The sequence below is a fragment of the Antechinus flavipes genome, chromosome 1 (assembly GCF_016432865.1).
Source record: "Antechinus flavipes isolate AdamAnt ecotype Samford, QLD, Australia chromosome 1, AdamAnt_v2, whole genome shotgun sequence".
NCBI lineage: Eukaryota > Metazoa > Chordata > Mammalia > Dasyuromorphia > Dasyuridae > Antechinus > Antechinus flavipes.
This window is the reverse complement of record NC_067398.1, coordinates 675,536,348-675,658,243: the sequence shown is the minus strand read 5'-3', so window position 1 is coordinate 675,658,243 and position 121,896 is coordinate 675,536,348. Positions and strand designations below refer to the sequence as shown.

Here is a 121,896-nt window from a genome sequence, read left to right as displayed (position 1 = left end):
TACTAGATTTTTGGCCAGTGTTCTAGCCGTTTAATATTTTGGGGGGAATCCCAATTGTCATCTATCACCTTAGCTTCTGCTTTTGTGATATGTGCATATTTGAGAAGCCTGTCATCTCAAAGTCATTTATCAAAATATTAAGCATCTGGAGATAAATAAGATCCCTGGGATATTCCACTGGAGATCATGGCCATTCAATCAGTTGTGAATCTCATTAAACTATTGCTATGTCACATCTTTCCATCTTGTTCACAAGAATACCAAGAGAAAATTTGTGTGTGACTCTGTAGTTTGAGAGCCTGCTCTCTCTTGTGATAAGCTCTTTCTGGATATGCTCTTTCCTCTTGCCCTTTTCTGAAATTTCCATTGACTGGAAGCTTTCATCCTAGAAACTTCTCTGTTTCATGCAATCTCAGTTATCGATGCCTTCCAACTCATGGTTTCAGAGATGGGACATGAAACAATTGTAGTATGGAAAATTTTATGCTTCTCATTAATCCCTCTTGGTCTTATGTATCCTAGAGGTACTCAATGGGTGAGATTGAATTAAATGTTCCTGAACCAAAGTAGTAGGGGAAACAGGAGTCTCTCTTGGAAACAGATGGCACTGCATGCTCAACTCTTGTCCCTGGGGCCATATCCCTTTTTTATGATTTCCTCTGTGGGGTATCAGTGGGATTAAAGGGGGAATTCGATTATTCTAGGGATGCTATACTATGAGTTTGTATCTCTTTGTGTATAAGTGTAGAGAATGATCTTTGTTCTTTTTTTAAATTCATATTTCTTTATGAACCATGTTAGGAGAGAAAAATTAGAACAAAAGGAAAAACCGTGAGAGAAAAAAAAAGCATAAAAAAACGAACAAAGTGAACATAGAATGTGTTAATTTACATTCAGTCTCCAACTTCTTGTTCTTTATGCTGTTTCATGTCTTAATGAAATGCTTTCTTACTATGAGATTTCTATATGCCTCGTAAGGTCTGGTTAATGGAGTGTAATAGATAGATGCTTGAACTGAGAATTGTATAGTTGGTTCTCCAAAAGAGTCACTCTGATCCTAGGAATAAGTAAGAGGTTTCAGAATTACAGAGGATTCCTGGTCCCTAGACAATATTTTTATTGGGTGACTTGTAACATTAAAGCAATCCTGCTGACACATCATCCTATCTTGGAGAACAAGCAGGGGCTTGAATGGTAAACTGGGACTCGCAACTGAGGTTCCATCATTGGACCTGTCTTTCTGGCGAAGAGGGCAGGTAAGAAATAGATGCTATTGTCACAGTCAATTTTCCTGTTTTGTGATGCACCTGTCTTACATGGGCAATGGAGAGGAAAGACTACGGGGTGAGCCTTCCTTACTCATTGCCCAGGTGCCTTCCAAAGAGGCAAAGAATGACTAATTGTAATCTTAGCTTAGATCACCAGGGGGCACTCTGAGCTCAGGCTACCAACACTTTACCTCTCACCCCCTCCGTGTACAAATTTAGGTTTCCAGTTTGCACATATGTGCACATACTGGGAAGCATTTTCTACCTCCTTGGATAACTCGCATGAGTTCTATTCAACTAAGCCTAAAATTTAAAGTGGAAAGCCAGTTGGGGTCCTCTTTAGACTTTCCCACGACCGACTCCCTACTCACATTTGCCTGTTGGGTTCCTTTGGTAAAGACTACCCCAAGTAGAAAGCACTCTGTGACTCTGCACTCTGATGTGTTTACTACCTCCAATGGCCAGAGAATGAACACAATTAGCCCAAAGCAAATCGTTTACTGAAATAGCAAACAGAACAGTCACAACAAATATTGCTTTTTTCTGATAGAGAAGCACAGCCATCGGTAATACATGAGACTAAGGAAATTTCTATCTCTGATCCTACAGGATTCTACAGCACTTTAGCTTGGGCAAAACTCTGCTGTTCTCCGTAGGCTTATTTTCCTTCCATAGCTACTCTCTCTGCAACTGCTCTCTTCTGAGCAAGGTACCTTCTCTGCAAGGGTGTACTAGAAAAAGATTTAACAACCAGTTCTCCAGAGGGGAAATATAAGCACAGCACACTATAAAGCTTAAGTTGTATTAACATTTTCTCTGTCACTTTCTTAAATTGAGAGTAGGAGTCAGCAAACTATAGCCAGGAGGCCAAACCAGCTTAAATAGGAATGGGAAAGGGAAGAACTAAAAAGCACATGAAGCTTCTACCACGTTATTGACTTAGGTTTTGCAGCTGGTCCATTGCCTCTTCATTGTGTGTCTCTCCTGGACTGCCCTTGTGACTTGGTCTCCTATGGATTCTTCAAAGCAGTATGGCGTCTTGTTTTAAAGTGTCCACTCAGTCATGAACTGATCCAGTCATTCTGGAAAACAATGTGGAACTAGGCCCAAAGGGCTATCAAACTGTGCATCCTCTTTGATCCAGCAGTGCTACTACTGGGAAATATTTCAAAGAGATCATAAAAAATGGAAAAGGACTCACGTGTGCCAAAATGTTTGTGGCAGCCCTTTTTGTAATGGCAAGGAACTGGAAACTGAGTGGATGCGCCATCAATTGGAGAATGGCTGGGTAAATTGTGGTATATGAATGTGAGGGAATATTATTGTTCTGTAAGAAATGACCAGCAGGAGGATTTCAGAAAGGCCTGGAGAGACTTACAGGAACTGATGCTGAGTGAAATGAGCAGGACCAGGAAGACATTGTGCACAGCAACAGTCAGTGATGATCAGCTATGATAGACTTAGCTCTTCTCAGCAACTTAGTGCAACTTCGATAAACTTTGCATAGAAAATGCCATCCGCATCCAGAAAGGGAATATGGACACTGAATGCAAATCAAAGCATACAATTTTTTTCCCCTCTTCTCATGGTTTTTTCCTTCTGTTCTGACTTTTCTCTCCCAATATGGCTCATATGGAAAAATGTAGAAAATGACTGTGCATGTATAGCTTAAAAAATCATAAAAGTGCCCACTCGGAGGGATCATTGATGAATGTTTGCTCTATGGCACTTAATGTTTGCAGTTTCTAGCACCCACCCTCCTGTATTTCTAGGAGCCAAATGGCACTGGTTGAGTGGAGTTACAGGAGTTTGCAAAGGTGGCAATGTTGTCTAAGCAGGTGCTATGTGGAGCCCCCATTCCTACCTCGCCCTCAGGTACCCTAAAACCTTTTGGGGACTCTCATTTTCTCCCACTTAGCCCAACCCTAACAGCACAGACAGCTTTAGATCAAGGCACTGGAAGGCTTTATTAGGTCATCCCAAGAAAGACTTGCTTTCCAGAGCCACCTTTCTCCCATCACCCCCAGCCCACGCCCACCCTTCAGAGTGCTGGTGGATTGGCTGTCTAGCCTAGGGCCAAGGTAGGAGCCAGGAGCATGACTTTCTCGGTGAGGTTTTTGCGGGTGATGCGGCCCCTCCAGGAAGCTTGCAGTCTGATGGCCGCTGCCTGCTGCCTACTCAGGGCCTGCCGAGCCTGATAGCCCCTCCAGAGCGCCTGGATCAGCACTGCTGCCTTCAGCTGGCCGTGCAGCTGGCGAGATCTCTGGGTGGGCAATGAGCCCGCCCTCCGCCCGCGCAGGTCCTCAGGGCCCTGGCCCAGGCCATGGAGCATCCTCGTTTGGAATGTGCGCTGGCAGATGTGGCAGGTCCTGGAGTTGGGCTGCGTGAGCAGGGCCAGGCAGGTGGGACCATTATGGACCTTCCTCTGTAGGGCCTGGCAAAGGGCACAGGCCCTTGGCTGGCAGGAGTGGAAGCAGTGGTGGGGCGAGATCTGCTTGTCCAGGCTTTCCCATTCTGCCTCTGGGTGCGCCATGAACCTCTGATTCATCAGCTTCTGGCGGGTCTGGAAGCTTCTCCAGCATGCCTGGATCTTGATGGCTGCTTTTATTTGTCTAGCCAGAGCCTTCCGAACCCGGAAGCCCCTCCACCTGGCCTGGATGAGGGTGGCTGCCCTGTGCCGGCCCTTCAGCTGCCTGCGGGCTTTGTAGCCCCGGAAGGCGCCCTGGATCACCAAGGCCGCCTGCTGCTGAATGGCCTCTACGATTTCTGGTGGCCAGCTGCGGCCTTCCCTCGGAGTAGGGGTTTCTCTCTCTGGACCCGACTTAGACCTCTGCTGCGCAACACAGGGATTTGCCTTTTGGGTCATGAGCCCCCAAAGCCCATTTGGGACGATTCTACTGGTCCCGGGTTCCTGGTTTTCACTGGTCTTATCTTCTTGTTGCGTGCTCGGCATCCCGGGGCTAGCCTGGTATTGTGGAGTCACTTCGCTGATGGATCTCCTGTAGATCAGGGACATCCTACTAGAAGATCCCTGATACAGTGCACTAGCCATGGATCCCGGGGTCCCCCCAGTTTCTGGGAACCTCTGATAGATACTTGGTGTGACCCCACTAGCCACAGATTCTTGGCTTGGGGCTGCTTTTAATCCTTCACTGGCTGCAGAGCCCCAGTTCACGCTCGGGGTCTTGCCACTAACTATGTACCCCTGCTGCGTCCTCGGGCTTCCCCAGACAGCTGCGCGTCCCTTGGTCACCCCTGGGACGACTCTGCCGGCCGTGGCTCTGTGATGTCCGAGAGGGGCTATCTCACTGCCTACAGACCCCTGATGTGTGCTCTGGGCTATGGTCCTGCTCACGGAGATCCAGCCTGCCTCTGGGACCACCGCAGTGCTCAAGGGTCCCTGGAGCGCACTCGGAGACATCTTGCTGTCTTCTGGTCCCCACTTCTCACTCGGGACCCTGGTCCTGGCCGTAATTCCCTGCTCTTCACTCGAGGTGACTTTGCTGGCTACAGATCGTTGACCTTCACTTGGGGTTAAGTTCATAGGTCCCAGACTTAGACCTGGAATTGCCCCATTGTTCCCAGAACCCCAGCTCAGAGTCTGGACTGCTCCCCGTGGCAGGGGTCCCTGCTGCACATTTGAGGCTACCCTGTAGGTCACAGATCTCAAACTTGATTTGGAGGCTACCCTGCCACCTAGGAATCCCTGGTGTGCTCTTGGGGCTACTGCATTGGACATGGAGCCCCACCTTACATTCTGCATTGCAGTGCTGCTTTTGGATTCTTGACCTGAAATCATCCTATTAGTCTCAGATTCTTGGATACTTGGAGCTACTCCACTACCTCTGGAACCGTGAAGTACACTCGGGGCCTTTGGTTCCTTATGTGAACTCGGAGCTGCCCCACTGACCATTGGTCCCTGGTGTACAGAAGGGGGTGCTCCACTGACAACAGATTTCTCGTTCATATTCTGTGCTGCCTCGCTGGATCCAGCTGTCCAGTGTCCACTGGGGACCATGGATGATTGATGTGTATCGGGAGCCCCATCTTGATTTACGTGGGGAGCCATCCCTGCGGCCACTTTGGGGTCCTCTCTACTGGGCATAAATTTGTAGAACAGACTTGGTACCAACTGGTTGGCTGTTAAACTCCATTGTACTTCTGGGGACTCCGGTTTGGAGACAGGTCTCTGATTCACATTTAGAGTCACCTCATCAAACAGAAATCCTTGTTTCATAGCTGGAGTCTCTCCGCTGGCCATAGAACCTTGATTCATTCCCGGGTCCTCCCCACTGGGAAAAAACTTTTGTAATAGACCTGGAACCAGTTGTCTGGCTGCTAATCTCCAAAGCACTTGTGGAGACACTGCTGGGGCCACTCCACCAACTACCAATTCCTGACTCATGTCTGGAATGGCTTCACTGACCACCGGTCTCTGAGGCCCATTTGTGGCCACCCCACTGACCTCAGGTCCCTGAGGCAAACTCGAGGCTACCCCACCGACCCTAGAGATCTGAAGGCCATTTGAGGCCATCCCACCGGCCACAGATTCCCTATGCACAGCTGGGACCACTCCCCTGACCGCAGTTACCTGAGGCACACTTGGGATCCCCTCCCTGACTGTGGACTCTTGTTGCCTACTGGGGGCTACCTTGCTGATCACAGATCCCCAGGGCACATCGAGGGACACCTCATTGAACTTGGGTTCATGATGCATATTCGGAGCCATTTCAATGGCTCTGGCTCCCATATGCCTATCCGGGGCTAGCTCGCTGACCCGGGGTCCCCAGTGCACATTGGACACCTCCTCCTTGACTTCAGATGGCCAGTGCATACTTGAGGTTAATGCACTGATCCCAGATTTCTGATATGCAGCCCCCTCATTAACTCCTGGTTTCCTGTGGGAACTTGGAATTACATCCTGGGACAGATTTGGGCCCACCCTGTAGCTCTTGAACTTCTGGACTTCGTGGGATTCTACCTTTGTGATCATGGAGTTCTGTTGTGCATTTGTGTCTTCCTGAGCAGCTCTAATTTCCTGGATGTCACTTTGCCCCTCTCCAAAGATTGAAGAGCCCAGAGGCAGGCTTAGGGATGCACCTTTCGCCATGGATTTGTGTAGATTGTCTAGAGGGTCCCTGGAATTATTTGAGGTGCTCTTAGTAGGCATGTGTTTCTGATACATATTTGGGGGTACTTTCATGATTGCAGAATCCCAGACTGTGCCTGAATCCACCCTAGGATTAATGGATTCCTGATATAGATTGGGGGATACTCCATTAACCAAAGACTCCTGATGCAGACTGGGGACAACACCTTGTAGACTCAGGGCTATCTCATTCGCCAAAGAAGCTTGATATAGGCTCGGGCCCACGACACCAACCCCCGACTCCTGGTGGAGACTCTGGGTCATTCCTCTAGTAGTGGACACTTGGTGTATGTTAAGTTCTGACTTGTTGTCTCTAAATACCTGCTGTATACTCGAGGTTAATGCACTAACCATGGACCCTTGGCATAAAGTAGGGGACAACTTACTGGTCAGGGATACAGGGTATAGATTTTGCTCCATCCTACTGGCCACAGACATTTGGCGTAGAAGGGGGGTCACCTTACTGGCCTCGGGCGCCTCATACAGATCTGAGGGAGCCCCGCTGGACATGGCTGTCTCAGGTCCACTCTGAACCACTCCACTGGTCTTCGCTACTGGATGTGGACTTGGAACCACGCCCAGATACGGAGACATGGGTCCCTGCTGTAGGCTTTTTGTGTCCATCCTGTTCCCCAGCTGTTCACTTAGGTGCACACTCAGGGCCAGAGCATTGGGTTTCAAAGTGTGTTGCAACATTGAACCAGTGGTTTGGGCCAGCTGGTGGAAGTCTGGAACGGGTAGCCTAGAATTAGCCGCCTGGGAGAGACTTAGCACTGCCCCGCTGGCCAGCTTGGAATGTATCTCATTGGTCATGGAGCTCCAGGACAGATTTCTGGCCAACCTATCTGGAGCCAAGTTTTCTTGTGGACCCAGAATCCCAGTTCCCACGGGGGACCTGCATGCACTCTGCCCTAAAGCACTGGCCACGGATGCCTGATACAGATTTGAAGCCACGTCCCTGATCATGGATGCCTGGTGGAAGCCTGGGAATATGTCACTGATCACTGAAGCTGGATATAGACTGGGAACCAGTCCACCGGCCACGGGCTCTTGCTGTAGGGCTGGGGTCACCCCATGAGCCACAGACGTTTGGGGTAACCTTGGCTCTACGCCACTGACCAAAGGCTCTTGGGATAGATTTGGGGCCATTCTATTGCCCCCAGTCATCTGGGACATATTTGGGGATATAGCAGTGGTCATAGATCTGTGATAGAGACCTGAGGGTACCCCAGTGATTATAGATACTTTGGAGAGAGTTGGGGTAACTCCACTAGCTACCAAGGCCTGGTTTAGACTTGGAATTCCCCTGTTTTCCATAGATCTCTGGGAACCACTGGCCTTAGGCCCTTGATGTAGAGCAGAGACCTCATTGGCCACAGATGGCTGGTATAAACTTGGGGCTGTCTCGCTGTCTCTAGGATCCTGAAACCGACTTGGTACCCCTCCGCTGGCTCCTGAGACTGGACATAAGCTTTGAGCCACTCCTTTGATTACAGATACCTGGTGCAAACCTGGAGTCACCTCACTGACCACAGGTGGCTGCTGCAAGCTTAGAATTACCCCACTGGCCATGGGTCCCTGGGGTAGACCCGGCGCTACCCCACTGGTCCTGGATGATTGCTGTAATCTTGGGGTCACCTCATTGGGTACAGATGGCTGCTGTGGGCCTGGCTTGACCCCACCAGTTCCACTTTCCTGGGACGAGTTTGGTATCTCCCCCCTGGCCTTGTCCAGAGTGGAGACCACTTCATAACTCTGCAATAGACTTTGAACAAGTTCACTGGCCAGCGTTCCCTGAGACAGATTTGGGACCATTCCGCTGGCCATGGACCCCCAGGGCAGGATCGAGCCCAGGCCACCGGGTGGGAATATTTGGTGGATACTCGGCCCAGCTCCTGCGTTGACTTCAGAATCCTGATGAAGGCTGGGGGTCACCCCCCTGAGCAGGTTTCTCCAGGGGAGACCCAAGGTCACCCCACTGGTTCTGTTCCCTGGGGCCAGACTCGGAGCCACTTTATTGGCTATAGGCTCCTCTGGATGATTTAGACTTACACTGACATCGCTGCTGTCCACAGGTAGCAGTGTCTCTTGGGAGATTTTCTGCCAAGTGTTTTCCCTTGAGATGACAACTTTTGATGGGCCGGGGCTTACTGAGAAGACGGTTCGCTTTGTCTCTCCCACATCCACTTGATTTGTGGCTTGCGGGACCCCACCTCCCACTTCCTTTAGGGAGGGGCTTGAAGCAGCTCCTACATCCAAAGGTCTTGCCATGGCTGCCAAAACACCCTGGGATAAAACCTGGCTGAGGACCGTACTCAGCTCCCCCTGGGAGAGGGCTTGGTTGAGAGCAGCCCTCTCATCTTTGGTCAGGGCTTTGTCTAGAGCTTCCCCAAGCTTCCCTTGGGACATGGCTTTGGTCACCTCTGCCCGCAGCTCCCCCCGGGAGAGGACCCTGGAAACGCTTGTTCCCAGAGCCCCCCGAGACAGGGCTTTAATTAACACTGGCCCCAAAATCCCTTGAGGCAAAGTCTTGGCCATGCTAGGGCCCAATACTTCTTGGGACAAGGCATTGGTTAAAGCTGCTCTCACCTCTCCCTGACACAAAGCCTTGGACAGCACAGTGCCCAGTTGCTCCTGAGAGGGCTTAGTCTTGGCCACTTGGGACTCTTCCACCTCATTCTCTTCATTTTCCATCTCTGGAACTGCCATCATTCCTCCCTGCTCTTGGAAAGCCTGAGCTTTGTTCATATCCATGTCTCTCCAGGATAGAAATTTGGATAGGAGTGACCCCATCTGTACCTGCAACGGTGTCTCTGTCCCTGTGGTCCCTAGTTGGAGTTGGGATGGGACCTGGGTCTCCAGATATGGCTGAGGTAGACCATGGGCCATCTTGATCTTCAAATCACTCTGAGATGGGACTTGGATTGCCTTAGCTTCCAAGTATTCATGGGACGGGACCTGGGTCGCCTTGACTTCCAGATGTGCCTGAGATGAGGTCTTGATCACTCCAGCTATAGAATGTGTCTGGGAAGAGGACTTGCTCATCCTAGATGTGGAATAGACCTGAGAAGGAGCCTTGGTCACCTCAGCTGTCAGATGGGAGTGGAATGGGACCTTGCTTGCTCCTGGTGACAGAGGTTCCTTGAACGAGACTTTGGCTACTCCAGTCGTGGAGTGTGCCTGGATTGGGACCTTGGTCCCTCCAGGTGCCAGATGTAACTGGGATAAGGTCTTATTGGCTCTAGCTATGGAGTGTTCTTGGGTTGGGGCCTTGGCCACTCCTCTTGCTGGATGTTCCTTGGATGGAGCCTTGGTTGTTCCAGCTGTGGCTTGTGCCTGTTGTGGAGCCTTAATGGCTATAGCTGCCAGATGTGACAGGGATGGAGCCTTGATTGTTCCAGCTGTGGTTTGTGACTGCTGTGAAGCTTTACTGGCTATAGCTGCCAGATGGGACAGGGGTGGAGCCTTGGTTGTTCCAGCTGTGGCTTGTGCCTGTTGTGGAACCTTAATGGCTCCAGCTGCCAGATGTGACAGGGGTGGAGCCTTGGCTGTTCCAGCTGTGGATTGTGCTTGGTATGGAGCCTTAATGGCTCCAGCTGCCAAATGTGACAGGGGCAGAGTCTTGGCTGTTCCAGCTGTGGGTTGTGCTTGGTATGGAGCCTTAATAGCTCCAGCTGCCAAATGTGACAGGGGTGGAGCCTTGGTTGTTCCAGCTGTGGGCTGGGCTTGGTATGGAGCCTTAATGGCTCCAGCTGCGAGATGTGACAGGGGTGGAGCCTTGGTTGTTCCAGCTGTGGGCTGGGCTTGGTGTGGAGCCTTAATGGCTCTAGCTGCCAGATGTGACAGGGGTGGAGCCTTGGTTGTTCCAGCTGTGGGTTGTGCTTGGTGTGGAGCCTTACTGGTTACAGCTGCCAGATGTGACTGGGGTGGAGTCTTGGCTGTTCCAGCTGTGGGTTGTGCTTGGTGTGGAGCTTTAATGGCTCCAGCTGCCAGATGTGACAGGGGTGGAGCCTTGGTTGTTCCAGATGTGGGTTGTGCTTGGTGTGGAGCCTTACTGGCTACAGCTGCCAGATGTGACTGGGGTGGAGCCTTGGTTGTTCCAGCTGTGGGCTGGGCTTGGTGTGGAGCTTTAATGGCTCCAGCTGCCAGATGTGACAGGAGTGGAGCCTTGGTTGTTCTAGCTGTGGGTTGTACTTGATGTGGAGCTTTAATGGCTCCAGCTGCCAGATGTGACAGGGATGGAGCTTTGGTTGTTCCAGCTGTGGGCTGGGCTTGGTGTGGAGCCTTAATGGCTCCAGCTGCCAGATATGACAAGGGCGGAGCCTTGGTTGTTCCAGCTGTGGCTTGTGCCTGTTGTGGAGCCTTAATGGCTCCAGTTGCCAGATGTGACAGGGGTGGAGCCTTGGTTGTTCCAGCTGTGGGCTGGGTTGGGTGTGGAGCCTTATTGGCTACAGCTGCCAGATGTGACTGGCGTAGAGCCTTGGTTGTTCCAGCTGTGGGCTGGGCTGGGTGTGGAGCCTTATTGGCTTCAGCTGCCAGATGTGGTTGGGATGGAGCCTTGGTTCCAGCTGTGGGCTGGGCTTGGTGTGGAGCCCTAATGGCTCCAGCTGCCAGATGTGACAGGGGTGGAGCTTTTGTTGTCCCAACAGTGGGTTGTGTCTGGTGAAGGATCTTGTTGGCCACAGCTGCCAGATGTTCCTTGGATGAGGTCTTGGTTGCTCCAGCTGTGAGTTGTTCATAGAGTAGAATCTTGTTAGATACGGCTGTCAGATGTGCCGTCTTGGTAATTTCTGATGCTGAATATTCCTTGGATGAAATTTTGGTTAATCCAGCTGCGGGATGTGTCTGGGCTGGAGCCTTGCTTCCTCCAGCTGCCAGGTGTTCTTTAGATGAGACCTTGGTTGTGCCAGCTGTGGTGTGTGTCTGATGTAGGATCCTGTGGACTACAGCAGCCAGATGGGATTGGGATGAGACCTTGCTTGTTTCAGATGCTGGACATTCCTTGGATGAGACTTTGGTCACTCCAGCTGTGGAGTGTGTCTGGTGCAGGATCTTGTGGACTACAGCTGCCAGATGTGACTGGGATGAAGCTTTGGTTGTTCCAGATGCTATGCATTCCTTGCATGAGACTTTGGTCAATCCGGCTGTGGGCTGGGTTTGGAGTGGAGCCTTGGTTCCTCTGGCTGCCAGATTTGTGTGAGATAGGACCTTGGTCAATTTAGTTGAGAATTGGGAATGGGATATGGTCTTGTTTATGCCAGCCACCAGATTTGCCTGAGATGGGTCCTTAGTCGCTCCGTTTATGCGTTCTTGCAAAGGGCTCTTGGGAAATCTAGCTGTGGATTGTTCCTTGGATGGAACCTTGACCTCTTTGGTTGTAGCATATATCGGAGAAGAGGTCTTGGCCACTTTATCTGTAGAATTTATTTGGGATTGGACTTTGGTCTTTCTATTACTGAAATATCTATGAGGTTTGGAGGGCTCAGATTTAGGCCCTTGCAAATCTTGGGACTGTATCCAGGATACTTTGTTCCCTAAATATGACTGGTTAAGTTTCTCAGTAACTGGAATGTCCTCGGAGGAAGAGACTTGTGTCCATCTGTCCACTGTACTCTTTGGGGGATGGAGCCCAGTAGTAGAAATCCCTAATCTCTGCTGATGTAAGCGAACCAGTGGTCTCCAGGGCTGCTTATGGTCCTTATTAGTCTCAGTGACTGGCTCAGAAGTATTCTGTGGACAAGAAGTCCCTCTGAAGACCTGGCCCCGCTCCTGGCTCATGTGTTCCAGGTCCTGAGAAGACTGCAGATGCTGATGGACAGGAAACGGATGCCAGGCATTTGGAATGTGCTCCATTGCTTTGTTTGCCTTTGGCTCTATAGACATCTGCTGTCGAAGATGGTGACCTCGCCAGGCTGACTGGATGACTGTGGCTGCTTTAGTCAGCATCATGTCCATCTCATCTACCAGCACATTACTAAAAGGCTGGGTTTTGGAGTTGAACCTGAGCATATGGGGCTCGAGATAGTAAGCGGGAATCTGATGGTAAATATCATCCGGCAGCTGAACCTGGATGGCTTGAACCTTTTGGTTCGACAGGGGCTTAGGAGGATAAGAGTCTTGGGTGTGCTTTAGCCCTTGACTTTTGGGTTGTCTTGACTCCTTTATATTTTTGGTAAACTGGGAAGTCAGCCTTGCCTAGAAGAATGTGTAATAATAATCATATTAATGTCAGACATTTAGATTTTCGGTTTAAAGAACACTTTATAGGCATCATCTCATTTCATCCTGACAACCTCATGTAGTTTGTTCTATAGAAACTGCATCCATTTTATGGATTTAACAAACTGAACCGGAAAGAAACTAAGTGAAATATTCTCACACAGATATTAAATGCACAACTCCACCAACAATGCATTAGTGTAGTTTTCCCACATCCCCTCCAACATTTATCATTATTTTTTCTTGTCATTTTAGTCAATCTGAAAAGTGTGAGGTGGTACTCTAGAGCATATAGTGGATCATTGCACAATGTTATTCTTACCATGTACAATGTTCTTCTGGTTTTATTTCACTTTATTTAACTTCATGTAAGTGTTTCCAGATTTTTTTCTGAAATCAACCAGCTCATCATTTCTTATATCACAATAGTATTCTATTACATTTACACACCACAACTTGTTTATCCATAGCCCAGCTGATGGGCATTCCTTCGATTTCCAATTCTTTATCACCACAAAAAGAGTTGCTATAAATATTTTGGTACATATAGATCCTCTTCTCTTGTTTATGATCTCTTTAGGATACAGACATGGTAGTACTATTTCTGAATCAAAGAATATGCACAGTTTGATTACCCTTTGGTATAGTTTCAAATTGTCTCCAGAATTACTGGTTCGGGTGACATCCCAATTTTTCCACATCTTCTACAACATTTATAATTTTCCTTTTCTGGCAAATTAGTCAATCTGACAGGTGTACGCGGGTACCCTCAGAGTTGTTTTAAATTGCATTTTTCTATTTAATAGTGAGTTAAAGCATTTTTATATTAGTATAGATAGCTTTGGTTACTTCATCTGAAAACTGTTCATATCCCTTGATCATTTATCAATTAGGGAATTACTTGTATTTTTATAAATTTGACTCCATTCTCTATGTGTTTGACAAATGAGACCTTTATCAAAGACACTTGCCATGAAATTGTTTCCCGGATTTCTGCTTTCCTTCTGATCTTTGTTGCATTGGTTGTGTTTGTGGAAAACCTTTTCAGTTTAATATATTATATTGTAACATTGTATCAGAGGGATCATTGTATCAGAAATGTTGTTAGAAAAATAACCTTTTTAAATCTGGGTGCTGTTGGATGATGAATTAAACTCTTAAGATATTTGAAAACAAATACTTAACAAGGTATATTTTGTTTTAAAATAGATAATAATGTTGCTATAATAAAGAGTGAATTTTTAACTGAAAACTTTTGACTGTTGCATACAAGAATTATGAAAATGTGTAGAGTGATTTATAGATATAACTTCAATACATTACTATGTCAACTATCAGGAATTTGCCATATGTCTGAAACACCAGAATGTGGTTAGTTTTAATTTAAAGAAAAAAGAACAAATGAAATGTTAGCTATAAGGAAAACATAAGTAAAGCTATTCCAGCTCTAAGCTGTGGCTAGTGAAATTTTGCTATTTGAGGTAAAAACTGTTTTGATTAAAGGAATGTTTGCCTGAATTGTCTTGAAGGCAGTAGTAAAACATGGCATGTACTGCGATCTGAAAACTGCTAAAGGTGGGTATCTGTGCCTAGGAAAAATTTTTGGGATGATTTTGTATGGTATAAGATAAGAGCCTCTTGACTCAAATTTTCTGATGTACTATTATCCTCTCTGAATTTCCTCTTCCCTCATCTGGTTAATCCTGAGCCTTGCTTTTGATACCCTGTGACCACATGATTGGTTGTCAGAAATGACTCATGCCTAGATTCAAACAGAGCTAAGGGAGTTCCCCCCCCCCCCAATAATAGTATACTTCAAATCAATCTGTGCCCTTGAGGGCACAAACCTTGACATTTCACTAACTATGTCTCTCCTTTTTCTTTCATAGCAAATGTCTATAATAAGGGCAGTTAAGTTGTAGAAGTTTTGTTAAGTATATTACTAAATCTATTAATTAATAGATTGATACTGGAACATATCTAAGTTATTATAAGTAAGATGTTAAGTATGAAAAATTTAATAATTTTAATCTGTTTGTCAAGATTAGTAGGGAAGCAACAAACTGGGAAAACATTTTTACAATTAAAGGTTCTGATAAAGGCCTCATTTCCAAAATATATAGAGAACTGACTCAAATTTATAAAAAATCAAGCCATTCTCCAATTGATAAATGGTCAAAGGATATGAACAGACAATTTTCAGTTGATGAAATTGAAACTATTACCACTCATATGAAAGAGTGTTCCAAATCATTATTGATCAGAGAAATGCAAATTAAGACAACTCTGAGATACCACTACACACCTGTCAGATTGGCTAAGATGACAGGAAAAAATAATGATGAATGTTGGAGGGGATGCGGGAAAACGGGGACACTGATGCATTGCTGGTGGAGTTGTGAACGAATCCAACCATTCTGGAGAGCAATCTGGAATTATGCCCAAAAAGTTATCAAACTGTGCATACCCTTTGATCCAGCAGTGTTACTATTGGGCTTATACCCCAAAGAGATACTAAAAAAAGGAAAGGGACCTGTATGTGCCAAAATGTTTGTGGCAGCCCTGTTTGTAGTGGCTAGAAACTGGAAAATGAATGGATGCCCATCAATTGGAGAATGGCTGGGTAAATTGTGGTATATGAATGTTATGGAATATTATTGTTCTGTAAGAAATGACCAACAGGATGAATACAGAGAGGCTTGGAGAGACTTACATGGACTGATGCTAAGTGAGATGAGCAGAACCAGGAGATCATTATACACTTCGACAACGATATTGTATGAGGATGTATTCTGATGGAAGTGGATTTCTATGACAAAGAGACCTAACAGAGTTTCAATGGATAAATGATGGACAGAAACAGCTACACCCAAAGAAGGAAACAAATGCGAACTATTTGCATTTTTGATTTTCTTCCCGAGTTATTTTTACCTTCTGAATCCAATTCTCCCTGTGCAACAGGAGAACTGTTTGGTTCTGCAAATATGTATTATATCTAGGATATACTGCAACATATTTAACATATATAGGACTGCTTGCCATCTTGGGGGGGTGGAGGGAGGGAGGGGAAAAAACAAAACATAAGTGAGTGCAAGGGATAATGTTGTAAAAAATTACCCTGGCATGGATTCTGTCAATACAAAGTTATTATTAAATAAAATAAAATTAAAAAAAAATTTTAATCTGTTTGTGGTCAAATTATAATATAGGAATACCTTCCAAAAGGAGGAATTGGACCAAGTCATAAAACAAAGGTGCAATGTGAAAGTTTTCTAATTAAATGGAATAATTAATTTTGAGAAAACAACAGGATTCAATTTTTTTTTCTCTAAGAACTACATATATATGTATATGCACATATACATATATATATGATTGCCTTCTAAATGTATCTTGTATAGAAATTCAGCCTTTGAATATGTTTTAGATTCTAAAAAATTAAGTAAATTAGTATTATTAAGTAGATTAAGTATTTTACATAGAAAATTGTATTAATAATTAAAGTACAGAAAGTGAAATTGTTTTCCATTTTAAAGTATGTCTGCTAATTTTGAAAGACAAAAGGTTTTGATTTGTAGTTAAATCCTTTTGATTTCTTCTATTGGGTATAGGATTTAGGTAAAGATAGAAACAGCAAATAACATTTAAAAACTCTGACATTCTCAATTGGCTAAAATGACAGGAAAAGATAATGACGAATGTTGGAGGGGATGTGGGAAAACTGGGACACTGATACATTGTTGGTGGAACTGTGAATGGATCCAATCATTCTGGAGAGCAGTTTGGAGCAATGCTCAAAAAGTTATCAAACTGTGCACACCCTTTGACCCAGCAGTGTTACTACTGGGCTTATATCCCAAAGAGATCTTAAAAGAGGGAAAGAGACCCACATGTGCAAAAATGTTTGTAGTGGCAAGGGACTGGAAACTGAATGGATGCCCATCAGTTGGTGAATGGCTGAATAAATTATGGTATAGGAATGTTATGGAATATTATTGTTCTATAAGAAACAACCAGCAAGATGATTTCAGAGAAGCCTGGAGAGACTTACTTGAACTGATGCTAAGTGAAATGAGCAGAACCAAGAGATCATTATACATGGCAACAACAAGACTATACAATGATCAATTCTGACGGACGTGGTCATCTTCAACATTGAGATGATTCAAACTAATTCCACTTGTGCAGTAATGAAGAGAGCCATTCACACCCAGAAAGAGAACCATGGGAACAGAGTGTGGACCACAACATAGCATTCTCACTCTCTTTGTTGTTATTTGCTTGCATTGTGTCTTCAAAAGTTTTTCTTTTTCTTCCTTCTTGATCTGATTTTTTTTTGTGCAACAAGATAACTATAAATATGTATACATATACTGGATCTAACATGTATTTCAATATATTTAATATGCATTAGACTACCTGCCAGCTAGGGGAGGGGAGTGGGAGGAAGGAGGGGAAAATTTGGAACAAAAGGTTATGTAAGAGTCAGTATTGGAAAAAGTACCCATGCATATGCTTTGTAAATAAAAACTTTAATTTAAAAAACCCTGACATTCTCTAAAGTTATAGATTTGAAGAATTAAATTATATAGATTGTACTATATATTAAGTCTTGTTACTGGCAGATTTTTACAGAATTATCTAGGAACCTCTGAAAGTGATTTCTACCAGAGAACAGAGCTCCTTCAAAGCTGTCCTGAGAAGGAAGTCTGTTCTAGAATGTGCAAAAGAAGATTTCCAGGAAAAGACTTATATACACTAATGCTAAGTGAAGTGAACAGAACCAAGAGAACATTGTACACATTAACAAGATTATGTGATTATCAACTGTGATGGATTCAACAATGAGGTGCTTCAAGGCAATTCCAATAGGCTTGTGATAGAAAAGTATCATCCACATGCAGAGAGAGAACAATAGAGATTAAATGTGGATCAAAGCATAGTATTTTCACCTTTTTTTGTTATTTGTTTGTTTGTTTGCTTGCTTGCTTGTTTTTTTAAATTTCTCATTTTTCCCTTTTTGACCTGATTTTTCTCGCTCAGTGTGATGAATACGGAAATATGTTTAGAAGATTTACACATGTTTAACCCATATCAGATTGTTTGCTGTCTTGGGGAGGAGGGAGAAAGAGGGAGAAAAATTTGGAACACAATGTTTTGCAAAGGCAAATGTTGAAAACTACCTTTGCAGATATTTGAAAAAACAATATAATTAAAGAAAGAAAGATTTCCAGGAACCAAATGACATGATGAGATATCTGGGACTCAAAATGTGTTGATTATTGAGTGTGGGTTACTAGGATAAGGTAACTTAATGTTAATATAGTTAACTATATAGTTAGGATACAATTATTATTGTATTTCTTTGTCCTTTTGTTTCACAGTGTTTATATTTAAGTTTTCTTGGTTACCTTGGTGATATATAATTTTCCCTTTTCAAAATTAGCCTGTTGTTAGCTCTCTAAGAAGTTTGATACATAATCTGTAATTCTAATTCTGGATATATGAAAAACCTTATAAATTTGGCTTATAGATAAGTGATCTAATAGGGGGAGTGAATTGCCTATTGCCCCACAAATCAAAAGAGGGAAATTGAGAAAATTGGAAGAAATTAGGGGATTAGGATAGCAATTGTTTAATTGTGGATACTGAGTGAAACACATGTTGTGACTCAATTCTGAAGATAGCACAGTTCCATTTCTAATTCAATTATAGGTCTGGTCCAACTTCTGCCTTGTGAGAAATCTATTCATCTGTGGGAAGAAAACTTTATTGCATTGTTTGAACCACTTGTATGAATGGAAAGCTGAACCACCTGTATCTACCGCTTACACTCTCAACAAAATGTCTTAGTTCCTAATCTTTCCTCCAGTTAGAAATCAGATTACCTGATGTATTGTTTCCCTTTAATTAATTAGTCCTATTTGACTAAGTATTTTTTGGTTATATAAAAGACTGCCTTCCCTTGTATTGGAGGTCTAACCCTAAGCTGAGAAAGGGACCTAGTCCCTATTTGTTTGGCATGCATTGCTTAATAAATTGATATTCTTGGAAAAGTATACTTTTGTTTCCTTAGTCACTTCATATTTCACTCCACATGAGACCAGCTGGAGGCAGGCCCATGGAGAGCAGCACGATGACATCATCAAAGACATCCAGCCCTGTTGAATCAGTTAGGAATTGATACTCTATATATGTCAGTCCTGATCATGTATGTTCTTCAGGTATGCTGACTGCACATTTTCCCTGTATGGGGGCACTTTCATGAATGCTCCTTAGATGTATCCATTCTTGTTATTAATGTCTTTATTTGTAGAACTGCGTGCATCAGGTTTATGAGAGAAATGTTCTATTGCTATTTTATTTCTATACTATTTCATGAAATATCTTTAGTTTAAATTAATTGTGTACCCAGCCAACTCATAAAAGTAAACACATTGCTAGGTGTTCCCAAACTATGGTGTTTTTTTTCCTTTTAAAATTATTTACTTATTTTAAACAAATACAAAATAGAAAAAGAAAAATGTTACCATGTGCACAGGCAGAACATAAGAGAGAATTCAAAACATAAAGCAATAAATTTCCATTTCAAGAAAGCCTGTACATTTTAAATACTACATCTTGTGTTCAGAGCTGTCCATCTTTTCTTTCTTTTCTTGTAGGTTTTCTTTTGTTCTCTGTTGTACATGGTTCACTTTATTATTTTTTCCCCTTCCTCCTCTCCTCCTCCCTTCAAAAAAAAAGCATTAAGTACTTTTATATTTATATGTTTATATATAGGCACACATACAGCTATACAAATGCACAAAACATGTATGCATACATATACACATACATATACATAAATTCTACAATTATACACATACATATGCATACATATCGATATGCATCTATGTGAGACTATTTTATGTTTTTTATTCTCTATATTTCTGAAGGTGGATAACATCTTCCTTTATAAATCCAACTCTTTCCATATTTTTCTCACTCTACCAACTTACCATTTCCTATACCACAGCAATATTCTGATCTTAAACTGTCTAGTTATTTTAAATAGTCTAAAACAATACTGATTACTGTGGCTGACATATACTTTCCCTATCTTTCTCTTTTGAATAAATCTATTTTAATTTTAACTTTGTCTAAGATCATGATTATTACCCCTGCATTTTTTTTGACATAATAAATTCTTCTCCTGATCTTTATGTTTGTGTGTATCCTTTATTTTCCTCTCTCTCCTAACTTCCCTGCTTTACTTCTACCTGCTATCTTTTCCTCCTATTATTTAATATTTCCCAACTAGTATTCCTATTACAAAGATCCTTTTCTATCCTCCCTCCCCCATTCTTTCTCTTCTGATACACCCTTAATCTAATACACCCTTTTATACCTTACTTATCCTATTTCTTCATTCTCTTATTTCTTTACAAATTCAGAAAACTTTTATTCCATTTTAAAAGTAAATATTTTATCTAAAAATCCCTCCCTTACCTTTTATCCCTCTTCATCCCCCTGTCTTCTTATTTCTTTCTGAATTTAGAAGACTTTTATATCTATCTATGTATGTATGTATGTAAGTATATATGTATTAAGATCCCTCTTTAACCCATTCCTGATGAGAGTAGGGTTCTGAATTTGGCTATGATATTCCTGTAGGTTTTTCTCATAAGAGCTCTTTCGATGATAATAGATCATTTTTTTTCTACTTTTATTTCCCTTATTATTCCAAAACTTCAGAACAATTAAATATTTCTTTTATTATTGTATCAAGGTTCTCCATTTTCATCATTGCTTTCAGGTAGTCTGATAATTCTTATGATTTCTCTTCTTGATATAATCTCCAGATCAGTTGTTTTTCTTATGAGATATTCTATTTTAAAATTCTTTATATTCTGTTTTATTATTTCTTGATCTCTTGTAACTTTGCTGACTTCCCCTTACCCAGTTCTAATTCTAGGCTTATGGTAGGTGACCCCACGTGCATGTTGGGGTTGTCCTTGAGGTTCTGCACCTTCATATCATCTGAAAATATCCTTCTGGTTAGTCTTCCTAACTCAAGTTTCTTCCCACTCCAGTCCATTTTCCATTCAATTACCAAAATGACTTTCCTAAAGTGCAGATAGCCGATCATTCCTCTATTCAATAAACTACAATGGATCAAAAATAAAACCTTCTTCTTAGCTTTTAGAACTCTTCACAGCCTGATCCCATCCTACATTTCTAAACTTTTTACATCTAACTCTTCTCCATTTACTCTATGATAGTGACATTGTTCTTACTGTTCTTTCTGTTCTTCAAACAAAATCTACCAATTCTTCTCCTTTGTATCACCTACATCCCATTCATTCGACATCAAAGGATGGAACCAGGAATAATAGGTTAAGTTGAAGCAAGACAGATTTTGGAAAAATGAAAGGAAAAACTATCTTTAAAAAATTTGACTGCAGTTAGGAGGACCTGAATTCAAATATGTCCTCAGACACTTAACACTTCCTAGCTGTGTGACCCTGGGCAAGTCACTTAACCCCAATTGCCTCAGCAAAAAAAAAAAAAAAAAAGTTTCCCTTGTGTCAATTTGTTGAAATAGTTTTTTAAAAAATTTAAAACAAAAGAAGTTCAAAGATTCCATGTTAAAACCTCTAATCAAATGAGTCAACATGTAAAGCATTTTGCAAACCCTAAAATGCTATGCATTGTCATTTTTTATTGTTATTATTAATCTAGAGGTGTAGAAAAGAAAAAAAAAGAATATTCCTTTGAAATAATAAATTTTTCGTTGATGGTCCACTGGTCTATATGAATACCCTAAAAGTCTTAGTCTTGTTTTTGCCATAGGGTCTCAAGTTCACTCGGCACAGCTCTTCAGGAGCTGTCTCACCTTTGATGGCAAAGTACTTTGGTGTTATGGTAAATGGAAGCAGTTGGGGACACATTGCCACTTGGAACCCTGACAGCTCTCAGTTTCCACTTTTCTGCTCCTAGTCACATGGGGGGATAGAATGAACTGGGAATCTTCATCCAGGAGCAAAATCCATGAAAAACAAAAGGTAATAGGTCTGTCTCTGACTTCCTGGTGTTTTTGCCCTATTTCAAGTTCTCAGTTTCCTTAGTAGCAGCCATCAGAGTCCTTCCTGCATCTACAGAGCTGCAGATCCCATTATGCTAGGTGAGAATGATTAGAGGGAATTTTTCAGTTACTTTTTGTGGAGGTAGTACAGCCACAGATGATGAAATCAAGCCATCCCTATCTTTGGCTAAAAGGCTATGAGATGAAGAAATGGCTGATGAACTGGAAGCAAGGGACATCAACACATAGATTGAGTGTCAAATGTAAGAGGAGGTTGTTGTGGGGGAGAGGAATATTTAATTCCTTGAGAAAAGAAGAAGGTTGGCAGATAACTTTTACTGAAATCTGAATACTAACCAAGAAGGGATTTGAATACAGTTATATTTAGGGATGGGGTCAACCTCCTCAGACGAAAAGTTGGTGAGTGGCAATAATAAGGAAGGTTTGGAAATAGCAATGAGGAAAAAAACATTTCTTCTTTCTACTTCTCCTAACCTAATGTGTGACAGACATGAGAAAAGGTACAACCATCACAGAAAAAGATAGCCAGGAATACACTGTCTTTTTTTGGATCCAGGCTTCTGAGATGGCAAAAATATAGAAGGAAATAATCATTTATTAAATCCTTACTATGTTCCAGGCACTATGCTGAGAGCTTTACAAATATTATCTCATTTGATCCTTCAATAACACCACCTGAGAGATAGGTGTTATTTTTTTACAACTGAGGAAACTGAACCTGATTCAAGTGACTTGCTCAAGATCACTGAGTTAGGATCTTGACTGAAGCTATATCTGAAATCAGGTCTTCCTAAATCTGTACCCAGTTAACCACCTAATTACCACCCAGAAGTATAAGAAAAAGAATTCTAATATATAAAAGAACAAAGGCTCCATGGAATGATGGAAGAGGAGGACATAAAAGAATGGAGGAGGGTATAGGGCTGATCTGAATGAATTTAAGAATGTAAGGTGGGGTAAGAGAGCTTCCTTCTCTTTGGCAGCCCAGGTGGACCCTGGATCACTGGGATTCTGAATAGAAGGGAAAACTGGCTTGGGACGACAGGAGATTGTCACATTCTTTCCAATAGCAATGGTATCCACGGCCTAGATCTCAGCTCAGAATTAATTTAATTGTTATTTTCTGAATAAGAGGTAGAAGTGGGAGTAGGGTAGCACTAGGGAAATGGGTTCAGCAAGAACCCTGTATTATCTTGGCCACAGCTCTGGTCTCAGTGTGATAGTAAAAAGTAGGGAATCAGATGCTATGGAAAGAGAAACCCTTGCTGGTTTTCAAGGAATTGTTAAAAAGAGAGAGAGAGAGAGAGAGAGAGAGAGAGAGAGAGAGAGAGAGAGAGAGAGAGAGAGAGTCAAGCGCTTTTATTTTCCAGATGGGAAGTTCTACAAAGAAAATGTGACTTGCCCAGGATCATACAAGTAACAAGCTCAAGGTTAGAACTCATTTCCAATGATTGAAACCCATTACTCTTTCCATTTTTCAGAGCTGAAGGCTGGATGGCTTGCTCATTTTTCTAAACATTAGTCAAGGGCAGATCTGGCTCAGAGCTGCTCTAATTTTTATTTTATCTTTTTCTTATTAGACTTTTCCAGCTCAGTCTAAGATTCTCTGCTATTACTGTTAGGCAGCTAGATAATACCTAGATTCAGAAACACTTGAATTCATATTTAGCTTCTGAAACTATGTGACCTTGGGAAGTCTCTTCACTTCATTTGCTTCAGTTTCCACAACTATAAAATGAGCTAGAGAAAGAAATGGCACACTCCAGTATCTTTGCCAAAAAAACCCCAAATGCTAGAAACTGGAAAATGAATAGATGCCCATCAGATGGAGAATGGTTGAGTAAATTGTGGCATATGAATGTTATAGAATATTATTGTTCTGTAAGGAATGACCAGCAGGATGAATACAGAGAGGACTAGTGAGATTTACATGAACTGATGCTGAGTGAAATGAGCAGAACCAGGAGATCATTACATACCTCAACAACGATACTGTATGAGGGTGTATTCTGATGGAAGTGGATATCTTCAACAAAGAGATCTAACTCAGTTTCAATTGATCAAAGATGGACAGAAGCAGCTATACCCAAAGAAAGAACACTAGGAAATGAATATAAACTGCCTACATTTTTGTTTTTCTTCCTGGGTTATTTATACTTTCTGAATCCAATTCTCCCTATGCAACAAGAGAACTGTTCAGTTCTGCACACATATATTGTGTCTAGGATATACTGTAACCTATTTAACATGTATATGACTACTTGCCATCTGGGGGAGGGGGTGGAAGGAGGGAAGGGAAAAATCAGAACAGAAGAGAGTGCAAGGGATAATGCTGTAAAAAATTACCCTGGCATGGGTTCTGTCAATAAAAAGTTATTAAAAAAAAAAGAAAACCCCAAATGTTGTTGTAAAAAATTGGCAACAACTGAACAACAAATTGCTTTGACTATGTCCCTCGCTTGCATTAGCAAGAAAACATCTTACATTATCTCCTAATTATTTATGGCCATTGTTACCTTCTCCTCTCAATCCCCTTCCTACTCAGGATTGGTCTCATGCATCCTCATCCCAACCTCACTTTCAAAAAACCTAAACCCAACACCCTCCCCCATGTATTTCATGAAGACCTGAATCCCACTATTAAAGAGTTTTGTTTTGAACTAAGCATGATAGTCACTATAAACCCCAGGATGGGCTCACCATACTGGGAGACTCTAAGAATCACTCAAGAAGTTTACATGAAGACCAACAGATAGAACTCAATTTCACTTAGTACCTTGTTTCTTCTGGCCCATAACATCTCCTTGTAATATCAGATCAATCATACTGAACCATGCTAAATTAGATAATTATTGTCTCTATCAACTCTAATGACTTAACACTTTGTAAGGATTCCAACAAGCAACAAGTATATATATTATATAATATCCTATAGAACATATGATGTGATAAAATGTGATATAAAATATATCACATATAAAACACATTAACATGTGAATTACAATTTTGAGAACAAATAATCAAAGAAACAAGTATATATATCACATAATATCATATATAAAATATGATATATGATAAAATATGATGTAAAATATATCATATATAAAACACATTAACATGTGAATAACAATTTTGAGAACAAATAATCGAAGAAAAAACAAGTATACATATCACATAATATCACATAGAAATCATGATTAAAATGTGGAAAAAACATATCTTATATAAAACACATTAACATATATGCTATATAAGATATTGTACATTTGTGTATAGATGACATTCTATATAGGATGCACCTGCATATACCGCACATGCATGCACACACGTATATGCACATGCATATGTATTGCCTCTTTATATCTGGCCTTGTTATAGGTATCTGGAAAACACATCCAAAGAATGAGATAGTCTCTATTCACAATGAACTTACATTCTAACGGAGAAGACAACAAATACATCTTTAACTTCTGCCTCAAAGCCCTTTGGTAATGGAACTCTCCCACCAGTGGGGATGGATGCCCTATCCTGCCCTGCACAAGGCTCAAGTTGATAAGAGAGCTTCAGTTCTCAGCCAGCCATCCTTCAGAAGTCTTCAGGGTCAGTCCCCTTTGGGATTTATCAAGCTTTCTGTCGGGTTAGTTTGAGCCCTTCTCGTTTCCTGCTTTGAGAGAGAACATGGCAGAGACCAGTCCCTCTTAGGTTGCTGAAGCAAAATACACCAGGGATACATGAGAGGAGCTGGCAATCTTCATCATGTTTCTGTCCCCAGCTTACTACAAAGTTTCCCTTTGAGTGACATTCAGGATACTTTCTGTACTAAGTTATCTTAATCCTCATGGGAGATCTCCTTCACTCTGCATTGTTTGTTATATATTCTTCTTCTCTGGCTATATATACATGTGTCTTATAATGTAGCATATAATTATGTCCCATATAATAATATGCTACATCATATAATTTTATAATGTACCATATCATATAATAATGTGCTACATTGCACAATTATATAACTGCAAAACATAGAATACTATATAATATAATTATATATATAAAACACATAGATTTTACAATCCCTTCTCCGATTTCTCTTTTGCTATAATTTGGACTAATGATTTTCTTTGCCATAGGCTATGTGTGTTTATGGTAGAACTGATCTTTTGTGGGGAAGGGTTGTCAAGCATTGTATAGAGTGTTTGGGCTTCCCTTTGTCCATGGAAATGATAAAGTGATAAAAAATTAACTCAGATTTTATCATATCCCCTAGAATGATGAATCATATTTAAGAGAGCTGATTGATATAATTCTAGCTCAGTATCTCCTCTCTCTGAGAAGTGTAAAGTGGCTTTCATCTCCAAATTCCTGCTTTCTTTCCTAGCAAAAATGAAAGTCTCACATGGAGAAGGATAGCGATGGAATAGTTGGGAAGAAGAGGCTAGAGATGTCTATTCTGCTTCCCTTCAAGCCAGGGATAGCATCCTTACCACTCTCTGTTCCATACATAAAAATATATGTAGAATAAATGTAATTAAATATATGTGTATGTGCCATCTAAGATGGGCGGAAGAGGTAAAAATTGGAACACAAGATTTTTCAAAGGCTAATGTTGAAAAATTATCTTTGCATGTGTTTTAAAAATAAAAAAATTCAATAAAATATACATGATACAAAAAATATATGTGTACTCACAAAAAAGGTAGTTAGATACAAGGTAGTTTAAGACAGAGAATATTAGCACTTGTGGGTATGGGTAAAGGCTTTATGTAGAAGATAGAGTAGCAGTATCTTAAAGGAAGATTTCAATGAAATACAAGGTAGGAGGGAATGCACTCCAAGTATGGAGGATGAGGACCAATGCAGAGGCTGAAAGGTAAGATATGTATCACGAGTGAGGAACAGAGAAGTCATTGCAAAATGCGGATGAAGGAATCGTGTTATTCAACAAACATTAAGCAGCTACATGAACTGATGATAAGTGAGATGAGCAGAACCAGAAGATCATTATACATAGCAACAACAAGACTATATGATGATCAATTCTGATAGATGTGGTTCTTTACAACAAATGAGATGATTCGGACCAGTACTTATGGTCTTGTGATGGAGAGAGCCATCTGCACCCAGAGAGAGGACTGTGGGAACTGAGTATGGATCACAACATAACATTTTCACTCCTTTTGTTGTTCTCTTGCATTTTATTTTCTTTCTTATTTTTTTCTTTTTTCATCTGATTTTTGTGCTGCAGCAAGATAATCGTATAAATATGTATACATATATTGGATTTAACATATATCTTAACATGTTTAACATATATTGGATTACTTGCTATCCAGGGGAGGAGGTGGGGGGAAGAAGGGGAAAATTTAGAACACAAGGTTTTGCAAGAGTCAATGTTGAAAAAGTATCCATGTTACATGTTTTGAAAATAAAAAGCTTTAATTTAAAAAAAAGAAAAAAGAAAAACACAATAAATATTAAATACCTAATGTGCTAAGTAAGCACTGTGCTAAATTCTGGGCATACAAGAGACAGTGCTTCCCTCAAGGAATTCCCAATCTGATGAGGAAGACAACATCAAATAAATACGTGCAAACATGCTATAGATAGGAATCATGTCCAAGAAAGGTAGAAAGGTAGGTGTAAGACTTTAAAAGCTTATTGGAAGACTTTACACATTTTATTATCACCAAGTGGCAGTTAATTTGGATCTTGAGTCAGGAAGATGAATTCAAATCCAAACCCTAACTTACTAGTAGTGTGATTTGGAGGCAAATCATTTGACCTGTTTGCCTCAGTTTCCTTTGTCTGTAAGATGGAGATAATATAGCACCTATGTCCAAGGGTTGTGGTGACAATCAAATGGATAATGCTTGTAAAAACACTTGAAAACCCAAATGACATATAAATGCTAGCCATTATCATTGTCATTCAACCAGTCTGGAGGCCATTTCAGCTAGTGAAGTGATTTTGGTGTAGGATGTACTGGGGTGGTGAGAGATCACAAAGTATATGGCTCTTTCCAGAACTTCCATTTAAGGATGGTCTGGGTGCCAGTCTTGTTTAATTCCCCTCCATGCTATACTCCAGACTACTTCTACCATGCCGCAGGAGTGGCTATCTTCCCCCTCTTTCCCATCTTCCTTTTATGTTGTCTTCTTCCATTAGAAAGTAAATGCCTCGAGGAAAAGTCCTGTCTTTCTACATGTATTTGCTTTTTTTTTTTAATTAAAGCTTTTTATTTTCAAAACCTATGCTTGGACAATTCTTCAACATTAGCCCTTGCAAAACCCTGTGTTCCAATTTCCCCCCTTTGCTCCTATGCCCTCTCCCAGATGGCAAGTAGTCCAATATGTGTTAAACAAATCTACGTGTATTTGTATCCCCAGCACTTAGCACAATTCCTGGCACATAGGAAGTGCATAATAAATTCTTATGGACTTCACTCATCCAGAGATTTGGGGTCAGGAAAGCAATTAGGAGGAAATAACATTGATGAGAGGTAATGAGGCTCTGAATTAAGGTGAATGCTGTGGGAGGGACTTGAGAGAAGTTGGCTTTGCTGTGAAGAGAAAAAAAGCAAGAATTGGCAACTGATTGGATTTTAGGGTTGGGAAAAAGAAGAGAGAAGGGAATATAAATATGATCTCACTTGATAATGCCAGGATTATGAATTTGAGATGCCCAAGGATGGTGATGCTGTCAAAAGAACTGTGAAAGTTTGGAAGAGGAGGTCTAGCAGGAAATAAAATGAGCTTAGTTTTAGATAAGTCGAATTTAAGAAAATGTTTTTGGGTTATCCAGTTTGAAATGTCCAATAGGCATTTCATGATATGAAATGAGACTGGAGCTCAGAAGTGAAATAGGGACTGGGTATATAGATCCAGAAGGCATCTGCAGGGAGATAGGACACTATCTTGGTTAGGCTTCCATGGGTTTAACTCCTAGGAACTAAAGAGGTTACAAGAGAAAAAGAGGAAAAAGAAGAAAAGAGAGAGAATAACACCTTAAAGAACATTCACATTCAGATGACGGGATGCAGATGATGAGTCAGCAAAAATGACTGAGAAAGAGCAGTCAAAACATAGGAGGTGCACAAGGAGAGAGTAGTGTTTATGAAGAGACAGAAAGAGACAGAGAGAGACAGAGACAGAGAGATAGATGAAAATACAGACACAGAAAGGAAGACAGAGAGACAGAGACAAGGAGACAGAGATAAGAGAGAGACAGAGAGAAACTGAGACAGAAAGAGACTAAAAAAGAGAGAGAGACAGAGGCAGAGATAAAAATACAGAGATAGAAAGGAAGACAGAGAGACAGAGATAGAGACAAGAAAGACAGAGACAGAGAGAAACAGACAGAAAAAGACAGAAGGAGACACCAAGACAGAGATTGAGAGAAACACATAGAGACATACACATAGAAACTGAGACAGAGACTGAGAGAAAAAGACAGAGAGAAACAGAGATACAGAGAGAAAGAGAGAGACACAGTGAGAGAAAGACAGAGACAGAGAGAGGTAGAAAGAGAGACACACAGAAAGGGACAGAAATTCAGAAGGAGAGATTGGCCAAAAGATCAGCTACAGCAGATAGACTGAGAAGGATGAAGACTAAGAAGAGACTATATGATTTACTGATTAAGAGATCATTGATAATTCATGGGGCAATTTCACTTGAGACAGTTAGGTGGTGCAGTGGATAGAATACTGGACTCAGAGTAAGACCTGAGTTGAAATCCAGTCTCAGATACTTACTAGCTGTGTGATCTTGGGCAAGTCAGTTTCTGTAAAATGAGCATAATAGCTGTACCGCTATCACAGGGTTGTTGTGAAGATCATATGAGATATTTGTAATGAGTTTAGTCAGTGTCTGTATACTGTATAAATGTTTGTTGTTATTTTTATTATTAAGTGATGAGATAGAAAATCAGATTGCAAAGGATTGAGGAGTGGGTGGAGAGGAAATGGAGGCAGCAAGCAAAAATGCCTTTTTCTAGGGGAAGGGAATGGATATGAGATAAGAGTTTGATAGAATAGTGGGATCTAGAAAAAGTTTTTTAAGGAATGAGGGAGACCGGGGCATGTTTAAAGGTGGTTAGGAGATTGAAGATTTCAGAAAGGAGGTGGTGGTGGGGGTGGGGGGGAGGCTGCCATTAGCTGGAGATGGTAGGAGGAGAAGGGATTACATAAAAAATAAGATTGCCCTGACACGCTTTAAGACAAAGCTTAGAAGAAGTTGTCCAGCCCCTTCTGGGTTTTCTCTCCTTTGAGTTTCCTGATCCTGATTTCTCCTGGCTCACCTCCTACCTCTCTGAATATTCCTCAGTTTTCTTTTATTGGTTCATCTTTTCCTTCTCAAACCCTAAATGTGGATATCTTCCAGACCTTTGGACTGATCCTTCTTTCCTCATTCTAATTTCTCTTCCTCAGCAATTTCATCTATTCTCATTTTAATTATAACCTCTATGCAGATAAGAGGCAAATGGCTATTCCAATGATTAGAATTCAAAGCCTGAAATCAGGAAGATTCATCTTCTTGAATTCAAACCTGCCTCAGACTCTTACCAACTGTGTGACCATAGGTCAGTCACTTCTACCTATTTGCCTCAGTTTTCTTATCTGTAAAATGAGCTGAAGAATGAAATGGCAAACTACTTTAGTAGCTCTGCCAAGAAAAACCAAAATGAGGAGACAAAAAATAGACACAACTGGAAACAACTAAAATAATCATCTCACTTCTCTCTTTTCTCTGTATTCTTCATATAATCAAAACCTTCAAGGAATCCAATCTAAGTTCTGTCCTCTAAGCATTTTCTGCCACTGCTTTTTAAGACTTACCTCATAGATGCCCCTTTTCTATTATGTCTCACTCCCAGAACAATGCCAGTTATTACAAAAGTTAGAGAGGCCATGGTGGCGCCTTTTCATACAAACAACTGCTCCCCTCCCCCACCTCATCTACCTCTTGTTGACATTTTTTCTATATTTGTCCAGAAATCTCCTCCCTACATCCATGTTCTCCTGCTTCTCTAGCTGCCAGATGCCCTCAAGGATTCTGATTTCCCCCAGGTCTTATGCAGTGTAAGATCCTCATCTCCCTTCACACATAGGGGTATTCATCAGTGGAACCCCCTCCCATTGCCAAAGTAAGGGTTCCTTCCTTTCCTTACCTTTTCAATCATTCCATTTCTTCTCATCCACTTTCCCCTGTAGGTTTTTTTCTTTCTGAGATTACAGAAGTTACTTTTTCTTCACTAGAAGCCCTCAATTTTGCCCAGGCACATTACATTCCTCTGTATCCCTTTGTTCTCCTCCCCACCTTTCTCATATTGTCCCTTGCCAAAATGCAGTTTAACAAAGGAAGCATTCACATACAGGAAAGATATCAACAGGTTCTGTCCATAATGCTTTCTGTCTGCCTTTTCTCTGTTACCTCCACTATATTTTCACATTCATTCTTGTCTTCTTGGGTAGAAAGAAATCTCTTAGTGATCTTTCTGTTGTCAGTGTATTGCTATTATTATCAGCTCTTAACCCCTCCTGCATTTCTGTTGTTGGAGAGTTTGAGAAGCTAATGATCTCTTTAGTTTCAGTTTTCTTTCTAAAAAATAGTTCAAGCTCTTCTACATTATGAAACATCCATATTTTGTCTGTATGGTTAAATTCAAATTTTCAAAAAAGATCACCCTGAACTACATCCTGAGCTTTACTGCTGTTCTAGTCTCTCCTTATTCCATTCTCTCTCCCTTTTTCTAGTGAGTATTGAATAATCTTGTGTTATTCAAATGTCCTTTCTCTTGTATTGAAAGGTATTTTTCTAGATGGCTTATAGAGCTGATTGTTTCTGAATTATTAAATTTAATCACTTCTCTGTCTAGGAATTTACAGCCTTGTTTTTATTCCCCCTCCCCACGGTGATCTATGAATTCTTTCAATTAGAATTTCATTTTCTATGTTCAGTAGTTCTGAGAAGTTTTCTTTTGTTACAGTATTAAGGTTTTTTTTTTTTTTTCCTATCATATTCTTCTGGAAATATCTATTATGTTTAGGTTATCTCTATGTATCCTGTCTTTGAGATATGTATATTTTGTTTGCATAATAATCATATTTTCTTTTAACATTTTTTCCTTTCTTTCCTTCTTTTTCTTTCTTTCTTTTTTCCTTTTCTTCTTTAGATTGGCCTTCATTTCTGTGTGTTTGTGTTCCCAACGCATTGTTCCCTCATTTCTTTGGTGAGACTTGCCATGGCAGATCTAAGTTTTTCTATTCTGTTCATTATTGTTGCTGCTCAGCACATAAATTCTGCTCTCACAACTCTCATTTCTCATCTAAATCACTAAGAAACAATGTTGTGGTTCCATGTTCTTCTCAAATTCCACTGGGTCCTCTTTCTCAAATGTTGGATCATTTTTCCTTCATTTTGCAATACATATTCATAGATGCCTGAATTCATTTACCAGCTCTAAAGGCCATATTTCTTCTGTTTTAATGGTTTTTTCTGTTGATTTATCTGTTTATGTTTTAAGAATAGTTCTTCCTAGAATCTTTAGTACTACATATAACCCCCTCACCCCCCATACACACACAGAGAGAGCTTATTTTCTTTATCATTTATTTCTGAATCTCTTCCCTTTGTTGGGGTTTCCTTGAGGGCTGGATCTCAGAGTATCTCAGTCTCCTTCTAAACTGGGCAATTCATTGTTTACCAGCCTAGATCTCTGCCCAAGTGACTTTTGGGTCCTGGTCCCAGGTAGATGCTGTGCTCTTCCATCATGCTTAGTGGAGTGCTATTTAGCTTCTCTTGTGCACAGTATCCTATACTGTCCCTCTGTTCTTAGGTTCTCTGGCCCAGCACCATGAGTTCAGAGCTTGGCTTTCCTGATTAGCAGAGGCTGCTCTTGGCAGTGGTTGTTTTTCCCTGGCACTGGTGTTGGTACTTCCAGGTTTCAGGCCCTAACAGTCATTTGCTCTTTAAAGGCAGTGGCCAAATTGCATGCTGAAACCCAAAGAGGTTTTCATCCCAGTGGGGAGCAGAGGGTAGAAGGAATTAGTGATGGAAGCCTGTGCCATGTACTTGAGCCTTCTAGTACTCACTGCATGGGAGGTGAGGGAGGGGTGCTAAGTAACCTCAGGGTTAGTGAATATCAGTTCTTGTGTCTGGGGTATTTTTTTTTAACATTCTTTTGAATTCTTGATATCCTAAAACCAATGGAAACAACTAAAGTTGCTTTATCCTTGGTGTATCGTTTCTGTTTTGGAAAGGTTTGAGAGGTAGGAACTGTAGAAAATTTCTAGTGTGCCATCTTGTTTAATAATAATCTCCTAACTGATCTCTCCTGACTTCAATCCTTCCTTGATCTGTCATTTGCTACCTATTGTGACCCTGATCCAGTTACTCTGAGCTTCAGTTTCCTCATCTGTGAAATGAGGGGTCAGACCAGATAGCCTCTAGGATCCATTCCAATTGTAAATCCTATACTTCAATGATCTTTCTCTAATCCATCCATAACACAACTGGGAAAATAATCTTCTGAATGCATAAATCTGACCATGTCATTCCCATGCCCAAAGATTTTTCAGAGGGTCCTCACTGACTCCCAAGTATAATTCCCATCAGAAGATGCTATGGTTTTCATCCTGCATCTGTCTTTGAGCACCAAAAATACACAGAAAGCAGAGGTATTAGAGTGATAACTAATAGAGACAGCAAAAGTTCAAGCTTTCCTCTCAATAACTTTCAGTACAGGGTTAGGTCCCTTCAGTGAGGGACCTCATCCAAACTTATGGTGATCTACCAGTACATTTCCTAAATCTTTGCCTCTGTAGGCTAGGTCATAACCAGGCAATGGCAATTTGCCAAATAATCATGAAAGAGCTCTGCAGTTCAGTGTTTTCTAATTTTTTTTAATTCCAAGTTTCTGTACAAATGATTGATCTGTATGAATGAGTGTCTGGGGAAAGATGGCTGCAACTATGTCCTGGGAGCAAGTTCATTGTCTCTGCAAATGAGGTAAATATATAAATATCTACTCAAAACCTCATAACCTTTATCAGATGAAGAATGACTTAACTATACCTGAAACAGTCTCATCCTTATATCTCAAATTCTTTGTTCTTCTTAAGATACTCCAAATTGGCTAGTCTAAATAGGGCAATTTTGTTGTTTTCAGTCATATCCAACTCTATGATCCCTTTTGAGGTTTCCTTGGCAAAGTGACAGCTGTTCTCTAGATAATTTTACAGATGAGGTAACTGAGGCAGTTAAGTGACTTGCCCAGGGTCATACAGCTAACAAATGTCTGAGGCAGAATTTGAATTCAGGGATTCCTGACTACAGATCTGGTACTCTATGCACTTCATCAACTAGCTGTTCCAAATGGGGCATATTTTTATATAAATTATGAATATATATAGGATGTCTCAAAAGGCTTAGTGCAGTTTTGAACTATACTTTAAATATGGAAACTGGGGGGAGGGGGGGAGAGAAATTAAGAGGAAAAAGGAGACATGAAAATTTGATTGTCCTTGCTCACATACAATGGAAATGAAGTGCAGAAGCTTGAGCTTAGATCACCACCTGGTGGCTTGCAGAGATATGGCACTACCCATAGTCACTTGTGAATTATGAGGCAACAACAGTACTTTAAAAATGCAAAAATTTTACTATTGATACTCATACTGTGCACAAAAAAACTCCTGATATCAGGACATAAAGAGGTAAGCCCTCAAGCTCAGTCCCAAAGAAACTGGTCTGATTTGTAAAGGAAAAACACTTTTAAAAATTGTCTGTTTACAGAAGAAAAAATTTTTTTCTCCAGAATTATATGGTTCCAATTACAGTATAATATAGAATTGCTTCGCCTGACTCATGTTCTCCTTTATAGTTTGGGCACCCCAAAAAGTGGCTGCTTCCTTGGGTTCTACAATATGCTATCACTAGCTACCTATAAAACTGTAATTCACAAGACCCCATTAGTGTGCTTCCTATTAATAGTCAGACAAAAACTTTATCCCTTTTAGGAAGCCATTTAGTTTTTTTTAAATAACTTTTTATTGACAGAACCCATTCCAGGGTAATTTTTTTACAACATTATCCCTTGCACTCGCTTCTGTTCCAATTTTTCCCCTCCCTCCCTCCACCCCTTCCCCAGATGGCAAGCAGTCCTTTACATGTTAAATAGGTTACAGTATAACCTAGATACAATATATGTGTGCAGAACCAAACAGTTCTCTTGTTGCACAGGGAGAATTGAATTCAGAAGGTATAAATAACCTGGGAAGAAAAACAAAAATGCAAACAGTTTATATTCATCTCCCAGTGTTCTTTCTTTGGGTGTAGCTGCTTCTGCCCATCTTTGATCAATTGAAACTGAATTAGTTCTCTTTATCGAAGAGATCCACTTCCATCAGAATACATCCTCAAACAGTATCATTGTTGAGATATATAATGATCTCCTGGTTCTGCTCATTTCACTTAGCATCAGTTCATGTAAGTCTCTCCAGGCCTCTCTGTATTCATCCTGCTGGTCATTAGGAAGCCATTTAGTAAGATGCCAGACAGCTGGAATGCAATCTCCCATTAATACATGTAGTATCCATAGAGAATATGAGTATAAATTTAGGGTTCAATGGTAGTCAGGCACACATGTAGGAAACAAATACAGGGAAAGAAAATCACAACTGCAGAACCGCTTGGTGAAAATCTGTGGATTTTCCTGTGGAATCCTCACAAAGTTCCTCCAGGGTTCAACATCTTTGCTGTATGGATTACTCATTATCTGGATTCCACAGTCTGATCTTTGTGGCTTAACTATCAATTGATCTTTCTTTATTCCTCAAATGAGTCTCTTTTTTGCTGCCAGAAGTTCCGCTCTTTAAAGGTGTTTCTAGATTCTTGTAACTGTTTTTCTGTATCCTCGTCTGCTTGGAAAACTTCTCTCCAGTTATTGGTTGGGATATTTCCTACTATGCTATAAGTTCTGCTAAAAGCCATGATCAATGATGGAAGAGAAAAGAAACATTTCTTCCTTTTCCCAAAAAATATGAAAAGTTGGGTTCTTGTCTGATTGCTTGCTCTCCCTCTTAACTGCCCCAAACTTTCTTTTTTTCTTAAATAAATTTTGTCATGTCAGTTTGTTTATATCATCATAGCTAACTCCTGTATCTTTTATCTTCCCAGAAAGCTATCCCATATAATAGAATTTTTAAAGAGGGAAAAAACCCAGAAAAACTGATCAATGCATTGAAAAAGTCCAAAAATATGTGTAATGTGTAACACCTGTTGACCTTCCAACTCCATGCAGTAAGTTATGCCCTATACTTTCAAAATACACCAATTGTCTTCAAGGTTTCATTATTTAAAACTCTGAGGGGAATGAACAATTTTTAGGGGAGTCAATTATGTTAGCCTTTTAAACTCAGAGAGAGGTGGTCCTACTTTGTAAAGGGATTACTGGAGATTAGTATCTTGTTATCATTCTTTTCTTCTATCATCTGTGACAAACTGACTCCTTAGAGTAGAAAAGGTCAAAGCTAGAAGAACCTTTAGAACAGGAATGTCCTACCTCAAGGGCCCTTAGAACCCAGGATGTCAGAGCTGGGAGGGCTCTTAGAACACAGGATGTCAGAGCTGGGAGGGCCCTTAGAACATAGGATGTCAGAGCTGGGAGGGCCCTTAGAACCCAGGATGTCAGAGCTGGGAGGGCCCTTAGAATCCTTTTGTTTGAAGACTTCTGCTAGGGGAGAACCTGCATCGTTAGGTCTGATTTTTAGAAAGATCCGTGGTTTTAACATTAAAGCCAAATCTTCAGGGGCAGCTAGGTGGCACAGTTCATATTAAATTTACTAAGGTAAATAAGTAAAACAAAAATTATACAGGACACAAAAGGAGTGCATAAGTGCAAAAAGGGACAGGAACAAGACAATTTTTATTAGTACCTTGGTAAATTTAATATGAACTTAAGACACATGCATTTGCTAAGGAAGGCTCATTACCTCATTCTTAACTTTGAAGTTACCCATCTTATTTTTCCCCCTATGTTTCAGTGGTTCCTTTCCTTCCCTCCAGCTCTTCTTCAAAGTTTCTTACATGTTACATATGACAACCAATCCATACCTACCATGTACCTCTTCATTGTCCTTTGGGTAATACTCATTTCTAGTTCCCTGGGGGCAGTATTATTTTATGACTTTTAGCTATCTGAAAATATAGATAAGCAAGCTACTGGCGTTTTTTTTTTTTTTTTTGTTGTTGTTGTTTTTTGTCTGTTTTTTAAACAGTCTGTTTTTCAGAGATGCCTGGGGTCATTACATTTTACAATTTCTCAAGGCAATCCATCTGGTTCTTCCTTCCCCTGTTTGATTCTGGGACTGCCTGACTAATTGTCCATTTTTATTGTTTGTCCCCAGAGATATATTCTGATAGACAGGCTATCTAATTGCATATCATAATCTGGACAATAGGCATTCTTTGTTCATTTAGTTTTCCCTACTTTGATGATTTGACCAAATTCTTTTTTTTTTTTAAATAACTTTTTATTGATAGAACGCATGCCAGGGTAATTTTTTACAGCATTATCCCTTGCATTCACTTCTGTTCCGATTTTTCCCCTCCCTCCCTCCACCCCTTCCCCCAGATGGCAAGAGTCCTTTACATGTTGAATAGGTTGCAGTATATCCTAGATACAATATATGTGTGCAGAACCGAACAGTTTTCTTGTTGCACAGGGAGAATTGGATTCAGAAGGTAAAAATAACCGGGAAGAAAAACAAAAATGCAAGCAGTTTATATTCATTTCCCAGTGTTCTTTCTCTGGGTGTAGCTACTTCTGTCCATCTTTGATCAATTAAGGCTCTTTTTATCGAAGAGGTCCACTTCCATCAGAATACATCCTCAAACAGTATCGTTGTTGAGGTATATAATGATCTCCTGGTTCTGCTCATTTCACTCAGCATCAGTTCATGTAAGTCTCTCCAAGCCTCTCTGTATTCATCCTGCTGGTCATTCCTTACAGAACAATAATATTCCATAACGTTCATATACCACAATTTACTCAACCATTCTCCAATTGATGGGCATTCATTCATTTTCCAGCTTCTAGCCACTACAAACAGGCTGCCACAAACATTTTGGCACATACAGGTCCCTTTCCCTTCTTTAGTATCTCTTTCGAGTATAAGCCCAGTAGAAACACTGCTGGATCAAAGGGTATGCACAGTTTGATAACTTTTTGAGCATAGTTCCAAATTGCTCTCCAGAATGGCTGGATGTGTTCACAATTCCACCAACAATGTATTAGTGTCCCTGTTTTCCCACATCCCCTCCAACATTCCCCATTATCTTTCCCTGTCATTCTAGCCAATCTGACAGGTGTGTAGTGGTATCTCAGAGTTGTCTTAATTTGCATTTCTCTGATTAAGAATGATTTGGAGCATATTTTCATGTCTATAAATAGTTTCAATTTCTTTGTCTGAGAATTGTCTGTTCATATCCTTTGACCATTTATCAAATGGAGAATGGTTTGATTTCTTATAGATTAGAGTCAATTCTCTATATATTTTGGAAATGAGGCCTTTATCAGAACCTTTGATTGTAAAAATGTTTTCCCAGTTTATTGCTTCCCTTCTAATCTTGTTTGCATTTGTTTTGTTTGTACAAAAACTTTTCAATTTGATATAATCAAAATTTTCTATGTTGTGGTCAATAGTGATCTCTAGTTCTTCTTTGGTCATAAATTCCTCCCTCTTCCACAGGTCTGAGAGGTAAACTATCCTATGCTCTTCCAATTTATTTATCATCTCATTCTTTATGATTTGGCCAAATTCTTTTGAGTGCCACAGGTCTCTTTCAAGAAGCTCCTTATTGTTTCTAGGCTTGATGCAGCTATCATAAAGAGAATTGGAAGGATCTTCCAGCCAACCAGTCAACTAAAACCCATATGATCCATCCATGTGTGACAGCATCGATAGTATTATATACATTTGGAAAAGATCTCCTATGTCTTCAAAGAAGGAAGGGAGCTATATTTTCCACTTTCTTTTTGGAATTAAGATTTGTCATAAAACAATGCTGCAATTTCATTTTTTGTGGTTCCCATTCTTTCTATTTACATTGTAGCTGGGAGTCTTGTTTTCTGGTTCTTTTAACTTTGCTTTGCATCAGTCCATACAAGTTTAGGCAAGACTCTCCTACTCTCTTTGTGAGCAAAAAGGAAAAATGTGAGCCATAGGCGAGGACTGAAGTGAATTTGGAATTGGTTGATCTGAAAAGCAGCCATCAATGTCACCTCCTAGTTGCTGTTCAGTCATTAAGTCATGTTCAATTTTTTGTGACCCTGTGGATTGTAGAATGCCAATATTATCTGTAGGGTTTTTGGCAAAGATATTGGAGTGCTTCTGCCATTTCCTTCCATTGTGAATTAAGGCAAGCAATTGTTAAGTGACAGGCTGAGGACCACACAACCAGTGTCTAAGGCTGGATTTGAACTTCATTCTTCCTGATTTTCAGCTCCATAACTCTATCCATTGAACCACATAGCTCAGTTTATGTCAACTCAGAGTGAAGTCTCTAATCAAAGTTTCTTAAACTATGGTTCATGATCTGATATGGGGTCATGTAACTGAATATGGAGGTCATAAAATTATGATTTTATTATTAGTAAATATTTAATTTGACTTAATATTTTACATATCTATTTATATTCTCTATACTCATATTTTAAATACTTATCTACCTGGGGTTGTGTAAAAACTTCTCAGATCTCAAAAAAGGATCCCAAGTGGAAAATGTTTAAGAAACCCTGCTTTAAATCCCAGAGATTCTACTAAAAAGCTATTAGAAATAATTCACACCTTTAGCAGAGTTGCAGGATACAAAATAAACCCACATAATTCATCATCGTTCTTATATATCACTGACAAAACCCAACAGAGTTACAAAGAGAAATTCCATTTAAAGTAACTACCGATAGTATAAAATATTTAGGAATCTATCTGCCAAGGGAAAATCAGAAACTTTATGAGCAAAACTACAAAACACTTTCCACACAAATTAAATCTGATCTAACCAATTGGAAAAGTATTAAATGCTCTTGGATAGAGCGAGCAAATATAATAAAAATGACAATATTACTTAAACTAATCTATTTACTTAGCACTCTACCAGACTCCCCAAAACTATTTTACTGACTAGAAAAAATAACAACAAAGTTCATATGGAAAAACAAAAGGTCAAGAATTTCAAGGGAATTAATGAAAAAAAATCAAATGAAGGTGGCCTAGTTGTACCAGATCTAAAACTATATTATAAAGCAGTGGTCACCAAAAACCATTTGGTATTGGCTAAGAAATAGACTAGTTGATCAGTGGAATAGGTTATGTTCAAAGGACAAAACAGTCAATAACTTTAATAATCTAGTCTTTGACAAATCCCAAAGACCCCACTTTGGGGATAAGAACTCACTGTTTGACAAAAATTGCTGGGAAAATTGGAAATTAATATGGCAGAAATAGGCATGGACCTACATTTAAGATAAGGTCAAAATGGATTCATGACCTAGGCATAAAGAATGAGATTATAAATAAATTAGAAGAACATAGGATAGTTTACCTTTCAGACCTGTGGAAGAAAAAGAATTTATAACTACAGAAGAACTAGAGATCATTATTGATCACAAAATAGAAAATTTTGATTATATCAAATTGAAAAGGTTTTGTACAAGCAAAACTAATGCAGACAAGATTAGAAGGGAAGCAATAAACTGGAAAAACATTTTTACAGTCAAAGGCTCTGATAAAGGCCTCATTTCCAAAATATATAGAGAATAGACTCTAACTTATAAGAAATCAAGCCATTTTCCAATTTATAAATGGTCAAAGGATATGAACAGACAATTCTCAGACGAAGAAATTGAAATTATTTCTAGCCATATGAAAAGATGCTCCAAGTCATTATTAATCAGAGAAATGAAAATTAAGACAACACTGAGATACCACTACACATCTTTCAGATTGGCTAGAATGACAGGGAAAGATAATGCGGAATGTTGGAGGGGATGTGGGAAAACAGGGACACTGATACATTGTTGGTGAAACTGTGAATACATCCAGCCATTCTGGAGAGCAATTTGAAACTATGCTCAAAAAGCTATCAAACTGTGCATACCCTTGGATCCAGCAGTGTTTCTACAGGGTTTATATCCCAAAGAGATCTTAAAGAAGGGAAAGGGACCTGTATGTGCAAGAACGGTTGTGGTAGCCCTGTTTGTAGTGGCAAGAAACTGGAAACTGAGTTGATGCCCATCAATTGGAGAATAGCTGAATAAATTATAGTATATGAATATTATGGAATATTATTGTTCTGTAAGTAATGGCCAGGAGGAAGATTTCAGAAAGGCCTGGAAAGACTTCCATGAACTGATGCTGAGTGAAATGAGCAGGACCAGGAGATCATTCTATACTTCAACAACAATATTATATGATGATCAATTCTGATGGACCTGGCCACCTTCAACAAGGAGATGAACCAATTCAGTTCCAATAGAGCAATAATGAATTGAACCAGCTACACCCAGTGAAAGAACTCTGGGTGATGACTATGAACCACAACATAGAATTCCCAATCCCTCTATTTTTGTCTGCCTACATTTTTTATTTCCTTCACAGGTTAATTGTACACTATTTCAAAGTCCAATTATTTTTGTACAGCAAAATAACTGTATGGACATGTATACATATATTGCATTTAATTTATACTTTAACATATTTAACAGATGTTGGTCATCCGGCCATCTGGGGGAAGGGGTGGGGGGAAGGAGAGGAAAAGTTGGAACAAAAGATTTTGCAATTGTCAATGCTAAAAAATTACCCATGCATATATCTTTTTTTTATTTTATTTTATTTAATAATAACTTTATATTGACAGAATCCATGCCAGGGTAATTTTTTAGAACATTATCCTTGCACTCACTTCTGTTTCGTTTTTCCCCTCCCTTCATCCACCCCCTCCCCAAGATGGCAAGCAATCCTATATATGTTAGATATGTATGCATATATCTTGTAAATAAAAAGCTATAATAAAAAAAGAAAAGAAAAGAAAAGAAAAAAGGGGAAAAAAAGAAGCCCTGCTCTAATACTCTATATTAATACTTGGTCCTGAGCTGTTCAATACTTTTTTGAATGACTTTAAGATATCAAAGACATGATTTTTTTTAAAATCTCAAGTTTCAGAAGATACAGAGCTGAGACAGATAGCTAATATATTGGATGAAAGAGTCAAAATCCCTAAAGATTTCCATAGGTCAAAACATTGGGATAAATCTAATAAGATAATATTTAGTAGGAATAAATATAACGTCTTTTACATGGGCATTGTTGTTGTTCAGTTCTGTCCAACTCTTTGTGACCCTATTTAGGGTTTTCTTGGCAAAGATACAGGAGTGACTTGCCATTTCCTTCTGTTTTTTATTTTTGTTTTTGTTTCTTTTTTTCTTAAGTTGTTTTATTTTTTCTGATTATACATACACATTGATTTTTTTTTTTTTTTGGCTGAGGCAATTGGGGTTAAGTGACTTGCCCAGGATCACACAGCCAGAAAAAGTTAGATGTCTGAGGCCAGATTTGAACTCAGGAAGATGAGTTTTCTTGATTCCAAGCCCAGTGCTCCATCTACTCTGTTGCCTAGCTGCTCTTGGATACAAGAAATCAAACACACAAGTAAAGGATAAGAAAGATGTGGCTAGACAAGATCTTGCTCAAATAAAAAATGATTGGGTAACATGCAAATTATCAGCATATACATGTATCATATGTACACTTCTTCATTTCCAAACCTCAAAATAACAAGAAAAGTACCAAATCTATAGAAACAAAAATATTTTCTAGGAAGAAGAATGAGGATATTCACAATATAAATCTTTCTAAAATATTAGGGGATGTTTGAATTACACAAAGACCCACTAATACAAACCATGTCCATTCTGGCTTGCATGCAATATGAATAACCCAATAGGCTTGTGTCTGTAGTTCCTGATGAAGTGAACCTTATTCTTTCTCTCCATATCAATAACTCCACCTGAATGCCCAAATTTCAAAACAGACAGAAAACATGGGTCCTACCCAGCAATATGATGGAAAGTATACACAATAATAATATACCTAGAAGTATAAAATCAGCAAGAAGAGATGGGGATTCCATTTCTGAGGGAAATGGGGCTATAAGTAGAGCTTCAAAGCAAACTCCTCATGAATTTTATACATGATACAAATCCAGACAAACCCCCGTATCTCCTAATTTGAGACTGAGGTCTCTCAGTCATAGGGCTTGAAACAAGATAAAATGAGTATTTCGTTAAAGGGGAAAGGAAAACAGTGAAAACACTACAGAAAGAACCTTGATACAGCTTGCCAAGTTCAGAAGAAAAAAGGCTGAAAAATAAAGTAACAAGAAAGAAAGGCTGGGAATGAGCCCAGCTCCCAAACAGATAAACCCAACAGTGTGACTCATGAAGAAACAAGGAAAAATGAGCAAGCATCCTACAAAAGACCACAATACAGTGAATGAGAATAAGAAAAAATTTTAAAAAGAGATCAAAATAATAAAATTTTCTAAATTACCAGAAAGAGTGAACCAACAATGACAAACTCTGAAATGATTCAAAGAAGAAATAAATTTTTAGAAGTCAAAATTAGGACAGAACTTGAGTCAAAAATGAGAACTCAACAACAAATAAGGCAAAATTTACGAAAATAAGAGCTGATAAATGGTCAAAGAACAGGCAGTTCTCTGAAGAAGAAATTAGGTTATCAATAGTCACATGAAAAATATTCTGAATCACTACTGATTAGAAAAATGAAAATTAAAACAACTCTAAGAAATCACTTCACATCGATTAGTTTAGTTAATATAATAGAAAAGGAGAATCACATATGTGTGTGTGGGGGGGAATGGGAAAATTGGGATACATACACTATTGGTGGAGTTGTAAAGTGATACAATCTTTCTGGAGAACAAGTTGGAACTATGCCCAAAGGGCTATTAAATTGTGTATAACCTTTGACATAGAAATACCATAACTAGATCTATATCCCAAAGGGCTTAAAGGAAAAGGATTTTTCATTAAAAAAAATTATATGATCTGGTAGCAAAGAATTAGAAATTGAGAGGATGTTCATCAAGTAGCACAAGGCTAAACAAATTGTGGATTAGGATTATAATGGAATACGATTATGCCATAAGAAATGACAGGCAGGATGATTTTAAAAAAACCTGGGAAGATTTACATGTATTTGATGCAAAGTAAAGTGAGCAGAATCAGCAACATTGTGTGATGATCAATTATAATAGACCTACATGGGGACAGATACAATGAAATAACTGAAAAAGTATTACGGAATTGGGGTGGGCTTGCTATTTGATACCAACTGATTTATACTTTGGTAAATATGCTTTCTAAAAGTTACTTATGTCTGGCTGACTAAAATTATCCTCAGCTAATAAACTTTTTTTAATAGCTTTTTATTTACAAGATATATGCATGAATAATTTTTCAGCATTGACAATTGCAAAACTTTTTGTTCCAATTTTTCCCCTCCTTCCCTCTATTCCCTCCCCCAGATGGCAGGTAGACCAAATGCATGTTAAATATGTTAAAGTATATGTTAAATACAATATATGTATACATGTCCATACAGTTTTTTTGCTGCACAAGAAGAATCAGACTTCGAAATAATGTACAATTAACCTGTGAAGGAAATAAAAAATGCAGGTAGACAAAAACAGAGGGATTGGGAATTCTATGTAGTGGTTCACACTCATTTCCCAGAGTTCTTTCATGGGGTGTAGCTGGTTCAATTCATTAGTGCTCTATTGGAACTGATTTGTTTCATCTCATTATTGAAGAGAGCCACGTCCATCAGAACTGATCATCATATTGTATTGTTGCTGAATTATATAATGATCTCCTGGTTCTGTTCATTTTACTCAGCATCAGTTCATGTAAGTCTCTTCAGCCCCTTCTGAAATCATCCTGCTGGTTATTTCTTACCAAACAATAATATTCCATAATATTCATATACCACAATTTATTCAACCATTCTCCAATTGATGGGCATCCACTCAGTTTCCAGTTTCTGACCTCTACAAAGAGGGCTTCAGCTAATAATCTTGAAGAAAATACACTAATGGGGCCTTGAGTTGATGGTACTAAAGAAATACTCTCAACTCCTCAGAGTACCCCTAAAACTGTGAAGAGAAGATGCAACTTTGCTCTATGCCCCCAAATGAGTATAAAATAATGATCCTCAAAGCTTTTCTAGGCTATGTGTTGGGCAACATTCTGTGTTAAATATCGAGCCTTTTACATTTTCGAGGAGAGATCATGAGGGTCTAGATTCAAAGAAGGAATAGATTCATATAGAATGAAGCTTGAAGGAACAATCACCCTAAGTGTAGCCAATGAAAGGGGAAAGGGATGGCAGGTCTGAGATGTTGCAAAGAAAAAAGAGATTGAGAAGGGCCATTGGCCCTAGGATCACCTTAAAGCAAGAGACTTGGACTTCTAGAATATAGTAGAATAAAGTCAAGAACTTGTCAAAAGTCCCCTACAAATAATTTTAAAACAGTACCTTAAAACAAATTCTGCAGCAGAACTAACAAATCAACAGAAAAGGTCTGTTTTACCAGGGTGATAGTGAAATGCAATTCAACCCACATAAATCAGTAGCAGGCTTTGGGGGATACTGAATAGTCAGTAGCTTCTGGAACTCTCAGCCTACATATGGGAAGAGGGTTGAACAAGTGGTCAAAAAGACCTTACAGAGATATTTTAGTGGTACTGGGTGCATGTACTATTGCATTATTGCTTCCAGGTCACAACCCCAGCACTTGCACACCAAAGCTTGGAGGCCACAGGAGAGTGGGATTCCCACAATTCTAAGGCAGAAAACAGTGCTTTTATAGTTATTCACAGAATAGAGTACAGGCCAGGAGAGCAGTAATCCTACTTCTCCTTAGATAATATCCCTTTGGAAGAAGTGAAAATATATAGATCCCCCGCCCCAGAACCAGCTCTGAAAACAGCAGCACAAAAATCCTGAAGCTTGAGATAGTGCTCTCTTTACCCTGGGAAGAGAACTCAACTTTATTTTTTTTAATTTTTTTGAGGAAATTGAGGTTAAATGACTTGCCCAAAATCACATCACTAGTAACTGAGATTTGAACTCAGGTCCTCCTGACCCCATGGCTGATGCTCTTATCTATTGTGCCAAGAAAAAGAGTCAACAGTTTGCTAAAAGAGGCACAAAAGATAGTGAAGAAAATAACACCTTATAAAATAAAATAAGCCAAATGATAAAGAGGGCACAAAAATACACCAAAGAGAACTTATTTTTTTTTAAATAGGTCAAATTGAGAAAGGTGCACAAAAATTTACTCAGGAAAATAATTCATTAAAAAATTAGAATTGGGCAAGTGGAAATTAATGACTCCATCAGACACGAAAAATAATAAAATTAAATCAAATGAATGAAAAAATAGAAGAAAATGTGAAATATCTCATTGGAAAAAACAAATTGGAAAATAGTTTGAGCGATGATAATTTAAGAATTATTGGACTACCTGAAATTCAAGATCAAAAAAAGAGCTTAGACATCATATTTCAAGAAACTATCAAGGAAAGTTGCCCTGATATCCTAAAACCAAAGGGTATAATAGAAATTGAGAGAATCTAGCTATCACTTCCTGAGATACCAAAATGAAAATTCCCAAAAATGTTACAGCTAATTCCTAAAGCTCCATGAGCAAGGAGAAAATTTAAACAGCCAGGAAGAAACAACTCAAATATTGTAGAGCCACAGCCATGGTAACACAAGATTTGTCAGTTCTGCATTAATGGATCTTGGAATTAAACTCAAAGTCTTGAAATGTGATATTCTGGAAAGCAAAGGAGATAGGATAACACCCAAAAATTATTCACCCAGCAAAACTAAATATAATTTCAATAAAGAACCCAGATATGCTCTTTTAGGAGAAGAGAGTGATGATGGCCATTGCTGAGCCACATAATTGCAGATAAACGATGCCATTCAAATCCCATTATCTTCTTCATGAATGGATATTTCTAGAAATGAGGGACCACAGAAAGCCCTAGAGCTTCCCCTATCAGTTTCTGTGTCTTCCAGTGGACAGATGGACAAATCTAAGAACTATAGCACCTACAACTAATTGCACAGATGGCATAAAAATGGCCTCAGGAAAACCAGGTCACAGAGATAGGAGTCTGTACAAGATTGATCTTTAATTTCTGATAAACTTTCACTTTGCTAAAATTCATAAATTTTTATCATGCCATCCAACAATCCCAAATCCATCAACCCCTATGCAGAGGTCATTCAATCCCTTAGTACCAAGATCTCCCCATGTCCATGCTCCTTAAATCCAATCACCAAGGGCCAAATGCTATCACCAGATATATCAGCTTCAAATTCCCACTAAATGTCCAGGCCCTAAGATCACCAAATTCATTAAGTTTGCCAGAAACCCTGAGTCTAAGATTATGAAACCCACTGATCCAAATTGACTAAATTGAAGTTTACTATTGAACCCAAAGTTGTCAAATCTAACACTAAAGTCACCAAGGCCACCAAGTCTAAAGCCAAGGTTATCATGTCTAACTCTAAGGTCATCATGCCCAGTGATTCCTTTTTTTTTTTTTAAATAACTTTTTATTGACAGAACTTATGCCAGGGTAATTTTTTACAACATTATCCCTTGCACTCACTTCTGTTCCAATTTTCTCCCTCCCTACCTCCACCCCCTCCCCCAGATGGCAAGCAATCCTTTACATGTTGAATGGGTTGCAGTATATCCTAGATACAATATATGTGTGCAGAACCGAACAGTTCTCTTGTTGCACAGGGAGAATTGGATTCAGAAGGTATAAATAACCCGGGAAGAAAAACAAAAATGCAAGCAGTTTGTATTCATTTCCCAGTGTTCTTTCTCTGGGTGTAGCTGCTTCTGTCCATCTTTGATCAATTAAGGCTCTCTTTAGCGAAGAGATCCACTTCCATCAGAACACATCCTCAAACAGTATCATTGGTGAGGTATATAATGATCTCCTGGTTCTGCTCATTTCACTCAGCATCAGTTCATGTAAGTCTCTCCAAGCCTCTCTGTATTCATCCTGCTGGTCATTTCTTACAGAACAATAATATTCCATAACGTTCATATACCACAATTTACTCAACCATTCTCCAATTGATGGACATCCATTCATTTTCCTGCTTCTAGCCACTACAAATAATGCCCAGTGATTCCAAGGCAAACCCAAGTTGTTAGTACAAAGGCTCATGGGTTACTAATCCCAAACCTTCAAAAAAGATGCTTCAATACAGAAGATCATGTTAAACCCTAATTATTTTTTCTTAGGTAGAGCATGATCATTCACTCTTTTGGGCAAATAAAAGAAATGATGTCACAGAATTAAAAAATAAGACAAGGCAGCTAGGTGGCACAGTGGATAGAGCACCAGCCCAGAAGTCGGGAGGACCTGAGTTCAAATCTGACCTCAGACACTTAAACTTCCTGGTTGGGTGACCCTGGGCAAGTCACTTACCCCCAGTTGCCTCAGCAGGAAAAAAAAAAACAACAACTCAACGTGGATCTTTTCACCAATGAGATGATTCAGACCAGTTTCAACGATCTTGTGACAAAGAGAGCCATCCCCACACCCAGAGAGAGGACTGTGGGAAATGAGTATGGTTCACAACATAGCATTTTCATTTTTTGCTGTTGTTTGCTTGCATTTTATTTTCTTTCTCATTTTTCCTTTTTGATCTGATTTTTCTTATATAGCAAGATAAGTGTATAAATATGTATGTATATATTTGATTTAACATATATTTTATCATGTTTAACATATATTGGATTATTTGCTATCTAAAGGGGGGAAGTGAGGAAAATTGGAACACAAGGTTTTGTAAAGTTAATGTTGAAAAATTATCTATGCATATATTTCGAAAATAAAAAGCTTTAATAAAATAAGACCTTATAAAACAGAGAAAAACAGAAAAATAGAGAAAAGAAGATTGACAAATGAATAACTTGGAAATGGAATAGAGGAGGAAGATCAATCTTTTGTCAGCTAGAAGCTCTAGTCTTCATTAGGTATGCAAAACATGTGAAAGAAAGTAGGATGTAATAAGCCCGGAAAGGGAAAGGAGAGAGATCATAAAATTATAAAGATTTCTGTATTCTCTACAAAGAGGATTGGAGAGACTTACATGAACTGATGCTAAGTAAAATAAGCAGAACCAACAAATCATTATACACTTCAACAACAATACTATATGATAATCAATTCTGATGGACATGGCTCTCTTTTACAATGAGATGAACCGAATCAGCTCCAATTAATCAGTAATGAACAGAACCAGCTACACCCAGCGAAAAAACACTGGGAAATGACTGTGAACCACAACATAGCATTTGCCTTCTTTCTGTTATTGTTTGCTTGCACTTTTGTTTTTCTTCCCAGGTTATTTTTACCTTCTTTCTAAATCTGATTTTTCTTGTAAAGCAAGAAAACTGTATAAAAATGTATACATATATTGTATTTAACATATACTTTACCATATTGAACATGTATGGGACTACCAGCCATCTAGGAGAGGGTGTGGAGGGAAGGAGGGGAAAAGTTGGAATAGAAGTTTTTGCAAGGGTCAGTGTGGAAAAATTACCCATGCATATATTTTGTATATAACAAGCTATAATAAAAAAATATAGAGAAAAAAAGATTTCTGTATTGTGTTCTAGAGAAAATTAGAGTTGTTACATATTTTTTGAGTAGACAGTGACATGGTCACACTTGTGCTTTTGGAATATTAATTTGACAATCATGTGAAGAATAGATTAGTGAGGGAAGAGTGGAAGTAGGGAGACAAATTAGAAAGAAATTATAGCAGTCCAGGTCAGAAGTGATAAGAATCTGCTCTGCATTAAAGGTTTATGTAAATGGAGAGAAGGAGATGGATATAAGAGCTGGGGTACAGGAAAAATTGAAAGAGTAATATAACAGGAATGGGGAAATGATGGAAAGGTAAAAGTGATGGATTTTCTCCAATTGATAAATGATCAAAGGATATGAATAGGCAGTTTTCAAATGAAGAAATTGAAGTTATCTAAAATCAAATGAAAAAATTCTCTAAATCAATATTGATTAGAGAAATTCAAATTAAAATAACTCTAAAGCACAATCTCATGCCTTTCAGTTTGGCTAATGTGACAGAAAAGGAAAATCATAAATGATGGAGAGAATGTGGGAAAAATGGGACATTATAATGCACTGTTGATGGAGTTGTAAACTGATCCAACCATTCTGGAGAGCAATTTGGAGCTATGTCCAAAGAGCTATAAAACTGTGCATCTCCTTTGATGCAGCAATACCACTATTAGATCTATATCCCAAAGAGATAATGAAAAAGAGTAAAGGACCCACATACACAAAAATATTGGTAACAGCTCTTTTTGTGGTGGCCAAGAATTGGAAACTAAGGGGATATCCATCAATTAAAGAATGGCTGGACAAGTTGTAGTATAGGATTGTGATGGAATACCATTGCACTATAAAAAATGATGAGGTAGATTTCAGGAAAAAAACCTAGAAAAACTTATATGATTTGATGCTGAGTGAAGTGAACCCAACCAGGAGAACATTATACACAGTGAACAGCCACATTGTGAGATGATCAGCTTGGATAGACTTAGCTCTTCTTGGCAATATGATGATTTCAGACAATCCAAAAAAAATCTGATGGAAAATGTCATCCATATGGATCCAGAGAAAGAAGTATGAATGCAGATTGAAGCATACTATTTTCACTTTTTAAATTTGGGGTTTTTTCATGATTTTTCCTTGTTCTTATTCTTCTTTCACAAGATGACTAATATAGTAAATATGTTTAACATGGTTGTAGATATATAGCCTATATTGGATTGCTTGCTGTCTTAAGAAGGGTCTAGGTAACGGAGGGAGAGAGGAAAAAATAAGAACTCAAAATCTTATAAAAATGAATATTGAAAACTATCTTTACATACAATTGGAAAAAAAAACACTATTAAGTGCAAAAAAATCAAAGATTATCCCAAGTTTGCAGACCTGGGGTGACTGTATGGATGGTGATACTATCAAAAGAGATGGGAAGTTGTAGAAGAGGGATAGTTTGGGCGAAAACTTAATGAGGTCTGTTTTGAACATGCTGAATTTGATGAGTTTGAGAGAGTTTAAGAGAAATTAGGGCTAGAGACATAGATCTGACAGTCAGACTAACTTATGGAGTCTGGTAAAGTCACTAAAGGAGGGAATCTACATAGAAAGAAAAGCTCTCAGAAAAGACCCACAATTAAAGGGAAAGGGATGATGAAATAGCAGAGGAGACTGAGAAGCTGTGGTCCTACAAGTAGGAGAAGAACCAAGAGATTATAATGGTATACTGATAGATGTTAACAACTGGCTTTTGGGGAGGTTAGATGGGTAGAAGTATGTAAATGCATTTTTAAGTTTGATACAGCTTATTTTATTAACATTTTCTCCATAAAGAGTCAATAAGGAGAATCAAAAAGTAAGCTCTGAAGTATTTGCCAGCTTCTGAGTTTTAAATACTCATCCTGAAAATTCAATAATTGGCTTTCTTGAGCCAATTTGAACTGATCTCAGCACTCCCAAAGCATAACTGTGCCATAGAAGCAAAGGAGGTGAGAAGACACAGATACTGTCAGGCAAAAGCCACGGGGAAGTCAAGAATAAGGATTGAGAAAAGCTCATCAGAGTAGCAGTTAAAAGACTGATGACAGTCGTGAAGGCAGTCATTTTAATCAAATGACAGATTCAGAAGCCAGATTGTGAAGGGATTACAAGATGCTAGCAATAGGAGGTGAGGAAATGTGTAACCCATCTTTTTTTTTTCCAGAGTTTGGCAGAATCAGATAAAGATTTTTTTTAAGGGTCAGGAAGACCTAGACATGTTTGTAGGAGAAGGAATTAGTGGATAAGATGAGACTGAAAATGAATGATTGAGAGGGAAACTTTCAGAGGAAAGTAGGCAACATGATTAAAATGATGAGTGGAGCCATTAGTTTTCATAAGAAGATTCATCTTTTCATCAAATTAGGGGAAAAAAGAATAAAGCAGGGAATGATGAAGAGAATTTGAATTCAACAGACCATAAAGGGCTAGAAGGAATTTTAGAGGTCATCTAATCCAATCTCTTCATTGTACAGTTGAGAAAACTAAGTCACAGAAAAGTGAAGTAATCTGCTAATCTACCTACAGTCATACAAATAGTAAATGGCAGAGCCAGCAGTAGTTTAAGCTTTGGAATGGGCAAGAAAATGGATAGCCTCAATTTTCTTTCTTTTGATCTTCTTCCTTTTAAATATTTCCATGATTTTCTTTTTTTATACAAAGGCATCATTTTTCAACAATTCATCATCATTTCCAGTAGAATCTCTCCTTGTAATAAATAAGTAAATGTAATCATGAAAAGCAAAACAACACACTGTAAGCCCCATTCTTGTAATCTATAGTATGATAGCTTTCTGCCAACAGGCAAGAAGTATGCTTCACCATCTCCTCAAGTCACAATTGGTCTCTTAATTCAGTTCCTCATTGCCTTTTGTCTGTCTATTGTAATACCTTTCAAATTGACTTCCCCACCTCAATTCTGTTCCTATTTTCTAGACCGTCTTCCACATGGGCATCAAGATGCCTTTTCTAAGCTATAGGTTTATCTATCCAATTCTCCAATTCTCCAAGAAATACCTGATTATCCCAATTACTTCTAGAATCAAACTTAAACTCCTCTGTTTGACATTCTTATGTTATTTTCTTAACCATGTACACTCCAATGCAATCATATTGACTACATGCTTTACCACATATACAATACTTCATCTCTCAACTCCATCTTCATACTGGTTGCCCTTCATACCTGGACTCTCTACCTCCACACCTCTGTTTCCTAACTTTCCTGGCTCCTTCAAGACTCAGCCTAAATCCCAAGTGTTGCAAAAGGCCCTTCCTAATGCCTCATTCATACCTACCCCCACCCCACCACCATCCTTTTATTCTAAGAGTGCTTTCCATTTATATGATTAAAATATATACATATATATATGATTTTATTTGGTTTTGGTTTGGTTTTTACCTTTTATTTTGTATCCCTAGATACAAATATAATTATATAAATATATATACAAATATAATTGTAAAAGTAATGACACATAAGAAAACCTTAAGTGTTGATGGATTGAATTCCCCAATTAAACTAATTCATTTGTTACCATCCCCTCTGCTCACATCATCTTCATCTTCTCCATCTATGATAAATTTATCATTAGATAATCTCATTACCAGGAAATTCATCATCTTAGAGGTTGCTTCAGTTTTGTTCCCATACCTCTTCAGTACCTTCAATTGCCTTGTTTCTGCCCCTCTGTTTAGAGTTGAAGGACAGAGGAAAAACTCCCATATCCTCAGTTTATAAGGGCTCAAAATACCAGGTACTCTGTTTGATTTCTACTCCATCATCATCTTCATCATGTCCCCTGGGTCAGATACCCTCTGGGACTCCTCATTCCTTTCACCTTCCTTTTGAGAATGGGTGTACCTCAAAGATATTGTAAGTTCAGTTCCAGACCATCACAATAAAACAAATATCACAATAAAGTAAGTCACATGAATTTTTTGTTTTCCTCATGCATATAAATGTTAGGTTTACACTATACTGTAATCTATTAGGTATATAATAGTATTGTATCGGCAACATCAATATTTTTTTTAAATTTTTATTTAATAATTACTTTATATTGACAGAATCCATGCCAGGGTAATTTTTTTTACAACATTATCCCTTGCACTAGTTTCTGTTCCGATTTTTTTCCCCTCCCTCCCTCCACCCCCTCCCCTAGATGGCAAGCAGTCCTTTATATGTTGGATATGTTGCAGTATATCCTAGATACAATATATGTTTGCAGAACCGAACAGTTCTCTTGTTGCACAGGGAGAATTGGATTCAGAAGGTATAAATAACCTGGGAAGAAAAACAAAAATGCAGATAGTTCACATTCATTTCCCAGTGTTCTTTCTTTGGGTGTAGCTGCTTTTGTCCGTCATTTATCAATTGAAACTCAGTTAGGTCTTTTTGTCAAAGAAATCCACTTCCATCAAAATATGTCCTCATACAATATCGTTGTCGAAGTGTATAATGATCTCCTGGTTCTGCTCATTTCACTTAGCATCAGTTCATGTAAGTCTCACCAGTCCTCTCTGTATTCATCCTGCTGGTCATTTCTTACAGAACAATAATATTCCATAACATTCATATACCACAATTTACCCAGCCATTCTCCAATTGATGGGCATCCATTCATTATCCAGTTTCTAGCCACTACAAACAGGGCTGCTACAAACATTTTGGCACATACAGGTCCCTCTCCCTTCTTTAGTATTTCTTTGGGATATAAGCCCAATAGAAACACTGCTGGATCAAAGGGTATGCACAATTTGATAATTTTTTGGGCATAATTCCAGATTGCTCTCCAGAATGGTTGGATTCGTTCACAACTCCACCAACAATGCATTAGTGTCCCAGTTTTCCCACATCCCCTCCAACATTCATCATTATTTTTTCCTGTCATCTTAGCCAATCTGACAGGTGTGTAGTGGTATCTCAGAGTTGTCTTAATTTGCATTTCTCTGATCAATAATGATTTGGAACACTCTTTCATGTGAGTGGTAATAGTTTCAATTTCATCCTCTGAAAATTGTCTGTTCATATCCTTTGACCATTTATCAATTGGAGAATGGCTTGATTTCTTATAAATTTGAGTCAGTTCTCTATATATTTTGGAAATGAGGCCTTTATCAGAACCTTTAACTGTGAAGATGTTTTCCCAGTTTCGGCAACATCAATATTATACAACGATCAAGTCTAATGTGGCTCTTTCCAACAATGAGATAATTGAAGCCAGTTTTAATGATCTTATGATGAAGAGAGCCATTTACACCCAGAGAGAGGATTGTGCATTTTCATTCTTTTTGTTATTTTTCACTTGCATTTTATTTATTTTTTCTTCTTTCATTCATTTATTCATTTAATGCATTAGATTATAGAATCCTTAATGGCATGTATTGTCACTTTTAAAAAAACAATTGCCCCACACAAGGATAAGGTTAAAGTAGTTTCTTTGTGACATGATGGTACCTTGTACACACAATGGAATTATCCTCCATCCCTGCAGTCTGTCTTCCTGGAGGTTGCATTTTATTTTCTTATTCATTTTTGTTCTTTTGTGATTTGATTTTTCTTGTGCAGCAAGATAATTGTATAAATATCTTTATATATATTGGATTTAACATATATTTTAATATATATAACATATATTGGATTGCTTGCCATCTAAGAGAGGGAGTGGGGAGAAGGAGGGAAAATTTGGAACACAAAGCTATGCAAGAGTCAATGTTGAAAAATTATCCATGCATATGTTTTGAAAATAAAAGACTTTAATAAAAAAAGAAAATAGTATTGTGTCTTAAAAAGGATCCATGTATATACATTAATTTTTAAAAAATACTTTATTGCTAAACTATCATCTGAGCCTTTAATGAGAGAGAAACTTCTAGTGGGAGTGTCTTGCTTTGACGCTGACTAATCAGGATGGTAGTTGCTGAAGGTTGAGGCAAAATAAATTTTGCCACTTCCATTGACTCTCCTTTCACAAAAGATTTCTCTGGAGCAGGTGATGCTGTTTGATGGTATTTTACCCATGATAGAATTTCTTTCAAAACTGGAATCAATGCTCTCAAACCCTGCCACTGCTTTATCAACTAAGTTGATGTAATATTTTTTAATATATCTATGTCTCAGGGAAGAGAGAGATCCGAGGAAAAGAAGAGAAATGAGGAACAGCAGATTGGTGGAACCATCAGAACACATACATTTATCCATTACATCTTACATCAGCATGGTTCATGGTGTCACAAAACAATTATCATAGCAACATCAAAAATCATTGATCCCAGATCATCATAAAAGATGTAATAAAAATGAAAAGCTTGAAATAATGTAAGAATTATCAAAACGTGACACAGAGACACAAAGTGAGCAAATGCTATTGGAAAAATGGTCCCATAGACTTGCTTAAGACAAGTTACCACAGGGTATTCAATTTGTTTAAAATCAACCACAAAAAAGAGCAAAAACCAGCCCCACACATTATCTACAAAACACAATAAAACAAAGCACAGTACTATGAGGTCTATAGGTCTTCACTCCCCTACCCACATTAGATTGTTGTTTTTCCTTTGTTTTTGAAGAGGACCTGAAGAGGACTGATATCAGAGACATGACATCATAACATCAGGTGAATTGGATTTAATCAAAGGAAGGCTGTACAAGAATATAAACTCTTTGAAAATAGACATTGTCTTTCTTTTTTTTAAATTTGTATCCCCAAAGTTTTGTATAGTACCCGAAACATATCAGGTACTTCAAAATGTTTAAATTGGTAATAAACAAACAAATAAGTAAATAGACGTCAAAATATTTTTTAATCCAATAATTTATTATATACAAGAGTAAAGGGAAGGTATTTGGTGCCTGTTCATGTGTCAGGTGGTATGTCTCCACATGGAGAAGGCCAGAAAACTTGTTTCTGGGAGAAATTTCATGAGATGGAAAGAGGTGCAAAGAAATGTGGGAACATGCAATAGACATTCTGTAATTGGTTCTAGTTGATTAATTATGTTAAAGAGAAGGTTTGTTGATTGACTGGAGAAATTTAAAAATCTCATTAGCTTCAGCATCTGACAAGAGACAATTGAATAAGGAAAGAGTCTTCTGAGTCTTTTAAAGGGGCCTGGATCCTTGGACTTTGGATTTATTCTTCTTTAATCTAGATGAACAAGAGGGAGCCTCCAAGACCTTAAAACTTTTGAAAGGTCAAGAAAACATTCTAATATCCAGGAGTCATCCTCTGAGAAACAATGAGTGACCTCAAAAATTCCAGGCCAACAGAAGTTAAGAAAAGGACTTATCTGATAGTTCTGATTTCATCATGAATTTAGGACTTATGCTGTCAGAAGTGAACTAAGCTTTCAGATTGTTCCCCCAAAGATGGAAATGGTGTAGGGGAGGTAATCATGTTCTCAGACAAAACAAATAAAAATTTACAATGTTAAGTCAGATAAAATAAATTACTTTATATTTAAATGCATCCTAGTAATGAAATAATATCATTATTAAATTTATATACACCAAATAACAAATTCACAAGAAAACCAAATTGTAAAAAGAAAAAAAAATAGTAACAATAATTGTAGGAGACTTCAATGTTCCTTTTTCAAAACTAGATACATTTAATAGAAAAATATACAAGTAAAGTGTAGAACACAAGAAACAACTGAAAAAATTATATTCAAAAGACTTAAGGAGACTTCTGAATGAGAACATTATGAAATGTACATTATATTCATATGAACATATATTTCTTAGCATCACACAGTAAATTTACAAAAATATAAAAGGCAGAAATATTGAATTTTTCTTATAGCTATAACACAATGAAAATAGCAAATTTAAAAATGAATCCAATTTTTTAAAAATACAGATCACAAGGGAGACTAAGTAACAATAACCTGAATAATAAGTAATCAAAGAGCAAATCATAAAAATAACTGAAACTGTGAAAAAAGAATGATAACAATGTGACAACATACCCACATATGGAGAATACAATTAAGTCAGTCCTCAGAAGAAAAACTATTTCTGGAAGAAAAATTAAAAAGCAGAAAAAACAGAGTTAGTGAATTTAATATATATATATATTTTTAAACTAGAAAATTAGCTAGATAAATATTAGAAGAAATGTTAAAAACTGGAATAGATAAAATGGGAAAACAAAAATCATCTCAGAATGATAAAACTAGAATATTTTTAAAAGCTAAAAATATCAATAAAACTTAAATTAACTTGATCCAAAAAGGGGGAGAAAACAAAACAACAAAATTTTAAAACAAAAAAAGGTGAGTTTGCAATGAACAGACAAGAAATAATAATAATAATTAGAAATTACTATATGCTGGCAAATAAAAATTTAAAAGAAATGAATGATTACTTCCAAAATTAGAAAATATTCAACTAACAAAACAAAAATTGAAAATTTAAGCAATTCAGTTTCAGAAAGAAAAACTGAATAAGGTGTAAGTGGGTTATCCAAAAAAAAAAAAAAAAAAAAAAAGAAATACTCTCCTATACAGATTTTTTAATCAATTCTATCAAGCATTTAATGAATAATATTTGTGCTATAAGAATTGTAGATAGTTTAAAAAAGGAGTTCTTTGAGTGAATCAACTTGAGGAAACCATAGGAAGCTTTTGAAAGCATCTACTTATGAAAAGTTGGGACACAGAATACTTAATATATTTGTTACTTTTGAAAAACAACAACAAAAAATTAAGTAGAGATGTTCATTGTTCTAATTGGGATGCATGGAGACAAGAAAATGGCAATGCTCTAACTAATTCACAGAATTAATATCATATTATAGAAGAAATCTACTATATAAGTTAGTCTAGATTGTTTTAGAATTGACTCGGAGAATAAGAATCTGTCCACTAATGTATCTTCCTATGGCTTAGGTTTAAAAAAAAAAAAAAAAAAAAAAGAAAAGAAAAGTTTGGAGTTTTACCCCCAGATTTGATACTGTCTCCTAATGAACAAATGAAGCATGTTCTACACAACAGCAGGGAAGCTATATCCAAGTTAATAAAAAGTGTATTATTGCTGAAGATCCTTTATAAGCTCCAGCTCTCTTTTTGTTAATCAGCAAATTGTCCATAAAAGTCACATTTTATTTCAATTCTTAATCCATAGCAGCAAGCTAGTCTGAGTCAGGCCTGTCCCATAACACACACATCAATCAAACTTTATAGAACTGGACAAAATATTATTTCAAAATTTATCTGGGGGAACAAAAAGGTTTAGTATCTCAAGGGAAATGATAAAAATAAGTGGTAATGTAAAAGATCCATGCTTCCAGATCTCAAACTAGAAAGCTGCAATTACCAAAACTTTTGTCATAATTAAAAAAGAAAAAGTAGATCAATGAAACAGATTAACATGAGAAAGAAATTTTAAAAATTAAACACAGTAATCCTGTGTTTGATCAACTAAAGGATATAAACTAGTCAGGAATGTTTTCCCTGTTTATCATGAACTGGCAAAAATGAAAAGCAGGTTGACAGGAAATAGATTTAGATTAGCATCTTACCCTATATACCACAATAAGTTCAAAAGTAATATGTTACATAAAAATAAAAGGTCACATTATGTTTTTAAAAATAGAGAATGGAAGGAAGCACTTTTTACAGCTATGATTGAAGGTATGGGAATAGAAAGAATTTCCCCAACTTTTTCTCTGCCTTCCCCTCTCTGGAGCCATGCCATATATCAAATAATATTTTTTTTAAGGGAAAAAAAAAACAAACTCTGAACTACTAATTAGTACATTGAGAAAGTCTGAAAACATGTTCAACTGTATTATATCTGTTGGATTTCATGTCTCTACAAAGTGATAGATTTGGGGTATCCTCTCACATCCTTTCATTTAAGTCCTGCTTGAGCTTTATAATTTTGTTACATTTACTATTCAGTTTTTTTGAAGTGCAGCTTTTCTTTACATTTCATTATTGTAGTTACTGTGTATGTTGTTTTGTTGGCTTTGATTATTGCATTCTATATCAGTGCATGTAGATCTGTCCAAGTTTCCATGGATTCCATGAATTCATCATACACATCATTTCTTATAGCATAATAATATATCATTTCATCCATGTGCCACAATTTGTTTAGCTATTCTCCAAATGATGGGTGTCGACTTTATTTCTAATTCTCAAGTATCACAAGAAGTGCTACTACAAATATTTTGGTGTATGTGGAGACTTTCTTCTTTCCTATGGCTTCCTTGGGATATAAAAGCCCAGTAACAGAATCTCTGGTTCAGAGTATAAATATAATAATCACTTTATTTGTATAATTCCAAATTGTTTTCCAAACGGTTGCACCACATCACAACCCCACCAACAATATATTAGTACACCTATCATTCCAAACCACTCCAAAATTGATTATTGCCATTTTTGTCATTTTTGACAATTTGTAGCCTTTGAGGTAAAGCATCAAGGTTATTTTATGGAAAGAATTCTTAACAAACCAAGGTTTAGATAGTGATGAACATAAAAGAGTAATTAGATAATTTCAAATAAAACTTAAAAGCTTTTGCAAGAACAAAATCAGTGTAACTAGGATAAAAAGAGAGTCAATTGGCTAAATCTTATAATATCTCTAGTTAAAAAATCTAATATCTCTAGTATAAGTCTAATACTTGAAATTGACTAGTATTGGCCCAGATATTTAAGACCAAAAGATATTTCCCAATATAGGATTGATCTAAGGATATAAAAATAGTTTAACAAAAGATTGGAACCTATCAATAATCACTTGAAATATTACTCTGAATCACTAATGATGAGATAAATGCAAATAAAAAACTCAGAATTTGCATCACTCTCAGCAAATTGGTAAAGAGGACAAAAGTTGAAAATAGTCAATGTTGGAGAAGCTGTCACTATTAGTTAATGTATTCTGGAAAAACAATTTACAATTATATCAGAGAGAGATAGACAGACAGAGACATAGAGACATGGAGAGAGACAGAAACAGAGAGAAGGAAAGAAGAAGGACCATTTTTAATGTGAGATCAGGGTGAGACACAAAAATTGGGAAGATCATCTGAGTGATGTGAGACGAGGAGAGGAGAAGAGCTCTCAGTAAATGGGCTCATTCCTCTCATCCCCATGAGATATAAGCTCACAACTCTGAGATATATGGCAGACAGGCAACAAGCATGGGTTACATGTTGACTATATACCAGTCACAGAAAAAATCCAGCATAGAGGACAAGTCAAAGAGGGATTCCCTCAATATTGTGAGCTCCTTAGAGACTCCTGTTTGTGAATGACAGAGTGTAGTTTGCATCAAATACCTGGACACTGTAAAAACTGGAAAATATCAAAGGTCATTCAAAGGAGTTTGTCTTGTCTATCCACACAGAAAAGACCAAAAGGATGAAGAACATCTATTTAGATTTCCATTTGTACTTCACTATGCATCCTTATATGAATTTATCTGATAATATCTTTGTCTGGGATGGGCAGTAGAGATGGATAATGAGCTGAGGGTCCAGAACTGGAAGGAAGGAGGAGAGAGGACTAGATTGCTTTCAGGAACTACAAAGCACTTTGACTAATTCCAAGCTCCTTACAACAGAAAAGGCCTTTGTTTCCAATAAAAGTATTTTTCTCTAGTAGCAGGACCTGGAACTCCACTATCTTGACAAACTGAAAATGGCTATAGAAGGAAGTATGTTGGGTATGAGCTAGCTGCAGCATGTAATCAATAATCAGCTTCAAAGACAGGTAAGACTAACGCACAATATTTGTACAAGCTCTTTGACAAAGGTATAAGGGAATCGTATGCGAGAGAACAAAGATGGCCTAGTCCCATGGTCCCAAGGAGAAGGGATGATAGGTCATAGCCAGAGAGCTCTACTCTTCTCTTCATGGCACTAGGAGAAATTGAGGAAGGTCTTCAACATATAGGGTGGGCCCTCTGTGGCTAACTTGAGGAGAGGACACAGAGGAGTGGCTCTGAGAAAGAGTTCCAATAGGTATCATTCAAAGAACTAAATCAAGATTACAGATTCATTGTAGTATTTATTTCTTTAGAGTATTTTAACATTTTATTTATGTAAGCCTTGAAAATCTTTTAAAATCGACTACAATCAATAAATATTGACTATTTGGCAGGTGAGGTAAAGAGATCAAGTGATTTCACGATCACCCACATGTCTCCTGATTCCAAGTCCATCCACAATTCTTCCCACAATGACTTTAGGTTAGATAAAAGCAATGGAAACTGGCTGGGAAGAAGCCAGCATCTGAGACCTAAGGGCTCTCTGAAGCCAGCTGGCTAGACCCGGGTCCCCTCCAATTTTAGAGTTCCCTATTTCTGAAATAGACTCTGGACCCTGAAATGGCCTGCTCCCCCATAGAGAGGCTGAAGATCCAGGGGACCAAGACTGGCAGATGACAGGATTGTTCCCTCAAAAAGGCGCTTCTGTTCCCAATCTGATTAGATGGTAATATGAAAGCTTGGTATTCAATCAATGTGGATTCAACAGAAAGAAGTTCAGACACACTGGATAAAGAAGGAGATTGGGAGCAGATGGAGGTGGGGAAGAACATTCTGAAGCATCCTTTCTGCTTCCAAGAGCCAAGAAGAAGGAAAGGATCCATTCTACAGAAAGGACCAGCAAGGTCTTGGGAGCATCAAGGAGAAGAAAAAGGAAAGTGGGATTATATCCAGCAGGTAATATCTGTGGGTATCCCAAGGCACCTAAAACCATATACATTTCCAGTATTGAGACAAAGGAGTAGAAAATCATTTTACAGAACAGACCACCAAGGTTTCCCTAGAGATGTCAGGGTAGGGGGAAGGAGCACTAGCACCTAGCAACCTTGTCCACCTGGGTGGGCATAGACCGGGGGCTCACCTGTTACTGCCCTGGACCCAGCTACCAGAACGATGCTCTTCACACGGAATCCGGGAAATGGCAGGGGTATTATGACCTGCTGGAGGTTCTAGCCAATCCCAAGTCCTCCCAAACTGCCCTACCATCTACCTACTGAAACCAGACAGGTTTGGGGGAGAGAAAGAAGAGAAGGGAATAAGCATTTATTAAATACCTAGAGCATTAAAGCATGGAACTCTGCTCTTGACAAAAGAGCTCAGAAACAGGGTGGGAGAGGGAGGGAGATTTGGTAATGGGGGGGTAGTTAAGATGTCTGACTGTAGAGAATGGGGATAGAATGCAGGAGAGAGCTGAAGAATCCTGAGTGATGGAGAAAGTGAGAGTTAGGGAGACCTGAGTGAGGAGATGGTTATTGAGGATGCTGAGTGGAAACAAACTCCTTGTCCCCATCCCCAAGCAAGGGAGTAGGTGATGTTACCTCTGAGATGACAGTTGGGACTCCTGGGTGGGGAGGACAGCAGAGGAGGGTTACTACTGGAACTCTGGTAGGATTGGGGAAAGGTGGGGGGAGGAGAGGAAGTGACACAGCTCAGCAGATCTCACAGTTAAATGGGACCCAAAGGCCATCGAACCTGAACAGGACTCCTTTCTGCAAAAAGAGCCATCTAATCTCTACCTAAAGATCTGCAGGGAAACTCACTCCCTCCTTTTAAACAAATTGTATTTCCATGCTGAATTTAACAAACATCAAGTAAAATAGGCATTTCTTAATACGTGGTAGAGCAGAAAATGAGCATTGTACATAAAACTACAGATCTTTGTATGTACAAGAATGTTTGTGGCAGTCCTCTTTGTAGTGGCCAGAAACTGGAAACTGAGTGGATGCCCATCAATTGGAGAATGGCTGAATAAATTGTGGTATATGAATGTTATGGAATATTATTGTTCTGTAAGAAATGACCAGCAGGATGAATACAGAGAGGCTTGGAGAGACTTACATGAATCGATGCTGAGTGAAATGAGCAGAACCAGGAGATCATTATATACGTCAACAACCATACTATATAATGATCAATTCTAATGGACCTGGCCATCCTCAGCAATGAGATGAATCAAATTAGTTCTAATGGAGCAGTAATGAACTGAACCAGCTACACCCAGCGAAAGAACTCTGGGAGATGACTAAGAACCACTACATAGAATTCCCAATCCCTCTGTTTTTGTCCGCCTGCATTTTTGATTTCCTTCACAGGCTAATTGTACAATATTTCAGTGTCCGATTCTTTTTGTACAGCAAAATAAATGAATGGATATGTATACATATATTATATTTAACTTATACTTTAACATAGTTAACATGTATTGGTCAACCTGCCACCTGGGGGGAAGGAGGGGAAAAGTTGGAACAAAAGGTTTTGCAATTGTCAATGCTGAAAAATTACCCATGCATATATCTTGTAAATAAAAAGCTATAATAATAGTAATAATAAAAAAACTACAAGTCTTTGTTAGTTTGCTTTTCTTTATTTTTTCTTTCTTTCTTTCTTTCTTTCTTTCTTTCTTTCTTTCTTTCTTTCTTTCTTTCTTTCTTTCTTTCTTTCTTTCTTTCTTTCTTTCCCTCTCTTCTTCCTTCTTTCCTTCCTTCCTTCTTTATCTTTCTTTTTTTGCCTTCTTCCTCTTCTCTCTCTCTCCCTCCCTCTCTTTTTGTGTGTGTGTATCTCTGTCTCTCCCTGTCCCTCTAACTTTGTGTCTCCTTTTCTCTTCCTCCATCATTCCCTTTGTTTCCCTCCATCTTTCCTTTCTCCCTTACTATCTCTGTGTCTCCCCCTCCCCCACCATTTCCATTTGCTTTTCCTCTCTCAATACCCTGGCCCTATCCCCTCATAACTCTCCCATCAACCTGTTGAGCAAAAAAAAGATAAAAGAAAACCCAAGCCTTTGTAACAAATATACAAATAAACAATCCCCCCACCTTGACTGTGTCCAAAAATATAGGTATCTTTCCACATAATAAGACTATGATTTAACAAGAATTATCTTTTCTCTGGAGCTATGGTTGGTCATTGCATTGATCAGGATTGAATCTTTCAAAGTAGTTTCTTGATAAAGTTATTTCACAAATTGTCTTCCTGATTCTTTCCACTTCACTCTATATTAGGTTTTCCCGCATTTCTCTGAAATTCTCCATTTTGTCATTTTCTACAGCATAATATTACATTTCTTTCATATGTCATAACTTATTTAGTCAATAATTGGCAAGCACTTAGTTTTTTGTTACTACAAAAAGAATTGCTATAAATATTCTTATATATATGAATCCTTCTTCACTTTCTTTGTTCTCCTTGGAAAACAGGCCTATTTGTATTTCTCAGTCAAAGTAGTACAAGTCAATCATAGTTTATTAACTTTGGGTACATAGTTCCAAATTGCTTTCCCAAATGACTGAACCGATTTACCTTTCCACCAACAGTACATTATTGTGCCTGTTTGACCACAGTCCCTTTGACATTTGTCATCATCATAATAATTAGCTTTTACATGGCACTTTTAAGGTTTGCAAAGCACATTATGTATTTTTGTTTGATTCTCACAAAATCCTGTGAAGTAAATGCTATTCTTATTCTTGCTTTACAAAAGAGGAAACTGAGGCAAAGAAAAATTAAATGACTCAAGAAGGTTCTCATTGACAGCAAGTATGTGAGGCAAAATGTGAATTCATGTTTTCTTGACTCTGCATCCAGCAATGTGTCTACTGCAACATCTATTATTTCATTTAATATTCACAATAAGCCTCTGAGGTAGATGCTAAGATTATCCCCATTTTACAAATGAGGAAACAGGCTAGAAGAGTTTAATTTACTTACCCAAAGTCACATAGGTAGTAAATGTGTAAAAGTTTAACTGTATTGGTTTTGCTTTATTTTATTCTGAAGCATTTGTTTATAGCAATTGATAGCTCAGATTTCTTCCTTGGAAAACTGTTCACATCCTTTGCTTATTTAAGCACTGGATAATATCCTTGTTCTTATAAATTCAAATACATTTGTTATATATCTTTGATATAAGATATTTATCAGAAAAACTTACTGTAAACATTTATGGCTTATGAATGTTATGGAATATTATTGTTCTGAAGAAACAATCAGCAGGATGATTTCAGAGAGTCCTGGAGAGACTTACATGAACTGATGCTGAGTGAAGTGAGTAGAACCAGGAGAATATTGTATACAGCAACAAGACTATACAATGATTGGTTTTGATGGACATGCTTTTCAACTGTGAGGTGATTTCAGGCCAGTTCCAATGGTCTTGTGATGCAGAGAGCCATCTGCATCCAGAGGGAGACTGTGGAAACTGATGTGGATCACAAAATAGTATTTTCACCTTTTTGTTGTTGTTTGCTTGCATTTTGTTTTCTTTCTCATTTTTGATTTGATTTTTTTTTTGCGAATCATTTTTTGTGGAAACAAATGTAGAAGAATTGCACATGTTTAACAGTACATTGGATCACTTGTTGTCTACAGGAGGGGGTGGGAGGAAGGGAGGGAAAAATTTGGAACACAAGGTTTTGCAAGCGTGAATTTTGAAAATTATCTATGCTTGTTTTGAAAATAAATAAACTTTAATAAAAATAAATTGTATTTTTGTCTATAGGCAAAAAAAAGTTTTCTCTTCCTGTCATTAAGAAGAAAAGAAAAAAAGAAAAATCCATTGTAACAAAAATGTGTAGTCAAACAAAAGAAATTCCCTCATGGGCCACATCCAAAAATTATATATTTTTGTTCTGTACTTAGAATCTACTGCCTCTCTGTCAGAATGCTTCCTTGTCAGTTCTCTGAATTTGTAATAGACAAAAATCATCAGTATTTTTTTATTTCATAGCTTTTTATTTACAAGTTATATGTATGGGTAATTTATTACATTGACAATTGCCAAACTTTTTGTTTCAATTTTTCCCCTTCCTACCCCCCACCCCCTCCCTAGCATCAGTATTTTAAAATTTGATTGTTGTTACAATATTGTTTTATCTATAAATTGTCTTCCTGGTTCTTCTCAATTCACTCTGCATTAGTGCATACAGGTTTTCCATCATACAGCTCATACAGGTTTTCCATCATATTACCCCCTCCATCATATTTTGTTATAGTCCCAATTTATTTTTTATAACCCCAGTTCTTTGTCACTTAAAAAAGAGCTGCTACAAATATTTTTGTATACGTGATTTCTTTTCCTTTTTCTTTGACTTCTCTAGAAATAGGCCTAGTACTGAATGGTATTGTTGGGTGAAAGGGGATGCACATTTTGGTGACTTTGGGGAAATAGTTCCAAATTACTTTCCAGAACAAGTGACTAATTCACAGATGCATCAACTGTGCATTGGTGTGTCTGGTCTTTTTTTTTTTTTTTTTTCCTGCTGCCTTCCAAAATTTGTCATTTTCTGCTTTTGTCATCTTTGTTCATAGGGTGTGAAGTGGAACTTCAGAGTTGTTTTAATTTGCATATCTCTAAGATATTCTGGAGTATAGCTATTGGCAGTTTAGGTTTCTTCACTTGAAAAATGCCTAACCTTTGTTCATTTATCAATCACAAAATGACTCATTTTTCATCAACTTAAATCAGTTCCTTATATATCTTGCAAATAACATTCTTATAAAAGAATTTGAATGAAATGAAATATTATCTACTTCTCTTCTAATTTTAACTGCAATGATTTTGCTTATGAAAAAAACAACAATTATAAGATCAAAATTTTCCCTTCTATAATTTTTTGGTTACATACTATTTTTCTATGCATAGATCTGAAAGGTAATTTCTTCATAGCTTATATGTGTCATTTGGTAATTATCCATTTGGTGATTATCTTGGTAGATATTGTGAGATATTTATTGGCTTAGGCCTAATTTCTAACAGACTGCTTTCTAGTTTTCCTAGCAATTTTTGTCAAATAGTGAGCTCTTGCCCCAGTAGTTGGGATTTTGGGGTCCATAAAACTTCAAGCTAGTTCATTTGCTGGTACTTGCTGTATATATAATCTTTTCCAGTGATTGACTTCTCAATGTTTAAACCAGTACCAAATCATTCTAATGATTATTTCTTTGTAGTACAGTTTGAAATCTGTTACTAATAGAATCCTTATTTTTCTTTTTTTTTTCCTTCATTATTTCCCTTGAGAGTCTTAACTTTTTGTTCTTCCAGCTGAATTTCATCATTATTTTTTCTGGCTCTATGCTATAGCCCTTTGGTATATATATTGGTATGATCCGGAATCAGTATTAATTTAAATAGCATTACAATTTTTATTACAATAAGAGGAAAATGGACATGGGCTAGCCATTAGAAATTAATATTTCTCCAATTATTTCAGTCTGTCTTTATTTTTTTTGTATTTTATATTTGTATTCATATAATTCCTGTGAATTTTTTGGTAGATTGACTTCCAAGTATTTTATACATTCTGTAATTATTCTGACAGAATTTTTCTTTGTATTTCTTCCTGTTGAGTTGTGTTGATAATATACACAAATGTGAATGATTCATTTTCTATTCTGAAAATTTCCTAATTTTATAGATTGTTTCAATTGATTTTTAGTTGATTCTTCATGGTCCTCTAAATTGACCATTCTTTGCAAAAAGAAAAAAAAAAACATGTTAGTTTTGTTTCCTCTTTGTCTATCTTTAGTCCCTCTATTTCTTTTTCTTGTCTTACTACTTTGGCTAGCATTTTTAACATCATGTTAAGTATTTCTAATAATAATGGACATTTTGATTTTACCTTTAATTGTCTTTAAAGGCTTTCAATATGTTAGGAAGAACTGAACATATTTAACCAATATTGGATAGGGGAGAGGAATTGAAGGAAGGGAGGATAAAAAATTTGGAACACAAGGTTTTTGTAAAAGTGAATGTTGAAAACTATCTTTGTATATATATTGAAAATAAAAAGCTATTGCTTTTTAAAAGACTTCCAAACTTTTTATGTGTTTGTTCTTGATTTTAGAAAGATACTGCTTATCATGTTAGGGAAAAGTCAGTTTATTATTATGCTTTCCATTTTTAAAACAGAAATAAATGTTGGAATTTGTCAAAACTCATGTCAGCACTATTAATGTAATTATATGGTTTTTACTTACTATTAATATGGTCTTCTATGTTCATAGTTTTTCTTATATTGAACTAAACCTGAAATACTGGTGGAAATACAAGTTAGTCGTGGTGTAGAATTTATTAAAAATATTATTGTAGCCTATTTGTAAATATTACATTTATGGTAATGTTTATTAGGGATATTCACATGTAGTTTTCTTTATTTGCTTTGTCTTTCCCTGGTTTAGGTATCAAAACAGTATTTGTATCATTGAAAAAGTTTGGAAGGGTTCCCTGTTTTCCTATGTTTGCAATAGTTTCCTTTTTCGTTCTTTTTTCTACTTCACTTCCTTCTCCCTCCCTTTTTCCTTCCCCTCCCTCCCTCCCTTATTCACTCTCTGTCTTTCTGTCTCTGTCTCTGTCTCTCTCTTTCTCTCTCTCTCTCTCTCCCCACTTCCTTCCTTCATTCTTTTTACTTTCTCCTGGAGTTTGTTTTCCTTATCACCTATCCTGACCTCCCTCTTCCCTCTCCTTAAACTCAGCTATTTCTCGTTGTCCTTCATAACTTTGATCCTTCCTACCTTTCCAGTCTTCTTATACCTTACTCCTGACCCATACCCTTCAATTGGACTCATGACTGTTCTACAAACAATCTCTTGGCTTTGGACATTTTCCCTAGTTGTTCCCCTTCCTAGAATGTTCTCCATCTCCTGGCTTCCTTTAAGTCCAAAGTAAAATTTCATTTTCTATGGGAAGTTTTCTTCAACCCTTATTAATTTAACCCCTTCCTTCCATTAATTATCTCTTTTTTATCCTCTAGATCAAAGTTTCTTAAACTGTGGGACATGACCCCATGTGATTGATATTTTGTGATATTTTAAGTATTTTAATTTTTATTTAAATTTAAGTATTTTCATTAAGATATTTAAGGATATGATAGTTTAGGTATTGTTATCCTCATTCAAGAAAATGAAATTAGACAGATGAAGCAACTTGTATCACGGAGCTTCTCGTTACTCATTTCTATAAGGCTTTAAGATATAGAAAGATCTTTCCTGGCAGCAGCTCGTCCGTGAGAGAGAAAACTGAGTGTCAGGGATGCTAAATGATTATTTGGGCTTCAGAAGAGAAGACTTGAGGGAGAGATGATCACTACCTCCGACCTAATGGGGGGTCAGGCTTGTCCTGCTTGGCCCCAAAAGGCAGAACTGGGACCACTTGGTGGAAGTTACTGGGAGGTAGATTTAAGCTGGCTGCCAGGAAAAACTTCCTCAACCGTTAAAGTTGTCCTGAGTCCAAAAGGACATTGGACTACCTTGATTGCTGATGGACTTTACTCCTTTGAAGTCTTCAAGGGAATACTGGATGACCTTGCTGAAGCTTGTTGATTGTCAGATGGGGAATTCTTATTAAGAAAAGGTCTGATGATGACCTCTGCAAGGCCTTGCTTTGTGAACTTGTCACTGGTTATACAACCAGTACGTGTCAGAGACCTTAGGGCTGGGCTGAGCTGGGCAAGGCCCTGTGAGTTCAGCCATGAGCAAGGGTGGAGAATTGGCGCCCTCTGAGCCCGGGCCTCTCTAGGTCTCCTTGGTCTCCCCCCGCACCGAGGGACCAGTGGGAGCTGGGGCTGGGTGGAGATGGCAGAGGTCCAATTCTGAGTCACTGCCCTGGCCCCGAGCACTGATTACACTGGTCCTGGTGCAGAAGTCACTCTCCACACCTCCTCCCCCCATCTCCCAGTTTTCTTGTGGCTTTGGGCAAATGGGAGGTAATGTTGTGTCTGTCTGCCCTTCCCGACTCCCAAGGTGGGCCAAGGGTACTGCCATAGCCACCTCAAAAAACAGAGAATCATAGGCTAGAGGGGCAATAGAAGTTGGGGAATATTTGGTCCCATCACTTCATTTTACAGAGGGGAAAACTGAGGCCCAAGATAAAAAAGGACATCATCATCGACTCGCACAGTGAGCATATAATGGCTTAGTAATTGGCAATGATGAGTTCACTTGTGGGTTCTACTATTCATTTGCCTGTATTCTCCTGGACAAGTCCATTCTGCTCTCTGGACCTCAGTTTTCCCACATATAAAATGAGGGGGGGTTAAACTAGATAGTCTCTAAAGTCTCCCCTAAGAACTGTAGGAAAAGAAAAGAAAAAAAACAAAAAAAGATTTTAATAATTATAAGGCTGGGATTTTCCTCAGTTTTCCCACATATAAAACGAGGGGGTTGGACTAGACGGTCTCTAAAGTCTCCCCTAAAGCCCAACCACAGGGCTGGGATTTTGTTCTTATTTCCTAAATCTGGCCTATTTTCTACTCCTGCTCATTCCTCCTTCCCTCTGCCGGTAGGGGGAGCTCCAACGTTAGTTCATGAGATGGTGGTAAGGTGATGGAGGTGGAAATCACCTGTGACATGGACAAGTCACTTCGCCTCTAAGCCTCAGTTTCCTGACCTGCAAACTGGGGATAATAATCCTTAAACTATTTATCTCCCCATGTTGTGAAGCGAACCTTCTCTCGCAGCTCTACTCCTGTTCATCAGAACTAGCCAACAGTCTCCTCTCATTCTGGAGGTACTTCAGCTCCTGTAGACTCTTCCAATGATAGGTGAGTTCTTGCCCCGGACCATCAGCAACCTGTCTGGCCACTGCCTCCAGCCCCACTACCCTCATGATGAGGAGCCATGGAGACAGAGTGGAGACAGCCAGGGGTCAGGTCAGCTTTGGACGGACAAATGCTCACGGGACAATGCTGTGCCATTGATTCCCTTTGTGACTTAAGCTCTGGCCTTCAGTTTTCTTCCTTCGTAAATGAATGAGTTGGATCTTTAAAGTTCCTTCTAGTAAACAACACCCCATAAACTATCTAGTGCTTAGCAAACTTTACTGAATTTTTGTAGGATTGTACATTTATAGCTGGAAGGAATCTTAAAGGTCAAGTCCAACTCCCTTATTTACAGATAAGGAAAGTCAGGCTGAGTTAAATGTCTTACCCAGGATCACACAGTAAATGAGGTATTAAAATGCCTATCTTCCATCCATCACTGTATCTAGTTGCCTCGGTTACATGAGAGGTTACTGTTTTATCAGTAACACATCTTGGGATGCATTTTTATCCTGATATGAATGTCCAAAAAGACAGAGGTGTGTTTGGAGCCAGCTTGAACCAGCTGGCCCCTTTGCTAAATGTTTAGTTTTAGTATTTAGTATGCATCCAAAATGAGAAAATACTATAAAATCAAAGCTTTATTCTTTTGTTGATTGTCTAGACACAAGAAAGTGATGAAAATATGAATGATGCAAATTAATCTTAAAAGTGACCATACATATGTCTCCTTCCTTCTTTCTCCCCATCCCAACAATGGAAATGCCCTAGATGACATTACAGGGCTTAGCCAGTGGGTGGGGATGGGACTTGGGGGAGAGGAAAAGGGGAACTTTTCTTATATTCTTGAAATCAAGGATCATAATGAAGGAAGAATCATAGCTTACATTATTTTCATGTACATAGTGATTCAAGGTTTATAAACATTTCACATACATTTTCTCATTGGGCCCTCACAATAACTCTATGACGTAGATACTATTGTTATCCCCATTTTGCAGATGAGGATGTTGAGGTAGGCGTAAATAACTTAGGCTTATACAACTAGTAAATTTCTAGAGTCGGAGTAGACTGATTATTCTTTCTGGCCCCAAGTTCCAGTTTTACATCCATTACCATGTTTCCTTCCCATAGTTTTTCTTCAGTGGCCCCCATGACAGCTTCAGTCCTTCAGCTAGCATCTACCCAGCTCAATCTCTTCTCAACAGAATGAACATTAGATTAGAAAGACTGAGGCAATCTTGTGTGGTAGAAAAGGACTATAAATCTGGACTCATACAGTGAAACTCTTCCAGCTTTCCCCCTTCCTAACTATGTAACCTAAGACAGACCCCTTCCAAATCAGCCATTCTTACGATATTTCTGTAGCCAAGTTCATTTCTGTTTTTGTATTGCCAGAGCCCCTGCTGGGCTGATCGATTTAAATGTTAAAGAGAAAGAGAGTTCTGGACTCAGAGTCAGAAACAACTGAATTCAGTGGATCTGGATCTCTGGACAACATCTGTGAGGACCAGAAAGTTAGCAATCCTGCCTTCTATTCCTAACTCTGAATACTTAGTAGTTGTGTGATCTTGGCCAGATCCCCTGACCCTCTAAACATTTTTCTGTCTATCCATCTCTCTCTTGCACATGCACAAGTCATAAGAGTGCCTTGTACACTTTTGCCATGACAGCCCCCCAAACTGTAAATGGTTCTCCCCTTCAAAACCTTTTGCTGCTTGGAAGCCCTGATTTTTTTTCAAGTCCCACCTTCTTCATGAAGTCTTTCTCCCAGCTTTGAGTGCCCTCTGTCCCCAAAGCTATGTTGCATTTACTTTGTAAATATTCTATAAATTCTTTATATGATGTGCACATATACACATACCACATGCTATATATTTGTTTTATCCGCAGCATTTATATAGTGCCCACTAAACATTGTGTCAGGGAACAACCTCACAACTGCCATGGAAGGCTTTTTGCTTTTTGATGGATGTCTTTTGATTTCAGTGTAAATCAAATTTAATTGCACAGGTGTTGACAGAAGATGAACAAGTCTAGAAAAGTCTCTAGAAGCCAGAAAACTTTTTCTTTGGAGGGCTAATATTCAGAATGAAGTGTGGATAGATGGGATTTGGAAGCCATGGACCTATGCTGATGAGAGCAGAATTCCCCCAAAGTAAGGGTCGTCTGTACTGTATAATTTACAGGGTTGGTGTGAAGGAAGCTTTGGACAGATCCCTTTCTCTGGTCCTCAGTCTCCCCTCATGTAAATGAGAGCTCTTAATTTCTTTTATCTCTAAGGTTTCTTCCAGCCCTAAATTATTTGCTCTTTTCTGAGATTGTGAGGTCCTTTCACTTGGAAGTTCAAGTGAGGGACACATGTAAGTTATTATCATCTTGGGGCAGCTAGTGGGGAGATCGGGGGTTAGATAGTTCCTACTACGTGTCAGCAAAGCACAATTTGATGGCCGAATAACAGACACTATAGACATGTGTTGGTGGAATTTCGCTTCCTTTCTCTGTTCAGAGATGCGAGCCTTTGAGAAAGTAAGAAACCCGACTCTGCAGCCCACCCCCAAGCCTGAGTTACAGGGGGCCCCCCAGGAAACCCACATTCCGGGAGGGCTGGGCCCCTGGCCCCAAGTTTCCGGGTTCTATAATTGCGTGCAGGACTCTGCCAATCAGCAGGCTGCCTGCCAGGGGCCCAGCAGGCCGGCCGGCATGCCTGGGCCTCTGTTCCCCACCCCATCCCCCACCTTAGGGGCTGGGGGTGGGGGTGGTCCACTAGGAAGGGCAGCCCCCAGCGCTTTACGTCAGTGGGGTGTACTTTCCCCGCCCTGCCCACAGCCAGATGTCCCAACTCCAGATCGGTTCTCCCTCCCTGGGGCCTCAGAACAAATCCTGCGCTCCCAGAATCCTGGAGCTCCGACTTGCCAGAAGGTGCTGGTCCAGCACCAGCCTGGCCCCTCCGAGTCCCTGGGCCGGAGGAGGGACAAGAGAGCGGGGAGAGGCTGTGGCCCCGGGACCAGAGGGAGGAGAGCTGGTGGAGAGGCCCCTCCCCAAAAGAAGTAGGCGGAGCCTGAGCTCGTGGTAACAATACTTTACTGAACAGAAGGTCAGAGTACAGTATTACATACTGGAATGTGGAGTAATAGCAAAAGGAGGGAAGGGGGCAGATGGGGGGGAAAGAGGGTTTTTTCTTAAAAAAAAAAAAAACACAACAACAACAACAACCCACCCACCACGTTGTTCCCGGTATAAACATAAATAGGGCAATTCGAACACTTCAAACAAAAAAAATAGCTTGAAATTCTGTAAGTGTCACATTTACACTTTGTACAAAGGAGGCGGGAGGGAGACTCGGGTTTGTGCAAACCGGACACACGATAGGGGAGAGGGAGAGGTGGCGTAGAAAAAGGGACGGACGGACTGACTAGACGGTGGTGGCCCAAGCAGCTCCTGGGGCTTGTAAACAGGGGGCGGGAAGCCCCCCAGCAGCGAGAGCCCGGAGACCGGGGGTCGGTCTCCCACGCTCAGGCCTCCCTGGCTGGAAGCTTGTCTCGCCGGTGCGTGCCACGGCCCCTCTCGGCTAGACTCGCAACCCCAAGTCCAGGCTCCCAAAGTTTGCCCTCCCCTCCTGTTTCCTTGCAAGGCCCAGTGTCGCCGCTCGGAATCCACCGCAGTCCGCCCGGAGGCCACTCTGGATCGGACTTGGAGGGAGCCTGAAGCTGGTGGTCTCAGCAGCGGGGGCCCACGGGGCTGCGTGCGCGCGGGCTGCCAGAATAGAGGGGCCTCCAGTAAGGCATGCGCCCTAAAGACTAGTTCTAACCCCGAGCCAGGCGCTCGGGGTCAGTCGAAGGGTCCCGGCCCCAGGGGGTGAGAAGATGGCCAAAAAAAGAGGGGTCGGCCGGGCCAGGCATGCGCCCTACGGGGCAGTCCCGGGAGAGGCGTCTGAGCTGTCCGAGAGTCCGGGTCTCGGCCCCCGAGGGTTAGGGGGAGAGAAGCAGCCGAGCATGCGCCCTGAGGGAGAAGCAGTCCCGAGCCGGACTCCCGAACTCCGTCAGTCAGTGAGTGGATGGCCCCGGGACCCCGGCCCGGCCCCCGGGCCTCTGGGAAACTTAGACTCTCCGCCGCCCTCAGTACGCGGGCACCTGGTGCTGGGGCAGGAGCTGGCAGCCGCTGTTGACGTGACTGAGCACCTTCTGCTTGAGCTGCGCCACCTGTTCGCGGAGAAGGTTGGCCGTGGACGCCAGCTCCGTGTTCTGGCTCTTGAGACTCTTCACCTTCTCCTCGAGCCGCGAGATCCGTTCTAGCTTCCGCTTGCGGCACTTGGAGGCTGCGATGCGGTTCCGCAGCCGCTTGCGCTCCGCCTTGATGCGTTCCTGGGTGTCCATGTCGATGGGTGACAGCGGCGGGCTCTCGCCAAAGCTGGGCACATCGGGCACGATTTGCGGCTCGTCCTTGAGCGCCTGGAGCCGGGGGTGCGGCTGCGGAGGGCCGGGGCCGGGCCCGGGTCCCAGGCCGGCGGGGGGCGGCGGGTAAGGCACCGTCTCCGTGCTGTAGTTGACCGTAGTGCCCCCCAGCGCGCTCGCCGAGCCCGTGTAGCTGCTCAGGTTGGCGTAGACTGGCGGTTCGGGCTGCGCCAGGGACGCGGCGGCCGCGGGCCCCGCGCTCAGCTCCACGCCCGCCCCGCCTGGCGTGGGCGCACAGCCGCCCGCTGCCCCCGTCGGCCCTCCGGCCCCGGCCGGCCCCGCGCCGCCCCCGCCGCCGCCGCCGCCGCCGCCGCTCAGCTGGTTCTGCTTGTGCAGGTCCTCCAGGGCCTTGACGAAGCCCTCGGCGAACTCCTGCTCCTCGCTGGCCGCCACCTTGGGGTACAGGAACTGGCTGCTGGTGGGGGTCGTGGTCACCAGCCCGTTGGACTGGATGATCAGGCGCTCAAGCTCCGGGGACGCCAGCTTCAGCAGGCCCAGGTCTGGCGACGTGAGCAGTCCTTCGGTGGCCGCCGAGGCTCCGGCCCCGGCGCCCGCCCCGGCGCCCGCTCCGCCGCTGCCGCCGCCGCCGTCCCCGCGCAGGTGGTGGGCGCCGTGGGGCGGCGGCGGCGGGGCGGCCTTCAGGGTGGCCACCACCTGATCGCTGAGGTTCAGGGTGAGGCCGTCCTTCTTCATCATGCTGCCGCCGCCACCGGCAGCGAAGGGTGACGCGGCCGGGGGGAAGAGGCGGCCGGAGGAGGCGAAGCCGCCGCCGCCGCCGCCGCCGCCGCTAGTGCTGGTGCTGCTGCCGCCGCTCAAGCTGCTTAACACATCATCATGGTAGAAGGGTGTTTCCATTCTCCACCTCCTCCCCCGCAGCGGCCCCGGGGAGGGGGGAGTAGAAGGGGGAAAGGGGCGGGCCGGGAGGGGAGGAGGAGCGGCCCCGGGGGGGAGGGACGGGGGCGGAGGAAGCGAGAAGGGAGGAGGGAGCGGGCGGAGGAGGGGGGCAGGCAGCCGCTTCCCCCCGAGGGGGAGGGGGACTGGGGGAGGAATCGCTCGATCGGCTCCCCCACCCCAAGACACGCTCCCTCGTAGTGGCTGCGCTTAAGTCGCTGCAGCCCCTCCCCGGAATTGGACTGGCTGCTCGGTGGGGATAGCGGCGGACGACCCTCCCCACGGTTCTCGCGCGCGCGCGCGCGTGGGCCTTATCTTTATCTCTGTCCCCGCCTACGCCTACCCCCACCTTCTCGGGAGCTTAGGTTCGGGAGGCCGTTGCCCGCGCAGCCCCCAGCTCCAGCGTCTTATACCCTCGGCCAGCCACGATGAGCTCACTTCGCCCGTTCCCCATTGGATGCAGATGACGTCTCCCCCTGGCCCCCCCCTCATTTACATAGGGGGCAGGGCAGCTGGCCACCCCCCACCCCTTCGCGGCCTCCCTCTCCAGCCTCTCCGACTCCCCCCCCCCATCCTCGCCCCAGCTCTGGTTGTCCCGGAGACGCTCTGTAAACTGCACAACAGCGCGCGGCCTTGTGGGTTGATGTCATGGGGGCGGGGCCCCCCGGGGAGGGAGGGAGGAAAAGAAGGGGGTACGGTCACGTGGTACTTTCTGGAGAGGAGCTGGCCTCGGCTCCAGAGCACGTCAGGCCCTATTTATAGGCACAAAGGGAGTCGCTCGGAGCTGGACCCCAGAGCCCCTCCTCGGACTGGCTCTGGGACCGCCCCTAACACCACCCACAGAACGTCACCCTTGGGGCACCCCACCCGCGGTGGCGTGATGTCCCCTGGCAGCTCTCGAGTCTATCCTGGGCCAGCCACGTCTGGGCCCCCTCCCCCCCCAACACACACATAATATCCACACCTATCTGGGCTCCCATCCAGCCTTAGTCAAGGCTGAGCCCCTTGTTGGCCCCAGCCCCCGGACCATTACCCCCTCCCCATCATCTCTGGGGCAGGAGAGTGTGAGGTAGTCCCCATGGAGCCTCTAGCTTAGAGGTTCTTAACTTGGGGTTCAGACCCTAAAAGGGTCCTTGAACTTATATGGGGGGGAATTTTTTTTCATAAATTTCGAACTGAAATTTGGCATCTCTCTACATTCCGAAAATGGGTGACAAACGTTCTGAGAAGGGGTCCACCGAATAGATAAAGGAGCCCACGACACAAAAAAGCTATCTGGACAAGCACCCTCCAGCCAAGCTACGAAGGGGCTCCGGAGGGGATAGCTCAGAGCTCTATCACAAGAGCTGGTAGGACTGCCCCTGACTCTCTGGGCCGACAACATGAAAGCCCAGTCAACATGGGGCAGCTGGTTATTATTATGCTGTTATTACTATTATCATCATTATTATGGTTGCAGCCAGTGGGAGGTGAGAGGAGCCACCCCACAGCCAGCAGAGAAAAGGAGGGCGGTGGTTGGGGACCGGGAGAGTGGCTTTAGCCCTTGGCCCAGGGGGCCTCCTCCCCCTACCTTATACCAAGCAAGGGAACCGAAACCAGCCCCGTGGGAGGTATGGAGAACGCCAGGCTCAGTGGGAGCTATGAGGGGCCCTCAGGCTAGCCAGGTGGAGCCCAAGGCCTGGCATGGAGAGCAGACACTGCCCAGCCCCCAGCTGCCACAGCTCCTCGGAGCTGGTTGCTCTGGCTAAGTCAGGTCTCCCTGTCAGGGGCCCTGGGGCAGACAGCTTGGCTGCTGTCAATGAGAGGTGGGGCTGGGCAAGGGGGCACCAGCAGCGATGTCTCCACAGAGGGGCTGCTGGCCGCCCAGCCCGGCTCCATAGGGCCTCAGCCCCCCTCCACTCCCTGTCTTGGCCCCAGCCCCAGCCCCGAGGGCCAAGCCCATCTGGATCCTGGCAGCTGGCACCAGGCTGGGACACTGTGAACTCCAATGGGTGGGGAGCTGGTGTCCTCCTCTCCCCCCACTGCATGGGGCTCCGGTCTGCCAGGGCTCCCCACCCTCTGGTAGTGAAGGAGGAAGGTCTGGAAATTTCCCAGCTCTGGGGGAGTGAGGGAAGCTTCGAGGGGGAAGTGGAGGTGGGAAGTGCTGGGGACTCTGAAGCGTTAACTTAAAGAGCAGAAATAAAGTACTCTGGGGGAATTTGAAAAGCTCTCTCCTCTACAGTTTCAAAAGCACCACTGCAAACATACACTCCCACGTCCCCACTGTCACTCACTCACACCGAGGCGAATCCACACCGAGTCCCACGCACAGGCAGGTGGGGGAGCGCTGAGGGGCCCAGGGACTTAGGGAGGAGGGACCCCATCCAAGGACGGGCTGGCGGGGCTGAGGATAGGAGAGGACCCTCGGCATGGGCTGGCGGGGCTGAGGACCCCCGTACGGCACAAGGAGAAGTAATCTGGGTGGTAGTTAGAGCAATGAGCTTGGAGTCAGGAGACCTGGGTAATTGGCCTCTTCGGACCTCAGTTTCCTCATCTGTAAATGAAGAAGGGCCAGTCCCTTCCTGCACTACATCCTATGGCCTTATGAGGGGGCAGAGACAGATGGTCCGGTACAGGGAGCTGAGGGCAGGAAAAGCAGGTTGGATGGAGAAGTCAGGCTCTGACAGTGAGAGATTGGAGGATCAGGGCTAGGGTGGGGGGCTTCTGGGAGCCTGAGCATCTGCAGTTATGAGGCTGGGGGTCCGGGAGTTAGGGGAGGGGCAGGGAATGAGAAGCCCAATGAGGCAGTGGTAGAGGGAAGAGCTTAGGGGTGATGAGGGACAGAGAGGGATGGGGCAAGGACCATGGTTAGGGGTCGCAACAGAGAGGATGCAAGTCTGCTATTTGCAGACTCTGACCCCCATCTCCATGTTTGACTTGAAGCAAGCTCTTCCTCTGTTTTGGGTCTCAGTCTTCCCATCTATGAAATAGAGCTGGATCAGCTGTGTCCGGGGCCCTCCCAGCTCCAAGTCTGAGGATCCCTTGTGCTTGTGAGGCTTCAGCCACCTTCACTCCCAAAGGGGCAGCCGAAGCCCTGGGAGCCCTGGCAGTGGAGGCCAAACCCCACCCTTTCCCCTTCCTCTTCCTTCCCCCACCCTTCTCCTGGCCAGATGGGGCTTGAATTATCAGAGCAGACAGGGAGGGGTTAAGGCTTCACAATTAGAGACTCGATTTAGAAATGAAGTTTAACTAGTTTGGAAATAAACCTCAGGAGGGTGGGCGATTTCCCCCTCTTGACTGATAGGAGCAGAGGGCCTCTGTGGGTGTTTTTTGGTATGGTTAGATATTGGCTCTGGCAGTGCTTGTGCTTGTAAGCCTGTCTGTGAATTTTTGTAGCTCTGTGCATCTCTGGGGTTCCATCCGTATGCTTTTGTGTATACCTGTACCTGGATCTCTGTGGTTACATCCTTATACTTTTGTGTATACCTGTACCTGGATCTCTGTGGTTACATCCTTATACTTTTGTGTATACCTGTACCTGGATCTCTGTGGTTACATCCTTATACTTTTGTGTATACCTGTACCTGTATCTCTGTGGTTATGTCCATATACTTTTGTGTATACCTGTACCTGGATCTCTGTGGTTACATCCTTATTGTTTTGTGTATACCTGTACCTATATTTCTGTGGTTATGTCCATATACTTTTGTGTATACCTGTACCTGGATCTCTGTGGTTCCCTTTCTATACTTTTGTGTATACCTGTACCTAGGTCTCTGTGGTTATATCCTTATTTTTTTGTGTATACCTGTACTTAGATCTCTATTGTTACATCCTTATACTTTTGTGTATACTTGTACCTGGATCTCTGTGATTACATCCTTATTCTTTTGTGTATACCTGTACCTGTATCTCTGTGGTTACGTCCATATACTTTTGTGTATACCTGTACCTGGATCTCTGTGGTTACATCCTTATTGTTTTGTGTATACCTGTACCTGTATTTCTGTGGTTATGTCCATATACTTTTGTGTATACCTGTACCTGGATCTCTGTGGTTCCCTTTCTATACTTTTGTGTATACCTGTACTTAGATCTCTATGGTTACATCCTTATACTTTTGTGTATACTTGTACCTGGATCTCTGTGATTACATCCTTATTCTTTTGTGTATACCTGTACCTGTATCTCTGTGGTTACGTCCATATACTTTTGTGTATACCTGTACCTGGATCTCTGTGGTTACATCCTTATTGTTTTGTGTATACCTGTACCTGTATTTCTGTGGTTATGTCCATATACTTTTGTGTATACCTGTACCTGGATCTCTGTGGTTCCCTTTCTATACTTTTGTGTATACCTGTACCTAGGTCTCTGTGGTTACATCCTTATATTTTGGTGTATACCTGTACTTAGATCTCTATTGTTACATCCTTATACTTTTGTGTATACTTGTACCTGGATCTCTGTGATTACATCCTTATTCTTTTGTGTATACCTGTACCTGTATCTCTCTGTTTATGTCCTCATACTTTTGTGTATACCTGTACCCGGGTCTCTGGGATTACGTCCATACGCTTTTCTGTATACCTGTAATGTTGATGTGTCTGGATGTGGATGGCCTTGAGTCATTGTCCTATAATTGAGTCAATTTAGAATTAGAAAGGACCTTAGAAGACCCACAGGTCAGGTGACTTACCTAAGATCATACAGGTAGAAAGGGATAAGGGCTTGTGACTTGGAGTATTAGAAAGACTGAAGGAACTGGAATCAGGAAGAACCTGAGATCAAATTTTCTCTTTTGCCTCTACTTAACCAGCTGTGTGACTATTGGTCAATCACATGCTCTCCGCCTTTGGTCTCATCATCTGTAAGACAGTAACAGTATTGTTCGGTTGTTTTTCCAGTCATGTCTGATATTTTGTGACCCCATTTGGGGTTTTCTTAGCGCAGATACTGCAGTGGTTTTCCATTTCCTTCTCCAACTTATTTTACAGGTGAGGAAACTGAGGCAAACAAGATTAAGTGACTCATCCAAGGTGACACAGCTAGACCAGTTTTGAATTCAGACCCTTCTGACCATAGAGCTGACATTTTGATGGGGAAGACACCTGTAACACCCCCAGACACTCTACAGGATTGTTGTGTGAATCAAGTGAGATAATCAGAAAGTGCTTTGTGGGTCTTAAAAATGGTACCACGGAAAGCACAGACGATCTGGAGTCAGAGCTGCCCTCAAATCCTGTGGGTGAGGCACTTTTCCTCAGTCTCTCCATCTGTCAAACGACTAGCTGATCTCCACAGGGTCTCTCAGTCCCCAGCCTATGAATCCCCCACGAGCGTGGATGTTACTGTGGCTGGGAGAGCCCACGTGCCATTGTCTCATCTACGCTTGTCTGGCACTTGGGTGGCTGTGTGCGTCTGGCTGGAGTTCGGTCTGTGTGTCTGTCACTGCATCTTTTCCCCAGGGGGCAGGGACGCAGGCAGGGCCTGGGGAGAAGGAACATCAACGGCAGCTTAGAGTTCATAAGAATTTCAACAGTCATGAAGCCAGGGAATCCTACAAGCTGGTTCCTGCCCAGACCAGCGATGTTTATGTTCTGAACTAACCTGCAGATCAACTCTTCCCCTGAGTTGTTGGCCCCGGGCCCAGGCCAGCCCAGAGAGTTCTGGGCCCAGAGCCAGACCAAGGTCTCTTGTGAAGCAACCCAGCCCCCACTCTCCAGCCTTTCCCCCTTCTTGCTTCTTCACTTGTCCCTTCCTACAAGAGATGGAGAATTAGAGACTGTCAACTGGAAGGGGCCTTTCAGGGCCTCCGTGCCCAACAACTGGCCTTCTCCGTGCCTGACCCTTTCTATCTCCTCCTTCTGCACCGCTGGAAGGCCGTTCCGGTTGTCTCAGGTGCATTTCTGTCTCTTTAGTTTCCTTCACATTTCAAAAGTCATCTTCAGCGTGAATCCTTTCCTGATCCCCTCAGTTGCTAGTTCTCTTGCCCTCCTCAAAAAATGACCTTGTATTTATTTTGTATATACAAATATAAGAGTCCTGACTCCTGAATTTAACTACAAAAGGGCTTAGACTCTCTGCCTCAGGCCTTTTTGCTGAGTTGCCAGGAGGGTCAGTCACAAGCTGTGTTATATATGATTATGTATGTATTATGTTAGATTAGGTGTGATTTTGTGGGCTTGAGAAGGTAGGAAATCAAAGAGTCCTCCAACCACCAGAATCAGAAGCAGGAACTGTCTAGAACCAGTACTTAAGTCTGAGGAAAAGCCAGCCTTGACCCTACCCAGCACTTGATTGACCCATCAGCTGAGATATCACATTCTGAAAGGAGCCAGCCCAACTGAGCAAGGGAGTAGCCTTCCCCATTACTGATTCACCCCGAATTGAACTTTCTGGGGACTCTGCCAAGCAAGAAAAGGATTTCCAGTGTCGCTATCTCTTTAACAGGAGAAATAGGCTCCTCAAGTGCTCCATTTCCCCAAGGAATAATTTTTTTAGGGCTCTAATCTAAGGGGACTCCCCAGTAAGGGCAGAGAGGGTGGGAAACTTTTAAAAGGTATCCAGAATATAAACACGAGTCAGATAGAGAACAGTTTTATTCCCACAAGTAGAAAAGAGAACAAATGTATATAAAATGATTACAATCAATTGAGAAGTTACTATTCAAGTCTCCTTGGGACATTACTCTTTATATTTAGCCATGGAAAGGGCTCTTTCAGTGGTCTCCTTCTGTCTTTGTCTTTGGGATACTTTTCCCCTTGGTTCTTCCCTCTGCTACTGTTGTCAGTGTTGTCAGTACAACTGATTCAGTAACCGTTTGTCGCTGGCTACTAAAGTCATCAAAAAGAGAAGCCTTCAGGGCATCGATTGCCCCTTCAGTATATCCATGTAGAACCAGCTTAGCCAATTAAATAAAAATAGCTGATGTTCATATAGTGCCTACTGTGTGCCAGGCACTTTTCTAAGCACTTTTTACAAACATTATCTCACTAGATCTTCACACCAACCTTGGGAGGTAGGTGGTGTTATCCCCATTTTACAGATGAGAAAAATGAGCTAAGTCATTTAAATTGCTCAAGCCACACCCACTAAAATTGCATTTGAACTCAGGTCTTCCTAATTCCAAACCCAGTGTTCTAGACACGGTACAACCTAGTTGTGTTATTATTGCTAGATCGCTAGGAAGGAATCAATATATCTGTGCCTTCTCTGAATGGGGGGTTTGGGGAGGAAGGAAAAAGAAGACCCTCCATCATACATCTCCAAGGGGCATGGAAGAAATAACAATCAGCATCTTTTAAGGTCCTACTATGTGCCAGGCACAATGCTAAGTTTTAGAGGAATAGAGATTGACGTGAAACAAGGAGCTTATATTCTATAGGAGGAGAAGGCATGTGCAAAATATAGTAATATGGTACCAAATATGTGGGAAATAACCACAAAGGAGGTGGGAATTCCCAGCTTCACCCTTGTCATGATGAAAGTCCAAGTCTTACAGATAGCTCTATCAATATTTTCTCTTCCAACCCACTTTTAATTCACAGGCAGTAATCAAGTCCCAAGAGGGACTTGCCCCATGTTCCACATCAGGTGGCGGAGATAGGACTCCCAGAGCTCTTTGTGTCTTTCCCTTATATGACAGATTCCCTACACTGAGCCAAGATACATTCTTTCCCTCGGGGAAAATGGAAAGCTAGTTCTTTGAAGAACCAGGAGACTCCACCCTCCCATCTCTGAAACCAGAAGGGGCTCTGCCCCCTGAGATCTGGCAGTCCCACCAGAAATTCCAGCTTTATGTTCTCAGACCACCTACCATCCATCTCTGGCATTCTAGGTCTTAAGATTTTCCAGTTCTGATGCTATATGCTAAATGTTCTGGAGTCCTTTACAGCTCTGCTAGTCTGTTCTACCCTCTCCAGGCCTTCTATGGCCCTGTGGCCTGGTCTGTCTCTGAGATTCTTACGTCTTCATTCTCCGGGCCCTTGAAACTTGACAGGTTCCATGCTCCTTAATTCAGTTTTTGTCTTAGTTCAGTTTTTGCTTTCCTATACCCAGTATCTGTCATAAAGTAGGCCCTTAACACATATTTGTTCAATGATGAATTGGTTTTCAGCTCTAAAAGTATATGTTTTGTGTCCTGTGTTCTCAGGGCTCTCTCATTTCTGACCTGCTGCCCTAAGATCCCTCCCAGCTCTGACCTCCTGGGTTCCAAGGGCCCTCCCAGCTCTGATCTCCTGTGTTTTAAGGTCTTTTCCAGCTCTGACCTCCTGGGTTCTAAGGGCCCTCCCCGCTCTGGCACTGTAAGGTATTCTATCTCCCTCTGGGTCTCCATAATTGCTGAACTGGGCAGAGTTTTTGGCCAGAACTTTCCTCAAGCTTGATGGGGAGAAGTCTTTCTTGCTTCCACTGATCCAGTCAAAATTTCTGTTGCAAAGTCTATGAGGAGGGCAGAAGAGATCTGTGTGTATATTTGGGGGATCTTCACCCCTGAGAAAGGGGGGCTAGGAGTCCCCTATGTTCTCCAAACCTGTCCATGTAGCAGCAACCTTGCTGTAATTAGTCTCCTCCTTCAGTCTGGGGGACTGTGCAACCTGATCCCAGGCTCGCTAGGGCCATCTGCTTCCCCTTCTTCTCAGTGGGGAGGCAGGAATGCCCCATCAGCTCCTGTCCAGCTCTGTTTCTCCAGGGCCAGATCGGGGAAGCAGGATATGCAAGGGGTGAACCGGGGTCGGGCTTTCCTGGCTAACCCACCAAACATTCTAGGGCCCCCTTTCTCCCTTCCTAAGGCCTTCCTGAGGTAGGGGATGGGAGTGGCTACCATGACTGGTAATTCTACAAAAACAATGGCTTCTTCTCAATGGGTGGGGGAGAGGCTGGAGGGAAGGAGGGAATTTGGCACTCAAAATTAATATTAAAATAAATGAAATGCTAAAATACCAGTAATAATGGCTCCCATTTCTACAGTGCGATAACATTTACAGAGTCTTCCCCACAAAAACTTTATGAGGTCAGCAGTTCACTTTACAAATGAAGAAACGGTCTCAGAAAGGAAGAAATTACAGCCAGACAAGACTCCAATCCAGGCCTTTGAACCATTGCTACGAATCCCTCCAACATACTTGCTCTGTGTTGTAATATATCACAGTTATCTTGTTTGTGTCTTTCCCCCCAGCAAGGCTGTTAGATTCATGAAAGCAGAAATCTCTCTCTCTCTCTCTCTCTCTCTCTCTCTTCTCTCTCTCTCTCTCTCTCTCTCTCTCTCTGTTTTCTCTCTCTCTCTCTGTCTCTCTCTCTCTCTCTCTCTCTCTCTCTTCTCTCTCTCTCTCTCTCTCTCTCTCTCTCTCTCTCTCTCTCTCTCTGTCTCTCTCTCTCTGTCTCTCTCTCTCTCTGTCTCTCTCTCTCTCTCTCTTTCTCTCTCTCTCTCTGTCTCTCTCTCTCTCTCTCTCTCTCTCTCTCTCTCTCTCTCTCTCTCTCTCTCTCTCCCCTGATCTGCACTAAGTAGGCACTTAATAAGTATTTATTAAATTTAATTGAAACCATGTCTTCTAACTTCTGATTATAATAGTAGCATTTACATATTGCTTTAAGCTTTGCAAAGTGCTTTACAAACACTACTTCATTTGACCCTCATAGCAACCCTGGGAGATAGGTGCTATTATTATCCTCATTTTACAGATGAGAGGTCCAAGGCACAAAATGATTTGCCTGGGGTCACACACGGGAAATGTATAAGGCCAAATTTGAACTCAGATCTTCCTAATTCCCAATCCAGCTCTCTATCCATTGTACCATCCAGCTGCCAAAATTCTGACTCTAAATCTTGCTCTTTGTATTACATCCTTCTGCTTACTAATAATCACAATCATAATCATTATTATGCCTTTTCTTTTTTTTCAAATTCTTCATTTTATTATAATTTAAAATTTTTTATAATTTTTTTATTTTTCAAGATATATGCAAAGATAGTTTTATTGCATATTTTTCTCCCTCCCTTCCCCCAACTCCTCTTTCCTAGACAGCAAGTAATCCAATATAGCATAAACATGTGAAGTTCTTCCAAACATATTTCCACTTTTATCATGCTGCATAGGAAGAAACAGATTAAAAAGGAAAAAAAAGAGAGGAAAAAACCAAGCAAACAACAACAAAGGTACAAATACTATATTTTGATCCTCATTCAGTCCCCATAGTCCTCTCTCTGAGGGCTGATGGCTCTCTCCACCACAAGTCTATTGGAATTGTTCTGAATCAACTCATTGTTGAAAAGAGTAAAGTTTATCACATAAACTTGTTTTTTTAATAAAGCTTTTTATATTCAAAACACATGCACAGATAATTTGACAATATTGAACCTTACATAAACTTGGGTTTCAGATTTTCCCCTCCTTCCTCCACTCCCTCCCTTAGATGGCAAGCAATTCAATATATGTTAAACATGTTAAAATATATGTTAAATCCAATATATCATAAATTTTCAATGGTACTTTGATTCCCAAATACACATATAGCTTTCAACATTCATTTTTAAAAAGATTTTTGTGTTCCAGATTTTTCCCTTCCTCCTTTCTCTCTCTCCCTCCTCCCCATAATCCCTCTGTAATCTGATACAAGTCAAATATGTGTAATTCTTTTAAACATATTTCCATATTTGTTGTGTTGTTCAAGAAAAATCAGAAAGGCAAAAAAATGAGAAAGAAAATAAACGAGCAAACAAACAAAAAATACATTCAGTCTCCATATTTCTCTCCCTGGATGTGAACGGTACTTTCCATCCCAAATCTACTGGAATTGCTTTGAATCACCACATTGTTGAAAAGAGCCAAGTCCATCCCACTTGATTGATCATGACCTAATCTTATTACTGTGTCCAGTGTTCTCTTGCTTCTGCTCACTTCACTCAGCATCAGTTCATGTAAGTTTCCAATGCCTTATATTTCTTAATTGTTTCTTTTTCACAGTTTCCCCCTGTATCATGGCACGATGATTAGCTATGGAATACCACAATTTCCAAAGAAACACAAAGCGGGATGTGGAGATTCCTGGGGAGTAGGAGAAGATAAAAATCCCCGAAGTGTGCTCTCAATGAGTTCTAATATGCACTGAGGATGAGTACCTCCTATCAGGTAAATTCATGGATCCTCCTAGAGCACATTTCCCCAAGCAACCAACAATAGAGGGAAAAGTCCCATACCTACAAAAAGGTTTCATTCTTGCACCTTTTGTAATGGAAAGAACAAAAACTAAAGGGGGTACATTTCAACGGGAGGATGGTCCAACAAACAGAGATACGGGAAAGGAATGGGATATTGGCCTGCTATAAGAAATGATGGTGAGGAGTTTAGAGAAACTTTAGAGTATTTGTGTGAACTGATGCAAAGGATATTAAGCAAAAACAGCCAAGTTAGATAATAATCACAATCATGCAAAGAAAGAAGCACTGGAAGATAACAGAACTTGGAGAGCAATTGGGACCCTCTGGGTCTCTGAAGGTTTGAATTAAAATGGAGTTTGAATCCTACCTGTTTAGCAGTGAGGTGGGGCAGTTGATAAAATGTTGTATTTAGAGTCAGGGAGTTCTGAATTCAAATCCAGCCTCAGACACTTAATAGCATTGTGATTCTGGGTAAACCACTTAATCTCTGTCTGTCTCAGTTTCCTAATCTGTAAAATGAGGAAACCATCTACTTCCAAGAATTATTATGATGATCAAATGTTTGTAACAGTAACTGATATATAGTAAGCACTAAGTGTAGCTATTGCCATTAATACTATATTAATATACTAATAATATGAATACTGATTAATTAACCAATATTAATATTTATAGTTATTCACTGCATACCTATTTCTCACTTCTGGTGATTATAAGGGCACAAATCATAGTGCCAGCAGAAATAAGGTCTTAGGTATGAAGATGTTGTCCTTTAAAATACTGCTGGTGTTTTACACAGGATTGCTGCTAAGAGTTTCAGAAGAAAATGTCAAGATTTAGATAATAACTGGTTTAAAACAAGATGCCTAAGAAAAGATTAGGGATTTTTAAACCATTGTTTAAAATATAATAATACGGTGATCAATTCTGATAGACGGGGCACTTCTCAAAAATGAACCGATTCAGACCAGTTCCAATGACCTCGTGATAGAGAGAGCCATCTGCACCCAGAGAGAGGATTGTGGGAACTGAATGTGGACCACAACATGGCATTTTCACTTTTTCTGTTGTTCTTTGCTTGCTTTTTTTCCTTAGTTTTTTTTTCTTCTTTTTCCGATTTTTCTTGTGCAGCAAGATAACTATAAATATGTATACATATATTGGATTTAACATATACTTTAACATATTTAACATGTATTGGATTACCTGCCATCTAGAGGAGGGGGTGGGGGGAAGGAAGGGAAAATTTGGAACACAAGGTTTTGCAAGGCTCAATGTTGAAAAATTATCATATATATGTTTTGAAAATAAAAAACTAATTTAAAAAAGGCAAAAAAATTTTTAAAAAAAGGTTGAAACATGGGTATGAGAATGAGAAGGGAGCAGTACAAGTTAAGAACACAACTAATGCCTTCTATGTGTCAGGTACTGTGTTGGGATGATAAGTAAAACATTTTATTAAGTATTTGCTAAACTCCAGGCATTATGTTAAAAGCTGGAGATACAAATAGGAGTAAAAAAGAAAGATTGTCCCTACACCAAAGGAGATTACATTCTAATAATTACAACACAGAAAGGGAAGTGAGAAGACCAAGGAGTCAGAGGTAGAAACCTGAAGGAGGAGGAGGAGGAGGAGGAGGGGGAGGATGCCGGGCTAGAGGTGTTTCCCTTTTGAGAAGGTCACTGGGGCAGAGGTGGAAAAATAGTTGGGGAAGTTAGGAGATGAGTTTTGATTAGAAGTGTTAAAGAACTGGAGATACAAAGAAAAATGTGAACCAGTTCCTACCCTCAAGGAACGAGCCCTCACTAGGGAGACTCATACATAAGTCAAGATGCCCTTATGACCCAGGTCATGTCCAGCTGTCCTGACTTTTGTCTGCCAATGGACTTCTATGACTCTGGAAGAAAGAGTGAGGCTGACAACTTTGTTCAGTTCTGTTTCTCTTAAATCCAATTCACGAGCAAGTCACCCTGTGGTAGCACTGGTCTTCTTTGAAAATGAAGGACAAACAACCATATCCACCATCAACACACCTCTGTTGTAGTCTACAATTTACAAAGCACTTCCTAAACTATTTCCTTTCCTTCCTTTAGACCTGGAACCTTTATCCACCATGCTGGCCCCCTTTTCTTTCTTTTTATTTTTTAGGTTTTTCTTATTTATATTATTATTGAAGTTTTTTTTTTATTTTCAAAACATATGCATGGATAATTTTTCAACATTGACCCTTGCAAAACCTTCTGTTCCAAATTTTCCCCTCCTTTCCCCTACCCCTTCTCCTAGATAGCAAGTAATCCAATATATGTTAAACATGTTAAAGTATATGTTGAATCCAATATATGTATACATATTTATACAATGATCTTGCTGCACAAGAAAAATCAGATCAAGAAGGAAAAACAAATGAGAAATAAAACAAAATGTAAGCAAACACCAAAAAAAGTGAAAATGCTCTGTTGTGATCCACACTCAGTTCCCATAGTCCTCTCTGGGTGTAGATGGTTCTCTTCATCACAAGATCATTGGAACTGGCTGGCCCCCTTTTCTTGTTGATGAGTTCCTTTGCAGGTTTCCATTTTGGGCCCTGGCCCAGCTTGGTCATGTTGTGCTTCTGACTCTCTATACTTCATGACCACATTCCCTGTAAGTACTCCTTGTACTCTCTACCCACCCGATAGGATTCTTTTTACATGCTGTATTCCTCCCTTAGAATTTAAGTTTCTTGAGGACATAGGCTGTCCTTCTTTTTTATTTATATCCCTAGCACTAGCATTATTATGTTTAATAAATGCTTGGGGCTTGCTTACCTGCCTTCCTGCCTTCCATAGGTAGAAGACACAACAGGGACTAATATTGTTCTCAAGAGAATCCCAAGTCCCACAGGTCTAGAACCCAGTTCTTCCTGTATATCTTCAGTCCATTGTGTTTTCTGTGGTTGCAATGAACTAGGTCAAACTCTTCCTAGTGGAAAATCCAAGGGCTGAAGAATGCTCGTCTAGTTTATGACAGGCAGTTAGATGGACAGCTTCTAGAGTTCATAAATCACTGTGTAATTCTTGGACCAAAACTGCAAATGGATCCAGGCCAGGACCTGAACAATAGGAGAGTGGAGTGGATGGCTCTTGAAAAATTGAAAGATATCTTAATGGCCTCCAGTTTCTCCCTAAAATGTAAGCCCATCAGTATCAATGTTATGCTGGTAATGTTGTATAACTGAGACATAGGTCACAGGCTTCAAAGACTTAGAAAGTATCAAGAGAGTATCCAGGCAAGGGAAGGTATAAATAGGCTACAGCACATTACAAAGAGGAATGATAAGGGAAGAGTGGTGTGAAGGATGGTATCAAAGACATGTATGATTGATAAAGAAATAGGCTGCTCGTGTGTCAGAGCAAAAGAGAACCATTGGATAGCCTGTGGACTTCATTAAAATCTGCTTTATTATAAGAGAAACTGAGAGAGGATCTCAGCACATGAAGTGGACCAGACTGAAGGATGGAAAGAGGTATCATAGGACAGATAAGTTTGAATGGATCGGATGCTGCATTGTTGGAGAAATAATCTCTTGGATGGGATCACAGAGACACTGGAGCATTTAAGCAGGGGCTAATGGAGCTGAGGAAAGCCAGGAAGGCCAGATCTTGAGTTCTGGGTATGGAAAGAGGGAGCCTAGCTGGATTCATGGGGAATATAAGATTAGTTGTGTGGGATGGGCTGATGGGAGTGCTATGGACTGGGCTTGGAGACATTCTTGAGAATCAGGTTACTCAGGAAAGGTCAGCTTTTCCCAGAATGCCACCCTCTAGGCTTTTTCCTCCTCCATCAGGGCCCTCCTTGAAGACCAGACTTCCTACTATTTCCCCCTAGATAACCACTCCCAATGGCCAGAAGATGCCCCCTGAGATCCCCTGAGGATGAAAGAGAGGGAGAAATCCATACTGCCTTGTCCTCAGGGAGCTTACAATCCAGGTATGGAGATTAGACAAAATAAGTGATAAAACTGGGTTTGTCATAAAATCACACAATTTCAGGCAACTAGGTGGTTAGAACACAGATCCTGGAGTCAGGAGGACCTGAGTTCAAATCTAGCTTCAGACATTTGACACTTACTAACTGTGTGACCCTAAACATGTCATGACATCAATTGCCTTATCTCCCTCCCCCCCAAATCCCAGATTTCAAAAGGCACCTAAAGGGTCCTGATTACATCCCAAAGGAATCTGCATTACAGCATACCTGACAAGTAGGCAGCCAGCTTCTTTGTGAAGGGAAAACCTTCTCTTTGGGACTTCTCCTTCCTAGAAAGTTGGGTTTTGAGTGTGTGTGTGAGTGGGTGGATTTCCAGTTAAAATTGTCTTTTCTCCCTCCATCCCTTTATACTGTGTCTGCCCTCAGAGTTTAACACTATGCCCACAGGATGGCCCTTTAAGTACTTAAAAATGCTTTTGATTACAGCCCTCTAAATACTTTAAATGGTTTTAATGTCAGCACTTAATCTTTCCTTCTCCAGGCTAAATAAACATTCCTAGTTCCTCTATCTGAGCCACCTGGGACATGCATTCAAGGCCTTTCCACATTCCGGTGGCCTTCCTCCAGACACTCCAGTTTATCAAGGTTCTTAAAATGTGGCTCCTATCACTAGCCTCAGAACTACAGACGGGATCTGGAGAAGGCAGAGGATGCTTTCAGGGGCCTCTCAATGTAACTCCAAGATCAAATTTGGTTTTGTTTTTTTTTTTTTTGGCTGTAAAATCCTGGTCTTGTTGATTTATATGGAACTGATGGATAGCTAAAAACACCTACTCAAGCTTCTAAAACTGGTTTCAGTGTGACCTTGGACAAATCACTTAACTTAGGAAATAGCATGGAATAGGGAAAATAGCATAAAACAGCCAGGGATTAGTGCTTCACACACACACACACACAGATCCCAGCCATATCTAAAGACAATAACAGTGTCTCTATGATGCTTTACAGTTTTGACATGTTCCCTCCCAAATCTGCCATTCTCTGGTCTACAGATTTCCCCCAACTCTCGTAACACATGAGATATTTGTAAGGCACATTGCTCTACAGAGTGCAATATAAGTGCTAGCTATTATCATGATCCTATCTTCTAATGACCCCCCAGGTTCTTCCTCCTATCCCCCAACTCTGACATTCTATGATTCTTTGATCTGGATCTCAGTTTTAGCATCTGAAAAATGGGTAACTACTCCAGGACCTCACTGAAAGGGCTCAAATAACAGAAAAGGTAAAAAATTGTCTCGTAGATGGTAAAGCACCACGTGTACAATTGTTATTATCATGAGATAGAGATGTGATCAGTGGGGAGGCGTATGTGTGTGTGTGGGCATGTGTTTGAGTGAAAAGGAAAGAGGCAGAGGGGGAAAGAAGGAGAAACAGAGAGAGACAGAAAGAGAGAGACAGGGAGAGAAACAGAGACAGAGAAGCAGTGGTTTATGACCTGGCTGCTTTATGACCCCCGCAAAGACTCAATTTCTTCAGTTTCTGAAAAAAGATCCTTAGAAATGAGAGCTTGGAGGTGTAGGAAGGTGAAGGGGTGGAGTGAGTTGGAATCAGGCTTATTTGTGAGGGACTGGATCTTCTATCAGGGAAGGAGGATATTGGGGGAGGGAAACAGCCCAGTTCTTAGAGATACTGCCTCCCTCGGGTGGGGGTTCTGGCCAGTCCTTGGGCAGGGGCTTGCTGGGAGATTCTGCTTCTCCAGGGTCCTTCCCTCACCTATTTGCCTGTCCAGGCAAATGATCCTGAAGCTTGTGTGTAGGAGGATAGAAGAGGAGAGTTCATAGAGTACTCTAAGATATCAGAGAAGGGAAGTACAGCTGCTATGAGGTCCCACCTCCATTCTCCCTTCTGCTTTTCTTCCCTTTTCCCTCCCTTTGCTTTTCTTTCTCTTTCACATGTCCTCCCTCCTCCTTCCTTCTTTCCCTTTCCTATCTCCTCCTCTTTCTCCCCCCTCCTCTTCCCCCTTCCTCCTCCTCCTCCTCCCCCTCCTCTTCCCTTTCCCCCTCTTTCCCCTTCCTCTTCTCCCACCAGATTCAGGGGAGAGAAGGGGCCCACTGTTAGTCCTTGGTTTAACCCCTTCTATTCCGAGGACTGACCCAGCAGAAGAGTTTTCAGGAAACTAATGGGATAGGGCCAAAGCCAGTGAATGAAACCCAGGATGTTTTCCCCTAGAGCTCTCCTCCAATATGGGGCATGAGGAAAAGATAAATCTGGGCAAACCCAGCCCAGGTAGCCAGGGCCCATTTCCTCTCCCCTGCCCAAAGAGAAGACATTCTTCAGACTCCTGCTTAAGGGGCATCTCACTCAAATAGGAGTGGGAAGAAGAGAGAAGATGGCTGTAATAGAAATGATCATATGTGAAATCTTCCATTTCTAAAAAGTTATTTGCAAAATGTTTCTTTTTCAAGAGTCCTATGAGATAATTTATAAGACAATCCTCAGTCTTTTTTTACAGATGCAGATTTTGAGGCTCTCAGGAGAAGAGATGAGGAAGCACCTCCCTCCTTTTGAGACCTATGTGTGTGGAGTGTTGCCTACTCCATGTCTCTTAGTCCTGCCCTATTGCTTTTCTTTGTTACAAGAGAGCTTCATTTAGTGGGAAAGCACATGCAAAAATGGTTGTGCTGCAAAAACAAAAGGCATCCATGAAATGAACTAAAAAAGAAAAAGAAACTGAGGCTGAATGTGATTTACTTGCCCCCTCCCCTAGATCACAGAGCTTATAAGTAGCAGAATTAGAATTAGAAGCGGGGCTCTTGATGGGAGATGCCAGTGGTTTTTCATAAGGAAGAAGATGGGGGAAGGGGGTGATAGGGTGAGAACTGGAAGGTGTCCAAAGTCCACAAAGGGACCTGGTTCAGCCCCCATCTTTCCTCCTCATTATTTAAAGATTGTTCTTTGTCCCTGTCGTCCTAGGCCAGTCCCTGACCTGGAATTCAAGAAGCTTGGATTGATGGATCTATGTCTCCTTGCAGGGGACTTTAGGGCTCTTCCCTTTCCCTCCATGGGCCTCCTGCTCCTCAGCTATAGAATAGGGGGGAGCTTGGTCTCTGGCTCTTGGAGCTAAACTGAGACAACTCAAATGTTGTATGAGTTTACATAAATCAAATGAGTCTTCTCCCTTCTGCCCCCTTTCTCTTTTCTCCCCCCCCCAAGGGATTGGGGTCTAAGAGAGGTGGAGGAAGAGGAAGATTTCGAGCAGGGCCATGAACAGGAATTCTAGTGGGGGATACCAACTGGGGGCAGTGAGGAGAAAGAGCCAGAGGCTCCTGCCGGGGAAAATGTGTCGCCATCACCCCCTCGTCTCAAGTGCCCCCCCCCCCCAATCTGGTAACAAAATGTGAGCAGTGGAGCCAGCCCTCCCTCGGATATGTGTGCCCTGGACCAACGCCCAGCTTGTCCTGTGTTAGTTCCTGCTTGGGGTAGGAAAATGAGAGGTAATTATGAAAGGGCATAGGGAGGAAGGGAGGCCAATTAAGATGTGTACAGGAGCGCCGAGGAGGAGGGCGGAGAGGGCTGACAGGTAGCAGGCCGGCATCTGCCCGGCCCTGCCCCGCGGGACCAGCTGGGTGGATGGCTGCCTTTCGGAAGACGGCCAGGGCCCGATGACAGGCTTGCGGGGCATCTCTGTTCCCCGGGGTTGGGCACTTTCTCCCGGGGCCAGAGATGGGGGTGTAGATGGGGAGCATCTCGGATGAAATGGGAGTCAGGGCTTTTGGAGGCGATATAAAGCAGACGTGGGAGGGCCCCCAGGGCCACTCTGCGCGCTCTTGGGTCTTTTCCTTGGGAGAGGTGAGGGAGTTCGCCGGAGTCCCTCGCGTCCCGGGCAGCCGGGCGGAGTGGTGGGCCAGGAGACCCTCACGCTCAGCCCGCTTCTCTCGGGGCCTCCCTTCCCCCTCCACCCGCCCACCGCGGGCGGGGGAGCAGTTCCAGGTACTCCGGGCCCCGCAGGAGTTAAGCCGGGCTGGCCGCGGGCGGCTGAGGGGGCGGACCCGCGTCAGCCTCTGACGTCAAGTCCGTGCTTGAGCCTGTGAGCAGCTCGGTGGCGGTGGCGGCGGTGGCAGCGGGCGGGGGGAGGGAGAAGAGCCCGGGGTTCAGATCGTGACTGCCGCCCGTCCCCGGAGGGCCCTCGGGGGATGGAGGGGGTGGGAGCGTGGGCCCCGGCGGCCAGACTGACTGGACGCGTGACCTCACGACTTGAGAACACGGAGCGGCAGAGCTGGCTAGCCCTTAGGACCCCCTCCCCACCCTCCCCCGCCGCCGCCCCCCTGTCGGAGCTCATAACACCGACCCACGTAGTTGAACGTCACAGCTAGACGGGCCGTGGCGCCTAAAACGTCAGCGCTGGGAGAGGAGCTGAATCCCAAATGTCAGAACGCCGCGTCATGAATGATGGGGGCTAGCTTCTGGGCTGGAGGCCTGGATTCGAGCTCCAGCGGGTCGCTCAGCTTCTCCGGGCCTCAGTTTCCCCACCTGTAAATGAGAGGTTGCTCTAGGGGGCCTCTCAGCACACTCAAGTTTGTTACGTCCAGGGAGAAGGGACCTCAGAGACGATCGAAACCAACGTCCTCATTTTACAGAGGAAGAAACTGAGGCAGCCAAGCCCCAAGTCTGTAGACATCTATGTGCCAGGCCCCGGGGCGGGATATAAATATATATAATATAAATTACATAAAATGTATATAAAAAAGTGGAACCCGCTCCCTCCCCTCAAGGAATTCACAGGCTGTTGGGCAAAGCGAAGGGAAGGGATGGCCCAGAGTGAGGGGCCAGGATTCTAAGCCAAGACCCAGATTTGATCCTTTTTTTTTTTTTGCTTTGCACTAAGCAGGCTTAGGTCCCTGCTCTCCCCTCCACTCTCCAGGGCTTCTTCCGGCCCTTCCTGGAAATCCCCCAGGGAGGGGCGTTGGGGAGGGGGTCCCAGCCTGAATTTCTGGGACCCAACAGCTCGGAAAATATCCCTCCCCTCCCCAGGACTCCGCACTCCCCGCCCCTTCTCTGCCTAGGAGTAATCAGACCGAGGGGGCCCCAATAGGGGGGAAAGGGGGGAGGCCCGGGCTGTCAAGAACGGGTCTCTTCAGGCCCAAGACTGGGTGTTTGGCCCCGCGAGGGCAAATGAGAGCGTGGACTTCTGCCCAGCCCGAGCCCCGCCCCGCCCTGCCTCCTTTCACCTCCTCCCTCCCTTCTGCGCTGGGTGCCCTAATCTGGGGCCGCGGTCAGGGACCAGTTTGGGCCGGGCCCTGGGGCTGCCCTCCTGTGGGGAGGGGGTGCTGAGGGAGAGGAGGGGTGTCTGCGGGCGGCGCCTCTGGCTGCTGGGAGACTTAGTTCAGATCCTTATCTGGGGCCCCGCGAGGAGGAAGAGGGGAGGGACCAAGAGGCCCTATCTTCTTCCCCCCACCCCCATCCCAGGCAGAGACTGCAACCGGGCCATTAATCAGGGGGAGCTGGGGCTAAGTGATAACAGGCCTGGGTCTGGAGCTCCGCTGAAGGGGGGTGGCGGGGGCCCTGGGGGAGGGGGAGGGCGTGCCTGCAGTACGTGTGTCCGTCTTTGGCGGTCCGTACACTGTGCGTCTCTACCCCTGGCCAGCCCCGGGCAAAGTCGGACTCCAGCACCACTCCCCTTCCTCGGGGAATCTTTTCCCCTTCTTGCGAGGCCAGCCTTTTCCTCACGGCTGCTTTGTGGGGAGGCAATACCCTCATCTCACAGAAAGGGAAACTGAGGCCCAAAGGGGGAGAAAGGGATTTGGGCCAGCGTATTCCTCTGCGGAAAAACGAGTATTCCTTTTTCTAGTCCTTGCCTAGTCTTGACCTGGCTTGGCTGATCGCGGGCTTGGCTGCCCTTCTATTTAGCCTCAGTGTCCCCACTTGTAAAAATGAAGAAGGGGAACCAGTCTCTAAAATCTTGACATTTTTTCCTAAGGGCCCTCCCCAGCTGAACTTTTCTGGTTCAAAGTTCCTTTCAGTTCTGACCTTGGATGTGCCAAAAGCCCTCCCAGCGTTAACATTCCGTGTTCCAAGGTCCCTTCTAGCTCTGACACTCTGTGATTTATGTTCTAAGGTCCTGCAACAGCCCTGGCGTTTTGTGTTCTAAGAGTCCTCCCAGTTCTGATAATCTCTGGTCCAAAGTCCTTCCCAGCTCTTACATTCTACGGTTTAATATTTGTCCCGGCTCTGACCTGTGTCCTAAGGGCCTGCCAGGTTCTGACTACTATAATCTCGAGTCTTTCCTTAAGATTCTCTGTGTTCATGAGCGTAAAGAACTAACTCTACGGTAACCTTTCTGCCTTTGGAGGAGGTGTGGGGGAAGGGAGAGACAGAGCAGCTCAGGGGGCACCCCCTTTCCATGTTTGTATTCCCTGTTTTGACCTTCCCTGACTCAAACACCTAGGGACTCTTGATGGGCAAATGGGCTGGTCCCGGTCAGCCGGGGGCTCCAGGGCTGCTCGTTGCTCCCCGTAGCCTTGACCTTAGAAAGAAAGCTGAGAAGGGCCTCAAAAGAAGCAGGCTTAAATCAGCGGGTTCCTGGCAGGCAGTTCTGTGTCTTTAATTAAATGCAGGGGCCTGGGAGGGGGAGGGAAAGGAAGGCGGATCTGGGCTGGGAGCCTGAGGAGCCTCAGTTGGCCCTGAGGCTCTTGGAGGGAGGTGCAGCCCAGAGGCTTAACTGCTTAGGGAGGGGGAGAACAGGGAGCGCCACAGTCCGAGGCCTGCTTGCCAGGGTCCTGGGGAGGCGGGGGCCATACTGCTCAGCAGGGGCACTTTTCTGGGACTAAAGTTCCTAGGAGTCATTGGAACAGCTCCCTTGCAAAGGGAAATCATCCCTTAGGACCAGGTCCCTTTCAAGTATGGGCCACATTTTCTCAGGTCATCTTGTCACCATCTCCTACCTCTGAGGACCTTTAAAAGACCGAGTGGCTGCTGGTTCTGTGGGAGCCAGCAGTCTGGGAAGAACCTGGCCCCCGAGAGAGACCTGTTGGGGGAGAGGGATGGGGAGAGAAAAGAGAAGGGGGTTGGAGAAGAAAAGAGGAATCAGCAGAGGAAAGGGGATTCTCTTCCTTGTGAAGAGAAAAGCAGCTACATTGTGTAGGCCTTTCTCTGGGTCTGCTTCCATCTCTCCAAAAGAGTACCAGGGGCAGCTGGATGGCCCTATGGATAGAGCCCCAGCCCTGGAGTCAGGAGCTCCTGAGTTCTAATCTGTCTCAGATACTTACATTTAGCTTTTGCTGGGTCACCCTGGGCCAGTCACTTAACCCAATTGCCTCTTAAAAAATAATAATAATTTTAATTTTATTTTTAAAAGAGCACCAGATTTGGAGTCCCAGGAATCAGATGCCCAGCTCTAACACGTATGGAAGGTGTGGCCGGGTCACAATTCTCTGAAGCGCTTTTCTTGTCGGGAAAATGGGAATCCTTGCATTTCCTTTTTCCTGGCTCTTTGAGTCAGTCAGGCAAGTATTTGCCAAGCGCTTCCTAGGTGCCTGGCTGTGCTTTGTAAAGCTGAAAGTGCTCCAGGCTTGTGCATAATTAATAAGTGGATGAGCCAGGGCGGGATGCTTGCCCAGCTGGTCCCCCAAGCCCAGCTCAGAACAAAGTTGGACCGGGTCGAGTTCATTTCCTCCTCCCCCAACCGGCACAGACCTCAGGCCTTCCCTTCTGAACCCCAATCTCAGCCCCTGAGCCGAGGCCGCCTCTCCCACAGGGTTTGGCTCAGGCCTAGGCAGCCCCTTGGCCGAGCGAGGTCCCCTGAGGACCACCCCACCTACAAATCCCTTCCCCCACAGCCCATGGTGTGAGAGGATAGTCCCACGGGGTGGGGCCCCAATCACGCAGGATGTGGTAGGGCCGGAAAGTTGCAACAGGAGGCATGGGGTTTTCTACTTTCTGGGAAAGGAGGCTGGACTCCCTCAACCACTCTTCCTTCCTCCCTCCCCCTGTCCCACAAGGGAGCGGGCCAGGCCTGCAGATGTGTGTGGTAGATGAGCGGGAGAGTGGGGAGCAGCTCCTTAGGTCTTCCCCTTCATCGGGCAGACTCCCTCCCTCCTGTTGTCCTTTCAGTCACACCCCTGCCCCCCACCTAGTTCCTCCCAAACTAGGTTTCCTGTTTTGAAATGTGGAGACCGTGTTGTTGGGGGAGAAACAGCTCCAACCTGGCCATCTGTCTATCAGTCAGTCCGTCGATTGCTCACCCCGCCCCCCCAGGATAGGTGGAACTCGGGGCTTCCTGCCCTCTGCCTAGAGGAGCACGCCCTGGGTCACCGCCTGCTAGGGGAACCGACACCTTCAGGTCCCACCCAGTCCAGAAAGCCCGGCGTCCCAGACCAGGCGGCCCTGGAGCCTCGACTTGGGCAGTTCTCAGTCTTGGTTATTCTGAGCAGACCCAAATTCTCTCCAGGCCTAAGGAGGAAAGGGACCGTTCGCCTTCCCTACCAAAGGGGAGGAATGGCAATGATTTGCTTTGGAAACCCTTGGTGGAAGCCATTTCCCCTCATTTTCTTCCCCCTAAAACCCTGAGTTGAAACTGAGGGAACAGGAGAGAGATGGAATGGGATATTAGAAGGAACACGGACTTGGAATCTGGCAGGCCGGGTTCAAAGGTTGACCCTGAAACCAAGTAAATCACTTTTCTCTGGGTTTCATTTTTCTTACATAGAAAAGAAACAACAAGAGCTAGCATTTATATAATACACAATTATATGTATTACATAAGGCTTGCCATTTATTTTACACATATGTAAAGGTCTCCCTTCACCATACTTGAAGCAGGTTCCTATTCGGATAGTGAGGTGTGCAATGATGGTTTAATGTGTTAACAAAGTATTAACACTGCTGTTCCTTTACAAAGTATAAAGTTTTTCTCCAATTGAGCCGGAATTGGCAACATTATTGGCTGGACTGAAAATCCCATACCTCTGAGACCTTTAAAAGACCCAGTGGCTGCTAGTTCTGGGAACCAGCAGGCTGGGAAGGGCCTGGCCCCTGAGAGAGAACTGTTGTAGCTGGGGGGAGAGGGACAGGAAGAGAACAAGGGGGAGATGGGAAAGAAAAGAGGGATCAGCAGAGGAAAGGGGATTTTCTTCTTTGTGAAGAGAAAACATCCTCATCTTTGGCTGTATCCACTGAACTGAAGACTTCCCTTCCATGTATCTCTTTATATACATATTGTCTCCTGAATAGAAGGAAAGCCCTCTGAAGACAGAAAATATTTTTCTTTTTCTTTTTGTCTTTGTATCCTTAGTGTCTTGAAAAGGGCATGGTGAACAGGAAGGGCTGAAAAAATGCTTTCTGCTGGGTTCTCCTCGTTCAACCTTGGGAGGCTATAGGGACCCCGTGACGTACCTTTATGTACTTTAGGAATACATCAGCCTCATTTTACAGAAGAGCAAACTGAGGTCTACAGGGGTTTAGAGGCATTAAGTTATGGTAAAAAGAGTGCTCTATTGGGAGTCAAAGAAGCTCTGATTTTCCGTAGAGAGTAGATGGTCTTTAAATCCTTCAGGGATGTGACAGAGCCAGTTCCCACTGGCTGCTGAGAGCTGACTCTTAGGTTTTTCACTATGAGCATTTACAACTCAAAAATGGACAAATGAAAAAATCATTACTCAATTTATTATTTTGTTGATTATCTAGACTTAAGATAATAGAAAATATTTTAATAATTCAGATTAAATTTTAAAGTGTGTCATACTTTTTTTCTTGGAAAGCTTGTATTATAAACATTTAACAGCACTCTTGGTCCCTTCTAAGCTCTAAGATCCTATGAACTTGTCTTTAAGTCACACAGCTAAGTGTCAGAGGTATCATTTGAACCCAAGATTTCAGAGGGCAGGGCCAGTGAGTGCCCTCTCTCTTAAATCACAAGTTTTTCTATAAGGACTTCTGTTTCCATAGTCGGTCAACAAGCATTTATTAAGCACTTACTGTGTGCCTGGCACCATGCTAAAAGTTGAGAATACAAAGAAATAATAGTTATATCCCTCAAGAAACTCATATTTCAATGGGGAGATAACATGCAAATAACTAGATATATATACAGGATATATAGAGAATAAGCAGAAGGCAGTCAATCTCAGAGGAAAGGCACTACGGGGAGATGGGAGATGGGGAGCAGGATTTGAATGGAGTCTTGAAAGAAGCTGAGGCTGAAGTGATGAGAGAGAGCATTCCAACCATGCATAGAGGCAGCCTGTGTAAAGACATGGAGGTGGGAAATGAGGGAACAGCAAGGAAGCTAGGATAACTGGATCATGGAGAATTTAGAAGAAAGCAAAGTTTAAGAAGACTGGAAAGGTAGAAAGATACAGGTTGTGAAAGGCTTTTAAATACCAAATACTACACAGCAAAGTGTCCAAAATGCTGCGCTTGGGTGGCAGATAGCCCACAGCACTCCATAGTAACTAAACTATTAAAATTGATAAATCTTTAACAACTAAATAAAAATTCAACAGAACATAGATAATATTAATATTTAGGGGCAGCTGAGAAGCACAGTGGACAGAGCATTGGGCTGAGAATCAGAAAGACTCATTATCCTGAGTTCAAATCCAGACCCGGACACTTACTTAGTCTGTGATTCTGGACAAGTCACTTAATTCTGTCTGCTTCAATTTCTTTATCTGTATAATAAGCTGGAGAAGGAAAAATAAACTATTCCAGTATCTTTGCCAAGAAAACTCCAAATGGAGTTATGAAGAATTGGATATTACGGCATCATAGATATATGGTTTTCTAAGTTAATGTGGAGCCAGTAGGGATTCTTAGGTCGAGTTTAATGGCCCCTATTTCTGTTTGTTTGACATCATGGCTGTAGAGGAGTCAGTCTTGATTCAGGAGGTTATGAGGAGCTACCAGAGTTTATAAGGTGAGTGGTGACATGATCAGCTCTGCATTTTAGGGGGATCCCTAGGGAGGAGGAGGAGGAGGAAGTAAGAGGAGGAGAGGAGGAGAAACAATGGGAGAGAGATTTGAGTCACAGAGATCAGTTCAAGACTTTTGAAGGCTTATTTAGGAGGGTGGTAAGCTTCTAGGGTGATGGTGATGGAGTGAGAGAAGGAGCATATACCACAGCCCGTTAAGGTTTTCAAAACACTTTCCTCACAACAAATAGTATGAGGCAGATATGAGGTTCTCAATGATTGAGACTTCCAGATAAATTCAGGGTCTATCAATTAGTGTTTCCACAAGTATTTGAACCCACTTCTATTATGCTCCATATATGATGGTTAACATTGTGCTGAGAGCTTCTGTGACTGCCTCCTCCTAGACACATGACCCCACAGGTCTGGCAGGGAGACATCGAGGGGAGTCCCCCGGACAAGAGGCCAGGAGGATGGGCCCTTGCCTTGAACGGAGAGGCTTGAGCCTTGCTCTCCCTCCTGCTGGGTCCCCAGCCACCCCCACACCCCTGAGAGTGACCACCAGGCTATTTTTACCATCCTATTGCTATTTTCAGAGTCTGAGTAAGTCTGTCCCTTGTGACCCAACAACCCTCATAGGCTTGTCACCCCTGGCTGGGCAGATGGCTAGTGCTGAGCTCCTAATTAAAGGTGGAGGTTGGGAAGGATCCTTGAATATTCCTCTTAACATCTATCTCAATGCTCTACCCTGAGGGGGACCCAGCTCTGTCTTCCCCTCCTCAAAAATTTCAGTAGTTCTCTATTGTTTCTAGGGGGTAAAAATATAAATTCTTCTGTTTGGCTTATAAAACCCTCCTGAGTCATACCTGTTTTTGCAGACTGATTTTGTGCATTCCCCTTTGTGCACTCAGCATTCCAGCCAAACGACCTATTTGTTGTCTCCATCTCCCTCCCCTTTACACAGTGTCTGGGACATGATAAGGGATTAATAAAATGCTTGTTGATTGACTGATTACTTTGTACATAATATTCTAAGTCCTACCTCTGAAATAGCATTTGTTCCCCTTGGCTGGAAGTTTTTTCCTCCTTTCTAACCTCATCTCAACTCAACCTTTTTTTTTTTTTTTTTTTTTTTTTTAAAAAGCTTTTTATTTTTTAAATATATGCAAGGATAATTTTTAAGTCACTCCTACAAAACCTTGTGTTTCAAATTTTTCCTCCTCCCTTCCCCACCCTGCTCCCCTAGACAGCAAGTAATTTAATGGCTCTCTCCATTACAAGTCTATTGGAACTGGCCTGAATCACCTCATTGAAAAAAATCAAGTCCATCACAATGGATCATCACATAACCTTGCTGCTGCTGTGTATAGTGTTCCTTAGTTCTGCTCCCTTCACTTAGCATCAGTTCACTTAAGAATCTCCAGGCCGCTCTGAAATCATCCTTGAGATCGTTTCTTACAGAACAATAATATTCCATAACATTCATTTACCATAATTTATTCAGCCATTCCCCAACTGATGGGCATCCATCAGTTTCCAGTTCCTTGACACTACAAAAAGAACCGCTACAAATATTTTTGCATATGTGAGGTTTTTTTTTTTTTGCTTTTAAAAACCATTTCCCCACAATTACATGTTAAAATAATTTTTATCGTTTAAAAATGTGAATTCCAAATTCTATCTTTCCTTCTCTCCTCTGCCTCCTCCCCAAGACAATAAGCATTCTGATATAGGTTATATGTGTATAATCACAAAAAAATATTCAAATACTTTTCAAAAGACCCTTCTTGGCTTCTCATGATTGTTGGTAGTGCCCTCCTTCCCCCCCAATTATTTTGTGTTTATTTCTCTGTTTATATGTTCCTTTCCCTTCCATGGAATTTAAGCTTAAGGGCAGGCAGAGACTATTTAGAATCAGGTAAGAGCCATAAGGGACAGAACTTGACCTGGAGTCAGGAAGATTTGAGTTCAAATGCAGTCTCTGACACACTCAGAAACTATAACCCAAAGCAAGTCACTTGACCTCTGCCTCAGTTTCTCCATCTGCAAAGTGGTGGAAATAATAGGAATTGTTTTGAGACCAAGTGAGATGATACTTTATAAAGAATTTTGCAAACTATCATTAATATTATTCTTTTCATTTTTTCCCTCTTTGTGTCCTAGGTACTTGACACATAGGGGTGTTGAATTTATTTTAACTTATTTATCCTGCCATTGCTAACAGTGAAGTCCTGACTTGAAGGAAGAGGGGAGGGTGGGATCTAAATTCAAATTCTGAATATTATTCCTCCGCCCTCTTTGGTTCTTGATGACATGAATAAGGTGGCTAGATGAACTAGGTTCACACCTGAGCCTATGATCCACCATCCCCAGGTCCTGGAGTCTGGCTGGTCTCTCCCAGACATTCTTCCTGAAAGGAAGTTACTTTTGAGAGAAGAGGAGAAAGTCTTAGGGAATCAGGAGCTGCTAATGGAAGACCCTATTTTCTCAATTCCATGAGTTTAGGGGCAAGAATTCTCCCCATGCACACCATCTGAGTCCAAATCTCAGCTACAGTCTAATAGAAATTGCAAGGGGTAGATAGAATGTAAGCTCCTTGAGGGTAAGGGCTGTTATATTTTTGTATTTTGCCTAGTATAGATCCCTAGGCACATAGTAGGTATTGCTTGATTTTCGAATCCTGAGGTCTGGACTATATAGAACTGGCTCTGTGGCCTTGGATAAGTACCTTCTCCTTGTACTTAATTTCCCCATATGGAAAATGATTGAGTTGGACTCCATGAAGCCCCTTTCAGCTTTGACCTTCTCTGTTCTAAGGGCAGTCCCAGTTCAATCAATCAATAAACATTAAGCATTTCCTGTGTACCGGACATTCTGCCAAGTGCTAGGGATAAATGACAGTATTTGTCCTGGAGGAGCTTATGCTCTAAGAGGGAATTCAACAAATACGTACACACAGAGCAAGGATATTTACAGGATATATAGAAAATAGTGAACAGAGGAGTTTGGGGAGGGCTTGTAGAAAATGGGACTTTAGTTGGGGCTTAAAGGAAGCCGGGAAGGTCAGTAGTCAGAGTGGAGGAGGTATGGGGGCCAGCCAGGGAAAATGCCCGGACCCTAGATCTTGTTCATGGAGTGGGCCAGTGTCCTGTGTTCTAAGGGAACTCCAGGTTCTTCCTGTCAATGAGTGAGGGAAGAGCTCTGTCTCTGAAGCCGCCGGAAGCTGCTGCTTCTGTTCTTAACTAGCTAGGGGACCTTAACCCCTCAGAGGGAGCTCAGTCTCCTGTTGCCTGTTTCCCGACACAGCTCCCTCCAACCCCTTCTGTTTCTCTTCTCCCCAAAGGCCATCTCTAACCTAGCATTTAAAACCACGAGACAATCATGGGGGTGGGGAGGTGGGGGCTCAGGAGAGGGCAGAGGAAGGTATAAATAGCATCCTCCCTTTCCCTCCCCCCACACCCCTCCCCACGCTGTCCCTGTCCCCGGCAAACAGTCCTTGCCTACGTGGAGCCTGCATCAGCTCCGTGCAGGGCAGCTGGCTGCCATGGTAACACTGACATCATCAGGGTAGTGGCAGGTACCAAGGCTGGACAGCATCCCCAGGAGAGGGGAGCTGAGGTCAGGGGGAGCGGAGCAGCAACCTCACTAGTCCTCAGCTGGGTACCCTAGTGGGACCCCCTTCCAATGGGACCCCAGGCTCCCTGGGCAGACAAGTGCTTTGAGAAGAAAGTCTTTATCCAGCCAGACCCCTGATTTCTCAGGGAGGTTGAATGAAGGCTAATAGAATACTGGATTTTTAATTTGGAAGGCCTGAATTCAAGTCCTGCCAGATACTTCCAAGTTCGGTGCCTCTGGGCAAGTCACATAATGTCTGCCTGCCTCAGTTTCTTTCTTGATAAAAATTGGAATAATGATACCACCAGTATTGTTGTGAGAAACAAATAGATTAACATATGTAAAGTACTTTGCAAATACTATATAAATGCTAGACATTATTTATAATAATTATTTGACCCTCACAATTGTGATTCAAGATGCGTGCTATTATTTTCCCCACTCGACAGAGGAATAAGCTTAAATACATAGGGTTTCATCAGATTCACAAGCTTAATAAGTGTCTCACCTCCACCCTATAGAAAACCTAAGATCAGGACCTCCACACTGGCTCTTCCAGAATCTAAAATCTCCCCTCCCTCTTTCCCTCTTCACCAATCCCAGGGGAAGTTAATCCATTCATTTTTGGAGCTCTTCCCTAGAGTTTACCCAGATGATTTTTTGACTGAGTGTGTGCAAACTAGCCAGGGGTGTGCCTGAGTCAGCTCCAGCTGGCTCAGGAAATTGTTTAAAATTTCAATGTGAGCATTTCCACCTCAGAAATCAGCTACAAATCAGGGCTTGATTTATTGTTTTGTTGATTGTCCAAACTTAAGAAAATGATGGCGAAAACCTTAATGAATACAGATTAAACTTTACAATTTATCTTTTTTTTTTTTTTTTTTTGAGATTGCATTGTTAACATATTAATTGCCCCACTTTTGAAATTAGCCTATTCGGGTCTAGTTGCCTCTAGACACAAATCTATGATTCATCATCTCATCTGTCCTTTTTCCCAAGCCATCTCATCATCTTCGTACCATAGGTAGTGTACCTCACCTCCACCACTTTCTACCTCCATAGTACCAAAAAACCCTCCCTTGATACCATTCTCCTATAGTTGGAAGGAAAGCTTTCTGCAGTCAGGAAATCTCTCTCTGTCTCTGTCTCTCTTTCCCCCCTCTCTCCTTTTCTTTTCTTTTTTCTGGTGAGATATTTGGGGTGAAGTGACTTTCCCAGGATCACAGCTCTAGCAAGTATTACATTTGAACTCGGGTCCTCCTGCCTCCAGAACTGGTGCTCTTTTCACTTTTCCACCTCCCTGCTACCTCATTCTCTCTCTTCCTATCCCCTCTTCTTCTCCTTTTCTTTTTCTTAAAAGTACTTGTATCTCTACTTCTTAACACGATGCATAGTACTTCATAACCATTTGATTAATGCCTGTTCATTTATTCCAACATTTGCATTCTAATTTACTCCATTTTTTCCCACCAGGCACTATATCCCTATTGTCAAGGAGCCTCTCTATGAATGAGGGTAAATAATTTGTACATAGAAAACACAGTACAAAATATATAGAAAATCATTTTGGAGGAAAGGGGAATCAGGACAGGCTTCCTGCAAGAGGTGGCTCTTGAATTGACCTCTGAAGGAAGCTGTGCTAATTTTGGAAGCTGAGGCTCTTGCAGCTGGGCCTTCAGTTGGAAAAAATACTCAAGCTGAACCATGAACAACATCAGGGATTCTAATTCAGGGAAGTATACAGAGGAGACGGTCCAAGTATAAGAGAGAGCTTGAGGAACAGCTCAGTGGTCAGAGAAATTACCTCATGTAGGAGGGATAACAAGCAGGCCTTTTTGCAGTTTGAGCCTGAGCAGCTTGGCCAGAACCACGTGGACAATAATGTTCACCGCCCAATGGGCAAGTTTGAGTTTTACTCTAGAGATCCAAAGGAGCTCAAGGAGAGGACGGGTTTAGTCAGCCCTGGGGGTTGGAAATACCAGTTGGTCAATTTTCCTGGGGAGGGGTAAAAGCTGGAGGCCAGGAGCCAATTAGGAGGCTATTGCAAAAGCCCAGGTGAGAAGAGCTGAGGGATTAGAGTGGGCAATGGAAGAGAAGAGATGCTGCTAGAGAGATGCTGACTCTATTCAGACTGCCATTGATTGGTTGTTGGATTTTCCTATTTGGGACTTTATGCTTTGAAAAAAAAATCACATTCAAGGCAATTCCAATAGACTTGGGAAGGAAAATGCCTATCCACATCCAGAGGAAGAACTATGGAGACTGAATGTGGATCAAATCATAGGATTTTCACCTTTTTGTTTGTTTTCTTTCTCATGTTTTTTTTCCCTTTTGATCTGATTTTTCTTGCACAACATGACAATGTGGAAATAAAGGATTGCACATATTTAACCTATGTCAGATGGCTTGCAGTCTTGGGGAGGGGAGAAGTAAGCAAGAAGAAAAATTTGGAATAAAAAGCCTTACAAAAATGAATGTTGAAAACTATTTTACATGTATTTGAAAATATAAAATACATTGAAATTTTTAAACAAGTAAATAACATTTAAAAAGAAAAGAGAAAAAAAATGAAAAAATATCACAAGCTATGGCAGGACCCAGGATGACAGTGACAGCCCAGGAAAGGCATAGGTAGGCGATTTCGTGTTGCAGGGCTTTGGATCCTGAAGTTCATAAGAATTTTTCCAGGAAGACACCTTTGAAAATTGTCCCACACCAGGCCAGCCTCTAGATATATTAGTAATTTAGAGTTTTAGCATCAGAAGCAATCATTTAGGGCCATGTTTTTCAAATTGTGTAGCAAAGTACCTTGAAACACTCTTAAATTGATTTTTTAATGAATCTTATGTTGTTTGCTAATAATAATTTTAGAAAATTTTTACTGCAAAGTTTCTGTCAACATTTTGTTTAAACTGAAAGAAAATTTTGAGAATCAGTGATCTAGTCAAACCTTCTCATTTTATAGGTGGGTAAACTGAGACCTGGAGATTGCTAAGTTCACATTTTTTCAGGGGCAGAGCTGGGATTTGAATATGTCTTTTGACTCCAAATCTGTGTTCCCTGGAGATTTAAAATCATGCTACCAGAGCCTGGAGGGACTTTAAAGACTCTGTTACCCAACTCTCCTCAATTTACACATGAGAAAAGAGAGTCTCAGAAAGTTCTAGGCCAGTTAATGATAGAATGAAGGTCTCTTGATTTATAGTTCAGTATTCTTTGTAGCATCTCTCCCTTGACATTTGTCTCCGGCACTGGCAGTCTCCCAAGAGCTTTGTCCTTGCCCCAGCCAGTGGTAGACAGGAATTGAAGTGGACCTGGCACAGCTTGTCCCTAGCACTGATCTTGGATGGGGCAGGATGCTGGACTCCTGGTGTCCAGGTTGTTTGGGCTTTTGGGTGGTCCCCTGCTGCAAGACCCTCAGATGATGTGAGAGGATCACCCTCTTCAGGGACTGTCAGCCCACCTGACACTTGGACCTTGGGGCTAGCAGAGCCATCCCTACCTCTTAGAGAGCCTCAGCTCCTTTACCTCTTCGGGGGGAAGGGAGATCAGAAAGTTGGGGCCAGAAAGTGTCCTGGAAGGTGAGAGACGCTTAGACATCCCAAAGGGTGTGTGTGTGGCTCAGGAAAGGATTAAGGGCCATGAAGGGGGACAGGGATCAAGGGGAGTAAAGGGAGAGGAAAATAGTGAGGGAGTAGCTGAGGCTAGGAATTTTGTACCTTTGCTCTTGATGCCTTGGAGGTGGACACCAGGGGGCACAGAACTTCCCTCAGTCCCTGCGCCCGAAATCTCTGCAAGTCTACCTACCTCTGTAACACCTCTCCCAATCTTTCCCCTTCTCTCCACACCCACAGCCACCAGCCTAGTTCAAGGCTTGGGACAATAACCTCTCACCTGGACTATTGCAGCAGCCACCTCATTGGTTCCCTTGTCTCCAGGCTCTCTTTCCATCCCTCCTCCACATACTGCCAAATCTGGACTCAAAGAACAGCGAGGGTGTGCTCCCTTTCTCAAGGAGCTTCCATTGTTTCCATATTCACTCTGGGATAAATTAGACTCCTCAGCTTGATATTCCAGTTTAGTGTACATTCCACCCCTTCGGGTATATCAGCTGCCAATCAAACTAGCCTGCTAGTTTGGGGAGTCCACTAGACTCTGCACTGGCTGCTCCTCAGGCTGAGAAATGGGCTCCTTCTCACTTCAGATGCTCAGAAACTCTGCTTCCTTCAAAGTACAACTCACAGGAGGCCCTCCCTGGTCTCCCTCCTCATTAGCTGATCCTTTCGGTTTCTTCATCAATAAAATGTGGGATAGTAATAACAAGCAGATACCTCCCAGAGTCCTTGTGAGGATCAAATGAAATAATAATAAAGAACTTAGTGCAGAGGTAGCAGTTGGATAGAATATCAGCCTTGGAGTCAGGAGGACATGAATTCAAATCCAGCCTCAGACATTTAACACTTCCTAGCTGTGGGACTCTGGGAAAGTCATTTAACCCCAATTGCTTAGCCAAAAAAAAAAAAAAAAAATCTTAGTTTGGCACAGATTAGGTACCTGATAAATACTTATTTTTTTTTCCCCTTGCATCCTGCTTTATCAAATAATACTATCTGTGCTTTCCTCTAGGATCCAAGGTAATCTGTTTTCTGGAATTTAAACCTTTTCATAAACTAGTCTCATTGTTCTGTGTTTCAAAGCTTCTTGCACATTAGTTATTCTTCTCCACATTCCCTCCCATAAATTATAAACATTTATTAAATGCCTACTCTTTCCCAGACTCTGTGCTAAGCTCTGGGGATACAAAAAGAGGCAAAAGGCAGTCTGTCCTCAAGGAGCTTACACTCTAAGGGGAGACAGAGCATGCAAATGAATATATACAAAGCAAGATCGAGATAATATAAATGGAAATAAGAGGAGTTGGGGAAGGTTTAGGGATTTTAGTTGGAACTTAAAGGAAGTCAGGGCGGTCAAGTGTCAGAGTGAATGAGGGAGAGAGTTCCAGGTGTGGGGAGGGCCAGAGGAAATGCCAGAAGCTGAGAGATGGAGGGGCTTCTTTACGGAAAAGCCAGGAGGCCAGGCTAACTGGGTAGAAGGGTAATTGGGAGGGGGGCCAGGTATAAGAAGTCCGGAAGAGAACAAGGGGACCAGGGTATGAAGGGCTTTGAATGCCAAGCAAAGCACTTTGTACTTGTTCTTCCTGTAGGCAAGAGGAAGCTACTGGAGTTTATTGAGGGAGGGAGGGGGAGAGAGAGACAGAGACACACAGAAACAGAGAGAGACAGAGATAGAGACAAAAAGAGACAGAGAGACAAAGGCAAAGACAAGGAGATAGAGACAAACAAAGAGATATAGACAAAAAGTAAGAGACAGAGACAAAGACAAGGAGATAGAGACAGAGAAACAAAGAGATATAGACAAAAAGTAAGAGACAGAGACAAATACAAAGACAGAGAGACAGAGACAGACAGAGACAAAGAGTAAGAGACAGAGAGACAGAAATAGAGACACATAGAGAGATTCAGAGAGACAAAGACAGGAAGAGAGAGAGAGAGAGAGAAACAAAGAGTAAGAAACAGAGGCAGAAACACACAGAGAAGGGAGGGAGAAAGGAGGGACTAAGACAAAGAGTGTGTGTGTTTGTGTGTGTAGTAGTGGGGGAGTGGGTCTTGATCCAATCTGTATTTTAGGAAAATTACTTAGTGGTAGAGTGGAGGATGGATTGAATCAGAGAATGACTTGAGTCAGGGAGACCAACATCTATTGCAATAATCAAGGTGTGAGATGATGGGGCTGGCCCATCACTGAGGAATGAGTGCTAGGAGAAGGGAGAAGACATATTCAAGAGCTGTTGCAAAAGGTAAAATCAACAGGTCCAGGTGGCAGCTAGGCAGGGGGTAGGGGAGGGGTGAGACATAATGGGGGTGGGGTCCAAGGTGACTCCTGGGTTGGGAACCTGGGGGACTGGAAAGATGGTGTTGCCCTCTACAGTGATAGGGAAGGGAGCAGTGGGGAGAGAGATGATTTCTGTTTTGGACATACACATGCAGCTCATATAAGTCTACTTTCTGTTCATTTCCAATGTCATTTCCCACCTTCTTGTTTTCCCACTGGCTGTCCCTCAGCATCTGAAACACTTTCCCTTCTCATCCCTTTCTTTTGGAATTCCTTCAAGACTCAGCTCCAGAGCCTCCTTCTTCCCGGTTTCCCTAGCTGCTGCCGCCTCCCCCTCCAAGATTCCCTCCTGTCTGTTTTACTTGTGTTTGTACATAGCTCCTCGAAGGCAAATATTATTTTGTACTTTTAATAATAATTAGAATTCATAAGAATTCTGGGCCTAAAGTTAGGAAGACTCCTCTTCCTGAGTTCAAATCCAATATCATCACTTCTTAGCTTTGTGACCCATTTGTCTTAGTTTCCTCATCTATCAAATGAGCTGGAGAAGGAAAAGGCAAATCACTTCAGTATGTCTGCCAAGAAAACCCAAATGGGATCATGAAGAATTGGACAAATCTGGGGGAAAAAAACTGAACAACAGACACTTATGGAGTATTTTAAGGTTTGTAAAGCATTTTACATGTTATCTCATTTACTTCTCACAACTCCTGGGAAGTAGATAATATTATCTCCGTTTTACAGAAGAGGAAATTGAGACAGACACTAATGAAATGATTTATCCAGGATGACACAGATACTGAGTTCCTGCCCACAACAAGTTACCAGTCTAATGGTTGAGACTATATGCGAATAGCTGCATAGGACAAAGGGGGGGGGTATTCAATACAGAGAAGACACTAGTATTAAGGGGAATTGGGAAAGGATTACGTAGAAAAGGAAATTTTAGCTGGAACTTGAAAGAACCCAAAAGGCCAAGATGAGGAAGGAAAGCATTCTGGTTGGGGGGAAGGGGAGCCAGAGAATAAGTGTTTGAAGATGGAAACAGCCAGGAGACACAGAACAAGCATTCAATGAATGCTGCTGATTCCATAGGCCTGTTGGCACATTATTCCTCTGGTGGATGGAAGCTTCTTAAGGGCAGGAATTGTTTTTCTTCTTGTTTTTCTCTCCCCACTTAGCTCAATGCCTGACATTTAATTTCACATATTCTTTGGGGATTACATTGGTTGGTGAAGGAGAGATTGTCCTAGTTCTACTGGGTTTGGTTCTGGCAGCCCCTGGAAATAGGAGGCAGGCTCCCAGGTCTCTGAGCTCTCATAAGTAGTCATTAAAGGGCCTTGCTTTGCCACCTGCTAGCAAGGCTATAGCACGGCTATATTTATCTTGTAGTCATCAAAGAGGAATTCTTAAACTCTGGTGGGTCATGGCGAACACCACTCCCGATGCCCTGTGGCTTGGAAGATCCAGGGGAGGTTTAGCGTGCTCCCTATCTTTATCACTAATAGGCTCAGAGCTTCCCAGACTTGAAAACAACCTGAACCCATTGACTCAATTCCATTATCTTACAGAAATGGAAACTGAGATCCAGAGAAATCACACAGCAACAGACTTGGGCCTGGGACCTAGTTCTGGGTACCCATTTAATTCAATTACATCTCATTCACTCTAAAAAAGCATTGGCTCAGGCAGTTAGGTGGTACAGAGGACAGCATACTAGGCCCAGAGTCTCATCATTTTTGTGAGTTCAAAACTGGCCTGAGACTCTTACTAGCTGGGGCAAGTCACTTATCCCTGTTTGCCTCAGTTTCCTCATCTGTAAAATGAGCTAGAGAAGGAAAGGGCAAAGTCCAGTTTTTCTACTAAGAAAACTGACTCTAGGTAAGTCACTTCACCCACTTGACCTCAGTTTCTTTCTTTTTAGTTTTAGTATCTTTTTTAGAAATCTATTTTTCCCCATTAACATTCAAAACAATTTTTTTAAACATTTGTTTTTTTTTTTTAATTTTTATTTAATAATTACTTTATATTGACAGAATCCATGCCAGGGTAATTTTTTTTTTTTACAACATTATCCTTTGCACTCGTTTCTGTTCCAATTTTTTTCCCCTCCCTCCCTCCACCCCCTCCCCTAGATGGCAAGCAGTCCTTTATATGTTGGATATGTTGCAGTATATCCTAGACACAATATATGTTTGCAGAACCGAACAGTTCTCTTGTTGCATAGGGAGAATTGGATTCAGAAGGTATAAATAACCCGGGAAGAAAAACAAAAATACAGATAGTTCACATTTGTTTCCCAGTTAAACATTTGTTTTTAAGATTTTTGAGTTCTAGGTTCTCTCCCTTATCCCCACCCACAATTAAGAAACCACATGTGAAGTTATGTAAAACATTTCCATAAAAGTCAAGTTGTGAAAGAAAACACAGATCTCCCATTCTAATGAAAATAAAACCTCTCAAAATTAAATTAAAATAGAGAGAGTAATAGAGAATGCTTCAATCTCTATCCAGACTCAATCAGTTCTTTCTTTTGAGTATAGATAAGATTTTTTATCCTAAGTCCTTCAGAATAAGTGTGGATGATTGTACTATTGAGAATTATAAAGTCATTTACAACTTTACCTCAGTTTCTTCATTTGTAAAATGAGCTGGAGAAGGAAAGGGCAAACCATTCCAGTATTCCTGCCAAGAAAACCTCAAATGAGGTTACAAAGAACCAGATATGGCTGAAAGAACTTGATAAAAGTTCTGGCTAGCACATTGATAGTGCTGTGCCTGGAATCAAGAGTTCAAATTTGTCCTGAGGAGTTTAGAAAACTGAGATCTTGAGCAAAATCACTTAACCTCTCAGCCTCTGTTCCTTCATCTGTAAAATGGGAATAATGATAGCAATTCCCGAGTTGTTATGAAGGATGAAACAAAATTTATATTTTTAAAAATTTAATACACTACATAAATGTTAGCTGTTATTTGCTACTCTGTATCTAAGTGCTGGGGATACAAACAAGTCATTTTACTGGAAGAAAGTTTAGTGATACACACACACTACACACACATACACACCCACACCCACACATTCACCCTACCTTTGCCCTCTGCTTTTACTACCAGCTTTACCTTGGAAAAGGTGTCTCCTCCCGGGTTCGGTTCCTATTGTTAAATGAGGCTCTGGGGTAGATGGGCTCTGACGTCACCCCAGCTCCAAGCGGTGACCAGAATTTGAGGCGTCCTATGCTAGGGACATTCCAAAACGCCTTTGACTCCCAAGAAAAATATATTCATGGGACACAGTATGTCGGAGCTGAGAGAAATCTTAGGATGGCAGATTTTGAGCTCGAAGGACTTTTAGGATCATCAAATCCCATCTCCCCCATTTATTAATTCATGTGTGTCAGTTTACGTATAAGGAAAGAAAGGCGGGTTGTGCTTAAACGGCTTGTCCAGCTGAAAGGATCCGAGGCAGGATCTGAAGCCGCGGGCGATCTGTTGTACTACCCTGCCTCTAGACCGAGGGAAAGGGCTCTAAACAGGCAGGTGGAGAGATAGACACGTGGGAGGAGGATTAGATATGTAGATGGATAGATAGATAAATGCATTGATAGATTGTTGTTCAGACATTTCAATTGGGGTATACTTAGCAAACAGACTGACGTGGCTTGCCATTTCTTCTCCAGCTCATTTTACAGAGAAGAAACTGGGACTTTCCCAGAGCCCCGTAGCTAGTACATGTCTGGGGGCAGATTTGAACTCAGGTCCCCCTGACTCCAGACCCAGTGCTCTCTCCATTACACCACGGTTTCTTGAACTGTGGGCCGAGACCCCATATGGGGGCATGTAACTGAATGTGAGGTTTGTTTGATTTGTATATCTGTTTTATATACACCCAGGGTCGTGTAAAAACTTCTCAGACAAAAAGGGGTCACCAGTGGGAACGTGTAAGAAGCCTTGCACACAGCGTAGGATATGTAGGGTGTGTGTATATACAATGGGGGGGGCAGGGCTGACCCCAGATTAAAGAGCTCCTTCCCACACTTTCCTAGGGGAAAAAAGAAGGCAAAGTGTGAACAACCTGTAGGTGGAAGGGGGGGCGGCCTCCTGGGAGTCAGCAAACCTGCTTCTAATTCCCAGCCTGTTGTATGATCTTGGTCAAGTCCGCCTCCCTTCTCCAAGCTTCCTTCTGCGAGGGCCCCTTCCAGCCCTAACATTCTGTCATTAATTCTGAGGCAAACAGGCTGAGAAAGAAAAGGACTCGGCCGGCTGGCTTGGTCCCTGGGGTCAAGTGTGGGCTGCTTGTGGCCGGGGTGGACCTCGTCTTGTTTTTCCATACAAGGCAGAAAGCACTCATCTCCCTTATGGACAGAGGGGAGGGGTCTTGCCCTTTGACCTCTGCTCCAGCCCAGGCCTTCCAAACTGCCAGGAAAGTTTGCTGTGATTGTCATGGAATGAGTGAGGAAGGAGGGGGAGATGCCTGGGATCTTTAGTGGGGATTGGGGGGTGCAAAGCTGGAGGGGGATTTCCCCTCTTGCTACAGATGCTCCCCTAGGCTACTGTGGGATCCCAGCACAGGGTGAGAGGCAGTTTAAGATGGAGAAATCCCTGCGGTGGAGCAGGGCAAGCCCTGGCTCTGCTGGAGATGTGGGTCCAACTCCTTCCTGATCAGTTACTTGGGATGTCATGCCATGGTGGGCAGGGGGAAAGCCCCCTGGATTTGGAGTCAGAAGACTGTCTAAATCCTGCCCCTGTGACCTTGTGCCAGTCATCTTACCACTGGGCTGGGGTTCCTTTTCTCACTTGTTTAGACTGGCTGGCCTCCAAGCTCCATTCCAGCTCAAAGATTCTGATCCTTGAACTCCAGTTTATTCATTTGTGAAATGGGGATTCTACAATGTGTCCCAAATGAAGGAAGTGACATTTCTGTAGAACTCGGCTTTGGTTTCAAGCGCGTCTTTAGGGCTGGGCCCAGTTTTAGGACCTTTGAGGAAGGACTTTGAAAAGGGGGAGTTTGTGCCTCCTGAGCTGGGTGCCCATCATGGCCAGGGGCTCAGAGACCATGCCATCTGTGAGTTGGTTGAAGGGACTGGGCATTTATCCCCAAGGGAGAAGGGAACGAGCATTTAACAAGTGCCAGCTTCTGTGCAAATACTTCACAAATATGATCTTCCTGGATCTCACAATCATGCTGAGAGGGTAGGTGCAATTACAATGGTCATTTTGCCATTGAGGAAACCAAGGTGATGGGGATCACACAGCTAATAAGTGAGGCCAGTGCTCCATCCACTGATGGAGGGGGAGTTTTTTTTGGGGGGGGAAATGAGTGGGACTAGGTGGCCTCTGAGGTACCTCTGAAAATTCTGAGATTTTTGAGAAGTTTTGGGCCAGGGAAGGGCACAGATTTTCACTCCTTCTAATGTCTGAAGAACCATCCTGAGGAAGAAAGAGCAAATTATTGTGTGTAGCCCCAGAGGATTCAACTGGAGGTAGTGGGGGAGAGGAGAGTTTGGATTAATCAATGTATGGAAGAAGCTATTACTAATAAGACCTGTCCCATGTTAGTAGGGAAGTGGGCAGGGGATGGGGGGAGGGCAATACAGAGGCAGCAGTGAGCTTCCCAGCACTGAAAATGCTCAAGCAGAAGCTAAAGAGATCACTTGACCAGGATGCTGGATGAGGACAGAGAACTCTTCTCTCCTTTCCCCAACCTACAAGTTCATAAAGATACCCAGTTTAATGCTGCTTATTGCTGTAGTCCCAGAGTCTCTCTGCCAGCCTAAGCAAATTAATTTTTTTTAAATGACGAAATACAAAAAATATTCCTGGAAAAAAAAAAAGGAAAAAAAAACCCCACCATTTGCTCAATTGAGACCTTCCAAGGGACAACGTCACTGGGCTTAAGTAAGTGCCTGCCCTCCCTCCTCTCCTTTTCCCTCCCAACAGCCGAATCTGCTGTGGGATTTGTGGAAGAGACCCAACCCACCAAAGAGCAGGATTCCTGATGAAAACATCCATGGTCGCCGTGGTGATGGGGAGAAGCACAGCTGTGAGGGAGCAGCCCAGCTCCCTCTCCACCCTAAAGATGCTGGGCCGAACAAAGGCCCCCAAACTCAATTTTCAGAGGGCAGAGGAACGATCATACATGCATGGGAGGGCCCCCTCCCATGGAGGAGAGGAAGGGCGAGGGCTTGAGATTTCTGGAGATAGAGTTTAAAGAGAAAAGGATGGGGTGGGGGGGAGGTTAGGCAGATAGGCTGTGTATTTTTAGACACTGAACACAGGCCTGAGTTATTTCTACGGCCCCTCCCTCTGGCTTTCAGGACTGGCTGTGGAACTATTCCTAGGTTCCCTCCCAGCACAGAAGGTATGAGTCACTGCTGGTCCGAGTCAACAGAGCTGTGTACACTTTGCAAACTGAGTGCTCTTATAAAATGAAAGATCATGTGGTCCCCAAGGTAAATACTTGCTTAAGCAAGTACACAAAGTTAGGCTCAAGAGGGCCGAGGGTTAGGCCATTCAAGGGTGAAGGACAAACAAGAGAAAAGGGAAGGCAAGCCGAGCCACTGTCACTGGAGAAAAAGGATTCTACTAGTTCGAGTGGCCCCACTGTTCCCATTCGACAGGGGAGGAAAACTGAGTCAGTTGGGAAAGCTCTGAGCCTGGATTGAGTAAGCTAAGCAGTCTGTGAAGCAGGTCACTGGGGCTCTGAGAGATGGAAGGGGCTCATTTTAAGGAGGAAGAAAGCAGAGAGGATCAGAAAGGTCCCTGTCCAAGGTCTCACAAAAACTGTCTCATGGTGAGAAGGGATAAGAAGCTGAGACTTCTGGCTTGGAACCTCATGTTGTACTGTGAAAGTACAGGTAGAACAGGTAGCCTAGAACCGATATCACTTGATTCCAAATCAGGGCAGAGGGGCACAGTCGGGAAAAGCCAGAGGAGCTGGGTTCTACTGCTGACTCTGTCACCTTTTCAACCTTCAGTCAGCCATGGAACCAGGCTGGGGGAGAGGGGCTTGTGTGCCCTGACATCCTCCTGCAGTCAGCCTGCTGAGCCTTTCTAATAGTTTAAAATGCATAAATAAGCTATCTAGGATTATAAAGAAAACTGATTGTTGAAATACAGTAGAAAGTCACTTTACTCCAATAAACAACCCCCCCCCTCCCCAAACCCAAGTTTATGTACCTCAGGTTAAAAACTCCTGGACTAGAGGTCTCTAAGAGCCCATTCAGCATGTATCTTTGATCCTTGACTTAACATTTGCAAAAAAATCAATGCTGGCTGATTTCATTCCCTGTGATTTTTCCTCTCAAGCAAGTTGACACTGACAGAGAACCTTATTACTCACGTTTCTGTCCTTGGGCCAGAAGCAAATAATATTCCCCATAATTGTTCAATATTGGCCTTGGAAGTGGCCTAAGAAGTCACATAAACCCACAGCCCCTGCTTACAGATGATGGAAAAGAGGCACACAGAAGGAAAAAGTATGATCCACATTCTCAAGGCCTGTCAGTGCTCATAGTGCATAATCTTTTCTTGTCCCACCAGATCGACTTCCTAACTCCACTAATCCAAGGTTATCCACTGTAACCAAAGACACGTAATATTAAATTTCAAAGCCAGGCTAGAACTTGGAATATGGAGCACCGAATGTTAAGAGCTGGAAGGGGCCTGAGAGCACCGATGAGTGAATGGCAGAGATGGTGGGAGGGTGGTGAACAACAGATTAAGAAGAGGGTAAGGGGAACTTTAGAGTAAAAAGTATTGGGTATCAGGACTAAGATCCTTAAAAGATGAACTATATTAATTGAGAAAACATTCCCATAGGAATGTTCAAAAGGCCCTCCCAGCTCTGATATTTTGTGTTCTCAAGTCCCTGGAAGAGAGCTGGAAGGGACTGACAATACATAAGGTCCAAGTTGGAAATGTCTTAGAAAAATGAATGTCAAAACCAGGAAGGTCCTTAGAACAAAGGATATCAGACTAGGGAGGGACTTTATGATAGAATGTGAGAGCTGTGGCCTCTTCAAAAATAAAATGCCAGAGATGGGAAGGATCTTAGAACACATGTCAGACCCTTTAGGACACAGAAAATAGAATGTCAGAACAGAAAAGGACCTTTGAACATGGAATATCAGAGCTGGAAAGGTCCCTCAAATATAGATTGTCAGAGATGAAAGTCCCAATAGAACAAAGAACATGGACCATGGATTGTTGGAGTTGGAATAAAGGATGTCAAAGCTGGAAGTTATCTTAGAATATATTGTCATAGCTAGTTGGGTCTTTAGAGCATAAGAATACCATAGCTGGGAAGAACCTTAGATCATAGAATGTCAGAACTAAGAAGCCCTTAAACATAAAATGTTAGAGCTGCAAAGGCCCAGAATACAAAGAATATCAAGGTTGGGAGGGCCCCAAGAACAGAAAACGTCAGAGCTGGGAGGGCCCTGAAAACAAAATGTCAGAGCTGGGAGGGCCCCGAGAACACAGACTGTCAGGGGTGGGAAGGTACTGAGAACACAGAATGTCAGAACTAGGAGGGTCCCTAGGACACAGGATGTCAGGGCTGGGAGGTCTCCGAGAACATAGAACATCAGCTCTTAGAGACCACCAGTCCCTGCTCTCTAATCTCCACTTCTGACATTCAACCTTCTCCCCTTGTCATTTGGTTCCCCGCACGTTCTGCTCTAACTGATCAGAAGCATGGCCCTCCTGCCCTTTCAGTGTCTGTCACCAAATAGGGAGTCTGTGTAAAACACCCTTAAAATAACCTGGCACTGCATGAACTCTCAGTGTATCCATCCCTGCTAGCTGAATGCCAGGGGCAGCAGGGGGCACTTCCAGCTCCAGTGAGTCATGTTCTCATAGTGGCTTCAGTGTCATTTACAGTATTTTAACTGCAGCAAAAGTCAAGGGTTAAAGGGGGCATCGGAGACTCTTTCTACCCCCACCCCCATAGCCTCCTTTCACCTCCCAGGACAGGTAGCTCACCTGAGACTTGGGTCTATAATAGTCAGCACCATGATTAGGCTGAGCTAGGATACAACGTCTGGACTTGAAGCTTATTATCAACCAGATAATAACTAGTTAGGATTGCTCTCTCCTGAGCAGAAGGGAAGGGCCCCACAATCCTAAGTGATCATTACATGGCAAGGGAGGCCCTGAAAGCCTGACATTAGGAACCGGTTCCTTTATGTTCAGTTTCCCTTCTTGTTCTGGGGAGCTGTGAGTGAAGTTTCTCAGAATCCTGGAGGGGAGACTGGAGATGAGATCTTTGGTATCTTGTGTGGGTGGGTCTGTGCTGGTGAACATGGCGGGTCCCAACTTGACTGCTTGGTCAGCTGCCAAGTACTGGGGCCCACTTGGAAATCAGAAGTCTGGAGGCAAAGGGGAGGGAAGCATAGATTTTAGGGCACGGTCCTGTTCCTTCAGTGCCCGCATCAGTAACTCCACCACAGGAACTACTTCATTCAAACATGACAAACCAGACATTTATTAAGCATCTGCAATGTGCAGAGACCAATGCTCAGTTCTGGAGGGAGATATGTGGCACAAAGGATGAATATACAAAACAGTCTCTGCCCTCAAGGAGTTTCCATTCTGTTAGTGAAAAGTAAAACATATACACATCAGAGAATTATTCACAAATATATGCATAGTAAACACAAAGTAATTGGGCGCTAGCAATTGAAGCAATCATGGAAGGCCTGGAGGAAGAGGTACTTAATAATCTAAGGATCAAAGGAAAGTAGGAATTTTAAGAAGCAGCAGTGAGGATGTGTATCTGGGCTAGAAGAATGGCCAGCGCAAAGCAATGGTGAGAAAAGATGGAAGGCTATGTATAGGGGTCAGCAAAGCCAGTTTGATTAGGGCAAGCATGTGAAGGACTAAAACCTGAGAAGTACTTTGATCTTCTCCCACCCCACCATTGGAGTTAGTCCTCTTCATCCCCTGAATTGAATTGTTTGTATCTTTCTTTTCTC

General features: G+C 41.9%; 3 protein-coding genes and 1 long non-coding RNA gene across 4 annotated transcripts in view; 1 reads left to right on the top strand and 3 right to left on the bottom strand.

Moving 5' to 3' along the window:
- Positions 1-3,255: 3,255 nt before the first annotated feature.
- On the bottom strand, positions 3,256-57,542 carry IQCN (IQ motif containing N). The gene is made up of 2 exons (XM_051975798.1): positions 57,491-57,542; positions 3,256-12,612 (listed from the first exon to the last, which is right to left on the bottom strand). Exons 1-2 carry the CDS (start codon positions 57,494-57,496, stop codon positions 3,334-3,336), a joined length of 9,285 nt encoding a protein of 3,094 aa, XP_051831758.1. The 5' UTR covers positions 57,497-57,542; the 3' UTR covers positions 3,256-3,333.
- Positions 57,543-74,120: 16,578 nt separating this feature from the next.
- On the bottom strand, positions 74,121-76,919 carry JUND (JunD proto-oncogene, AP-1 transcription factor subunit). Its single transcript, XM_051972333.1, has one exon. The coding sequence runs from the start codon at positions 76,360-76,362 to the stop codon at positions 75,172-75,174; it is 1,191 nt and encodes a 396-aa protein (XP_051828293.1). The 5' UTR covers positions 76,363-76,919; the 3' UTR covers positions 74,121-75,171.
- An 8,952-nt stretch (positions 76,920-85,871) lies between these two features.
- On the top strand, positions 85,872-94,686 carry LOC127545224 (uncharacterized). The gene is made up of 3 exons (XR_007949615.1): positions 85,872-87,506; positions 91,404-91,505; positions 92,047-94,686. It is a non-coding gene; the product is annotated as an uncharacterized LOC127545224 (long non-coding RNA).
- Positions 94,687-121,382: 26,696 nt separating this feature from the next.
- LSM4 (LSM4 homolog, U6 small nuclear RNA and mRNA degradation associated) overlaps positions 121,383-121,896 on the bottom strand; it is a 19,369-nt gene continuing 18,855 nt past the window's right edge. The window contains exon 5 of the mRNA XM_051972341.1: positions 121,383-121,896. This exon is cut by the window's right edge and continues 3,843 nt beyond it. The gene's annotated coding sequence lies outside the window, so the exon portion shown is untranslated.

What these genes read in the sequence shown, in the direction of transcription:
- JUND (XM_051972333.1), bottom strand. Translation starts at nt 76,362, where the DNA reads ATGGAAACACCCTTCTACCATGATGATGTGTTAAGCAGCTTGAGCGGC.